At 52.6% G+C, this 130162-nt stretch overlaps 2 protein-coding genes across 2 annotated transcripts; one reads left to right on the forward strand and one right to left on the reverse strand.

Moving 5' to 3' along the window:
• Positions 1–39609: 39609 nt before the first annotated feature.
• Lhfpl7 (LHFPL tetraspan subfamily member 7) lies at positions 39610–42796 on the forward strand. Its single transcript, XM_059249730.1, has 3 exons — positions 39610–39810; positions 40605–40743; positions 42543–42796. Exons 1-3 carry the CDS (start codon positions 39610–39612, stop codon positions 42794–42796), a joined length of 594 nt encoding a protein of 197 aa, XP_059105713.1.
• A 4214-nt stretch (positions 42797–47010) lies between these two features.
• Positions 47011–121461, reverse strand: Sgsm1 (small G protein signaling modulator 1). The gene is made up of 25 exons (XM_059249731.1): positions 121400–121461; positions 121016–121205; positions 101561–101636; positions 96548–96710; positions 94769–94921; positions 93395–93462; positions 93064–93209; positions 92807–92938; positions 90112–90236; positions 87864–87931; positions 86953–87116; positions 86661–86793; positions 83180–83318; positions 81423–81487; positions 80687–80832; positions 75246–75374; positions 70024–70206; positions 69208–69276; positions 67143–67730; positions 63206–63330; positions 61661–61743; positions 58587–58696; positions 56770–56866; positions 54166–54333; positions 47011–48952 (listed from the first exon to the last, which is right to left on the reverse strand). The coding sequence occupies exons 1-25, from the start codon at positions 121459–121461 to the stop codon at positions 48864–48866; spliced, it is 3471 nt and encodes a 1156-aa protein (XP_059105714.1). The 3' UTR covers positions 47011–48863.
• Positions 121462–130162: the final 8701 nt, after the last annotated feature.

The raw sequence follows: 130162 nt of genomic DNA on the forward strand, positions 1-130162 counted from the left end.
CCAGCCCAGGGGCTGTGCAGGGCTGGCGTGAAGGACCTCAGAGCAGGATTCCACCCCTGGGGTCAGCTCAACAATACACAACCCAACTGACTCCAGAGAAGAATGTGGGCGGCGTTCTGTGCTCTCAGCAGGAAGTCGGGGACGCATTTTACAAAGGCAGAGAAAACCGTAATTCGGTAATTCCCTCGCAAGCATGCAGTCTGAAGGCATCGGCTGATATTGGCACAAGAACCGCCCACACACAAGCAAGTCCTAGGCTCAACCAAGTCCTCATCTCAGAGAGCACCAATGGCTCCATTCTCCACTCCCCTTGGAAGGTTTTCAAGTCCCCTGAGGGAGAAGAGGTGGAGAACTGAACACCCAAATCCACAAATGGGCTATCCCTAAATGCAATGTCCTTTCCAGTGACAGCCCTTTACCCTGCACAGTTTCCACATGCCCGAACCCCAGAATGCCTTTACAAAGATTTAATTAGAGCACATCTCCTTCCAGGGAGCCCATGTGACTCCCAGTTCTCCATGTCTCCAATCAAAGCCTGCGTAGGAACAAGGCCCAGGCTGCATCCCTATCATTGCCCATCCCAGTCACAGACTCGTTCCAGGGTCACCGGAAGCCCGATGACCTTTTGCCCAGATGGCCCTGACACCCACCTCTCCATCACTGGCTCTCACTCACCAAATGAGCACAGAGAAATCAGCCCTCACGCTGACCCCTCGCTGCCTGCCCCTCCACGTGCTGCCATGGCTGCAGGCTGTAAAATACTCCGGGGTTTCCACTGTACCTAATTTTATTGCGTTTCCTCTTGAACCAAGAAAAGTTGAGCAGCTTTTGTATTTATAATAAAGTTTTTTTCCAAATGTTTCTTGTAAAATACACTGAACTTTTGAAAACATGAAAAGTTAAAAAGAAAAAAAAGATAATCACTTAAGAGGTAAGTGGGAATGGTCAACGCTCACTCTTTAAGGTGCAAAGGGAAATTACCAAGAGAGTGTAAAGAGGGGAGACATCCGGGCAGACACAGGCTATCAGGTCAGGGGCTGAACTCTCTCCATCAGGAGCTGCATGTGACCCTGTGTTGACTCAAGACCAAGGACAGAGAAGTGTGTGTAGCAGGCTTTCTTGGACTACCAACCAGCTCCCAAATCAAGACATGGAGACTTATTATCAATTATGAATGCTCGGCCTTATCTTATGCTTGTCCCACTAGCTCTTATAACTTAATTTAACCTGTTTTTCTTCCTCTATTACGTTTTGCCTCAGGGTTGGTTGGTTGGTTGGTTTTTCAACCTTTCTTTCATTCTGTATGTCCTACTCTGCATCTGGCTGGCCTGGCCCCAGATGTCTCCCTCTCATTCTCCCTGGTTCTCTCTCTTCCCTAGCCTAGATTCCTCCTCCTACTTATTCTCTCTGCCCGCCAGCCCCGCCTAGTCCTCTCCTGCCTAGCTATTGGCTGTTCAGCTTTTTATTAGACCAATCAGGTGCCTCAGGCCGGCAAAGCAACACATCTTTGCATAGTTAAACAAATGAAGCCTAAACAAATGTAACACACCTTCGCATAGTTAAAGTAAGGCTCTGCAACATAAACAAACGCAACACATCTTTACATAGTAACTAATATTCCACAACCAAGTGGAGGGGAGACCTTCACTTCGTGTGTAAAACAGACAAAATGCAACCAGCGCTGTGGTCCACCAAAACCAAGATGTGACACCTGGACTCACCGCAACCCTCTTGGAATCAAGAGACCACAAAAGCTATCCATGTTACAGATAACAACATGAATCCTTTGACTTTTGTATGGGGAAATGTATCTGTTTAAGCCCTTTGTCAGTTAGGGCTTGTTACACAGGTAAACACCACCAACAGACTCAGGAAGTTTGGCACACATTAGCTAAGCAGACAAAGTCTCTGCCAAGTGAATGTGGACACTGGGGGAGGAGGGGGCGGGGGGCCGTGGCTTGGAGAGCCATTCCGTTCAACAGGAAAGGACTCCATGATTACAGGTGATGGTCTGGGAGCAGACCTGGCAGTGGTACTCAGGAAGTGAACGGGACCTTTGCAGACTATCTGTGAGTGGTGGGATTGGGGTGGGCGGGGGGGGGGGGATTTAACGTGTCAAGAGCTGAAGGAACGGCTCTCTAATGTATCCAACACCGCCTCACCCTCTGCACAGGCCTGGACTAAAAGGAGCAGATAAACCAAATATGTGAGCGGCAAACTGCTAACCCAACGACTCAACTCGGTGCTGAGACCCACCTCCTGCCGCTGTCCATCCTGTGCACATCTGGCCGGTCTCCAGCTGCTGCACAGCACTCACCAGCTAGCCTACAGTAACACAAGTCCCCCTGGCCAGGCATGCCAGCCTGGGACAGGGCAACAATCCAGTCTTGCCCCCAGCACACAACCTAGGGTCTGGGTAGCCAGAGGGTGTGCACCTGCCCTGACTGGCAGAGAGGAAGCCCAAGGAGGAGCCTGAGTTCTGGGGAGGTCTCTGCCCTTGTCAACTTGACACACAGACACACCACTGCTAAGCCACAGCCCTTCCTTTCTTGTTCTTCCCCAAGATCATGCATTAATATCAATTTTAACAGTCCCAGTCTGTAAAAATTCAAACTCTCTAAAATAGCCAGTCTCTTTTAAAATCCAAAGTCTTTGAAAAGTCAACTGTGGGCTTCTGGACCACCCAAAATAAATGAAATACCTTCTCACTTTAAGAGGGAAGAACAGTCACAATCTGAACAAAGCAAAAAACAAACTCCAATTGAGTAAATAACTCAATATCCAATGTCGGTGATTCATTCACAGTCTTCTGGGCTCCTCCCAAGGACTTGGGTCACTTCTCCCGCTCCGTCCTCTGCAGCACACACAGCTTGTCTTCTAGGCTCTGGCTGGCTCCACTCCACAGCTGCTCCTGTCCTTGGTGGTTGTCCTATGGTACTGGCATCTCCAAACGCTGAGGTCTCTGCCACAACTGGGCTGCACTTTCACCAATAGCCTCTCCTGGGCTCTCTTCAGGGACTCCAGCCCCGCCACACAGTGCCAAGCCTCAGCTGCTCTCCACGACCCCTTCATGCCTTCAAAACCAGTAACACCTGGGTGACTCTTACACTACCAAGTTCAGCTGTCAGGATGAGGTGCAAGCTCTGAACAGCTTCTGTGTGCGATCCTTAAGGAAACACTTCCCAGAAGACTTCACCTCAGTGATGCTGGTCTCCTCTTAATCACCGCTGATTCTTTAGCCCCAACTGACCAGATACCACAGATTCTCAATTCAAAATAGCAAAGTCCCTCATAGAGTCTTTAAACTTCCTTCTGAAACTTCACAAGCCAGGTCTCCATCATCTCTGCTCTCAACATCATCTTCCAAGCTCCAATGGAACAGCTCACTGAGCTCTCAACACTCAACGGCTTTTTTCTAGCCCCAAATCCCAAAGTCCTTCCACGATCCTCCCCCAAAACACTGTCAGATGTCTCATAGCGATACTCCACTCCTGGTACCAATTTGTCTTAGTAACAGTTACTACTGCTGTGATGAAACACCATGACCAAAGCAACCTGGGGAGGAAAGGGTTTATTCGGCTTACACTTCCACATCACAGTTCATCACTGAAGAAGTCAGGACAGGAACTCAAGCAGGGCAGGAACCTGGAGGCAGGAGCTGATGCAGAGGCCATGGAGAGGTGCTGCTTACTGGCTTGCTTCCCATGGCTTGCTCAGCCTGCTTTCTTACAGAACCCAGGACCACCAGCCCAGGGATGGCACCACCCACCATGGGCTGGGCCCTCCCACATCAATTACTAATTAAGAAAAGGCCCCACAGGCTTGCCTACAGCGTGATCTTATGGAGGTATTTTCTTAATTGAGGTTCCCTCCTCTCAGATGACTCTAGCCTGTGTCAAGTTGACATAAAACTATCCAGGACATGACTCGAGGGCAAAAGAAAAGTCTGCAGCTGGGGCCCAAGCAAGGCTCCAAGGCCTGAGGGACATCACAGGGACAACATGTGGTTCAGTCTGGCATGAGGCACTGTCCCCTCAGCTCCCAAGCCCATCATCTTCACCAACTGGCTCACAGAGGGGCTGGAATTACCCCATCGACACACCAGCAGGAACTGCCTCATCCACCTCCAAGGGATTCCCTCCCAGGGACTCACTAATCGACAGATAATGAGTCATAATGAGTGTAATGGAGCCCTTTACACTTTAGCTAGAGGGAGCCACAAAGCACCTCAGAGAAAAGTGATAAAATATAATTAAAACTAAGTTTCCAGTTTTTCTGCTGGGGTAGGGTGTGCGGCAGGTGGGGTGGGAGGGGCCTGGTCTCACCTGTACTGTGGACATGTTCCATCTTGAACCTTGTGACTGTGCCACCCAGACATGTGACAATCGATTTTTTTTCTTCTGCACATATATGTTCTGATTAGCATGCTCGCGTGTATGGGTGCACGTGTGCTCATGTGGGGAGGCCTGAGGTTCATATCAAGTGTCTCCTTCAGTCTCTCTCCACTTATATATTAAGGCAGGGCCTCACTGAACCTAGAGCCCACTGATGTGGCTAGCATAGCTAGGCAGCTTGTCCAAGGTCCCTGTCTCCAGTTCCCAAAGTACCAGGATTACAGATGGAGCTGCCATGCCCACCTAGCTCTTCGACAGGTGCCGGGATCCTAACTCAGAGCCTTATACTTGCAGAGCAAGCATTTTATTCAGTGAGCCATCTCCTAGCCCCAAATCAGTTCTTTAAACATTCAGGTACTAGCTGGCCAGTTAATCCCAGCACTAGGGAGGCAGAGGCAGGCGGGTCTCTGAGCCTAAGGTCATAGGCAGACCCTATTTTCACTGGTGGACTATGGGCCAGGAGCAGGGACACAGCTGTGAACAAGCTGGGCAGCATGGGGACCATGGGGAAGGTCCTGATGCTGACCAAGATCAGAAGTGAAGGACAGAGTTGATGCTGTGTGGAGGGCACCGCCATGGTCATCAGCACTGACCACTTAGAGAGGCTAGGGCAAGCAGACCCTTCCACCTCTGCGCGTGTACAGAAGAGCCTAGGGAGGTTCAGAACGTCCCTCTACCCTCACCGAGTCCCAAAGGAAGATGACAGGTGTCCTGGAGTGTATACATCAGGCACTCACAAAATGTATATAAAATGCATCCTCAGATCGCAAACCCAGTACTGGCTCAGAAAGCTGCCGGAAGACCTGCCCCCATCCCAGTGCCCACAGCCCAGGAAAAGCCACACCTGAGCCTCAGTGACACCAGGAGAGGCGAGCCAGCTCACCAGACTCCACCAGGCAGCATCAGCCACCAAGGTAAGTGCCAGCTCCACCCACACTGAGGACACTGAGGACAGTGTCCTCTCGGCTACTGAGCATCAGAACGCGACATCCCCTGGTGTTGGAGCACAATGCAGGGTCACGTCCAAAGGTCCTCCACAATGTCCCCAGCACAGGTAAACTGCAGGGAACCCTAGAGGCAAGCTGCTCCATGGCGCACCCTAGCGGCACTGCACCACCCTGATAAACCAACTCAACCTGGCTGGTGCCCGGTCAGGCCTCTGGGGCAGCCTGACCTATTGACACCCCATGTCCTAGAACCACTGACTCACCAGGAAATGGGTTTAAAATACCGGTCTCCCTAAGGTGTCACAACACAACAGCATGAGGCACCGGCTGCTGAACGGAGCATAACATGCCGACCGGCCAAATGGTGTGGGTCTCACGTGCCCGTACCCTGGCTGCATTTTCACCCGAGTTCACCGACATTTACTGAATCCACCTTTGGTAATGAACCCAAAGGTCAAGGTTCAGGTGGAGCTCAGGAAGTGGGCTGTGGCATAGATAAGTGATGGACTCGGGGCACACCAAGATGAAAGTGTCCTCGTGTGACTGGGAGAGAGAGTAAGGTCCCTGGCAGATAAAAGTGATCCAGGAACGCTCCATGGAGGGGGCGAGGTCACAGCCATGTGGCCGGGGAGGTTGGAGATGGCAGACAAGGGAAGATTATGATGTTTAGAGTTAAGAGGAGGAGGGTCCCAGGAGGAGAAGAGGCTGGGGCTGGTGGGAGGAGGGAGGAGGGAAGTTTGTAGGGGAACATCGGGCAGCTCCCCCAGGCTGAAGTCCCATTTGGGGCTCTATCAGAATGCCTTCCAGAGCAGGAGAGAATGGAGTTACCCACTTGCCAGAAGCAGCCGGTCCAACCTGCCCCAGGTCTGTGGGCTTCTGGGCACGTAGAAGTAGGGGGGTGGGGTTTGGGGGGTTGTACTGGGAGGGCTATGGGTGGCAGCGCACCATGAAGGTCTTTCCCAGCCTCAGTTTCCTCATCTGTCGAATAGCTTATGAGTCACAGATAGGAAGAAGCTTGGCACTGTTTATAGGTGGATCTCCCACCATGTGCCAGGAGCCAGGGACATGGGTGTGAACAAACCTGGCCAGCGTGTGGGCCAGCACAGGAAGGTCGGTAACGATGGACAGAGACAAGAGACCATATCGGCACACAGCAGTGTGTTCCTTCAATCCAAGACCTTGCCCCCCAGTAAAAGCCCAGAGCCCACTGACCACAAACAGCAGCTTCACAAGTGAAGACGCCATCTTGCAGCAGACATGCATCTTCCAAGCAAAATAATCTGGCTCCCCAGGCCGCTGGGCTACTGCAGGGCTCCAGCCCCAGGCCCCACTCCATTCCCCAAGGCAAGGCCCCAAGTTCCCAAAAAGAAGTGCAGCTCCAGGCACCACAGAGGTGGTGGGTGGGTCTGGGTCTGCTGCTGTAGAAGAGAGTCCTTCACACTTAGGCCCCAAAATGCTGATGCAGCCATGCCCAGGAGGGGACAGGAAGGCCAGGGGCTCCCTGTCACTGACTGACACCAGGAAATGGCACCAGCTACGCCCTGCCCCCTCTAAGAGAGCTGCTCAGAGGTGACACCTGGATTCTCAGGGACCAGTTGTGTTGAATAGTTTTATGTCAACTTGACACAAGCTAGAGTCATCGGAGAGAAGGGAACCTCAACCGAGAAAATGACCCCATAAGTTCGAGCTGTAGGCGCGTCTGTAGGGCATTTTCTTGATTAATGATGGATACTTGAGGGTCCAGCCCATTGTGGGTGGAGCCATCCCCTGGGCTGGTGATCCTGGGTTCTATAAGAAATTAGGCTAAGAAGCCATGAGGAGCAAGCCAGTAAGCAGCACCCCTCCATGGCCTCTGCATCAGCTCCTGCCTCCAGGTTCCTGCCCTGACTTCCCTCAGTGATGAACAGTGATGTGGAAGTGTAAGTCAAATAACCTCCTTCCTCGCCAAGTTGCTTTGGTCATGGTGTTTCGTTGCAGCAATAGTGACCCTGATTGAGACACCAGGGACCCTCTGGGGAGGAGGAAGTGAAGTCTAGAGAGATACCTGCCTGAGCCGGGCTCACACTTACAGCAAAACTCCAGAGTCCCCAAGTCTTAACCGCTCAGCAGCGAACCAGCCAGAATGAACTGGGACGGTCCTTCAAAGTCAGAAGCCTGAGAGACGGGCTTCCTGGACAGAGTGTGGCTGTGTGAGAGTGAGCCTCGAGTTCTGGCTCATGACCTCGGCTGTGTAACTGGAGCCTCGGTTTCCCCAGCTGGGCCGGGAGAGCCGACTCAGTGTCTGACGACCCATGTAGCTAAGGAAGTACACTGGGATCCAGCCCACGGCCGGAGGCCAAGGCCAACAGACAGTCCTTCAAGCCCACCCATTCCTGAAGTCAGGCCACCTCGTTCACAACTGGCTTATCGGTGAGAGATGAGGTCAACCACCGGAGGAAGTGGAGGAGGAGGAGGAGGAGGAGGAGAGACATCAGGGCATCGACCTATGGCACATGTGCCAACACGCACCCACAAACACATGCGTGCAACACACAAAGGCAAAGACAGAAACCACAGAGGGAAATCATTGTACAAAGGTCCTGTGGTAGAAAGCCCGTCAGCGGAAGGGACCCTTGCACAGTACTTGGGGGGAGGCGTGGGGGGGCAGAAAGCAAGGGACGGGCACTGGGGCACAAGACTAGAGGAATGTGACTGCCCAGTGACTGAGGAGTAGCTAAACAGGCCTGGGCACCCTGGCTTGGGATGAAGCTCTCCCAACAACGGAAGTTCGCAGAGCAGCGAATGGCCTGACGCAGAGCGGGATGGGCGTCCATCGGCAGAGCTGGACACATCTGGGGATCTGCAAACTTGAAAAGAACAGCCGCAAAAAAAAAAAAAAAAAAAAGTCAGCAAAGTGCCTCACCCCCTTCCCCGGCAGAGCAGCGGCACATTTGTCTGACGGCAGAGGCCTCTGCTTGACTGACGGAGGGGAAGCCTCTGTGGGGTAGTTCTGCCGTTCGCTGGGCCCAGATTCTAGCAAGAACCCTGTTTTTGTTTGTTTAATGCTAGGCAGAGGCAGAGGGTTAGCTTGTTGCCATCTGCCCCGTCCACAAAGCCCCGCCGAGGCTCCCAGAGCCAAGGGTTTTAGGAGGCCAGCCACTTCATCCGACTCTCAAATAAACAAGCGCCCCTTTGGCAGAGGTCCCCCCCCACCCCCCGCGCGCCCTCCCCTCCAGCGCTGGAGCTCAGACAATAGCCGTGTTTTCTGAGAGGCAGTGAAGGGCCAGGGCTCGGCATGGGAACTCACCCAAGTCCAAGCTTCCCCACCCGGGCGGGACCCTCCCTTTCCTACAGCCAGGGGTCAGCCCTGCCTCTCGCTCACGGGCCTGGTGCTTCCCCAAGAGCTCTGACCAGCCCTGAATTCCTGGGGCCCAGAGTCCACAAGGTTCCACATTAAACATCCAAGCTCGGTGGTGAGAACAGCTGCAGAGGAGGGGATGGGGCCACCCGTGAGCCTGAGGGGCGGGTCACTCTGCAAACACAGGACAAAGAAGTGCCTTCTATGTGTACTGATGCCACAGGTGCCGTGGGAGAGGAGCTAACAGGTCCACCGAAGGTGCTAATGGGGGGGGCGCAATGGGGAAGGGTTAGAGGTCAACGGTCGGGGTCCAGGCAGGCACTCTGCACTAGAAGGCCTCCTGGGAAAAGGACACTGGACCCTGGCTCAGAACTCCATGAGAAGGAGGAGGAGCCTGCCAAGGGAGGGGCTTTCCAGACACTGGACTCCGGAAGCAGGGCCCCTGGGAAATAAAAGGTGGGACAAGGTGGATGGGAAGGGCACCCCATCAGTCAGAGTCCATGCAGAAAGAGTGGGGAGACCCCAGCGGGGGCCCCCAAAAGCACCCCCACCCCCAGTCTTCAGCAGGACTGTGGCTCTGCACTGTGCCTCCCCTGTGGGACATAAACAAAGGGCCAGTGCGTCCCCAAGCCTCTCCCTCTAGCCTGTGGATTCCGGAGAGCAAGGCCTTGCAAGACTTCCCCTCCAGGATGGTTCCTGGCTCCCGAAGGCACCTGGCCCTAGGCAGGTTCTCAGATGACAGCTGTGGAGGGCCCTGCTGCCCCAGGACCCTTGGGACTGTGTGTCCCAAGGTCCTCAATGGCCATGCTGGTGGGCGGGTGGATGCTAGGAACACACAGAATAAGGTGGCTCCTAGAGGAGCCACCACTGCCACCCCTCAGGGCAGCCAGAGTCCTTTCCTGAGCGACATCCGCCGAGCAGGCCTCCATCCGAAAGTGCCAGCGAGGCCGTGACATTTGTAGGTGAAGAATTAAAGGCAGGACGTGATTCATCTATCTACACAGGCCTTCCTCAAGGAGGAAGGAAACTGAGATCAGATCGGCAACCAAATTTAACTTTTCTCCACGCATTTCTGTAGCCAGTAACATAGGAGGGCAGGGCATGCGTGCGCAGGGAGCCCCCGCCTCCTGGAAGCCGTGGCTCAGGGTTCAGCTTTCTCCAGAGGGACCGCCAGCTCCCCTCAGCAAGCAGAGAGGAAACCTGAGGGAAAGGGGGAGGGGCACACCTGTGGGACGGGCAGCTGGCACAGGGGCAGTTTGTCCGTCCCAATCCCCATCCCTCTGTCCCTCCTCAATGGACAGAAACAAAGGAGTTAAGAGACTGGACGGTGCAGGAAGCCAGGGCCTCTCACTACCCTGGGAATTTCTGACCCTGCGAACAGGTTTGGGGCAGGAAAAAACAGGCACCGGGGAGAAGGGCCTCGGCTGTTAGGCCCTGGTGTGCAAACGGCGGGGGGCACGTGTACTCTCAGCGTCCGGGAAGCAGTTCCCACGTCCCAGGAAGTCAGATCCTCTGGGCCTGGTCTTTAGTTCTGGGACCAAGACTTCCAGACACTCAAGGGTAGGGGACAAGTGCCTGGGCTCCCTGCTGCTTGGCAAATGCATTCTGAGTCTGGGGTAAACAGCAGCAGCAGCAGCAGCAGCAGCAGCAGCAGCAGCAGCAGCAGCTCCACGCCAGGGAGCAAACCACACTGATGGTGAGAACTGCATCCCTGGCCTCCTCGCAGGAAAGGATGTGTAAACCAGGACTCAGTGTCGGGGCCTTCGCCAGAATCCAGCTGTGTCTGAGGTGACCTGCACCTTCAGGCCTGTGGAACAGGACAGAAGGACTGGCCACAACCGTTAGTTGCCTGCTGTGTGAGCCTGGGAAAACTCTCACACTCCCTGGGCGGCCATCTCTTCCAGGGATAGCAGAAATGCTGGGCCTCCCACCAGGGGGTTGAGAATGAAAACACTGGGACAGGGCCGGGGTGCAGCTCAGGGTAGAGAGCTAGCCTCGTCTGTATGACACCCCGAGTTCCAATCCCAGCCATGAGTAAACGGGGAACAGTGGTTCAGGGCTGCAGTCTCCGCACTCAGGAGATGGGGCAAGAGGATCAGCTGAGGGTCATCCTCAGCTATAAACAAGTTGAAGGCCTAGCCTGGGCTACATGAGGCCCTGTCTCCAAAGTAACAAACACGCAAGTGAAGCGAGTGAGCATGTGTATTGGGGTGAGAGTGAGGGTGTGGGGGGGTCTATGTATGTGGAGGGCAAAGGGCAATCTCCACGTTGTCTGCTGGGTTGGCTCATCAATTTCTCACTTTGATTTTTGAGGCAGGGTCTCTCCTTGGGACCCGGGACTCACCAATTAGGTGAGGCTGGCCAGTCAGCAAGCTCCAGGGATCCACGTTCCACATCCCCATCGCTGGGATTACAAGCGCACACCGCTGTGTCCTGCAGTCGGCTTCTCCTTCTTGACTGGTATGCACTTTCTGAACTGTTCTTAACGAGGTCAGGTGACCACTACCCATGACTGCCGTCCTTACCAGCAAAGAAGCTGTACACACAGCTAGGAACCAAGAAAGCCAGCCAGCATCCCAGCAGCCCTCCGGCAGGGCGCACTTTCTCCTCCAAGTCCTGCCCTCTCCCTCCAGCCCCTAAACAGCAGCTCTGTTGTGAGCTCCCTACAGCAGCCAGCAGAGCTGGCCCACATAGGTGCCCAAGGAGTACTTGATAGACCTCAGAGAGGTCAAGGAGCTCCCACAAGGTCACGCAGCAGGAAGCAGCGGTGAGTAGAATCAGTAATTAGACCGGTGACCCACAGTGAGGACACAGAAGCCTTCTCTGTGATCTCTCTTCCAGCTGTCTGACCTATGTCCCGAGGCTCAGTGCCCAAGCTTGGCAGGGACATGTCCCAGCTCAGGGATCCTACAGATAAAAGCTCCTTCCACCCTTCTAAGGTTCTGCTGCTAGGGCAGGGGATGCCCTGGAGGTGGGTCACCCCAACACCCACAGGACACATGCCAGCCACCAGCATGGCCACTCTGAACCCTCTCCCTGCCGGGACTCCTCTCTCTCACGCCTTCAGAACCCCGGGTCTACGTTGGTGGAAGGCACCCCGCCCCAGCGGGCTGTCAGAACAGAGAGTGCCAGGCCTCCTCAGGCATAAACCTCACAGTGACAGCAGCACCCGGGGACTGGCCGGTGCTGTTTGCTTTCCCGTGTTTGTGTTTTCAAAGTCACCTTCTGCTTGGATGCCACGGCTGGCTGTTTTCACTGCGGGTCATGCGGAACACAAGGACTAGTTCAGATACAACCCGGTGGGGCGACCGAGTCTTGGGTAGATCACAACACAGGAGCCGCAGATGGGACAGAAATCTCAAAGGGTGGGTGCGTGTGGCAGAGCTAGGGGCCGCTGCACGAATCCATCCACTCACTTGCCCCAGCACGGACGGACACCTACTCACGAACCTCCTCGGCTCACTCAGATCTTGGTGCTACAGGAACTTGAGGAATTTCCTTCCTTCACATAGATATTCGGACCCAGGCGCTCATCTCGGCACCTCTGGTGGTTTGTTTTGAGACCAGCAATGCTGCATGCAAATGCTCTGTAGTCCAGGCGGACCTCAAACACGCTGAAGCCTCAGTGCTCCCAATGCTGGGATTATAGGAGTCAGCCACCAAGCCTGGCTTGGAGCCCTTTTATTTGTGCCAAGCTCTCCCCAGGGCGTGCACTGGGGGGTGGGGGTGCGGGGGTGTCCTCTGAGCTGGCAGTGTGAAGGACCACACCCTCAACTCTCAGGAAGCTCTTCCCAAGTGAATGGGGAGAGTCTTCACACTCCCAGAACGCCCCAGAAGAACTGGCATGGGGCTCCTCCCTAATGGGACACAGCCATGGGTGCCCTGGGTCAGTGAGAAGCGGATGGGGCACAGCCATGGGTGCCCCAGGTCAGTGAGAAGCAGATGGGGCACAGCCATGGGTGCCCCGGGTCAGTGAGAAGTGGATGCTGTGGCTTCTCTCCCAACCCTGCACATGCTAGACAAGTGCCCGACCCTGAGCTATGACACCAAGCCCTTTGCCCTTTTCATTTTGGGCCAAAGTCTCACTAAGTTGCCCAGGCTGACCTGGCTTGAGTTGGCTCTGTGGCACAGGCAGCCTAGGACTTGGGATCTTCCTGCCTCAGCCTCCTGAGTAGCTGAGATGATGGGCCTTGAACCAGCACACCCAGCCACTGGGGTACTTTCCTAGATCTTGGAAGATCCTCAAATGGTTCACAGCCCAGAGTGGGGACGACGAAATACTTCCAGAAAACACACCACACTATAAAGAAGCCACAGCCAGCACCTCCCATCAAAGAGATACAGCAGCTGGCAACGTAATTCCAAAACATTCCCTCAAAAATCAGTGCCTGCCACATCCTTACATCTACCTCCTATCAAGGCCCCCCAAATACCGGGGCTGGCAAGGGCAGAAAACATGCATCCCTGTACTATGGGCAGGAAGATAAAACGGCACAGTCATTGGGGAAAGCACTATGGATATTTCCCAGGTTGTTTGTCTGGAAAAAGGGGCCAATGATGCCGTAGCTGGTTAGGTCATGCAGAAGTTCACATTGTTCCCACTACTGACTCAGTAAACAGCAATTTCACAAGCTTCCATCTCAACTGTGGCTGGATCCCCACACTCCAGGAGCCATGAGTGCAGCCAAAGCTGCACACAGTGGCAAATTCATTGCTTCAAAGAAGCTGCAAAGACACCAGGGGGGATCTAGATTCCTACTCTGTTCCCCAGCGTGCTTCTTTCATTCATGAGAAAAAGACATGAACACCCTGCTTGCACACCCCCAAGTCTAACAACTGTTCAGCTCTATGACAAAATAGCTCACTTATGGGCGCCTATTATAGTTTGCAAGATGGAGACTAAGTGACAGGACACAGGGGGTGAGGGGGAGTGTCATGGCAATGTGTGTTAAATGACAGATTTCCAAGTGTGCCAGATAAAATTGAACTAGCTCACTGAACACGTGTGACTGTGTATGCATACTCATGTACTTGGAAGTCAGAGGAGGACATCGGGAACCCTGTTTTCTGCCTAATCCCTCAAGGCAGGGTCTCCTACTGAGCCTGGAGCTAGGCTGGTGGCCTGCGAACTCCACCAATCCTCCTGTCTCCACCCACCCACAGGACTGAGATTACAGGTGTGCATACAGCCGTGCCCAGCTTCTTATGTGGAGATTTGAACTCAGACCTTCACAGTGACATAGCAACTGCTCTTACCCATTGAGCCATCTCCCAGCCCTGAACATCTTTTAAAAATTTTTTGTTTTATTTTTTTGTTTTGTTTTGTTTTGTTTGAGACAGGGTTTCTCTGTGTCGCTTTGGAGCCTGTCCTGGACTAGCTCTGTAGCCCAGGCTGGCCTGGAACTCACAGAGATCTGCCTGCCTCTGCCTCCCGAGTGCTGGGATTAAAGGTGTGCGCCACCACTGGACAGTGAAAATGTTTTCATTTAAATTTTGAAAAATAGATCATGGAGCTGTGGCTGTAATTCAAGGGCACCGTGCTTGCTGAGAATTCTGGAGACTGTGAGTCTGACCCCCAGCACGGCAATATATAACAATTAAATACATATGGAAATGAAATCGGGTGTGTGTGGAACACCATCTGTGATCCCTGCTCATGGGAAGTCGGGTAAGAAGATCAGCAGTTCAAGGCCATCCTCGGTGACGTAGCAAGTTCAAGGCCAGCTCAGTCTATGTGACCCTGCCTCAAAGAACTACAACAAAATGGTGTATCTACCAAAGGAACAGTACTAAAGCATCAAAAAGGCATGAAACACGGAAAAATATCACAAAGTGGATGAACCTTGAAAACATGATACTAAAGGAAGTTCACAAAAGACCACGCAGTATATGACCAGACTTAGAGAACATGTCCAAAACAGACAAGTCCATGCAGACGAAAGTAGACCAGAGGTGGGGAAGTGTGGGGTGGGGGGCGGTGAGAAGCCACTGCTACAGGGGTGGACCTTTATTCTGGGGTGACCAAACTGTCCTAAAGTTGATCCAGATGACAGCCGTGCCTGTCCACGAAGATAACAGGAGCCACTGTCACACAAGACACGAGCTTCAGAAACCACGGTCCAAGATGAACCTGAACCAGTAGGAGAGACAGAGAGGAGTCTGGGAGACACTAAATTCAGGCATTAACTTTGCATGGGTTCACATCTCAGCGCTGGAGCAGGAGGATTTCAAGTTCAAGGCCAGCCTGGTTTACGCTGTGAGACCCTGCCCTGAAAAGAGCTGGAGACGGGACTCGGTTGTGAGAAACTCTGAGTTCAATATCCAGCATGGTAGCTCAGGCCTCTCCTGTTGGCACTTGGGAGTTCAAGGTTATCCTCAGCTACACAACAAGTTCAAGGCCAGCCTGGGCTACATGAACTTAACAGTGAGCTCAGTCCCTTCATCTGAAAAATGGGAACAAGAACAGGTCTCACCTTGGGTGTCCCCGTGGGATCTCAGAGGTGAGAGGCAGTGTTTACTGTTACCTGGGAGATGGTCCTCTATGCTCGAAGGGATTCCCTTCACTGTGGGAACTGACGAAGACCCATCTTAACCGTGAGCAGAGCCAGTCCCTGGGCAGGAATCCCGGGCCGGATACACTGGAGATGGGGAGCTGAGCCCGAGCATTCTATACCCATCTCTCGGGTTTCTGCAGATGCGATGTGCCGGGCTGTCTGAGTTCCTGATGCCTCAGGACTTTGATGGACGACCACCTTTGAACTGCAAGGCAGACTACAGCCTTTCTCCCTCAAGTTGTGTTAATCGGGGTGTTTGATCATCAAAAGCAGGAGAGCGTAAGACAGTGGCTTCGTGCCTGGCGCCTCCACGGAGCCATACCGAGGTTCTGTTGCCTAGCAGGTGCCTGCTTTGCTTCTGGGGTCCCTTATGCTACCACAGGTCACAGGCTGGAGTCTGAACTTCAGATCTCAAGGGCACAGAAATCCTGCTTCCTTGTAGAGAGGCCCCAAACCAGCTTCAAGTCCCTAAAGACCAGCCAGGGCCTTGTTGAGGGCCAGCCGGGCAACAGGCCCCCGAGAGGCAGATGAGGTGCAGGGGCCCGCAGTATGAACCCCAGACCTCACCAGCAAAGGCAGCGGTGACCACTGTGGCTACCAGCGGACATCGTCCATGTGCTGAGCATACCAAGACCCACTGGCAGGGCTGGGGAGACGCTTGCGGAGAAATGTTGCTACACAGCCATGAGGCCGAGTTGGGATCCCAGCACCCACATAAACACCAGCATGGCAGGGTGTGGCTTTTACTCCAGCAGTGCTGGGAGGTCGGACAGCAGGACCCCTGGGGCTCAGAGGCTGGCTGGCCTCCTCAAAAATGGTGAGCTCCAGGTTCAGCGAGAGACCGCAATAGAGGAGGACACGCAATGTCAACCTCTGGCCTCCACATGCTCACTCTCGGGCCAGCACAGTCATGTGCACACATATACACATACCACCCCAACACACACACACACCAAATATATATAAGTAAATGAATGAACTAATAAATAAGGCTAAGCCACCTACAGTCAGAGCAGGCCACTGGTACTGACGATGGTGACCCAGATTTATTGGAGGGAGTCAGTGAGAGGAGCAAACACTGGGCAGGGCTGGCTGAGTCAGCACCAGAGCTGATACAGATGGGCAGGCTGGGGGAGGGGAAGGGAAGGAAGGGGCAGGTCCAACATGCCTGGCAGGGCAGGAATCTACATACTATGTGACCCAACAAGGCTGAGACCCTACCTCGGCCCCATGCCACACAGGGAACTACGGATGGACTGGGCTATGCAATGTCCCCCCATCCAAGGTCACAAAAGAGCAGTATCACTTCCCTGCAGATACCCCGGCCCCCAACTCACCTCTGGGAACCTGGCTCCATCACCCGCCCTGCCCTGTGTCTCCCCACACCTTCTCCTCTCTCTGCCCTTCCACGTCTCCATGGCATGTGCAGCCCTCTTCCCAACAGCCAAGCCGGTCTTCCGGAAGCTACTCTGCAGCCAGGGGAGGAGATAGAGGGTTCATCTTACACCAGCCACCTCCCAACGGGCCAGTGGCTAGGACTTGGATGCTGGCCAGGCCTCAGCAGGGACAGGAAGCATCCCCAGTGATGGAGATCAGGCCGGGCTTATGAAGGAGTCTAGTGTGCCGGCCAGGATGGGATGAAGACACTTGGACCAGTCCCAGTCAACACAGCCCCCACACCGTGAGCTAAAACAGCACCAACGGAGCTGTGCCTGGGAGAGGTGCTGCGGTCTCCACCCTACCCTCACTCCATCTACTAGTTATAGTTTACAGAATTCTAGAAGGAGCTGGTCCGCTCAAAATAAGGGAAAGTATGCAGCCATATAAAATGACAACCTGTAAGGATGGAGGGTGTCGGATGCTGGAGAGATGGCTCAGCGGCTAAGGGCATACACAGACTGCTCTTGCAGAGGGCCCGGGTTTGATTCCTAACACCCGCATGGCAGCTCACAACTTCTATGACTCCAGTTCCAGGGGATCCGACATCATCACAGACATACACGCAAGCAAAGCATCACTGCACATAAAATAAAAATAATAACTCGTTAAAAAAATAAAAGAACAGAGGGCATTAACACACTGGATTCTTGGGACCTTATCTTACAGAAAAGCTGAGGCTCAAAGAGGTGATGTGACTTGTCCAAAGTCACACAGCTAGGAGGTCCAGAGAATGCCCACGTTCTGTGGCACGGACACCTCTCAGTGAATACGCGTGCTATCGTACCGCATCTTTGGAACATGTGGTTACGGGCCTTCGCTCCTTTCTCTCAACCTGTTTCTGGACGCTGCTCGCCCAGGTAACGGACGGCTGCACTTCAGAGCAGAAGAGCCTAGAGAGACCGATCGCGCACACTGGCGCACTGGAAGGCACCCTCGTGGCACCCTCAGATGGAGGGACAGAGGCAGTAAGAAAGCACGGTGGAAAGGCCCTCAGGGGGTCACACAGCCATACAATGAAGGAGCCCCTGTGCACACAGGAGGAGCTTTACCCATCACCACCCAGGGCAACAGAACCACAGCAGGTATCCATTCTCCACAAACCCTAACGTGCACACCCATGACCCCAGGCTGTGTGGCTCCAAATCGGGTGGGGTCATCCCTGGAAGAGCCGCCTCCCAGGGGTGACTCAGGCCTCGGGCTGGGAACTGAACAGCACATTCAGCAAGCCTTGCCGATGCCCGGCTGACCCCCACCAAAGCTGGGGGAAGATGGCTCACACCTGCCGGCTGGGTCAGCCAGCATTCTGGGCATTCCGAAAATTCTTCCGGCTTTTGGCCGCCTCCCTCCCATCCACTCACCCACCCACTTCTGAGTGAACTAAGGGAAGGCAAGACAGATGGGCTGTGGAGGAGAGCGGGGCTCACACGGCACCGGCACTCACTCTGAAGTTTAATCTGAGAATATCCAAGCCGTCTCACCCCTCCAGGAGGGAAGGTGTCGCCTGTCACCTGCACAGTCTAACCGGGGCCTAATGGTCTAAGGAAGCAGTCTGGGCTCCAGGCTCACTGGGAGACAGGACCCAGGCTGGACTCTGGATGCCCCATCACAGCCCTGAGAAGAAGCTCTCTGCCTCCATGTCTCTCTCCTCCGTGGTGGTGGCAGAGGCCTAGCCCGGGGCCTGAGTACACAGCAGGTGCTCAATAATAACAAATATGAAAAGGGCCCACTCTCCCTGGAGAAGGCAGAGCCCTGGGTGGGGACGTGGGACCTCCCTGGAAAGATGAGTTTGGATGCCTACGCACTACGCTGCAGTGAGCAGACATCTCTCCTGTAGCTGAGCCTCGATAAGCTCGTCCAGGAAAAGGTTAACAATGCCAACTGCCTGAGTCACTCTGAGGATGACAAGAAGATGCGGAACACAACACCTCCCAGGCAAGGGACTTGGCACACAGGGCACATCCTGGGCACAGTGTGGCTCCTCCAGGCCCGGCCTTTTAAAGGGCTGGCTTAGATGCTTCCTGGAGGTGTAGCGGGGGAGACTCGCTTGAATCTACTTCTGCTTACACCAGACAGGGGAAGGGCTGGCCAAGGCAAGTGCGGGGAAGCCCGAGCTGGGAACTTTCTAATATACTTTAATCCTCGCCGGCACCAGCCTAGGCCCTCCCAGGTGCCACGCATGGTCCCTGACACACTAACAATCAGCTGTGCCCGGCCTGAAGTGAAAGGAGATGAACCTGGGTGTCGTCCCAAGCCAAAGGTCCCTGGGAGTTCCCTACCCAGTCCCTTTCCAGCCCGCCCAGTGTCCTGAACGGTCTCAGAGGGCAGGGCCTGCCAAGGCCTGGGCTTCATGTCCCAACAAGCCAGGCTGTGTAGTTCACAGGGTGACCCTGGGGTACCCAGCGTCACTGGCCTCTCCTTCTGCTGGGATGTCCTTCACACCCACTCTTCGGACAGACAGATCAGTCCTCAGGAGGGCCTTTAGCCACAGGAGGGACAAAGTAAACAACAAAGTAAACAAACAAAAGCCAACAGACTGGGCAGCGTGAGGCTGTAACCCTGACTTGGGACCTCTAGAAGTATTTCGGCAACAGGAGCCCGTCTCCCGGCCTGCCAGCCCTGGCCGGATGCTCTGGGCAGGGCCTCTGGTGCCCCTGGGAGTCTGGGCACCCTCACCTGTGTAACGAAAGCAACACAGACCCCGTGGGCATCGCATCAGATACCGCACCCGAGACACGGCACAGAGGCGGCAGCAACCCCACGCACAGTGTATCCCAGGCTGGCCTCAAGTTCCTGGACAACCCTTCTGCCTTGGCCTCTTGCGTGCTGGGATTACAGGCGTAGGGCCACCACTCCTCAATCTGTGTTAATTATTAATTATTTTATTGCTGCTGCTGTCCCTGTTTCTGCAGCTCATGCAAACAAGGGAGATTTAAAGTTATAGCTCGATATCAGTTACACACATTAAAGGAATAAACTCCAGGCCGACCTCAGTGCTCACTGCACACACACAAAAAAAAGGCCTTATGTCATTATTACATAAGTCACACAGTCCTACAAGACCATCACGAGGGAAATCTTTGGTATTTGTCTTTAAATTTTTTTTTATTAGATTGATTGATTGATGATTGACGGGGCCATAGCACACAGGTGGGGGTCAGAGGACAACTTGCAGGAGTCAGCTGTCTCCTTCCACCCTGTGGGCTACAGGGACCAAACTCAGGGGGCCTGGCAGCAAGAGCCCTTACCCGCTGAGCCACCTCCAGAGCCTTCACTGCCATTGTGTTTTGTCCTTCAGCCAACGAGCTGGGGCTCAGGGAGGCTGATGTACTTGTCTGAAGTCACACAGCACTGTGCGGAGCCAGGCAGCCAGTTCAGCCCAGCCTGCCTGGCTGCCAGGAGGCAGCAGGGGAGACCAGAGGTGGAGGCAGGAGCTGGAGTCAGGCTGCAAGGACCCACAGAGAGTGAAGCCAGCTGCTGCCTAGGGTCACACAGCGAGCCCATGATAGATGCACCCTCCCAGCTCAGCTAGGACGTTCACCCAGACTCTCAGCACATCCCCCATGACTCACGGCCGATGGGGTCCCCAGAAACCTGCGTGCTCCCTGGATGGGACAACATGGCGACTTCTCATTGCAATTCCCTGACAGATCAGGACTGTTGCCCCAGGAGGCTGATGTCCCTCCTAAGTTGTCCGACATTGGCTACAGAAAAATCTCGCAACCCACAAATAGGCAGCTGGCCAGCTGCAGCAGGGCCAGGAGCCCAGACCACATCTCTCACTTCACTTCTGTCCTCAAGGTGCTGGTGGCTTCCTGAAAGGCAAGCAACCTCTCTGGGCCTCCCCAGACTAAGAGTACCACAGCCAACAATAACCACCCTGCTTGGCCGGCTGTCACAGCCTGTAATTCCAGATACCTGGGGCGGGGTGGGGGCTGGGGGGGTGGGACAGAGACACCAGAATGATGAGTTCAAGGGCAGCCTGGGAGTCATTTAGTGAGACCCTGTCTCAAAATAACTTTTTAAGTAAAAGACTGGAGATGCAGCGTCATGGTGGAGGGTTTGTCTACCATGGACCCTACGGTCCGTCTCCAGCACTGCCAGACAAAAACAAAAACAAAACTACTCCAAGCCAGCGCTCAGGCAAAGTCCTTGAAGGTGCTCTCTGTCAACACAACGATGCTCACAGACCTCCTGAGCCAGGCTCTGCAGTGACTACCGTTCCACAGGTGAAGAAACAGACGTCCAGAGAGGTTCAGTGGCCAGCCCAAAGCCACACAGACATCAAGTGGCAGAGCTGGGATTTGAACCTGGGCAGTCTCTCCAAACCCCTTCCTGTACTCTCATCCTGTGCTAACCCCGAAGACCCTCACGGCCACCTGCTTCCTGCCAAACACACCACAGGTCATTACTGTAACGGACACAGGTCCCCGCGTCCCTCAGCAAACTGAGGCTGAGGGACAGGCAGGCTACTCAAGGATGCGATCCCAACATTTGGGAGGCTGAGGCAAGAGGGTTAGGGGTTCAGGACCAGCCTTGACTACTTAGAGAAACCATCTCAGAGGGTAAATAAACAAACGGGCCATAAATGGGGCCACCAGCTCACAGCAGCATAGCCAGAGCCAGAGAGCCACAGTCCTGCTTTCCAGACAAGGAAACTGAGGCTGTTTCTGGTTTATAATTCCTGTCCCGCCTTCCCCACAGCCCCCGTTCTGAGTCCACTGGTCCCACACAGATCATGGGCTGAATCCTACCCTCTCTGCAGCCCCTCTGCTCCAGGAAGGCCCCCTCCCACCTTAGTTTCTCTAAGTTTCTCTAAGAAGCGTGACTGCAGCGGGCTGCACTGCTGTCTGTCAGCAAAGACCTGCTCAGCCTCCTCGAGGGAGTACAACGGGTCCACTGATTTGGAGGGGGGAGTTCCTGTGACTTGTGGTGACTTATGGAATAAGGACAGAGGTAAGGCCATCTCACCTTCTCCTGAGGTCCTGCACACCTGCAGTCCACCCCCTACACACCTGCAGTCCACCCTCTGCACACTTGCAGTCCACCCCCCTGCACACCTGTCTCCCCCCTGCACACCTGCTGTCTCCCCCCTGCACACTTGCTGTCTCACCCCTGCACACCTGCAGTCCACCCCCTGCACAACTGCAGTCCACCCCCTGCACACCTGTCTCACCCCTGCACACCTGCTGTCCACCCCCTGCACACTTGCTGTCTCACCCCTGCACACCTGCAGTCCACCCCCTGCACACCTGTCTCACCCCTGCACACCTGCAGTCCACCCCTTGCACACCTGCAGTCCACCCCTGCACATCTGCTGTCCATCTCCCCTGCACACCTGCTGTCCTGCCCCCTGCACACCTGCAGTCCACCCCCTGCACACCTGCTGTCTCCCCCCTGCACACCTGCTGTCTCCTCCCTGCACACTTGCTGTCTCACCCCTGCATACCTGCAGTCCACCCCCTGCACACCTGCAGTCCACCCCCTGCACACCTGCAGTCCACCCCTGCACATCTGCAGTCCACCCCTGCACATCTGTTGTCCATCCCTGCACAACTGCAGTCCTGCCCCCTGCACACCTGCTGCCCACCCCTTGTACACCTGCTGCCCATCCCCTGCACACCTGCTGCCCACTCCCTGCACACCTGCTGTCCCTCCCCCTGCACACCTGTAGTCCCATCCCCTGCACACCTGCTATCCCACCCCTGCACACCTGCAGTCCACCCTCCGGAAGAACACACCCCACTGGCTACTGCTGTCAACCAGGGGATCTAGCTGTCTGAAGATAAATCAACCAAGCCACTCACTGACCCGAGTGCAAAACAGGCCTGTGCTTAGAAGTCACTGTGACTTGGAAGATGTTTGTTACGCAGCGTGATCACAGGAAACGTGAACCGATACAGAAGCCACACACTTCCAGAAAGACTAGAGTGTTCACGGGCAGATGTCTTCCAAGATACAGTCTCCGGCAGGCTGGACTCAAACCCACAGGCTATCAAACTCCACACAACCTGCAGAGGCTCTGGGCTCCCTATGGTGGGCTGCAGGCCACAGCCTGGGGCCACCGACCAGGCAAAGCCACCAGCTCCACCTCTGTGACTACAGACCACTCGCTCCCACAGGTGTGTTCAGGGGACCTGGCAGACGGGGCCACAACTCCAAGCTCTCTTTAGCCCATATTTCCTTCCACCTCCTGGGGGCACCAACAGGAGAGGCCGCAGAGTGAACACCAAACATCCAGTAGTAACTCTGCCTCCAACAGCAGGAGCCGGTAACCAACACACTCCCAAGCACATGTTCCCAAATGGGAAATCGCCAGATGTGTTTTTAATTTCTAGGTGAGGTTCTTTTACGTTGTTGCTGTTGTTTTTTTTTATCAGTTTTCCCCCCAGCTATTTACCGAGCACCTTCTCCGTCAATTAGGACCAACACACACCTGCCAGACCCTTCCCAGTCCTCACAGGTAAGTACCATCATTTGCCTCATTTATAAAGGAGGAAATGGGCTCAGAGGGGTTAAGACACCCGACTGCGGTCACACAGCAGAGAGAGCAGCAAAGCCAGGACTTAATCTTACTCCTCTGGATCCAGAGCAGATGTGAAAGCAGGTTTCATGACCAGCAAGGTGTGACAGAGGCCTAGGGGGAATTAGAGTCTGTGTGTACATAAAGCCTTGGGAGGACCACAGGGCTCTCTGAAACGTCCCCCGGGGCATCTGTGGCCGACTCACTTTCACCTGATGCAGGATTTTCACCATGCACGCGGCATCCTAAGTTCGGACGCACGTTCACCACGGTTGACTCGGGTGGAAACAGTCCACGACCACAGTCTGAAAACGTTTCTATTCCCAGTGGAGACACGGCTGTAAACATTTCAAAGGTCGCCTAACTGCGCGATTACCAAGAAGGGCAACGATAACTCAGGCCCCAAAGTCAAGTCCCTGTAACTGCTTCCTGATTTGGGTCATGTGACCTTTCTCCCACACAGCTGACTAGAGGATTCCTGGGGACAGGCAGGCAACCTTCCGAGTTCTCAAGCCCAGGGACTCTCTCCCCCATGAGAGACTCCGCGAAATACTCGTCTCGTGGGAGAAAAATGATCCGTGTGTCCAGGCCTCCACCCCAACAGTGACCCCTTACCCAGGCCCGCAGCCAGGGTGTGGACAGTGGGCAGCCACACCTAGCCACACGGGGACACACGGAATTGGGAGGAGCGTGGCATTAGGCAGCCAGTTCTACGATCAGAACTCAGCCCCTCCACCCCCAGCTGTCTATCAGTCAAAGCGTCCATTTCACGAACTGCTCGTGGGTGGGGGTGGGGGTGGGGGGTCTCCAAAGCCAGCACGGCCTGAGACCAACCGTTATGAAGAACAGACAGAGAACACAAGGACTCAGCCCAGGTCCTGACATACACCGGTACCTCGGCACCTCTGGCTCTTCCTATATTCTCGTCCCTCCCATGCTACCCGGCTGGTCTCTCTCCCACCATCTCCCAAGAGTCCCTCCCCCTTGGCTGACCTCCGGTCCCTCTTGGCAATTTTACCTCACTGTCTCCAAACACCCATCCGAGGGTCTGAGAGAAGTGGCAGGCTCTGAATCCACCCTCCGGCAATCTGAAGTGGGTGGGGGCAGGAGTGTGCACCTCCAGGCAGGGATCTGGCCCCCTCGGTGCCAAGCCTTCCAATGCAGAGCTGGGGTCTAAAGGTCTTTTATTCATTCAACACGCCCTATACTCTGGGCAGGACCAGGACTCAGGCCTCACCCACCCTTGCCTCTGTCCTACCTCCTACACAGCCTTCAAGGCTCGGCCCAAATGTCACCTTTGACCACATCTCACACACACACACACACACACACACACACACACACCCTTGGGCATGCACAGGCACAGGCACATACATACATGAGCCAGGTTCGGCAAGGCACCATCCACCCGGAACATGTCTGATGACAGACCATCATGACAATCCTCCTAGGCTCACACCCTGAGCTCACACAATCAGAACCATCCCAGACACTCCCCACGCCCTGCCTTATCCCCACCCCCGTGAAGGAGCGAAGGGACCATTATATACACGAAGAACCGCGGCCATCTCAAGGCACCACAGGCATGAGATGACCCAGTGGGGAAAGGGACTTGCCACCAAGCCCGAGGAGTTGAGTTCGATTCCTTGGCACCCTTCTCTGCCCCAGACCCTGATCCCCCTCTTGCCCCAGGCCATTGGCCCCCTCCTCCGCCCTCCCCACGCTGTCTTCCCAGACAGACCAAGGATTCACCCCTTCAGGATGTGACTTCGAACCCAGTCCTTGTGACTGGGTGTCTCGAACCATTTGTTCAGTGAATGAACGACAATTAGTTTCAGATGAACGGACGTAGGCAACATCCGGAGCTCATTCTGTGTGTTGGTACAACGTGGTGATGCTAAGAGGGGTCACGTGACCAGGGATGGACCACTGGCCCCTGCACTCCCCAACCCCCAATCCCCCCCCCCACACACACACACCCGCTCAGGTGAGCATAAGTACTAACAGCCACCAGGAGTCCCTGGTGGGGGGAGGGTTGTCTAGCTCAGAGTCTGGGGTGAGGGCTGCACTCCCAACATCACAAATCCACAAAGACGCAGGGCAGGCTGACTGTGGCCAGGGAGTCACCCCTGAGGGGCAGATTCCGAACTGCTCTGGGCCGGTGCACACTCACTCCCTAGGACTCCCATGGACCCCGGTGGCCGCTCACACACACACACACACACACACACACACACACACACACACACACACACACACACCGGGGGAGGGAAGCCGAACGTGCGTGCGTGCGTCCAGGCTCTGCACTTCTCAGGCCTAAGTGCACTCCTGCTAAGTCCTAAAACCTTTAAAGGGATTCCTCCCCGCCCCGGGACCCATCAAAAAGGGGTGTCTGCGGAGCCTCCATTCTTTGAAAGGGACTCCCCGGAACCCACCCAGACAAGGGTGTCTGCAGAGGCCACCCTGGCCACACGCCCGCCCCGCGGGGTAGCTGGGAGAAAGTTGGCCTCCCGCAGCCTCCAGACCTAAGTCCCGGTTACTGATTAACCAGCCCCAGCGCTTCTCTGCGCGCGCGGCCTGGAGCGGCGACTCGCCTCCGTGGAAGAAAAAAGTCCAAGTTACACACATCTTTGTCACCGCGGACCGGGGCAGTGCGCGCGCCAGCCCGGGAGGGCGCGACCCCGGGGACCAGGGCTCAGGCCCAGCGCCAGTCGCCAGGGCCTCCAGGGGCAGCTCTCTGCAACAGGCGCCGCGCGTCCCTCCCTCCGAAAGCAAAAGGCCACGGCTTCCCGGCCCGAGACGAAGGGCAGCAGCCCTGGCCTGCACGGTGCCCCGGTACGGAGCGATTCCGAGCCACGCGCGCGCCGCGGACGCGCGTGGGGGTTGGGGAGAGAGCGGAGCCAGCTCTAAGGCGTCCTCCACCGTCATTCCCCGGCCGCAGATGCAACGGGATCCCCCTCCTCCCAAAAAAAAAAAAAAGTCCGCAGCGGGACTCCGCACGCGGCGCCTCCCCGCTCCCCGGCTTCGCCCTCCGCCAACTTTGCCAACTTTCCACGCGGCCCCGCGGGCAGGAGTGGGCGTCCCCGCCCGCGCGCGCCCCCCCGCGCGTCCCCGCCCGCGCGCGCACCCTGCGCCCGCCCGCGCGCCCTCCGCGCACCTACCGCAGGGTCCCGCCGCGCCGCACCTGCCCGGCCCGCACCTGCCGCGGCGCGCGCAGCCTCGCCACTGGGGGCGGGGCTCGGGCGGGAAGCGCCCCGTCGCCGTGGCAACCGCGCCCGGCGGCGCCTGCGCGGAGCAGCGAGGGGCGGAGCGAGGGCGCCCCTCCCTCCCCCCCGGAGCCGCGAGCCTGTACGAGGCGCGCCCCCTGCTGGATCGACGCGGCATTGCGGCAGGGTTCCCGGTTCCACCCCCCCCACCCCACCCCCCACCCCCCCCACCCCCCCACCACCCCCACCCCCCCACCCCCCCGGGCAACCTACTGGCTGTCCTGGGGTGGGTGGCAGAGCAGGGCCCACCAGAGAGGTCTTGCTAGTGAGGCTTCCTTAGTCGGCTGCCTTGTTCATTTCATTAATCGTATCTACCTGTTTGCTTTTTCCTTTCTCTTAAAAACAAACAAACAAACAGATTTATTATTCATTATGTGTGTACGCTCATGTAAGTGCAGGTGCCGGCAGAGGCCAGAGAGGGCGACAGATTCCCCGGGAACTGGAGTTGCTCATGGAAGGGTGTTGGCAACTGAACTCTAGTTTTCTGCAAGCTAGAGCTCTCTCTTTCTCTGTCTCTGTCTCTGTTTCTCTCTGTCTCTGTCTCCCTCCCTCCCTCTCTTCCTCTCCTTTTTCAGGGTATCCCTATGTTGCTCAGGTCCGAGCTCCTGGGTCCCATCCATTCTCTCTCCTCAGTTCACCTTCCTTCCCCCAAGGAGCAAGGACTCCATCCCCGACCACCACCACCACCCCCACCAGCCAGCCAGCATTGCCTTACTAAGTACCTTTTGTATGCTGGGCTCTGGGGACTCAGCTCTGAGGCAGCTGGCAGGATCCAGGTTCTCATGGGGCTTCATCAGTATTAGGGAGAAACATTGCATGAGAAAATTGAATCTTATTTATGACGTGTGCTCCCAGGGGAAACGGCCCAGCCTGAGTAATGGGATGTAGTTTATGCCTTTATTGTAAGCCAGCCCAACCTCAAGAAAGGAGAAACAGGGACCCAAGCAGCAGTGTGGCTTCAGGAGAGTGGTCTGCCACTCTCCCCTCCTCTTTGCCTCAAATTGTTGATGGGGTGTGTGCGTGCGTGTGCGTGTGTGTGTGTGTGTGTGTGTGTCTGTTGTGTGAATGTGTGTGTGTCTGTTGTGTGAATGTGTGTGTGTGTACAGCTCACCCAATCCTATGAGTTTCACCCTTTTGAAGTAAGGACTGACACCTTCTATGATACTCAGGACCCACCTGAGGCTCCCCAGGGGCCTGTCCATAGCAACAGAGCCCAGCAGTGGTGTGGATCATCTGGATGCCATGGGCACAGTTATCAACTGGACCCATCTCAGTGAGTGTCAAATATGACTGCCACCCCCAGGGGGAGGTCTTTGAGGCAGTTTGAATGGTTGGTTTGCAAGATGAAATTCCACCTAAAAGCAGGCCTTTTATAGAGTTTATATGTTATTATAAAAAAAATGGTTTGTGTGCTGGGTGTGGTGGTGCACACCTTTAATCTCAGCACTCAGGAGGCAGAGGCAGGTGGATCCCTGAGTTCGAGGCTAGCCTAGTCTACATAACAAGTTCCAGGACAGCCAGTACTACACAAAGAAACCCTGTCTTGGAAAACCAAAAAGGATAAATGGATAGGATAAGATAAAAAGGTAGATTATTGAATCTACTTTTATAAAGGTACTACTTGTTTTAAATATTTTACATTAGATTGAATTTTTCTATATTGTATACAAATTTTGTACTGGACTCACCAAAATAGGATAAATAATGAAATTTGTGTTTGAATTTGTCAAATGTTAATGGACTGGACATTGTTAATGTAATTCTTGACTGTGTATATTGTATATACTTATTGGATATAGTTATAAGCTTCTTTTATTATTTTAGACAAAAAGGGGAAATGTGGTGATATTGTGTCCCCCAATATATTGTGTACCCTAATAAACTTATCTGAGGCCAGAGAACAGAACAGCTACTAGATAGACATAGAGGCCAGAAAATGGTGACACACACACCTTTAATCTCAGGAAGTGATGGCAGGAAGCAGAAAGGTATATAAGGCATGAGGACCAGGAACTGAGTTTGTTAAGCTTTTAGGTTTTGAGCAGCAGTTCAGCTGAGATCCATTCGGATGAGGACTCAGAGGCTTCCAGTTTGAGGAAACAGGATCAGCTGAGGAATTGGCAAGGTGAGGTTGGCTGTGGCTGGTTCTGTTTCTCTGATCATTCAGCGTTCACCCCAATATCTGGCTCCCCTGTTTTTTTATTAATAAGACCCTTTAAGATTTATGTTACAGATAAAAAAAATAAAATAAATTTAAAACAGAAGTCTTCTCTCTAGAGATACTTCAGAAAGCTCCTCCGGCGGCCACCTGATTCACAGTGCCTACCTCGGGATGGGTACACTGTGGGAACACAATGAACAGACATGCAGGGCCACAAATGGCCAGTCCGTGCTACTCCACCATGTGCTGTGTCTGTTCCAGAACCTTCGAGAAAGTTCCTGTCTCTCATGTGCAAATCACTAGTGACAAGATACGTGTCGGAGTGCTTCTGAGTAGCCGGACGTTTGTGGTTCTTGGCTCCCGTGCCAAGGGAGTCCTCCCACCTGACGTGGCCAGCCTAGCTCAGAATATAAGCAGGGAAGGGAACCAATGGTGTCTTTTCCGACACCCCCACAGACCCCAAACCCAGACATGTTGCCCCGTGACTACCCCATCCCCACCCTGCAGTCTGTCAGCTCCAGCCAAGCAGAGGGAAGACTGGAAAAAAAAAAAAAAAAACTACAACTCCCAGAGGCACCCGGATGGTCGACGGGGCTACACACATTGTACTACTGTGTCCTGTGGGGTAATGTGGTTCTTCCTGCCCCACGGACTGGGTAGCCCTGGAACCCACAGCTGCCTGGCCTGGAACTTGTGTCAATTCCCCTGCCTCAACCTCCCAAGTGCTAGAATTACAGTCCTGTGTTGTGATGTCCTGTTTCTTCGATGCTGCGGATCAGACCCAGCACTTCTTGCTCACTAGGCAAGCACTCTACCCACGGAGCCACACCCCAGTCCTCCCTAGTTTTTGTTTGTTTGGTTTTGGTTTTTTGACGGTAAGAGCCAATACACTCTTTGAAATGTTTTCTTTTGAAGTCAAACATTTGCCCTACTAAGAGGACCTTGCTCTCAGCTGGTCCATCCTCGGCTTTACAACCATCCCTCCAAACTAATTCACCCAGACAGAAGCCTTCCAGATTATGAGATAGAGAGGGATTCCATACTCAGACATGAAATGTCTGAACCATGTGCCCACCCACTAGAATGCCAACTGCAGCGACATAATGGCCAGTTTCTTCTCTCTCTCATTCCGTGAGGTTGGAGCCCACAGTCTGTCACGGCATCTGAAGCAGAGCTGACCCTCCGCACGGAGCCACCCAGCATTTTCACAGGACACAATCCAGGGCCCAGTCGACAGCCAGACATTAGCTGGCTGTGGCTCGTAGGTGGCCAAGGACGGGGTCCTACTGTGGTTTAAATGTGAAATGTCCCCACCATAGGTTCATATTTTAATACCTGGCTCCCAGCTGGTGACATTGTCTGGGGAGGCTGGGGAACCTTTAGGAGGTAGGGGGGTCACTGCAAGTGGACCCTGGGGTTCTATAGCCTGCCCCTCTTCCTGTTCACTGCCTGCTTCCTGAGTGCAGTGTGACCAGCGGCTTCCCTGGCCACCATGATGGGCTGCGTCCCTCGGGAGCGGTGGAGCCAGAATAAGACTTTTCCCCCTTAAGTCTCTTTCCTCGGGCTGTTTATCACAGTCCCTCCCCCTCGTAACCATCTTTGGACCCGGCCTCCCGTTTCCCTGGTAACACACTGGCGCCTAAGAGAGGGAAGAGTGTCCCAGGTGCCCCTCCTTAAGATTTAATTTCCCTAAGTTCTCTGCTGAGACCCAGGGAAAGCTTCTCACTGATAAGGTGACTCCGTGGATTTCCTTCTTCTTTGTTTAAGTCTATTCTTACAGAGTTTTTGGTCAAAAGAAAAGGGACCTGAATCATACTTCTGGCCTGTGTGGAGACATAATCTGAACTACTCAGGATTCTGAGACAGCAGGGACACGTTGCTCTTTTTCAGCCTGGCCTGGAACTCTCAGAGATCCACCTGCCTCTGTCGGAGTGCTGGGATGAAAGGCGTGCGCTCCACCACCTGGCTACCATTGCAATCTTGACAATTAATCCCACTTGGTCAATCACCTGAATAGGAAAACGCCCACCCCACCTCAGAGCTGGAACCCTAAAACGTGTTTTAAAAAAGATGGAAGGGGTGGGAATGTGGCTTGGTGGGCAGCGTTGCGAGCCCTGGGTTTGATCCTCAGCATAAAACTGGGAGGATGCTTCAGGGCTGTAATCGTAGGACTCTGGATGGAGGCAGTGGGGTCAGAAATTCAAAGTTATCCTCAGCTTCACAGAGAATTCAGAGCGAGCCTGGCCTAGGCGAGACTGTGCTCAAAATAAAACTAAACGAAGCTGCAGAGAACAGCTGCCTTTAATGACAGACACGCTCATATAACCCACCATGCTGAGGCTCACCGACCCTTACCGATGAGCCTGTCCACTGTCTGCCTTCCTACCTGGAAGCCTGTCTCCTCAAGTCGATGCTCCAGGCATCCCCCCTCTCTCTGAAGACCCCCTTCTCCGTACCTACTTTCCTGAGCTCTAACTGACCAACCCCGACTCTCTCCTTCTCCATCCCTCTCCTACAGGCAGCCCACCTGCCCTGTTCTTTTCTCCCAAACTCCTATAAAATTGTCTTCAAGTTTCCTTCTAAGTCCACTTTGGATTGTTTTTAATCTGTGGGACTAAAAACCGACAACGGGGACCCCGAGTTCCCTGGTAAGGATGATACTGCTGAAATTAGCCGTGTACCAGGCTGGGTGATTCTGCCGTGAGTGCCACAACCCTAGAAGAAGTGATGTGTCTTCAGCAGCTGCAGGCAGGCGAGGGAGCTGAAGCACAGAGAAATCAAGTACCTGGCTCAAAGTCACACAGCATCTCAACACAGCAGGAATCCTCAGGAATCAGTCCAGCGCGGAGCCCAAGGCAAACTTGTGGACATGCTCAGGATTTACTGGGGATTTGATGCCAGCCCGACAAGAGAGACGGAAGAGAGACTTGGAGAGACCGAAGGGATGGGAACAAACACAGGAAATGCCGCGCGAGGTTGGCCAAACCTCAGCTAGGAAGCTCCGAGCACTGGAGTCCAGAGAAGCCCCGGGAATCAGCCCCTGGCAGGGAGGTGGGGCGAGGGCGCCCTCTGCTGGCGTCTGCAGCCACTGGCTTCCGGTGGAGCCAGGGAGTGGGAGCTTTGGTACCCAATTCGGGGGTCACAGCCTGGGCCCCAAGCTAGGTCTGGCCACCCATCTTCAGTTAGCCAATTAGAAGAGCCAACTTAATAGAAAGAAAAAAAAAACAAACCAAAACCCCAAACCAAGAGATTTATTCAGTGGCCTCATTAGGAAAAGGAATAAAAAGAGGCGCGACCTACCCTAGTCCATCCCCCTTGCAAAATGATTAACCCAGCTGGGCTTGTTGACTGTTACACCCTTTCATGGAGGCTGCGGGGGTGGGGGGTGGGTCATAGGATCCTCATCTGAGTATCCTGTGGCTCCAACCCTGCCCTAACTGCACATGGATTCTGGGAGGGGCCCAGGTAAGACTAGGGAGACAGGCTCCATCTACACAGCTGCAAGGTTCATCCCTGCTGGGGATGCTGGGGATGCAACCTTTTAGGGGAGCACTCACACCCCGGTAGGTTCTGTAAGAAGATAGTTGAAGCCAGGTGGTGGTGGCGGCGGCGGCGCACGCCTTTAATCCCAGCACTTGGGAGGCAGAGGCAGGCGGATCTCTGTGAGTTCGAGGCCAGCCTGGTCTCCAAAGCAAGTTCTAGGAAAGGTGCAAAGCTACACAGAGAAACCCTGTCTCGAAAAAACAAAAACAAACAAACAAACAAAAAAATAAAACCCAAAAAGAAGATAGGTAATTCCACACCCCTGTAGGTACCTAATCAACTATGTTCTGTAAGGAAGTCCAGTAAACTCGCTGGTTTCCCGGAGTGAACTTTAGTAGAATCAATGGCTCCTTGGTTTGTCATTGGGACCTCAGGAGGAAGGTAGATGCTGTTTATGTCTCCCCCTGGGAAGAAAATTTCCCAGGAATTAACACCATTTTTTGGGGGTGCTGGAGTGCAAATTAACTTTGTTTTTAAGATTTATTTATTTATTATGGATACAGTGTTCTGTCTGCATGTATGCCTGCAGGCCAGAAGAGGACTCCAGATCTCATTACAGATGGTTTGTGAGCCACCATATGGTTGCTGGGAATTGAACTCAGGACCTCTGGAAGAACAGCCCGTGCTCTTAACCTCTGAGCCAACTCTCCAGCCCTGCAAATTAACTTTAAATAATGACTACAGATATGCACATCTAAGCAGTCCCTGTCATGCCCACCCACACTTACCATTGACCCATCCATGTGTGGGCTTCAGTCTCATCCTGTAAGTTGTTAGAACTGCTAGAATCTCTCTATTATTATTTATTATTGTTGTTGTTGTTGCTGCTGTTATTGTTATTATTCATTTGGGTTTTTTTAGAGACAGGGTCACCATCAGGCCATGTCACTGCTGACTGAGCCAGCCAGGTTGGAGTGCCAGGGCATGTACCCAGGATGCCTGCAAGGAGAGGCCAGCAGAGGCTGGGCAGGACTGCTGGGTGCCCCTGGCAGGACAAAGCCCAGTCAGGCCAGTTACAGCTGGTAATAGCAGATCTGGGACCCACAAGTTTCCATGGCCCTCTAGCAAACACTGATTTAAAGAAAGGAAGTGGATGCATGAATGAGGAAATGAGGGATTCACCTCAGTAGCCCCAGATCCCGCCGCAGGAGGATCTTGGTCAAGGCTGCACACTGGATCGCGCTGAGGTCTTCTGTCCTTAATTTGGGGGGAGAAACACCGCTTTTGATGATGTCAACTGGTGTGCACCCCCGCCCCCAGGGCCCGCTATATGAGCTTTTCCTGAGCATGAGTGTGGCACCTTGTGAGAGACTGAGTGATTGAGATTGTTTATTTATCTGGATTGAACTGTGTCCGAAGCTGCACCATAGAATTCTCAGTTGTGTGCGTCTGTCCATTTCTCATTTCTACCTGAGCATCTTGGAGGTGTATTCCATATTTTTTTTTGGGGGGGGGTTGCGTTTTCATCATTTAGAACAAAGAGAAGGAGTAAGCCCCCTTTATTTAACAATTGCTCAGGTAGCCCCTGTCGTGCCTTCTCCTACCCAGGAAAGCCCACCTCCCTCCCCTCATGCTATTTGAGGCTGGAGTTCCACTCTCGGCCGGCCGCCCCTCAGTCGGCACAGAGTGAAAAGTACTGATTTCAGGAACCAGGAAGGAAAACACATGCCTGTGTGTACACACCCTTCTCAGACCAGTTCCTCACGTGACCCTGCTCTGCTTACCAACCTGAATGTGACCCTTAAAAGAAAAGGGACCTTTTAAAAGCTTGCAGATTTGTGTTTAAGGACAGAGCTGGAGCAGGGGAGGTCACGTGGAGAAGGTAACCTTGGAGAGGCCTGACCCAAGGTGTGGGGACCCTGGACAGAAGGGCCATCTGAGGTAAGGAGAGGGGAAGGAGCTGGGCTGACCCCAGGCATCGCTTAGGGCCCCCAGCAGGTTTTCAGGGGGCTGTAAGAGGAGCCCTGATCTAGTACACACTCTTGTGTGCTTGATTCTCTATGGGGTCTGGAGCCTGAATGGGAACACAGCCACAGGTTTAAATCATATTTTCAAAGGAACCCATACCTCCGAACACTAAGACTGATGCAACTGAGAGAGTCCATATCTTGAAGGACCCCGTCCTCGGGTCTCACCTGGCAGCCCTGTGCCCTTCCTCGGTGCCTTGTCCCATGAAGCAGCTCTGCCGTGAATACGGTTCAACTGCCCCAGCCTCCTGTTCAGCCACTGCTTCCTCTGATGCAGCCATTCCCCATCTGAGGCTGGGTTCAGACTCCCCTAATGCCACACAACCATCCCAGGTCCCCACCACCACCACCGCTCCCACCGTTTCCTCTCATACTCCGAGTCCAAGCATCTGCTTTATATTTGGACTTATTTCCTCTCTTCCCCAGTCAGGGGCAGGGTCCATGGGAGAGAGACTGCGGCTAACTTGTTCGATGTTCAGTTCCTAGCACCTAGTATAGACTCTGGGATGTACTAGACACTTAGTAATTAATGGGATGGATGGAAGGATAGCTGCATGCATGAATGGGTGGTTTGCTGCATTGGATAGGTACATGAGTGGATGGATGGATGGATGGATGGATGGATAGTTGGATGGATGGGTGGGTGGATGGATGGATGGATGGATGGGTGGATGGATGGATAGTTGGATGGACGGGTGGGTGGGTGGATGGATGGATGGATGGATGGATGGATGGATGAGTGAATGGATGGATGGATGAATAGTTGGATGGATGGATGGATGAGTGGATGGATGGATGGGTGGATGGATGGATGGGTGGATGGATGGATGGGTGGATGGATAGTTAGATGGATGGATGGATGGATGGATGAATGGATGGATGGATGGATAGTTGGATGGATGGGTGGGTGGATGGATGGATGGATGGATGGATGGATGGATGGATGGATGGGTGGATGGATAGTTGGATGGATGGATGAGTGGATGAGTGGATGGATGGATGGGTGGATAGTTGGATGGATGGATGGATAGATGGATGGATGGATGGATGGATATAGAGGCCATAGTATTATGTCTTAAGGCCCTATCTTGCTTACATGACCCTAAGCTCCTTGAAGAAACAGATTGTTATGTTCCCCACTGTGTTGTATTGAGGTTGGTTGTGGGGCGTGGGGTGGGGTGGGGTGGGGGTGGGGTCACTGTGGGCTCAGGACTTAACAGTTGAAGGACCGGGTTCCAAATGCCTTCAGTCTACAGACAAGGACATCCAAGTCCAGAGAAGAATATGACTTAGCTTCATAAAGGAAGTCCCCGGCTGCCACCTCTGTGCCCCTCTTCTCTCCTGAGACTGTTGGGGACAGGTCTTGTCTCTTGAATCATCTTTGTGACCTGGCTGGATCTGGTGGGACAGTGGCCGATGCCCTAACTGTGGCAAAAATCTGGAGGCCACTGGAATGTCCGCCTCTGATTTTAAATCCTGAGTGTCTCCAAGAACTTCGAGATGAAAGGCAGAAGCCCTGCTCTCTGAGTTTGAGTCTGAGCCTCAACTTTACCATCACCTGTGGGTGGAATAGCATCACTCATGGTTGCTAGTCAGGGATTCCTTCAGCTCTAGGAGCCAGCAGGATGACTCAGCGTGTAAAGGTGCTTACTGGCCAAAGCTGTTAACCTGAGCTTGATCACAGGGACTCACACAGTGTGAGGAGGAAATGATCTCCCTGAAGTTGTTCTCTGACCTCCACGTGCACACTGACACCCACTCTCCATATGCATAATCTTTTTTTTTTTTTAAATGAAATTGAAAAGTCAGGTCTAGACAAAGGAGAAAGCATCCACTCGGTCTCGTTCGGGCTCCCGGTAGGTGGACACCGGTAACTGGAGCCTGGTGGAGTGTGCTTTGGGGTTGCAGAGCCTCACTTAGCTTTCTGGGCACCTGTTCAGTGGCTGTGATTTTCCAAGGTGGCACTGAGGCTTATCGAGTCTTTTCAAGGACCCAGAAACACCAGAGCACCCTGGGACGGTGGAGGACAGGGCTGCAGGGCTCCACTCCCCAGTCTCTCGGCCTGAAATTACACCCCTGAGATCAGCTGACCCATGGGAGGTGTGGGTGAAAGGGGAAAAATAAGTCCTTTGTCACCCAAGGGACGACTCCTCATGTGCTGACTAGCAGCCTCAGAGAGATGCCTAATCCCAGAGCGAAAAGCTCTCACAACCTGACCGTGCCCTTCTGCCCAGGCCGATCTCTCCCCATCCCCACAGAAGTCTCCCCTTCCGCTTACCAAGATTGAGACACACTCCCAAGCCCAGACAGCCAGCTCCTCTGTACTACACACGCTGGGATCTGTGTGCTTCTTAGACACAGGAAGAAACTGTGGCCTGTAGCTGTGGCCATCTTGGCCCAGATCTCAGGCTAGAGGCTAGGATTCCCTGTCACATTTAAGCACTACGGGGCTCTGAGAACCCCCAAGTTCTACAGCTGCATCCCAGGCCATTTGCCGTTGGTGGGGACCCACTTTCTGACTTATGCCTGAGAGAGCTTGAACAGGTTCCACCACCACCACCACCACTGGGGCAAGACTCCTTCCAGCCTGGACCAGAAGACTTCCTTCGTTACTTAGGTAAGGCTCTACTTTATTTACTTTTTAAAATCATTTTTTTAAAGATTTATTTATTTATTATGTATACAGTATTCTGCCTACACACCAGAAGAGGGCACCAGATCTCATTATAGATGGTTGTGAGCCACCATGTGGTTGCTGGGAATTGAACTCAGGACCTCGGGAAGAGCTGCCAGTGCTCTTAACCTCTGAGCCATCTCTCCAACCCCAAGGCTCTACTTTAAGCCCCCTTGCTTTTTTATTGTTGTTGTTGTTTTTAATTTAATTTTACTTTTCTTTAGAAAACATGTCTTGATTGGGAGGTACCCCTAAAAGCTCCCCTGCTGAAAACTTTGAATTCCTGTGTCGATGGTGTCTGGGGGTGAGGCCATGGGGAGGTCAAAATGGGCTAGTGAGGTCAGGAGGGTGGGGCCCCAGGATGGTTAGTTAGTGGCTCTGTAAGAGGAGGAAGAGAGGGGAGCTGCTCAGGCAGTATGCTGTGGGATGTTCTGTATGGCAAATGTGTTGCTGATTGGTCAATAAATAAAACACTGACTGGCCATTGGCTAGGCAGGAAGTATAGGCGGGACAAGGAGGAGAATAAAGCTGGGAAGTGGAAGGCTGAGTCAGAGAGACACTGCCAGCCGCCACGATGACAAACAGCATGTGAAGATGCCGGTAAGCCACGAGCCATGTGGCAAGGTATAGATTTATAGAAATGGATTAATTTAAGCTGTAAGAACAGTTAGCAAGAAGCCTGCCACAGCCATACAGTTTGTAACCAATATAAGTCTCTGTGTTTACTTGGTTGGGTCTGAGTGGCTGTGGGACTGGCAGGTGAGAGAGATTTTTCCTGACTGTGGGCCAGTCAGGAAAACTCTAGCTAAAGCAGTAAGTGCTTGTGTGCAAGCCACCCCTCCAAAAAATAAAAAATAACCATGTAAAATACCCAGGTGTTGCTGAGTGTGGGCACATGCCTTTGATCCCAGGAGAGGCAGAGGCAGCCCCATCACTGAGTTGAGGCCAGCCCCATTTGCATATGGAGTCCAGGACAACCAGACCCTTTCTCAAAAAACAAACAGACAAAAGCCGGGTGTAGTGAGTGCATGCTTGTAATCCCAGCACTAGGGAGAAGTGGGTGGACCCTGGAGTGGGTGGACCCTGGGGCTCGATGGTCAGCCAGCCTAATGAGCAAGCTCCAGGTCCCAGGGAGAGACCCTGCCTCAAAAAATGAAAACAGTGGGGCTGGAGAGATGGCTCAGAGGTTAAGAGCACCGACTGCTCTTCCAGAGGTCCTGAGTTCAATTCCCAGCAACCACATGGTGGCTCACAAACCATCTGTAATGAAATCTGGTGCCCTCTTCTGTATACATAATAAATAAATAAATCTAAAACAAAAACAGTGAATACTCCTGAGGAATCACACCTCTGGCCTCTGTATACATGTGCCTACATGTGCATGCATGCCCACACATACATATATGGGCATGCATGTACACCATAAAACAATGAACAAGAAGGAGGAGGAGGAGGGGAGGGGAACGGGAGGAGAAAGGAGATAGACTGGACATTTTATCAGACTCTAAGTAGATGCCACACAGTACTCTTGGTCTTCCCAACATCATTAATCAAATGATTTTTTTTAAATAAATGATGCAGTCTGCAATATTGTGTTATAACAACAGAAAGTGGACAGAGACAATACCAAAGTCTATCAGGATTCCAGGGATCATGGGTCCACATTCCCAAATGCTCACAGCAATCCTGCAGGAGACTGAACATCTATGTTATTCCCCCCTGGTTCCTAGCATGGAACTAGGCAGGTGTGAGGAGACGGGCTGTTGGTGGCAATAAGAATGAACTCGGGAACAGTGACATCCCACGGGACAGGAGCAGACAGAGTCCACAGACTCCCAAGAATGTCAGCTGCACCAGCTGCCCAAATCCCCACCAGATCCTAGTCTACCCTGAACAATGGACAAGTCCCAGGCCCTCCACGGAGAGGAGTTAGCTGGTGGGTGGGACAGAAACCCAGCCTGGGGGTATGGGGCTTCAGGGATGCCATGCTGCTGGCTGTCCTTTTGGACAAGGAAGACGTGAATTTTCTTGTTGTGGTCAACTACCTGACTAGAGGCAACTTGAAGAACAGGTTTATTCTGGTTCACAGTCTGAGGGTGCAGTGTCCATGGTGGAAGAGGAGGCAGGACGGGCAGGAGGGGCAGGAGGGAGGGGCAGGAGGGACATCTGCAGTAGGAAGCAGACAGCGGAAGGATGCTGCTTAGATCACTTTCTCTTTTTCCTTTCTTTCTTTCTTTCTTTCTTTCTTTCTTTCTTTCTTTCTTTCTCTCTCTCTTTCCTTCCTTCTTCCTTCCTTCCTTCTTCCTCCCTCCCTCCCTCCCTCCCTCCCTCCTTTCTTTCTTTCTTTCTTTCTTTCTTTCTTTCTTTCTTTCTTTCTTTCTTTCTTTCTTTTTTTCTTTCTGTTTTTGAGACAGGGTTTCTCTGTGTAGCCCTGGTTGTCCTTGAACCTCAGAGATCTGCCTGCTTCTGCCCCCCAAGCGCCAGGGTTGAAGGTGTGTGTGCACTTTCTCCTTTTTATTCAGCCTAGGCCCCCAGCTTCACACTACCCACATTCAGGATGGGCCTTCCTAATCTAGATGACCTCTCACGGAGGCTTGCTGGTTGTAGATCTTGTCAAATTGACAGTTGAGATTAACCATCGCAGGAGACAGAAAAAGGCATGAGTGTGTGTGTGTGTGTGTGTGTGTGTGTGTGTGTGTGTGTGTGAGCAAATGAACGGGCACTGGTGTGTCCCCGGGCCGGGTCACCTCATTGTGTCCTCTTCACCTCTCGCCTTGTCTTGACCCCTAGATCAGCCACGTTCCTGATGGAGGTCGGCGTGCGGGCTGCCCTAGGACTCTCTCTCACAGGCATGTCTGGCCTCAGCCTGGTCTCCCCTGCCTGGTTCCAGAGCCCTTCCTTCTCCTATGGTGTCTTTACGTACTGCTCCTGGCCACAGGGTGACCGCTGGAACCAGAGCTGTGTGACCTTTGGGTCCCCGAAGGACATGCCTGGCTTGGCCTGGAAGGTGAGACACAGCTCTCCCAGGGCTGCTGGCTCCCGAGGAGTGGGCTCCGAGCGTCCTTAGCTTACCACCGGCTGTCCCAGTGTAGGAGCCCACAGGCTCTTAAGCCCAGAAACTGCCAGAAACACCCAAAGAACTTTGCATAGGGTTCTGGGCTACACCTCTGAGCTCTGGGCTCTGCAGGCATCGGGTAGGGTGTGACTCTGTCTAGAGGCAGCTCTTAGCCCTCGAGAACCTTTGTGCAAGCCAGGAAAAAAAATCACCTTCTTCCTGCCACCTGCTAGGAAATCGCGGTCTAGGAAATCGCTGTCATCCATAAGCAAATCTGTGGCGGCTCTGCAATATGCAACCTGCACACCCCGATATGACTTCACTCTAAGCACTACGGGGTTTAACAAATGAAAGATGAGGTGTTCAAGTCATTATGGTTACGCAGGTCATGGCGATCAACAGTGGGGAGGGTGATGAACAGGTACTTAATCCAGCACCTAGGAAGAATATTATACAGCCTTCAAAACTGATCACAAAGCTGACATTGCAGATTAGGGCCTCCTCCTGGCGATCCTGGCAAGTGCTTACTAAGGGCAGGATGTAGTGGTTCACTGACCCGGATTCTGCTTCTGTTTATTTGACTAGCTGTGTGTCTTAAGGCAAAGGGTTTACAATCTCTGTTTATTTGTAGGGAAAATGGGGTTATAATAACACATAGCTGTTGGGATCATTTCAGGGACTCACTGGGCAACAGGCAGAGTGATTGCCATGTGCCCCATCCCACCTCCCTCTCCTCTCTCCCGAAGGTCTCGGCTGCAATGCTCCTGGGAGGTTGGGTCCTGCTGGCCGTTAGCGCTCTTCTCCTTCTGGCCTGGGCACTGGCCCCGAGAAGGTTGTATCCCGGGAGGGGCCCTGGTCCAACACCCATGGTGCAGGCAGCAGCAGGTAGACTCCCGCACACAGTGCTGAGATCTTGGAGGCAAACCCCGAGATTGTGAACTACCCCTGTCCTTCAGCCATTCAGGACTTGGGGACAGGAGGACACAGGATGTTGAAGCCACTCACACCTGGCCTTAGCTGACCTAGTCCTGTCTACTCCTATGTTTCTCTTTGGTCCATCCATTCTGTACCTTGTTTACCAGAGCTACCTACCACTGCACGTTTGGACAGGCTGTGCACCGCCCAAGGATGCCCAATCAAGAGCTGAGAAGGTGCTGGGGTCTAGTCCTCGCTTCCCTTCTGCTTCAGTGGAGAGAAGGGTCGCTCTTCTCTAGTTCACTGGGAGCCTCTGGGTGGGGTGGCCTGAGCCCCACGGTGGCTCTCATCTAATTCACCCACTACTCCTCCCACCCAAGCCAGAATAACAAGGCCCCACAGGCTCCAGCTCAGGCTTCCTCTCCTGCACTGGCATACCTGTCCTCCTCCTGCCCTCCTGCCCCACAGACAGGCCCAGCTGAGGGAAACCAGACCCAACCAGCCAACTGGCTTATCCACCTTCCAAGGGCTTCCCATGGCAGGCAGAGGGAAACCCAAGTCTCTCTCTCCTGCCTCAGCCCTCCCCGTCCTGGCCTCACCTTTCCAGCTGCCCACTTCCCTCTGACGCTGTAATCCCACACTCATGCCACAGTTCCCTCCCCTCTGCAGGAATCTGCTTGGACCTTACTTCCGAGCAGGGAGCTGCTTTCTCCTTCTCAGTGGGAGGACCTCTCCCCCCCGCCCCCCCAGCTGTCTGTTCATTTTATTTCTAGCCTTACTGTCCCCACGGGAGTTTCTTTTGCCTATATTTTGTAATGGATTCTTGATCTTTAGAGTCTGTGGGAAGAATACACCTAGATACATAGTATGGAAGCTCCCCAGGAATCTGCAATTTGACACCCCAGGATCTACCCTGATGCACTGGGCGTGGGGGGTGGGGATGGGGGTGGGGGTGACAAACTGAGCAGAAACAAAGTATCACTCTCTGACAGAGCTCTTTCCTGGGGGTCGATTTTCACTTAAATATTCACAAAGCACAACACAGAAACTCTGAAACACAATTTCCTATGGGCATGGTGCTAGTCAGGGAACCTAGGACCTTGGACATGATGTGTGTGTGCCTCAGTCTCTAGAGTGGATGGATGGAGAGATGGGTCGATGGATGGATGAGTGGGTGCATGCACAGAGAGATGGGTAGATGAGTAGGTGAGCAGGAAGGTGGGTAGATGAGTAGATGGGTAGATGGGTGGGTAGGTGGTTGGAAGTATGGATGAATTGATAGTTGGATGGATGGATGAGTGGGTGGATGAATGTGTGGGTGGGTAGATGGATGGGTGGGTGGGTGGATGGATGGGTGGGTAGATGGATGGGTAGATGGATGGGTGGGTGGATGGGTGGGTGGATGGATAGGTGGGTGGATGGATGGATGGGTGGGTAGATGGATGGGTAGATGGATGGGTGGGAGGGCAGATGGATGGGTGGATGGATGGGTGGATGGATGGGTGGATGGATGGGTGGATAGATGAATGGATGGGTGGATGGGTGGATGATGGGTGGATGGGTGGATGAGTGGATGGATGGGTGGGTGGGTGAGTGGGTGGGTAGGTGCATGGAAGGATGGATGAATTGATAGTTGGATGGACTGGTGGATAGATGGATGGATATGTAGTGGTGGTAGGGGGTGGCAGGGTGGTGGGTGAGTCCTGAAATGATAGGTCATCCCCAAAGCCTTTGCCCAAACACTGACTTTCCTTTTCTGCCGCCCCCAGCGGCCTCCACCCTTGTAGGTCTGCTGGTTTTTCCAGCCACTCTGGCTTCCCCATTAGCCAAAGAAGTCTGTGAAGGCTCCTGCACATACTACAGCGGAACATGCCAGCTGAGCTGGGGCTACACCACTGCCATCTTCAACACGGTCCTGACCAGCCTGCTTGTTGTCATCAGATGGCCTCGAATGACCGCAATCCAGAGGACAGCCACCCCCTCCTCTAATGACACTCGGGGAATCACTCTCGTGTCAGAATAAGCAAAAGAGCATCACTCAGGAAAAGCAAAAGACAAACAAGAACAATCTACTCTATAGTCGTATGAAATTGCTCCATACTCAGGTTCAAATCCCACCTCCTCTGCTTCTATGCTGTGTGACCTCAGGCAAATCGCTTTCCCTTTCTGGACTCATTTATTCTTTGGTAAATTGGAGGTTGGCCTAACGCCTACTTAGTGGAGTTGTTATGAAGGACTTTGATTTGCCACATGTAAATGGAGCATGTTGTGCCATGTCTGTCACAGAGAGCTTGGCAAATATGTGCTGTCACCATGTCCCCGGCTCACAGAACTAAGGGGACTAGGGTGAGAATTAAATGTATGGGTGAAAGAGCACAGAGTGACCCTGAAAAGATGGCTGTCTAATCCAAGACGCTGTTTTCTGTTTTGATTTGTTTTGAGGCAAGGTCTCATGATGTAGCCCTGATTGTCCTGGAACTCTCGATGTAGACCAGGCTGGCCTCAAACTCAGAGATCTGTCTACCTCTGCTTTCCAAGTGCTGGGATCAAAGGTGTGCACCACCACACCCATCTAATCTGACACCCTCTTCTGGGCAATTCTTGTTTTCTCTGTTCTTTATAATCCCTCCTCTCCTTCGGAATTTGAGTGTCTTTATTTCCCAGGAGCTGTTTAGTGAATCTGTTGTGTGCAGGATGCTGTCCCCCGCTGGGTGCGGCTCAGAACTCACCCCACCCTCCACATAAGTAGAACACTGATGAGGAAACCCTGCTGTTTCTGGGAGCTCAGAGGCCTCCATCTGTTTCTGATGTCTGCCTGTCTGTCTCTAGACTTTTTTTAAAAAAATGATTTATTTATTTATTATGCATACAGTGTTCTGCCTGCATGTATCCCTGCAGGCCAGAAGAGGGCGCCAGATCTCATTACAGATGGTTGTGAGCCACCATGTGGTTGCTGGGAGTTGAGCTTAGGACCTCTGGAAGAGCAGCCAGTGCTCCTAACCTCTGAGCCATCTCTCCAGCCCTATCTCTAGACTTCTTGTCTGTGATGTTTTATGTTGCTTGTCCAGTTGACAGGACCAGGAATCACCTCAGGAAGCAGCCTCGGGCATGCCAGTGAGAGACTTTCATAATGAGGTTGACTGGGCTGGGAAGATGCACTTGAACGTGCAGCACCATCCTGGGGGCTGGGCTCCCGAACTGCATAAAAGTGAGAAGGTGAATTGAGCACCAGGATTCATCTCCCTCTGCTTCCTGCCTGTGCGTGCAGAGTGACCAGCTGCTTCTTACTCTAGCCGCCATACCTCCCCCGCCATGATGGGCACCGTGGACCAGAATAAACCTGTTGTAGAATATTATTTTAAGGTGTGTTATTTTGTTTATGTTGCATTTGTTTAGCTCCATCAAGCTGTGTTACTGTGCCTGTGTAAAACACCTGATTGGTCTAATAAAGAGCTGAACAGCCAATAGCAATGCAGGAGAAAGGATAGGTGGGGCTGGCAGGCAGAGAGAATACATAGAAGGAGAAATCTGGGAGGAAAAAAAAAGAAGTAGCCAGAGGAAGAGGAGGACATCAGAGGCCAGCCACCCAGCTACACAGCAAGCCACAGAGTAAGAAATAACAAAAGGTATACAGAAATAAAGAAAGGTAAAAGCCCAAAGGCAAAAGCTAGATTGGATTAATTTAAAGTTAAGAAAAGCTGGCAAGAAATAAGCCAAGCTAAGACCAGACATTTATAGTTAAGAATAAACCTCCGTGTGTGTATTTATTTGGGAGCTGGGTGATGGCCCCCCAAAAGAGTAAAACCAGCCAACAACTAAACCCCCTGGGACCACTAATCTGTCATCCACTTGACAGGCTCTAGAACGACCTGGAAGACAGACATCTGGACAGGCCTGTGGGGGACTGCCTTGCCGGCAGGAAATGAGGAGGGACCAGCTGCCCACACTGGTTGGCACCACTCCCTGGGCTGGGATCCTGGAGTGTGTAAAAAGGAGAGAGGGGCCGAGCACCAGCACTCTTTGCTCTCTTTTCTTTACTGGGGATACGGTGTGAGTCTTAGTTTTCAGGTCAGCCGTCCACAAGCCCTGCTGGGATGATCTTTGCAGATGGACACAGCTGGCCTGACGAAGATGGGGGCGGATGGCTTGGAGGGTCGTCCTGTCCCACAGCAGTAGAGCTGGGATCCGAAGTCTCCAGAGGGTAGACGGACAGACGATCCCAGTTTAGTTGACATTGTGAGAAAGTCACCCCTATTTCCATTCCTCCTTTACAGCTTGGAACACGATCCTCACTGGGCTGTGGTGTATCTTCAGTGCTTCTCACATCCTCTCTCTCTCTCTCTCTCTCTCTCTCTCTCTCTCTCTCTCTCTCTCTCTCTCTGTGTGTGTGTGTGTGTGTGTGTGTGTGTGTGTGTGTGTGTGTGTTCTAGTGTGGAGCACAAACGTGTGAGGCCAGAGGTCAGCCTGGAGTGCTGTTCCTTGGGTACCATCCGTCAGGTCCGAAGGAAACTCCAAGTCCCTGAACTCCAAAGTGCAGTCCAAATATCCAGAAATGAGCTCAACCTGGGCTACAGGAGGCTTCCTGGTGGTTAGTTCAAAGCCAGAATTCCTCAGGGACCTGTGAAGCTGGTTCAGCTTTACCAAAATAAGTCATTTCTCTTACCTCTGACAGAAGGACATATGGCTCTCCAGTTAGTGTATTATTAACCGTGGCGCCTATCAGCATAATCAAGGTCTGTGCCAGCCTCCAGGCTCCCTCAGTCCACACTCACAAGCACTTGTTATATATCTCAAAGCTCCAACAACCGTCTCCTGGCCCTTCCCTCCCCTACAACTCACCCTTCTTGTAGCGTAGCTATTCTAACTACCCACTATGTTCCTGCTAATCTCACTGTTATTTTCTCTGTCCTCTATCCCCTGCTATTTCCCCGTCTCTTGCAGACAGCCCCAGCCATGTCCAGTCGGTTGGCTATGTTCAGCCTACTTCTTCCTCTGCTCTGGACCCTTCCTGATGCCTCCAACTGATCTCTCCCTCACATCTAACAATACACCCTTCCCATACCCTGGAGTGGTCGCGTAGTCCGTTTACACACCATCTACCTGTTTTGAGACAGTGAATCTCAATGGCAGGGCTGGTTGGCCAGGGAGCCACTGGATTCCTCCATCTCCCATTTCTCCAGCACTGGCATTCCAGATGTGTAGAGCCACACCTAGCTTTTTTATGTGGGTCCTGGAGACCAAACTCAGGTCCTTCGGTTATTAAGCATTTTGCCCACTAAGCCACCCACACTGGACTCTCTGCCTCAATGTCCTAGTTTGAATCTTAAATGCCGCCAGCTTAGTGTGAGGAGGAGGTGATGGACCCTTAAAGAGAAAGGGGCATGAGGGAGGTGTTTAGATCACTCGGGAGGGGTGTCCTTGAGGGTAACTGCGGGAGCCAGTCCTGTGGCTTTGCTTTACGAAGGAAGGGGCAGAGGGCTCTGAGCTCAAAGTCTCTGCTGAGAGAGAGTATTTCCAATAATCATTCTCACAGTTTTCTGCTGCCTGTGCCAAAAGTTCTGGCTTCCTCTTTGTGGTTTTAAAAGTGAGTTGGTGTAAGGACACTGTGCCTCTGGAGGTGAGCAGGACACTGTGCCTCTGGAGGTGTACAGAATCACGCCTAGGGAGGGGCTTGGACATGAGGGATGACGACGTAGGTTCAGGGTCAGGGAGAAACTCCTTGGTCATCGGACTGGAGAAAAGAGTGTCTGTCAAGGTCAGAAATGGACATCACCCCCTCCCGCTGCCCTGCTTTGGCCATCCCTCCTTCTACTGGGGCCTCCCCTGGGAGAGGAGGGGGAGGGAAGGTGGCTGGTCCCACCATGCTGGCATGAGAAGGTGAGGGCCTCCCAGATGAGATAGTGCCTGCCTATAATCACAGCACTTAGGGGGAATCGGAAGTTCAAACCCAGCCTCAGCCAGCCTCTGCTGGAAAGGAAGGCCAAGGCTAGCCTGGGCTACATGAAACCCTGTCCACCCCCCCCACACACACACACCCTACAAATGCTGGACGTGGTGGCACACACCGTTAATCCCAGCACTTGGGAAGCAAAGGCAAAGGAATCTTTTGTGTTCAAGGTCAGTCTGCTCTAGATAGCAAGTTCTAGGCCAGCTAGGGCTACACAGTGAGACCTTGTCAAAACAAAAACAAAACAAAACAAAAAACCCAAAGAAACAGCAAAATAACTAGACCCACACTTACGTTTTCCACTCGGCTATATTTGCTCTGAATAGAGCCACCTCTTCAGTAAACACTTACGAGACACTTGGGCAACACTAAGAAGAGAACTCCCTGGGCAGGGGGGGACACTCCCCCAAGGCCCAGCTCCAGGACAGGAGAAAACACGACACACAGACATCAGCTGGTAAGTGGAATAAATACGAGGCACTCAGAACCACAAGCACACGCGCTCGGGAGGCACGACGGGGGTCGGAGGGAGGTCTTGTGCTATACTCCACACTGGCCAGTTACAAAAATAAATAAGGGTCAGGGGGTCGGGACCCGGCTGTGCTAAAATACCCCCCTTTGTGCCAGCGGCCCTGTGGCAAAATCAATGTTTATTGGGCGCCCCTTTCTCCTCCCATCGTGGGAAGCTGGGGGTCTGGCTGGGAGGCGACTGCAGTCACCGGGTGGCCTCCCTTCCTGCTGCCCTGGGCACAAGTGGGGCTCTCCATAGAGATCCATTCAGGGCTCTCTCTGTCCACCCTACCCGCTGGGTGGAGGGCAAAGGTTTTGACTCAGGAGGGCTAACGAGAGAGGACATCACAAGCCTGCAGAGTGGGGCTCAAGGCACCCCCTGGAGATGTTTCAAACCACTCATGTCTCCTCTCTATGAATTCCTGCTTGCTATTCCTTGATTGCCCCAGAGGCTGTATGTAGGTTCTGGGGATGAGATTCCATTGTGACTCTTGATTTCTGCTGCACCCCACCCAGACCGCTCTACTGAGGGACAGTGGGCAGGTCCAAAAGCTCATTCGGGGTTGGTGTGCGGATCAGCGGGTCTTGGTATGAAGGTGTAGAGGAACCATTCTCAGACCCACCCCTGGTCCCAGCTCACCATCATAGAACACAGACCAATCCCACCATGGGCCAACCCCTGGCTCATCCCTCCTCTGTCCCGAGAGAACAAAGTGCTTAGAGAAGACTAGTGTACCTGAGCAGGGCTTCCACAAACACACATATCTGCAGACTTCCACAAACACACACATCTGCAGGCTTCTGAGCCCAGGCCCACAGGTGATGGCTGTGAGGTCTCCCTTAGGGGAGGGTAGTAAGGGTTGGGCTCTCAGGAGTTCCTACCTCCCACCTACAAACACTGCTTGGATCCCCAGGGCACTCACAGAATGCCTTCCTAAAAAAGAGTCTCCTGGCAGTGGGCAGAGAAAAGTCAGAAAACACAGAGAGTGAGATCTGACTCCAGCAGGGCTGTAGGAAGCTGTGTGCTTCTGACAGGGCCATGGAACAGACCTCAGCATGAAGAGAACGGACGGGGATAGCTGGTAGCCCCTCCCCCAAGCCAGTGGTTCTCTGGTGGGGCACATCTGCTGTGCAGGGACATTTGGGTCACCTTGAGAGATGGTATGGGTGACATCCGGTGGTTTGAAGTCAGGGATGATGCTCAAAGACATCAGGGACTTCAAATGTGAGTAACGCCTAAGGGAGACCCTGCTCCAAGCCAGCCTGGCAGGAATGTTCTGGAACACCTTCAGAGGCCCTTCCTTGCCAGGTGCAGAGGAAGCCCCAGAGGCCTCCTGTACAGATGAGGAAGGAACAGGGGACAGAAGAGGGACAACAGGCCCAGAGGCCACCTCTACTTACTCACAACCCCAACTCCCAAGAGGGGGAAATCCCAGTCTTGGGCAATCTTTGGTCAGACAGGAAAACGTAAGGCTGAGCTGGGCTCTTCTCTACCCCACCGCCCAGCGGCCAAGGTCAAGAGACTGGCTCTCTGTACAGAAGTCCGCACTGGTCCACAGACGAAGGACCTCGTGCTGGGCTGCAGGGGGGAAAGGGGTGGGCGACAGCAGGGATGCCTGGCTGCTGCGGCCCCTCACTTGTTCTCGATCAGAATCTGCACTTTGTGCACCAGGTCCCGCGCCAGCTGCAGGATCTGCTTCGCATTGTGCCGCTCAGCCATTTCTGCAAGAGAAGACAGCACTCGTGAGCGGCCTTGTGGGTCAGCCCCGGGAGATCCCGCGGCTCCTGGTGTGAACTCTAGGGTGTTCCCACCCCACAGAGTGACTCTGAGAGGAGGCATGCACCTCCAGTCCTTAGCTTCCCCAGCTGTAAAAAATGAGGGTCGCAACAGGAAGCCGCTGCACAACGTTACCATGGAAACGTAAAGAAGCGATGCTGGCTCAGAGTGTGGCTGTGTCTTCCACCCTTCCCCAAAGGCAGAATGTCTGTGAATACTTCACAAAGTCTGTGTCAGGCCAGGCACAGCGGGGCACACCTGTAATCCCAGCACTGGGGCAGCTGAGGCAGGAGGATTGAGAGTTGGAGGCCAGCCTGGGATACAGAGCAAGACTGTGTCTCAAAAAATGAAAGGTAGTATAAAACCTGTGGCGGATTCTTCAAGATGCTGTGGGGATGAAGAAAGCCATGGACAGTGGAGAAGAGAGGGGAAGAAACATCAAGAGCCACACAAAATGCTGAGATTGTCAAAGCTCTGCACACAGCGGGATAATCGGAAGCTTGACTTTATCACGGGGAAACCATTTCAAAAAGAGAAAGCTAGCTAAGACCACAGTTCCTAAAGCACCTGCTGAGGTACTCCTAGGGTTCCTAGTCACCTCGGGGATACTGTGGGCTGTGGAGCATTTGGAGGGGACCTCGGCAACACTCAGCTCCACACACATTGCTGGGATGAAAAAGCAAGGACCATGCGAAAGTCTCAAGGGGGCAGTAAATGAGGGGGTGGTGGTGTGTAACCTCATCATGAGGTGTGCAAAGCCGTGCATGGCCTGACAGGTGTGTATATTCTACAACCAGTGATTTCACGAAGTGAGGGACGAAGGGAAATGGGGTTTCCTTCAGGTGGTGTGTGGCAAATAGTTTCTGAGTGTTGAGCACAGGACAAAGGTGTCACATGGTTTGGACCTCACTCCTTAACACTGGGAACTTTGGCTTGCATGGGGTGCATATTGCAGAAAAGTTACAGGTGCCCCGGACTGAGGAAGTTTGGGAACTTGGGGGTGTTGAGGCAGGAGGATTGGGCTGAGGTGTGGAATGTTTTGGGTTCTCAATCACACTTTCAAACTGAAACAAGCAAGATGTCCAACAAGAAAGGATGCTTAGTAAATTACAGGATAGTTGTGAGGGGTGTATACTGCAGCCCTGAAAAAGAATCATGTGCGGTAATTTTTGAAAAAGTAGATACAACTGGGGTCTGTGATGGTAACAACAGAAAATAAACAGCCATGGGAAAGAACGAATCGGTAAGTGGAGGGTTAGGACAGTCCTACGTGACCCAGGCTGGCCTTGAATCCACTGTGTAGCTGACGAGGACCTTGAACTTCTGATCAGTTGAGGTTCTTTTTTCAAATTTAATTGAGTTTTTTGAGGATTTCATACATGAGTACTATATTTACATAATTTCTACCTCTTGCTCTCCCCCTACAATTCCTCCTATGCCCCCCCAATTCCTTTCAAATTCCTGGCCAAGAATAATTATTATTGTTACATATGTGTGTGCCTACGTGTGTGCGCATATAAGTGCTTCCTGCTGAGTCCATTTATATGCATATGTGTTTAGGGCTGATCATTTGAGACTGGGTAACCTAACAGGGGGATCATCCCTAGGGAAGACGGATTCTCTCCCAGCCACCGTTGATTGCCCGTAGCTCTTCATCTAGAGGTGGCGGCCTTGTGAGTTTTCACCAGTCCTTGCTGGCCTGTCAACAGGTGCTGTCACTCCTCGGGTCTTGTGTAGGTGACCAATCCTTTTAGATTTCAGGGGTGCAGCTCCCCTATCGCATACAGAAGACACAATCTCGCAGCAGACATTCTGGTCCTCAGAAACAGCCTTTCACAGAATCCCAAATGTCTTCATGATAAAAGCCCTAGAGAGAGTAGGACTCAGGGGACACGTCTTTCCATGATAAAGGCTATACAGGAGAGACCCACAGCCAACATCTTCCTAAGTGGAGAAAAACTCAAAGCCACCCCATTGAAATCAGGAAGGAGAGCACTGTCCACTGTTCCCACTCCTTTTCTTCTTCTCCTTCTCCTTCTTTTCTTGATTTTTTGAGACAGGGTTTCTCTGTGTAGCCCTGGCTGTCCTAGAACAAACTCTGTAGATCAGCCTGGCCTCGAACCCACAGAGATCCACCTGCCTCTGCCTCCCAAGTGCTAGGATTAAAGGTGTGTGCCACCTCCAATGCCCAGCTTCCCCATTCTTTTTTGGTATGTGCTTTAAGCACTAGCTGGGGCAAGAGTCCAGAGAAGGAAAGGAGAGTAAATGGACACAAACTAAAGAAGCTAAACTAAGCCGGGTGGCGGTGGCACACACCTTGAATCCCAGCACTCAGGAGGCAGAGGCAGGAGGATCTCTGTAAGTTTGAGGCCAGCCTGGTCAGGACAGCCAGGGCTACACAGAGAAACCCTGTCTCAAAAAACAAACAAACAAAAAAAGAAGTCAAACTATTCCTACATGCAGATGACACGGTACTGTATATAAGAGATGCTAAACATCCTATCACAAAACTTGGAGAGATGATCAACATCTCTCAATTAGATACAATTAGATACCTAATGAGCTCACGGCATCAGTAGCTTTCCTACACAACAACAGCAAATACACTGAAAGAGATCATGGACACACTCCCCCTGACAACAGCCCCCAACAAGGCCACACCTACCCCAAAAAGCCACACCCCCTAATAGTGCCACTCCCTTGGGGGCCATTTTCTTTCAAACCACCACAATGGGGACGGGCCCAGCCCATTGTGGGTGATGCCAGGTCCTGGGTTCTATGAGAAAACAGGCTGAGCAAGCCATGGGGAGCAAGCAAGTAAGCAGCACCCCTCCATGGCCTCTGCATCAGCTCCCGCCTCCAGGTTCCTTCCCTGCTTGAGTTCTTGTCCTGACTTCCTTCAGTGATGGACAGTGATATGGAAGTGTAAGCCAAATAAACCCTTTCCTCCTCAAATTGCTTTGGTCATGGTGTTTCATCACAGCAAAAGAAACTCCAACTAAGACAGACCTCAGTGCGAAGCTTGAAATAGCAAAACTGCTAGAAGCAAACATAGGCAGAAAACAGGTGTAGGAAAGGACTTCCTGAACAGGACTCCATTTGCTTAAGAATTAAGGCCAACGATTGGCAAGTGGGACCTCATGAAACTGAAAAGCTTCTGCACAGCCAAGAAAACACCACTTGAGTGAAGAAGCAGCCTGCAGAGTGGAGGGAGTCTTTGCCACTAATTCATCTGATTAATTAAAAAACGGGGCCAAGACCTGCACAGAGAGTTCTCGAGAGGAGAAATAAAAATGGCTTGCCAGGCAGTAGTGCATGCATTTAATCCCAGCACTCCGGAGGCAGAGCCAGGAGGATCTCTGTGAGTTCGAGGCCAGCCTGGGCTACAGAGTGAGTTCCAGGAAAGGCAACAAAGCTACACAGAGAAACCCTGTCTCGAAAAAAAAAAAACAACAACAACAACAAAAGGCTAAGAAGTATCTAAGACAAACTTCGTCATCCCTAGCAATTAGGAAAATGCAAATCAAAACAACTTAGATTTCATTTTGCCCCAGTCAGAACGGCAAAGATCAATGGAACAGCAGACCACAAATGCTGGAGAGGATGTGGGGGAAGGGGGGCTCATTCACTGTTGGTGGGAATGCAGACTGTCCCAGCCACTCTGGAAACTAGTGTAGAGAATTCTCAAAAACCTGAAAATAAATCTGCTGACTCAGTTATATCACTCCTTGGCATATGACCAAAAGATTGGACATCACGTTCTGCAGACACGTGCTCAGCCATGGTCCTTGCTGTTCTACTCACAATAGCCAGAAAATGGAAACAACAAAAACCTTCTGCGTCTGGTGACAGATAATGAAAATATGATACTTCTGATCTTCTGGCCTTTATTTCCAGGGCCAGGAATTGCAGGTGTGCACTGCCACACCCGGTTTGCTTGGGTGTGGTGGATGCTAGGCTTCTCGCACACTGCGAACAGTCAACTGAGTCACATCCCCAGCCCAGGGACTGCTTTTGTTTGTTTGTTTAACAACTGCACTGAATCTCTTGTGGCTTCCTGGTCGGTTTCTGGTGCTGGTGAAACTCACGAAGTCTGCCAATGTTAATTTCTTAGTTTTGGTGTCGAACATTCCAGAAACATGTAAATCAGCAACAGAAATGAAGGAAACTAAAAAATGACACCACTTGGTTCCATATCTGTAACTTTCCTAGTAAATAAAAAAAAAAGTCCTAAATTTAAAATTTTAGTAGATGACTAAAATCCAAACTTACTCCAAAAGAAAAAGCTGACTTGAAAGAGATCTAGCAATGTTTCTGAGGTGGGTCGCGGGTGGTTTTCTTCTCCTTCTAGAACCTCCTTAGTCTTTAAGTTTTGGGGTGAGATGCCAGGGATGAAGCCCAGAGCCTAGTGTTTGCCCATGCTCTGTGATGGAGCTGCAAATCAGCCCTCATTTTTAGCATTTAATTACCCTTTAAGTGGCAATAACACCAGCAATTGCCTTCCTTATTGGGCCCCTCACGGGGATAAGTACCCGGGAAGGGCTTTTCCATATCTTGTCATTAATTCTCGGGACTTCCCTTGAGGGAAGAGGTGTTTGCAGCATTTTTCCCCTGAAGAACTGAAGCCCAGAATATGACGTCATTTAGACAAGGACACACTTCGTGGCCCTCTGAGACCCAACTCTAAGCACCTATTCCTTGCCACTCCAAGAGCATCCCTTTTCCCGCTTTCCCTACCCATGATCTCCTGTGGGGCAGACCTTGATATTTCATGGATGAAGTAGATATTCAGAGGTAGGGTAGTACCTTGCCACTGGGCACAGCTAACCAGTGGCAGAGCCAGGCGCTGCCCCTGAAACCTCAGCATGGAAAAAAACATCTGGAACATGTTGAGATCCCAGCCAGTCCCTTGATATAGCACTAAGGGGGCACAGAGGACTGGGAAGAGGCTCAGTGGGTAAAGGCACTTGCTGTGCAAGCGGAGAACATAGGTTCAGGTCCCAACACTCAAGTGTTATGTGCATGCCCTGGTGAGCTGTGGAGGCAGCAGGGTGGAGGCAGGGGAATGATTGGGGCCTGTCAAGCTGCTGGCATCTGGAGCCCCGTACCTGGGGAGCCCCACCTCCCAGTCCTGCCCCCCAGTCCCACCCCTTGGTACCGTTGAAGAACTTGATGATGTCTGTGAAGTCCATGTTGTTCTCCAGGATGATGTCTCGGTAGACCTCCACCAGGGCCAGCGCGATGAACAGCACATAGTGGGCAGAGGACACGTGCTTAGCTGCCCAGATAGTCTCCCACACGGAGAAAACGTCATCATAGACCAGCTCTGCAGGACACGACACACATGAGCATAGGATCTGGTCCAGGACATGGTGCAAGGCCAGACCTCCCTGCAAGCGTCCCACTTCCCTAGGTGACAGTCCCAGACCAGCCCTGTGCTCATACCCTGCTGCAGCAGGCAGACCTTAGACTGGGACTCAAGACACCCAGACCCTGCCATCCGACCCTCAAAGCCCGAGTTTCCCCGTTTATGGACTTGGTCTAAGGTGCCTGTGTGAGGAATCTGAGCATGTGTGGGTTTGATTGCCATGGACCTGTCTCTGACCTGCTCACTACTTCTGTCTTTCCTCTCTCTCCAGCAGTGTTCACGGGTGGCTCTCAGTGGCCGAGTACATAGGCAGGCTGGCTGCTACCTCAGCCTAGCAAGGCAATGGAAGAGCCCTGAAGACAGTGGTTCTCCACCTTCCTAATGCTGCAACCCTCTAATACAGTTCTTCATGTTGTGGTGACACCTATCCATTATTTTTGTTGCTACTTCATAACTGTAATTTTGCTACTGTTATAAGTCGTGATGCAAATACCCGATATACAGGATGTATATTGAACATGCAAATTGAACATAATTAAAGCATAGTGATTAATCACAAAACTATGTAATTATATTTTGTGAAATATTTATTTCTAACTACAAATAGATGAAATTTTATCTTGAAGCACGGTGTAGCATGGGTAGCAGTCTTAATGTAACAACAGTAAACCTACATGGCTACATTTTGCAACAGTACGCGCAAAAAATCAATATCAGTGCCAAGATTGAGATTGCTTCTTCAGTTTCTAAAACCATTGGAAATATGCTTTCAGATGTCTTAGGCAACCCCTGTAAAAGGGTCGGTTAACCCCATAGGGGTCACAACCCACATGTCAAGAACCTCTGCCTTAAGAGCAAGACTACCAAGTTCAATAGGCTGGCATTGGGTCCCAACCCTTCACTAACCAGCCAGGGGCTGCGGGCTGGTGCTGTCCCTTTCCAGCCTCTCCACACCTCAACTTTGCATGGGATCTGCTGGTCACAGTAAAGGACCAGAGATGCCGTGGTCAGTGGTACTGTACAGCGTGGGGCAGGTGGTTAACGCCACCACACAGATCAAGTGTTCCCAGTCCCACACCAGGTTTGCATGATGACATGCATTCAGAGGTGACATCCTTTCTATGTCCATCGTGAAATATGCTTGAAGTCCCCTCAACTGAAGAGTTCTTGGTCTCTGCTGAGCAGGAAGGCAGGTGGGAGGGACTCACCTGCAGAGAGGGGCGGAACCAAGCTTGAGCCCTGGCTCCCCTATTCCTAGCTCCATATTTGACTTCTTAAGTTTCCTCATCTATGAGTATGTGTGTGTGTGTTCATGTGCAACTGTATGTATATGCATGTCTGTGGAGGTGAGATGTTGATGTCAATGTCCTCCTCTATTGACCTCCACCTCACGGAGCCCAGAGCACACTGATTTGGCTGGTCTGGCTGGCCTCATGGAGCCCTGAGCTCACCGATTTGGCTGGGCTGGCTGGCCAGCAAGCTCTTGTGGCCAACTTGTATCTGCCTTCCCAGCACTGAAACACAGACATGCCACATGCATGGCTGCATTTGGCTTTCTAAATTTTTTAAATTATTAAGTTAGGGGGACACACAGCACAGCACATGTATCAAGGTCAGAGGACAACTTGCAGGAGTAGGTTTTCTCTTTTAACCAAATAGGTTCCAAGGATCAAACACAGGTCATCCGTCTCAGTGGCAAGTGCCTTTACCGTCCCAACAGCTGGCATGCCTGGCTTTTTATTTGGATGCTGGGATCTGAACTCAGGACCTTATGCTTGTTCAGGTACTTTATTGCCTGAGATATCTCCCAAGCCCCCGAGACAGGGATTTTATGGCTCCTACTGTATAGCCATTTTGTGATAAGGCATGTGCCAAGATGGACTGTGTAAATGTTCTGTGGTGATATATTGTGTACTCCAATATATATAAGACATGAGGAAACAGGAACTCGCTTTCTTGAGGCTGAGGATTTCATAGAGGTAAGTTTTTTTTTTGTTTTTTTTTTTTGGGTTTTTTTTTTTGTTTTTTTTTGGTTTTTCGAGACAGGGTTTCTCTGTGTAGCTTTGCGCCTTTCCTGGGACTCACTTGGTAGCCCAGGCTGGCCTCAAACTCACAGAGCTCCGCCTGGCTCTGCCTCCCAAGTGCTGGGATTAAAGGCGTGCGCCACCACCGCCCGGCTCATAGAGGTAAGTTAATGGTTGGCTCTGTCCTCTGATCCCCAGGTAAACTTTATTGGGGTACACAATATATCACCACAATGTTCTCTCTTCTGCCACCTTTGCCCCGGTGCCTTTCACTCCCGTGTCCTCTTCAGCCTCTACTTCCCCATCATAACCACCCCAGAAATTCTACTGTAAGGACTCCGGGGACAAGCCCACAGGTGACAGTCTGTACCTCGTTTGAAATCCAGCAGGAACCAGCGGTAGCAGAAGTAGAAGTGGGTGTAGTCCCCATTCTGATGCATCAACTCGAAGAGCTCCGAGTCCAGGATCTGATGGAGGGAGAGCAGGCCGTCAGCCCCCTGGGAAAGGGCTGGGCCAGAGGACACAGCAGAGATCCACTGTGCTGCAGACCCACTCTGCACACCAGTCAGCTCTCAGGTCCGGTCAACAAGAGAGCAAAACGGTGCATACAGACTTCTCTCCACAGGGGATTGTCAGCGGCCAGCATGGGGCTGGCTCACGATCTGGGAAAGCCAGGCTCACACACTGACAGGCTAAGATCAAAGTGACAGACAGTAACAAGTGTCGGCAAGGATTCAGAGTAAACAGCACCCTCACGCAGGGCTGCTGGGAACGCAGAATTGTACAGCCACTGCCTCCGCTTCTCCAGCACCAGGTCGACAAAGCACACCACCATGCTTGGCTTTTACAACGTGCTGGGAATCTGAACTCTGGTCCTTTTCCTTGTGCTGAGCCACATCTCTAGCAGTCTCTCTCTCTCTCTCTCTCTCTCTCTCTCTCTCTCTCTCTCTCTCTCTCTCTCTCTCTCTCTCGTGTGTGTGTGTGTGTGTGTGTGTGGGGGGGGGGGGGGGTCAGAGGACAATGTGTCAAACTCTCTCCTTGTACCTTGTGGGCTCAATTGATCAGACTATAGCCCAGCAGTCACTAAGTCATCTTGTTTCTTCAACCTTTTGTATCCAAAATATTTGGTGGCTTTTCTGAATCCCACCAAAGAAGCAGCAAGAGCCACCTTGGGCTTGAGCTCTCCCTACGGCACATAAGAGTACCAGCCTGTGTGGATTCACCTGCAGAGCTTGGCCCGAAGCTGGCCGCTGGGCCTGCCGCTTGTAGATTCTGATTGGCAGCTAGGTCTATGCAAATCAAAACAACTTTGAGATTTCACCTGACCCCAGTCCGAATGGCCAAGATTGACAGAACAACCCACAACCACTGCTGACCGGGGTGGAGAGGGGCACACTCACTGTTGATGGGTTTGAGATGCCAACGGGTGCAGCCACTGTGGGAATCAGTGTGGAGAGAGCTCTCCAACAGCTAAAAACAAATCTAACTGTATGACCCAGCTCTAGCACTCCTTGGCATACTTGTGAAGCACTCAGCATGCTACTCCAGAGTTCGCTGCTCCTCTATTCACAACGGCCAGGAGATAGAAGCAACCTAATGTCCTTCAACGCACAAATGGAGGATGAAAAAGTGCTAATCCGCACAAGGGAATAGGATTCGGCTCTAAAGAAAAAGGGAACCATGAGTTTTGAAGGTTAAGTGGATGGAACTAGAAAAAGATCGTACTGAGTGAGGTAACCCAGACTCAGAAAGACAAACATGGTGTGTTCTCTCTCATCTGACTCTCTGGTCCAAATCTTCAGACGCGAGCCCACGGCTTCAAGTCATTGCAGAACAGGAAAGGTAAAAAGGGAACCACTGTCGGGGTGGGAGTGGGGGTCAGGGAGCGACAGAGAGGGGAACAGAGGGGTACACGTGATCTGAAGGGGGGTGGGGAAGATGGAGGCCTCCAATTCGGGAAGGACGGGGGTGGGAGATAAACACAGAAGGAGGAGGATAAAATCAAAGTAAGGATGTCTGAAGAAGTCATGAGGAATCACACTATTCCCGTGTGATTCTCTACCATAATTCTTTCTTTCACTCTACCCGCTGCACCACACCCTCAGCCTGCACACTGTTCAATCTTAAATTATTCGGCTGCACTCTCTGTCTCCCCTAAAGTCAGAGCAGGAAGCCTCCGGGTCCTACCTGGATCAGGGACCTCATGTTGGCAAAGTGCGTGTCCATGGCACCTCCATGGGGGAAGTTTTGGTTCATCCTCTTCATGAGCTCCGTGAAGCAGCTGAAGGCCAGGGCCTCTGGGGACAGCATAAGACAGAGGGTCAGCCAGGCTATGGCCTCAGGCAGTGGAGACCATGTAGAGCAGAGTCCACGGCCATGTGAGGAGCAGGTGGGCAGGGAGGACGCAGCGGAGGCCACTCCCTCGGGTGCTCAACCGCCCTCAGTGTGTCACAGAGCTCGCCTCAGAGGCGCTGGGAGGCACAGCCTCTATCAGACACAGACATTCCTCTGATAGGTCCCCACTGGTTGTGACACGAAGCCCACACTGTCTTGTTGGTCTCCATAATTCTTTCCTTCAGAAACTACCAATTCATGGAATTCTCAAGTCTGGAAGTCACTGCGCTCAAAAGCAACTGTTTGGGGGCTGAGGAGATGGCTCAGTGGTTAAGGGCACTGACTGATCTCCCAGAGGACCCAGGTTCAATTCTGAGGACCCAGGTTCAATTCCCAGCACCCACATGGTGGCTCACAACTGTCTGTAACTCTAGTTCCAGGGAACCAAACACCCTCATACAGACATCCATGCAGGGAAAACACCAATGCACATACAATAAAAATAAATACTTAAAACAACAATAACAACTATGGACATAGCAAGGGCTTTGGTTGATGCTACATAAAGAAGAACAAACTCTTTTGGCAGATGCTGCTTAGAATATCTATTTACATTTATTAAGAAAGTAGGGGCCAGAGAGATGACTCAGTGGTTAAGAGCACTGGCTGCTCCTCCAGAGGACTCGGGTTTGATTCCCAGCAACCACATGGCAGTTCACAATCATCTGTAACTCCAGTTCCGAGGGCTCAGTCACCCTCTTCTGGCCTCCTCTGTAGGCATGTGGTTGACAGACACATATGCAGGCAAACCACTCATACAGCAAAATAAAAATAAACAGAACCTCAGACACCAAAGGTTCTGAGAAGTCCTGTAGTGTAGAAACTTGAGTCATACTAGGCTGTACTTGAAAAACCTGGTAGTTTTTCTAGTTTCTCTTACTAACTCTGGGGAGAATGGTGTTGTTGGGAAGTTCCTCGAGGGCAGTGGACAATGGGTCCCACTCAGGTTTAAAAAGGGTCAGGATAGATTACAGAAACTGTGAGCAGTAGACGTCTTTATAGTCCTCCAGCCCATCACCCCTGGTGCCAGCACATCGCCTGGTCCACCTGTCAGGATTACGGTCACCCTGACGTGTTGCTGACTACCGTCTCTCACAGTGCCACACCTCCACTGCTCTGACTCCTTTATACCTTCAACACCAGGACCACCTGGGAGACTCTTATGCTTAACAAGTTTGGCTGCCAGCCTTGGCCCCCCCAAGAAGCAGCTTTTGCTTACTGACCACAAGTAAAGGGTCTCCAGGAGATTTCACATCAATGATGCTGGTCTCATGTCTCATTTCTTGGCTTCGACCATCCCAGCAAAGTCACAAGCATTTACCTAAAAGTTTTCTTCTAGGAGTTTTACCACTCTGGTTCTCTCTGGGATCAAGTTCAAGTGTTTCTCGTGTGGGGCTCATGAGGCAGGGGTCTTGCGTCTTTTGCACGTGTGTTTCCTGTCATGGCAGCAGCTGGTACCTTCAAAGGACTGAGCTTGTGGAGTTGAACTGACTCTGAAATCTGCTCAGTCAGCAAGTGTCGACTGCGAACGCTCCTTTCTGGACTCTGGGCTGTAGCCCAGAACCTGTTTGCAGGCCCTGGTGGAGGCACCAAGGCTGTCTGTCTGTCAGTCTGTCTGTCTCTCTGTGTGTGTGTGTGTGTGTGTGTGTGAGACTCGGTTCTCTCCTTTCACCATGTGAGTCCCCAGGGATCAAACTCAGGTCATCAGGCTTGGTGACAATGCCTTTACCCACTGAGCCATCCTGCCACCGCAGCTGGGCATTTTGACAGGGTTTTCCAGAGTCTGTACACGGTACAGAGGACAATGCTCCTCGCCAACACCAAGCCTTCCAGCTGTGATGAGAGATGTCCTCCACCCCTTATGTTTCCTCCCCGCCCCCTTTGACCAACAATGTTTTGTGGTGTTCGATATTATAAGATAATAAGCCGCGCCCTTCAGAGGTATTGAAAACACTTCCTCAGGAGACGTTACACACAGACTCATCTTAACTTCACCTTGGGATTGTCCAGCTTGGCTATGTAGAAACAAGATTCCTGCTTACGTTCTACAGCCCCAACAGACCCATGTGTTCTGTTTTCTTAGTTTTTGGATTTTCATCCTAAATCATCCAGGACCAGGACACATCATAGATAATTTTAATTACTTTCCAGTTCTTCTTCCCTTTTTTTTGTTTTTCCTTTTAAATTTTAAGACAAGGCCTCATGTAGCCCATGCTTGTCCTAAATTCACCTTGGTCAAGGATGAGTTTGAGCTTCTTATCCTCTTGCCTCTACCTCCCGAGTGCTGGGACCACAGGCGTGGCTACCACACCCTGCCCGGCTTTTATGTTCAGGTGCTAGCTTATATTGATGGATGTTTAGACACTGAACTGTCTTTGCGGTTCTGGGATAAACCCTGCTTGGGCATGCTGTATAAATCTTTGTATCTTGTTGAACAGAGTTTGTTTGTTGATTCTTCTTCTTCTTCTTCTTCTTCTTCTTCTTCTTCTTCTTCTTCTTCTTCTTCTTCTTCTTCTCCTCCTCCTCCTCCTCCTCCTCCTCCTCCTCCTCCTCCTCCTCCTCCTCCTCCTCCTTCTTCTTCAAGCTTGTGAAGAGTTACTCTTTGATCTTACACTGTTTGGTAGAGCTCATACCAGGGACCACAGCCATCTGGACCAGGCTTTTCTTTGTGCCTATTCATGGTCAAGCAGTGGCTGACCACAGCTAGCTGGGCCTCAGTGCGGTGCACCGTGGGACACAAGGATATCTCGTGCTACTACTGGGTTTAGGATACGTTCACCAGGCTGTGCACCTGTCCTGACCCAGTCCACGGAGACACAAGGGAGGCTGACCCTTCCTCTCCCATAGGGCAGGAGGGACACACTCACCATCATCCAGAATGACCAGCAGCGGGGCCAGAAGGTCACACATGCCCTGGACATAGCCAATCTCAATGTGCTGCCAGATGTAGCTGCAGGAGAAACAGGGCACAAGGAGGTCACCACAGCCTGCATCCCCACGCAGCCTGCATCCCCACGCAGCCTGCATATCCCCACTCAGCATGCATCCCCACACAGCATGCATCCCCACACAGCCTGCATCCCCACGCAGCCTGCATCCCCACACAGCATGCATCCCCACACAGCCTGCATCCCCACGCAGCCTGCATCCCCACACAGCATGCATATCCCCACTCAGCATGCATCCCCACTCAGCCTGCATCCCCACACAGCCTGCATCCCCACGCAGCCTGCCCCCCTCCCAGCCTGCATCCCCACGCAGCCTGCCCCCCTCCCAGCCTGCCAGCCTGCTTTTCCAAACTCCCTGCTCCTTTCTCCCATCTGGTCCTCCATCCCTCAGCCTGATGCCCACCCTCAGTGTCACCACACATCCTAGGTGCAGCCCACAGGGTAACCCTGCCCACGAGGGCATCGCGGAGCACAGGGCTCTGCAAGTGCCCCGCCACCCCGGGGTGCTGCATGGGTGCATGAAATCAGTATCTTCAATTCCTCCTCCAGCCTCACACATCCCCTTCAAGCGCCTCTTCTCCGGCTACGTGGAGGTATTCACTTTGTACAAATAAGTGACTCATTAAAGTCTCTAGGGATTTGCCCTACTGGTTCTCTCTGGTGCCAGGAATTTGGATCAGTCCCTGTGAATAATAGCTTTGACCAGCTGGGCCTGGACAACCTCCTCAGCCCTGTATGCACCTTGAATCTTTACATCTTAAAATGACCACGTGAAGTGAGTCTCAGGTGAGGGGACCGAGGCACAGAGTGTCAAAGGACATGTCCAAAGTCAGTGCGATAGTTCTGTCACGTTGGGAAGGGAGTCTCAGTAGAGGGTCGTCTACATCACGATGGCCGTGGACCTGTCTAGCGGAGGGCAGGCAACTGTCTTGGTTATACATTAATCAATACAGGAAGACCCAGCCCACTGTGGGTAGCGTCACTCCTCAGGCAGGGGATCCTGGACCGTGTAAGTGTAGAGGGAGCTGGGCACCAAGAAGCATGAGTGCCTCTGTTCCCTCTCTGATCCTGACTTTGGATTTGTCCTACATTATTACTGGTACTATGAATAAAATAAAACTCTAGATCAGTATCAGCCACAGGAGCCAAAGCTTCATCTGGATTTCTACAGCCCCCACTTTCCCCACATCGTCCCATCCTTATCCCCCTCTCTTCTGTCTTCCCATTCCCCCATCCTCCATCATGCCCATCACCCCATCTCTCACACATCTCTTTCATCCTCCCATCCCTCCTCATCCCCTCTCCCCTCATCCCCTCCATCAGCCCTCCTTCCCTTTCCCTATATCCTGCCTCACCTATCTCCCAATCTCATCTCCATTCCTGGGCTGACCTCCCTCCTCCTCTCCCTCCTCCTCTCTCTCTCCCTCCTCCCTATCCCCTCTCCTCCCCTCCCCCCCCAGCCACCTGCACATGATGTTCCTCAGCTTCTCCAGGTTGGTGGCTGTGAAGTACCAGTAACTGCGGTCACACCTCTGCACGTCTTTCTCAATGCGGTGCAGGTTCACCGTGTACAGGTCCAGTAGCTCCGGCTGTGGGCAGGAGGGGGAAGAAGGAGACACTGACCCCAAGCACTGCCCCCAGCCCCACCTCCCACAGCTCACTCCAGAGTTTGATTTCTTTCTTTGTTTTCTGGGAAAGCTATTTTCACTTTGCATGACGAAGAAGTACTCTTGTGAGACCGGGTCTCATGATGTAGCCCAGGCTGGCCTTGAATTCATAATCCCCCTGCCTCAGTGCCTAGAGTGCTGGGATTGCAAGCAGACATATGTGCTCTTGTGAGCACATGCACACTTGCATGCGAGTTCACACACAGCTGCAGCAGAGACAGAATATTAAATATTTTTCATACATTTAAAAGTGACACAAAGCTGTCACCTCGGTGCTCAGAAGGCCGAGGCAGGAGGATGGCTCTAAGTTAGAAGCCGAGTTACAGAGTGAACTCAAGCCCAGCCTGGGCTGCATCATGAGCCTCTGTCTAAGAAATGAAATAAAACAAAAACACAGAGACTAGAGACAGGAACCAGAGTTCTCAGAGTCCAGCGGTGACCTCACAGCACGCTTGGAAAAAAAGTAAGTGACATTAAAAATACATTCAGCTCACATCAGGCACATAGATCAAAATTAGACATTTTTGGTTGCACTGAAGATCAAACCCCAAATCCCGCACACACCAGGCAGGTCATGAGCTCCATTCCCAGCTCCAGCAGGAGACCCAGAGGAAGGCGAGCCGCTAAGACGAAAGTGAGGAGCGTGTGAGGTATCCCTGACAACAATCCAGCCCGAGGTGGAGACCAGAAATGGAGAAACAGCAACCGCAGCGTGAGGAGTAGGTGGAATCTTCCAGAACTGACTGAGGACACAACTTTTATGGACACAAGGCCCAACAAAATAAATAGAGAGAGACTTCCACCAGAAACAGGAGCTCACAGTGACAAAGTGAGACCCTTACACACACAGGCACGTGTGTGCGTCTCTGTGTATCTGTGCGTGTGTCTGTATGTGTTATGTGCCTGTGTGTGTGTCTATATGTGTGTCTTTGTGTGATTGTGCCCGTGTGTGTGTGCTTGTGTCTCTGTGTCTGTGTGTGCCTGTATGTGTGTGCGTGTGTCTGTGTGTGTGTGTGTGTGTGTAGTGTGAGTGTGTACGTGTATGTGTGTGTCTATGTCTGTGTGTGTGTATGAGTGTCACATGTGTGGTATGAGTGTGTTTGTCTGTGTGTGTGTGTGGTATGAGTGTCATATGTGTGGTGACTGTGTTTGTCTGTGTGTTTGTGTGTGGTATGAGTGTGTGTGTCTGTGTGCATGAGGTATGAGTGTGTGTTACTGGGAATCCAACCCAGGGCCTTGTGTGTAGTAGACGAGTGCTCTGCTACTGAGCTACATCCTCCATCCTGGTTTTTACCTGTTTGTTGATTTTGTTACTGTTTGTTCTAAGATGGGGTCTGTGTAGGCCTGGCTGTCCTGGAATCACTCTGTAGACAAGGCTGGTCTTGAACTCACAGATTTACCTGCCTCTGCCTCCCAATGCTGGGATTAAAAGTGTGTGCCACTATGCCTGGTCCATATAGCTTTGATAATGATTGTGACAATGATGGTGGTGATGATGGTGATGATGATGATGTAATGGTGATGATGGTGGTGATGATGATGACAATGTGATGATGATGGTGATGATGGTGGTGGTGATGATGATGGTGGTGGTGATGGTGATGGTGATGATGATGATGATGTGATGATGATGGTGTGATGGTGATGATGATGTCATGATGATGGTGATGAGGATGATGGTTTTGGTGGTGATGATGATGAGTCCTTAGAGTGGAATCTCAGTCCCTTGCCTACAGAATTTACTGGCTGGGCTATGTCCTCGGCCCCTAAAAGAGAATCTTAGAAACTGCTGAAAGAGAGAAAAACCATCTTTAAATGGGTGACTATTAGACAAGCTTCTCGACCTCAAGGATGGACTTGGCAGAAGTGGGGCAGAGTCAAGGGCAGGTACTCCTCACTCGGGACGGGTTTACAGTGGGTAAACTCAACCGAAGTTGAAATACAGTGCATTAAAATACGTGTAGACAGCACCTAACCTATGAGCAACCCAGCTGAGGGCAGAGTGCACCACGGAGTCAGAAGCCCTCCAGGGGAGCTACAGCCACCGCCCCACACTGCAGGCAGAGATCATACTGCATACACTAGCATGTGTACATACATACAGATCTGAATGTCAAGTTTAAAGTCTGCTTCCTACACAATCCATTCGCACCATCGTGAAGTTGAAAACCATGAGTCGAACCATCGTATACCAGGGACTGTATGTGCTGAGCAAACATGGCAGCCTTGTGGCCCTGGACTCAGGAAAGGGATATACGTCAGAATAAGGGAAGGAAAGTCACTCAGGATGAACATGCATGGGGGATCTTCCTAAAAGATTCTTCAGCAGCTAGGGAGATGGCTCTAAAGGGCTTGTCTGGCAAGCGTAAGAACCCAAGTTCAGACCCCCAGCACCCATGAAGAAAGCCAGGCCAGTGCACTCGGGAGGCAGAGGCAGGCAGATCTTTGTGAGTTCGAGGCCAGCCTGGGCTACAGAGTGAGAGCCAGGACAGGCACCAAAACTACACAGAGAAACCTTGTCTCAAAGGAAAAAAAAAAAAAAAAAGCCAGGCCTGGGGGCATACACTTGCTACCTCAGAGTTGAGGAAGAGGAGCCAGGAGGAACCCTGGGGCTTGCTGGCTGGCCAGCCTGGACGAACTGGTGAACTACAGCCCAGGGAGAGACACACTCAACATAAAAGGATGGTTCCTGAGGAACTGCACCCAAGGGTATCCCTGGTGTACACACACACACACACACACACACACACACACACACACACACACACGCCAAGGTCCCCACACTCGATACCAAAAACACAAACAAAGGAGGAACTTTGCAGAACAGGCAAGGTCCCAGCCCTGCAACCTGTGACATCAGATGGGATGAAAAGTAAAACACGTGGAAGTCACCATAGCGTGCACTCCGACAAAACAAGGTTGTAAACGAAGGAAGAAGAAAAGACCCATAGGAGAGAAGGTACCCAAAGGGTCCCACCCATCTCCCAGCTTCCACACCAGAGATGCGTGTCCATCCAGAGAAACAGGTGGGACTCATGGCTCAGTATTCCTTCTCCCCACACTCACTCTGTCCTATGACCTCCCTGCCCTTGCTCACTCTGCCCATTTGATGCTAGGCTCTGCCACACAGCTGGCTTCAGCCAGTGATGCCAGTGAGCCAGACAGAGCAGAGGCTTAAAAATAGACGTCGGCCTGCCGGCTCTCTCTCTGCTTAGCATCTGCCTTGGCCATGAGTGCTAGCCCAGGCTGGCCCAGGTTAGCCTGCCAGAGGATGAAACACAGACCAGCCCCTGACAGCCAACATCCTAACGAGCCACACCCTGCCCAGCTTGGGACAGAGCTTCTCAGCTGACCCACAGACTCGGAGGCCAAGGTAGTAGGGCCCAGCATTGGTTGGGAAGTCGCTGACTTTGGGTAACTGGTTGTTACACAGCATGGATGTGGAAGCTGATGACTGATACATCATGGTGGAAGTGGGTTTGCTTCTGAGCTAAAGTCTGTGAGGGCAGAGGTCGGCCTTGGCCAAGGTCATCTCAGGAGGCTGCAGGGAGCAGCCAGGGAGCTGAGGCTCTGGGAGGGGACTTGTCCCACAGCCAGGAGAAGGGATGGAACCAGACTTCCTGGATCCTAGCTCAGCAGCCCTTCCTGTTTCCACACTGACTCTCTACGACGGGGAGAAGGAAACAAACCCTGGCCAGTCTCACCCTCCTCGGGGAAAGACCCCTGTGACTTACAGAGTAGGTGACACCGCTGGAAGACACGGGTGACGCCTCGTTGTTGGCAGAGGAGGTCACGGCCAGAGAAGCCAGGGCCGGGAAGAGGCTCTCCATCTCAGGCTCCTCAGAGAGGTTGTCCTCGCTGTCAGCCCGGCCGTGCTTGTCCGTCTCGCTGGGCCAGCCCTCCATCACGGCCCCGTCCTTCTCAGGCAGGGCCACGTCCAGGCTGCCAGGGATGGACATGAACTCCTCCATGCTCTCGTTGGCGAGGAGGTCACTCTCGAGACTGTCTTGCACGGCCAGCTCCTCCCGAGGGGCCTCGTCCCGGGACGTGGTGGCTTCGCTGCTCTGTCCGTCTTCCACACTGCTGTCCCCAGGTCGGAAGGCGGCGGGGAGGCTGCGCTGGGCATCCAGAACACTGTCTTCGGTGCTGAGACTGGGCTCCGAGTGCTCCGAGAGGCCGGAGGAGAAGTTGTGGGAAGAAGGGTGTCCAGAGTCTGGGGAGCAAGTGCCATTTGCCGGGTTCCCATTGGGGACTTTGGGTTGTTTCTCCTCCGACCTACCTTCCACCTCCGTCTGTTCCACCTCATCCACAGACTCAAATACCTGAGGAAAGAGACACACAGGTCAGGGTGTGCATGGCAGCACAGTTTACAGCAGCAACTTGATACCCAGCAGCAGGGCATATTTCGGTATGGAGTTTGTATGTAGTGGAATAGCACACAGTCAGGACAAAGGCAGTCTGTTCTTCTTGAGGACAATTCGAGTCCAAGGCTGGCCACAGCTGCCTCTGAGGAGGGCGATGAGGGACATGAAATTTGGGGAGAAAGGGGTTTTTCACCATATAGATTTCTAACACTGAGATTTATTTGTGGTTCTCTGTGTCCTTTAGCTATAGCCCTCAAGGTCATAGTAAAGATCAGGTTCCAAAGCCTCACACTGTTTCTCTGTGTGGCCACCGTCAGCTTCAGTTCACTGGGTCCAGTTCTGCTTTTTTGTGTGCAGTGCTGGGACCTCTCGTAGGCTAGGTACAAACACAGGCACATGTGTGAGCATGCGCGCGCACACACACACACAGAGATTTTTCTACTCAAAAGGTGACATTTTGTGCATGTTTTTATACTTTTCACTTGAAAATAGCTATTTTATTTTTTTTATTTATGTGTCTATGTGTATATGCCCACATGAGTGCAGGTGCCCTTGGAGTCCAGAAGAGGGCGCCAGATATCCTGGGGTTACACCTGGTTGTGAGGCACCTCACATAGGTGCTGGGAACTGAACCTGGGTCCTCTGCAAGAGCAGTTCACACTCTTCACCACTGAGCCATCTCTCCAGCCTGCTTTGTGCTTTTCTTTTTGTTTAACGAGGCTCTAGATAGAGCAACCTTTATGAGTGACACAAAAGCTGTTGAACAATACATCTGCTGGCGTTTTTATGGGATTTTAAGAACTACAAAGTCTTGCTGTACATTAGGTATTTCTGCGTATGTAAAGGCATCCAGAAGGTTCTGGAAGGCCATGCAGGGGAAGGATTTATAGCACTGCTTCAAGGAAGAACAGAGTTGAAGGAGGCGGAAGCAAAGTGCAGGTGTGGGGTGTGATGTTTTACAGGAGAGCAGGCTGGTGTTCAGCCTCTGAATTCACAGAGGCTGGGTCCAAGATTCAACCAATGCTGAGTGAAAACCCCTCCTAAGCCGCTGCACCTGCACAGACTGGGCTCAGGCACTTGTCCGTCCTTCCTTCCTAATGGCACAGCCTGATGGCTATTTCCATGCACTTTGCACTGCTCTTGTGAACGACCTGAAGAATGCAGTGTCATGTGCACGCATTTGTCATTTTACACAACAAACGTGGATCCTGGCACGCTGGTGTCTGCCGAGGCTGCATCCTATCATTGTGGATTTCAAGGAGGCTACGACTGCTTGTGCTACTTAAGACAGTCCACGTCCAAGACTAGCCATAAAAAGCCCACTCCGTCAAAGTGGCCGGAAAATGATGGACATCCAATCCCTTCGACCCCAGGTGGGAGGGTGGGGCTTGTGCGAGGGGGCGGGGCATGAGGGGGCGGGGCCTCTGAAAGTCACCTGGGTGCTGCTGCTGGAGTCGCTCTGCAGTCGGAGGTTCTGGCGGCCTGAGCTGCAGCTCTGGGAGGACTGGGAGGGACAAGAACCAGAGAGACAAAGACGGAAGGTCGCACGGGGTGGGGGTGGGAGGCTGCTGGGTTGGGAGGCAGGAAGCCTGTTTCCATCCTTTCTCCTGGGTGGGACAAGTCCCCTCCCAGAGCCTCAGCTCCCTACCTGTTCCCCGGAGCCTCCTCAGAGGTGACCTCGGCCTCTGGGTCCCACCCTCCAGCCTCCACGCCAGAGCACCCCACCTTTAACGTCTCTGTTGCACTTGAGAGCTCTGGCTAGGATTTACGTCCTTCCAGAGTAGCAGGTGGGATTCGTGGCTCGGTTTTTCGGTAACCTCCCTGCCCCTCCCCTACTCCGATGCTAGGCTCTGTCATGCAGCCCGCTTCAGCCAGTTAGGCTGTTCAGCTAAAGCCTGTGTGAGAGCAGAGGTCGGCCTCAGCTACCAGAACATTCTGAGCATTCTTGAAAGTACTTGCACATAGTAGGTGTTCAGAAAACATTAGTTGAATATATGGAGGGCAGACGCTGCACTGGAATCTTGATATGCACTGTCTTCTTAGGACCGTACCCACACCTCCACCATTCCCACTGTACGTACACAGGAACTGAGCCCCAAGGAAATGTGCTGGCAAGAAACTCTGGGCGGGCTTTGAACCTAGATCTGATTCTGAAGTTCCCCCTATGCCCCCACAAAAAGCTAAGGGCAAGGCTGTCCCAAGGCTCTGCCCCCCCTCCCATCGGCAGTCTCCCAGGCCAGCTGTCCACTACCTCGTTGCTGATGGTAGAGTCCCGGTGCAGCATCCGGTGAAGGTGGCTGTCCAGGCTAGCCCCTGAAGAGCACTTGGCCAGGGCAGCAGCATGGGACTCCCGCTCCCTCTGTCTCACAATAGCCTCGCAGCCCAGCCACTCCGACATGGTTTGTGCGTAGCAGGCGTGGATCTGCTCGTCTACCTGTCAGCACATGCGCAAGGCCACATGAGGGGCTGAGTTCCCTGGGCTCTGACCTGTCTACATTTGCGTGGTCAGCACCCAACAGATATGAGCTAGGTGATGTCTGTGCTGAGGAATATCATAGAGCAGCCTACCTCATCTCCGCTCTCCGTCTCTCCCTTTACTAACGCATCCACTCACACAACCATTCAAATGTTTGCATGCTTTCTCTCTTTCCTCATTTATTAATTACTTAATCCATTTGCTCATTAGTTTCTTTGATAAGTGCCCACAGTGTACCAGGCACCAAGTTAGGCCTATAGATTACAAGATGAGCAAGATTCTGCTGTCCGTCCACCCACCATCCTCTCATCCACAAATTCACCCACCGACCCATGTACCCATCCACCCACCTATCCACGGGTCCATCTCATCCACTCTCTCCCATCCACGGGTCCATCTCATCCACTCTCTCCCATCCATCCACGGGTCCATCTCATCCACTCTCTCCCGTCCATCCACGGGTCCATCTCATCCACTCTCTCCCATCCACGGATCCATCTCATCCACTCTCTCCCACTCATCCACGGGTCCATCTCATCCACTCTCTCCCGTCCATCCATGGGTCCATCTCATCCACTCTCTCCCGTCCATCCACGGATCCATCTCATCCACTCTCTCCCACCCATCTGCGGGTCCATCTCATCCACTCTCTCCCATCCACGGATCCATCTCATCCACTCTCTCCTGTCCATCCACTCATCTATCCATGGGTCCATCTCATCCACTCTCTCCCGTCCATCCACTCATCTATCCATGGATCCATCTCATCCACTCTCTCCCGTCCATCCACCCACCCATCCATGGGTCCATCTCATCCACTCTCTCCCGTCCATCCACCCACCCATCCATGGGTCCATCTCATCCACTCTCTCCCGTCCATCCATGGGTCCATCTCCCACTCTCTCCCGTCCATCCACGGATCCATCTCATCCACTTTCTCCCACCCATCCGTGGGTCCATCTCATCCACTCTCTCCCATCCACGGATCCATCTCATCCACTCTCTCCCGTCCATCCACTCATCTATCCATGGATCCATCTCATCCACTCTCTCCCGTCCATCCACTCATCTATCCACGGATCCATCTCATCCACTCTCTCCCGTCCATCCACCCACCCATCCATGGGTCCATCTCATCCACTCTCTCCCGTCCATCCACAGATCCATCTCATCCACTTTCTCCCACCTATCCACGGGTCCATCTCATCCACTCTCTCCCATCCATGGATCCATCTCATCCACTCTCTCCCGTCCATCCACCCACCCATCCACGGGTCCATCTCATCCACTCTCTCCCGTCCATCCACCCACCCATCCATCCACAGGTCCATCTCATCCACTCTCTCCCGTCCATCCACCCACCCATCCACGGATCCATCTCATCCACTCTCTCCCACCCATCCGCGGGTCCATCTCATCCACTCTCTCCCATCCACGGGTCCATCTCATCCACTCTCTCCCGTCCATCCACCCACCCATCCACGGATCCATCTCATCCACTCTCTCCCACCCATCCGCGGGTCCATCTCATCCACTCTCTCCCATCCACGGATCCATCTCATCCACTCTCTCCCACCCATCCGCGGGTCCATCTCATCCACTGTCTCCCATCCATGGGTCCATCTCATCCACTCTCTCCCGTCCATCCACTCATCTATCCACGGATCCATCTCATCCACTCTCTCCCGTCCATCCACCCATCCATCCATGGGTCCATCTCATCCACTCTCTCCCGTCCATCCACCCACCCATCCACGGGTCTATCTCATCCACTCTCTCCCGTCCATCCATGGGTCCATCTCATCCACTCTCTCCCGTCCATCCACGGATCCATCTCATCCACTTTCTCCCACCCATCCGCGGGTCCATCTCATCCACTCTCTCCCATCCACAGATCCATCTCATCCACTCTCTCCCATCCATCCACTCATCTATCCACGGGTCCATCTCATCCACTCTCTCCCGTCCATCCACCCACCCATCCATGGGTCCATCTCATCCACTCTCTCCCGTCCATCCACTCATCTATCCACGGATCCATCTCATCCACTCTCTCCCGTCCATCCACCCACCCATCCACGGGTCCATCTCATCCTCTCTCTCCCGTCCATCCACCCACCCATCCACGGGTCCATCTCATCCACTCTCTCCTGTCCATCCATGGGTCCATCTCATCCACTCTCTCCTGTCCATCCACGGATCCATCTCATCCACTTTCTCCCACCCATCCGCGGGTCCATCTCATCCACTCTCTCCCATCCACGGATCCATCTCATCCACTCTCTCCCATCCACGGATCCATCTCATCCACTCTCTCCCGTCCATCCACTCATCTATCCACGGGTCCATCTCATCCACTCTCTCCCGTCCATCCACTCATCTATCCACGGATCCATCTCATCCACTCTCTCCCGTCCATCCACCCACCCATCCACGGGTCCATCTCATCCACTCTCTTCTGTCCATCCACCCACCCATCCATCATGGGTCCATCTCATCCACTCTCTCCCGTCCATCCACCCACCCATCCACGGGTCCATCTCATCCACTCTCTCCCATCCATCCACGGGTCCATCTCATCCACTCTCTCCCATCCACGGATCCATCTCATCCACTCTCTCCCATCCACGGATCCATCTCATCCACTCTCTCCCGTCCATCCACTCATCTATCCACGGGTCCATCTCATCCACTCTCTCCCGTCCATCCACTCATCTATCCACGGATCCATCTCATCCACTCTCTCCCGTCCATCCACCCACCCATCCACGGGTCCATCTCATCCACTCTCTTCTGTCCATCCACCCACCCATCCATCATGGGTCCATCTCATCCACTCTCTCCCGTCCATCCACCCACCCATCCACGGGTCCATCTCATCCACTCTCTCCCATCCATCCACGGGTCCATCTCATCCACTCTCTCCCATCCACGGATCCATCTCATCCACTCTCTCCCATCCACGGATCCATCTCATCCACTCTCTCCCGTCCATCCACTCATCTATCCACGGGTCCATCTCATCCACTCTCTCCCGTCCATCCACTCATCTATCCACGGATCCATCTCATCCACTCTCTCCCGTCCATCCACCCACCCATCCATGGGTCCATCTCATCCACTCTCTTCTGTCCATCCACCCACCCATCCATCATGGGTCCATCTCATCCACTCTCTCCCGTCCATCCACCCACCCATCCACGGGTCCATCTCATCCACTCTCTCCCATCCATCCATGGGTCCATCTCATCCACTCTCTCCCGTCCATCCACGGATCCATCTCATCCACTTTCTCCCACCTATCCACCGGTCCATCTCATCCACTCTCTCCCATCCACGGATCCATCTCATCCACTCTCTCCCGTCCATCCACCCACCCATCCACGGGTCCATCTCATCCACTCTCTCCCGTCCATCCACCCACCCATCCATCCACGGGTCCATCTCATCCACTCTCTCCCGTCCATCCACCCACCCATCCACGGATCCATCTCATCCACTCTCTCCCACCCATCCGCGGGTCCATCTCATTCACTCTCTCCCATCCACGGGTCCATCTCATCCACTCTCTCCCGTCCATCCACCCACCCATCCATCCACGGGTCCATCTCATCCACTCTCTCCCGTCCATCCACCCACCCATCCATCAGGTGAGGGGCACTCATAGACAGCTGGTGGCAATATCGGATGGGACAGCCTCTGCTGGCGTTTCTCATTTTCTTCAAGACTGAACATGCTTCCATCACAGCAATTTCACGACCAGGCATTTCCCCAACACACAAAGCCTGCACTGGATGTCAGTTGTAGTTAGTTATTATTAGCCAAAAAAAAATGTAAATAAAGATTCGTGGCATTGCCCAGCTACCAATCAGCCAGTTCAGAGTGAAGCTGTGGTGTACGTACACAGGCAAATTCAGCCACAAAAAGGAAACGAGTAATAATAGAACATGGATCTAGAGATGTGCACTGAATGATAAAGTCAGTTCCTCAAAATTTCCATACTACAGGATTCCATTTATACAACAACCTGGATGAGAGAAAATTCTGGAAATGGAAGACCGGTGAGCAGGAGCCAGGGATTAAGGTAGGATGGAGGTAGGGATGGGTATAGAAGGACAAAGTGAGGATTCTTAGGGCACCAGAAATGTACACGTCTGCACACACGGGGAAATAAGTGCACACATGCGCACGCGTGCACACACACGCACACACACACGCACACATGCACACACACATGCACACGCACACGTGCGCGCACACACACACACACGCACGCACACACGCACACACATGCACGCATACACATGCACACATGCATGCGCACGCACACACACACACACGCACATGCACGCACACACGCACACATGCACAGGCAATTACAGGAGGATGGCGAGGCCTGAGGGAGGTAGGTGCTCTACCAGCATCAGTGTTCTGTGATATCACAGGGCATCATGCTGGGGTCACCAAGGGAGAAACTGAGTCAAGGTCACATAGGTCCCTGCAGTGCTTCCTCCAAATATGTACAGGAGTCTATATGGCCTCAAAACAGGAGGCTCACTTATTTGAAGATTCCCTTGTGTTTCCACCACACAGCTCTTTCCTCAGTGGTCCTGTCTCCTCCCTGTGTCTCTCACCAACACTGCAACAGGCAACCAGGGCTCTGCAGTGCCCAGGTGCAGTGCCCAACTGCACAGTACCCAGGCACAGAGTGCCCAACTCCACAGTACCCAGTTCTACAGCACCCAATTCCACAGTACCCAGCTCCATAGCACCCAACTCCACAGTACCCAGCTCCACAGCACCCAACTCCACAGTACCAGCTCCACAGCACCCAACGCCACAGTACCCAGCTCCACAGCACCCAACGCCACAGTACCCAGCTCCACAGCAATCAACTCCACAGTACCCAGCTCCACAGCAACCAACTCCACAGTACCCAGCCCACAGCACCCAGCTCCACAGCACCCCGATCCTTTCATTGCCCTTGGGAGACTGACCTCCTTCCTCTCCATCTCCGTCATCCCGAACTGGTAGTGACCGAGGAGGAAGGGCCAGACCGCCCTGCGGATCTCGGGCTGGACACCCCCGAAGTAGATGAGCCGCAGCAGCTCCTGCTCTGGGTAAGTCTGTTGGGGAGGGTTAGAGGGCAGAAGATCTGGTCAACGGAGAAGCAAGGGTGGCCCGCGGCCCCGCAGGCTTGTTTCTGGGGTGAGATGCTGGGTGAATGAGCAAAGCCATGTCTTCTGTGTCTGGGACAGCCCGCAAAATGCCTGTGCTAATGACTTAGTCCCTAGCTGGTGGAAGCTGGTGTGGCCTTGAAGAGCTGGAGCCCGGTGTAGGTCTTATGTCATGGAGGAGGAACGGTGACTAGGTCCCACAGTAAGCCTTTCTCTTCTGCTCCTGACATGTGTCCTGTGCTGCCACGTGTCCTGTGCTGACATGTGTCCTGTTCTGACACACTGTCCTGTGCTGACTGGGGCCCACGGCAGCAGGGCCCATCAGACTTAAATCTCCACAACTGTGAGCCGAGATAAACTGCTTTTCTTTATGAGCTGCCCAGTCTGGGAACTTGCTACAGTAACAGAAATGACATGGCACAGGACCGTGTAATTAGCCTTGACTCTCACAGGGGGAGCTAAGCTGGACCACCCAAATTACCCACCCATGGGGGCGTGGGTGTGGGGGAGATGCACATTGCTGTGTGGGGACCCACATGGGGATTTGTCAGGACAGCTGGTATAGGACTGAGGGGAGGGGAGGCCAGAGTGTGAGGTGTAGTGGGAAATAAAGATGTGGCTGTGTCCAGGCTGAGCTTGTTTTTATGGGATGACAGGTGAAGGTATGCACTGGGACCCCAGCACTCAGAGCAGAAGGTCAAGGTCATCTCCAGCTACATAGAGAGTTTAGACCAACCAATATGAGACCTCGTCTAAAATTAATTAAAATAAATAAAGAACCCATAAACCAACAAGAGGAGGAGAAGGGAGGGAGAGAAGGAAGAAAGCGGGCAGGAGGAGGCGGCATGTGCCCAAGGCAGCGCCTAATGAACTAGCATTTCCATTTGATGCTCAAACGCAATCTCATCTTGAGTCAGCTTGAAGAAAATTACTCTAAAGGGAAATAATGCAAAGTGAACATTTCCAGCCACCTCTTCTCACACCAACAGCTTTCTGCACAGGAGGGGCCTGGCTTTGTTACTTCCAAGAAAAATCACCGATGCAAGCTTTGCAGATACAGTGTAACCTTGGGCTGCCCTGGGAACTCTGACCACCCAGGTAGATACTGCCAGAGCGGTTAGAAATCAGAAAATGGGTTGCGGCAAGAATGCAAAGTCTTCATCAGAAATGACTTCCTTTCTTTAAGGTGGGAGTGGGGGGCTCCCAGGAGAGCCATCTGTACCTTGACTTCTTTATTTCCTTTGTTTTTATTTTATGTGCCTGGGTGTTTTGCCTAAATATTAAGTACAGAGTGTGCATGCAGTGCCTGCGGAGGCCAGAAGAGAGCGTGGGATCCCTGGAGCTGGAGTTATAGACAGTTGTGAGCTGTCATGCGGGTGCTGTGAATCGAACCCAGGTCCTCTGGAAGAGCACCTGGTGCTTTCAATAGCTAAGTCAACTCTCCGTCCCTGTGGCTTTTCTTTATAAGAGTTAGAAAACGACTCATCCCCAGGCTTCTCATTTCTTGTTGAGGAAATTGCAGTAGTTGGGACTCCCCAGGAGTTTGTGAGTTCGCTGCTCGCTGGTTGGTAGACACGTTTTCATAGTGATTGCACGTTATCGTCCACGCCTCTGCCTGTGGGGTCCGTGGTGATGTCTCCTCTTTGACTTCGACTGCGGTCATCTAACGTGCCCTCCACACACACACTTGAGGTTCTGATTAGGAAGGCATTTCCCAGCTTCCCTGGTCTTGCCTGGGAGCCAGCTTTATTTCCATTTTTTTTAAATCTCTATGCTTCTCTGTCTGGTCTAATTCTGCCTTGACCACTCTTCACTCTTTCTCCTGTCTTGTGTTTATTCAGGTTCAGTTTGCTGCCCCTCTCCCCTCCCCCTCCCCCCCTCCCCTGGAACCTTAAGATGGAAGGTTAAGTTATTGATTTGACATCTTTCTTCATTTTACTTTATAGGTTTAAAAAAAAAAAAAACCCAGAACCCTGGTCCTATGTATGTAGGTATTTTATGTATACGTGTGAGTACCTGCATGAGTTTATGGGCGTCATAAGCATGCCTGGTGCCCTCAGAGACCAAACGACGACAGTAAGTGGCAGGTCCTCTGGGACTGGAGCCACAGGCCACTGTGTGCTGTCTGCTGTGGGTGCTGGGAACACAGAGCCCTCTCTCCAGCCCCCGGACCTCTGTAATACGATGCTATGCTGCACGTTAACATTTATTGTTTGATCTACGGTCTCGGCTCCTGTCGCCTGCAAACGCCACAGCAGCAGTTATTTGCTACCATAGAAAGAGATGAGATGATAATGAAAACAGGAAATCTGGTTCCTGGGCTCCTGGATCCACTAGACTCCATTTCCCAGTCCCCTTTGCAGTTAGGTATAGTCATGTGACAGTTTCTGGCCAATGGATGTGAAAGGAAGCAATGGAAATATTGGCAGGGCAGGGCAGGGGAGGAAGTCGGTGGGTCCCCACAGGCTTCCCTAGAGACTCTGGATGCCAGAGAATGGCAGGTTCACAAGTCCTTCAGGTGAAGGGAGATGCACACCCACTGACAGGGCTCCCAGGACTGTTCCGTGAGAAATGAGCCCAGTGTTGCCTGGCAACAAGGTCTCCGGGGACTGTTTGTTCCTGGGACTCAGTGTCCCCAGCACAGGAAGGTGGCTAAGCCCTGAGAAAGGGGCCAGACCGTAGGAGGGTTGTTCACCGAAGTCTCTTAGGCTCATCAATTGTTTCACCCAATTTGACCTTAAACGGATGTCTCCCAAATTGGATCACGGAAACACTCCCGGGACTTTGGAGACTTTAGGAACGTAGGCGTGGGCTCCTCTCCAGGAGATGCAGGCTCTGCAGAGCTGAAGCTGGGCCGAGAAGCCAGTCAGTCCCGCAGCTCCCCAGGAACCAGCAGGCCCACGCTGTGGCCGTGGGAGGTTTCGAGAGTACTCTGGCTTATCTATTTCAAGTTTTAATACACAGCAATCAGCTTCTAGGAACCCATTCTCAAAATCAAAATGCCAGCGGTATGGGAGGACATGCATTCGCCAGGGTGCTGCTGTTCCTGTACTACCGGAAATGAGTCTAAAAAGATAGAGAAGGAAGCCAGGCCTGGTGCAGGTCTGCAAACCCAACCCCGACACTATGGAAGCTGAGGTAGGGGAGTTGTGAGTTCAAGGCCAGCCTGCTATCTAGTGAGATTCGTGCCCACCCCCCGCCATCTCAGGCAACAACAAATTAGCAGGAGAGAGAGAGAGAGAGAGAGAGAGAGAGAGAGAGAGAGAGAGAGAGAGAGAGAGAGAGAGAGAATTCCTGTCAGTGGGAATTTAAATCAACTGTGGGCCACTCACAAAAGTGCTGAGTTCTGACTATTTCTTTGAGATCTGAAAGACGGGTCAGGAAATAAAGCTGCTCATTGAAAATGCAAACAGGATGTTAGCACAGTATAAAAGAAATCGACCTAGAGGCTGAGAGATGGCTCAGCCGGTAAAGGCGCTTGGTGCCAAGCCTGGCAGCCTGGTTGCCACACGGCAGGAGGAGAGAACTGACGTCTGCTGCTGTCTTCTGACCCCACGTGAACACTGTAGCATTTGCAGACCCCCAACACACGTAAAAAATAAATGTTTTAAAAATTAAAAATAGATAGATAAGGTAAGTACAAATACTAAGCTATGGCTATCTGAATATTACAATATCATATATAATATATATATTCCTATCACTCTATAGCTATAGATAAGATCAAAGATACAGCGTTACATAAATATATAAGACCTATATAATACACAGTTAGGCATAAATATATCTTTATACATCAGTAGATGTGTAGATTAAAAAATCTTGATGACTTATATGTCTTTGTTTGTTTGTTTGTTTGTTGTTTGTCTGTTTTTGTTTGTTTGAGACAGGGTCTCATTATGTAGCCCTGGCTGTGCCGGAGTTCGCTTTGTAGACCAGGCTGGACTTGAACTCACAGAGATCTGCCTGCTTCTGCCTCTCGAGTGCTGGGATTAAAGGTGTGTGCCACCATGCCTGGCTTTGACTTGTTAAAGTGTTCTGTGGGTCAGATCTGTGTGTACATACAGGTTCTATTTTGGGTAAGAGCTGGGATCTCCGTGTGGTGCTGTGGCTGGTTTTGATGGCCAACTTGACAGAGTCTAGGAGAGAAGCCCTTCGGGGCTCTGGTCACGCCTCTGGGGGATTAGCTCAATCACGTTAATTAGTGTGAGGAGACCTATTTTAGTGGTGGGCAGTGCCATTCCCTAGGCTGGGGATCCTGGATGGTGCAAATGGAGCAGGTGTCTTTAAGTTGCTTGTGCCAGGGTATTTTATGACAGCAACGGGAAGAGAAACCCAGATAGCCTGCTACATATCCACATAGCTGCTACATATCCACATAGCTTTGTAACTGTAGGGACAGAAACAAAGACAAGGGTACAGACAGACAGAGTTGGAGCAGGTGTCCAGGCTGCAGCCTGAGACAAGTGGACGGTGTTGGAGCAGGTGCCTAGGTCACATCCCAAGGCCCACATGTGCCCCAAAGTAGCTATGAATTCAGCCCAATACATAACCTAAACTTACTCAGAACATTATGCTATGTAACTCAGGCAAACCCGGAACTCACAAAGTGTCTTAGGCCGGTCTCAAATTCACAATCCCTCTGCCTCAGTTTTGTAAGTCCTGTGGTGACAGTCATGCACCACCCACCCAGCCCAATGGTTCCTTTCTCTTCCAGGTTGAACAGCCCTTGTCCCTAATGTTTGGGCCCTAAAGGGTTTCACATTTCAGATTCTCCTGGATGTTTGAATATTTGCCATATATATGTACACACCCACCCACCCACCCACACACACACACACACACACACACACACACACATACACATATTTATAGGGATGGTCAGGTTTAAACCCCTATGATTAACATACCCCTATACAAATGACCTGTGGATTGTTTTCACAGTATTTTTAGTGTGTGGCACGTCTGTGACCTGTCATGTGAGGTCAGGTGTGGGATTTTCTGTGTGGTTTCCTGTCAGTACTCAGAGCTTCCATTTCAGAACATTTTGGATTTGTGGTTTGGGATTGGGATGCTGTACCTATGAATGTTTTCTGACCCCCTCACAGTTTCATATGGATGGGGCTCACGTTAGCGGTGGGTCTTGAGACTTGATGGTCCCTGTTCAGAAAGGCATGTTGACCTGGGTCCCTGTGAGTCTGACCTGACAGGATGGCCTCCCTCCACTCTGCCCTCTGGTGTGCAAGCCCTGCCCAGCTCACCGTGCTGTCCCGGATGTACTGCTCCCAGATGCTGGCCGTCAACCCTTGCCCAGCGTCACAGGGCAGGTCTGGAGACACGATCATGTGATTGACCAGGGCTGACAGGTGGGTCCTCACGGTGGACAGGTGTCTACAGTACGCGAGCCCTGGACCAGGAGGGAAGGCAGACATCATCTTCTACCCCACACACTTCACCCAGTCTCTTCTGGGTGCTCCATGGGGCTGTCCTGTTACCCATCCCCATCTTCAGGGGCCCTCAACCCAGAAAATTCTCACTGTGCCTTTTCTCGACAAAAAAAAGCAAGCTGAGGATGCTCTCACTGGGTGTCTTGACTACTAAACCCTGGGGATGTTTTGTCTTTAGTTGGACACCACCCTCTTCTGCTGGAAGCCAAAGCAATGAACAGACGTGCAGTGGGCAGGGAAGGGATAGGAAGGTAGGGAAACCAAGGACTTCTGGTCTCACTCTGGACCTGCCTCGCATTCATATAGAAAGAACAAAGGCCAGATAGGAACAGAATCACTGCTGGATGGAGAAGGGAGGGCCTGGGGGATGCCAAGTGCTCTGCCTGCTTTCCAAGATGGTCCTGTCCCCTCAGGACCATCCTGCCTGCCATGAATACCTGCCAGGGCACCCTCATCCACTCTGCCTTGGGCACCAGGAACATGCCTGGCACATGAGATGCTCAGTAAATGCCTCTTGAAGATCTCAGCCGTGAGAGAGACCTGTACTCACATCCATAGAAGGCTCTGGAGAGGATCTGGTACTTCATGTTATCACAGAGCAGTTTCAGTGGAGCCCTGCAGGAGGGGGAGGGGAAGGAAGAAGGAAGAAGGAGGAGGAGGAGGAGGAGAAGGAGGAGGAGGAGGAGGAGGAGGAGGAGGAGGAGGGAGAGGGGGAGCAGAGGGCCACACACTGCTTAGCACACAGCAGATCAAAGCCGGCTGTCGGGGCGGAGGGAGGCCGCTGTGACTCCCACCCACGTGCCCCTTCTCTGTCACACCCCAGGTTTCCCTAGGGGGAATTGTCCCTCCATTGTGCCTCTGTGGCTTGGATGCAGGTGCATGATCACCCAGTACATGAACCTGGCTGAGAAGTGGTCATGTGACCCAACCTGGGCCAATGAGAATCAGCCCTGGGATTTTTGCTCCATCTACCTCTTTTGCCTGAGGTTCTGAGCTGGAGGGGGTGGGGTGGGGAAAAGGATACACAGCACTAGCTGCTGGAAGCCTTCTTGGCCATCACCAGGGAGGGCCAACCCAAGAACAGGCCACCATAAAGGCACACCCCTTCCATATCTGAAGACCCAGAGAGTCGTCCCCATCCTGAGCATCTGGATGCAGCCAGGCCTGAAGCCGCCGTGCCCCTGAACCTCTCAATCATGCTAGCACATTTTCTTTCTTTTCCTATTTTCTTTTATTGATTTTTTTTTTTTTTGAGACAGGGTCTCATGATCTAACCTAGGCTGGCCTGGGACCCACAATCCTCCTGCCTCAGCCTGCTGGGTGCTGGTATTGCAGGCTTATTCCAACACGCACACTCATTTTTTTTTTCTCTTTCTTGAACCAGTTTGAAGTGATCTGCTGTAAAGCGGCCCATGGATTTGGCCCAGTGGACTGCACAGTAGGCAGAGCTCAGAGCCTCTGCTCCCTGCACAGTGCTCCTGGGGCTGCTTTGAGTGAAGAGAAGAGCAATTCCTAGCATGCCTGGGGAGAAGGGGACCGAGGAGGGCTGTGTGCTCTTACAGAGGACAGAATGGAAGAACCTTTGTGCATCAATCCTGAGGATATCCCAGGGATACCAGACAAACCCAGGAAGCCTGCTGGCAAGGGAGCATGGCTGCAGTCCTGGGTATGCACATGGAGGGATCGGGATGGGAGGTTCGGTCCTGCTCCAGGTGCTGTTCCTCGGGGGGCTTGGCACTCTGCAAGGAGGGGAGCTCCTCATTGATACAGGTATGTAAGTCTAGGCTCTGAGAGCACGCACTGGGCAAAGTATCATTTCTCAATGGTCCCTTCTCAGAGCCCTACCAAGTGGACGCTTCCTGGAGGAGCACACAGAGCACGTGGCGGTGGTTAAATAATATTTCTGGCTCCTAGTACACACTGGGTCTGTATTTCTTGGCCTCCCTGTGAGTGGGGCCACTGAGTTGAAAGCAGGAATATCATGGTCTCTGATACGGTGACTAGTGACACCGGAGTTGACGTTCGTTAGAAAGCGGAGCCATGGCAGACTCATAGCATCCAGGACACTTTGGCATTCACGGTAAGAAGCCGTTAGTGTTTTCAGGACTGTTTGTTACTGCAGCAGAACCTTACCCTGACTGACACATGGAAGGGAATTCCAGGGGCTAAGACCACACGAGGCTATGATTTAAACCTAGCTCTTGGGGATCCACAGGCCATGTTCACACCTCCCAAAACTTAGGACAAGGTCACAGGTCTTTGGCCAGTGCTGCCAGGTCCTCCAGGTGTAGCCCACGCCCCACCTACCTCTCATGGTTGCAGCCATTGGTTGAGCCGCCCTCGGCCGAGCCGCTCTGTGAACAGGAGGAGCAGGAGGACTTCCGAGGACTGGGTTGCCATAGGGATGGAAGGTTGTTCACGGAGACGTCCATCAGTTCCTGGGGCACTGTGGTGGGTAGTGGGTGGGAAAGGGGCCCCAGCAATAACCCTGGTTAAACCAACGTGGATTACAGAAGCCTGACCCCAAAGCAAGCAGCTCCCTCAAAGCTGGCTTAGGGACATGGAGGATCTGAGGGTGACAGTCCCAAATGTGCCCAACCACAATCTGACGGAGTCCCCGAGCCCGCCTGATCCAGTGAAAACCACCACCAAGATTCAGAGGCTCTGGCCGAGGAGTGGGGTGGAGGGTAGCCCAGCCGAAGGGCGAAGAAGAGAGGAAGCAGCGCGGAGCCGGGAAGACTGCAGCAGACAGCCTCACCTCGCCATGCCCTCATTCAGTTCTGCTCACAGGAAGGTGATGTTAGGGAAGGGGAACCTACCGAGCACTTCTGGGGAAGGGCTGGGGGGGGGGGCATGAGCTCCTGTGCCTCTACAGGAGCTTGTGTGGTAAGAAGGGAAGGAACCCATCTCAACACCCAGGCGGAGTCCCCGGGGCCTGAGTGTGTTGGGGGGCATGAATGCTGTTCACACTCCTGAACTAGAAATCACCTTCAACAGGTGACTCAGGTGGGGGGGCTCCCTAGAAAGCCGTATATATGTCCATCTAATGCCCCTGATGTCCTGGAGACAAAGCCCTCAGATGCGCCCAATTTGTGATTTTAGGTTCTCTCCTTCCATGACGTAGATTCCGGGGACTGGACTCAGGCTGTCAGGCGTGGCCACAAGTGCCTTTACTTGCTGGGGCCCCTGTCTTGCTGGCTCAAGGCCTGGCTTTCTTTTGCTGTTCTATAGTCAAGGACATAAAACCATGCCCAGCTCCTGGGCTGTACAGAACGGGGCTGGATTTGGTCCCTGGGCAGGGATTTGTTGATCCCTGTTCTAGGACACGAGACGGGCACTTATCCTGTCACCTGCTATGGCCTCTTAGGACAATTGCTTGCTCTCTCTGTCTCTGTGTCTCTGTCTGTCTCTGTCTTCCTGTCTCTGTCTCTGTCTCTCTGTGTCTCTGTCTTCCTGTCTCTGTCTCTCTCTGTCTCTTTCTGTCTCTCTGTCTCTCTGTCTCTCTCTCTGTCTCTCTCTCTGTCTCTCTCTCTCTGTCTCTCTCTCTGTCTCTCTCTCTGTCTCTCTCTCTCTCTCTCTCTCTCTCTGTCTCTCTCTCTCTGTCTCTTGGTTTTTCAAGACAGGGTTTCTCTATGTAACCCTGGCTGTCCTGGAACTCACTCTGTAGACCAGGCAGGCCTCAGACTCAGAGATCCCTCTGTATCTGCCTCCCATGTGCTGGGATTGAAGGCGTGTGGACCACCACCCAGAGACAATTGCTCTCACCTAGGCTTTTCTCCTGAACCCCGAGAGGGAGAGAGACTAACACTCTTGTCCCCTCTCCTTGTCGTCAGAGCCCAGCGGCTGACTGGGTCATCCTGACCCACGACACAGAGAAGCATGCTGGCATGGGGCTCTTGTACCACCCACAGGGTCTGGCTCCACTCCTCCTCCTCTTACAGACCCACCACTGAGCCGGCCAGAAAGTAGCCCGGCCCTCAGCCTGGCTCAGGGAGGCACAGGGGTGACAATCATACCTCCAGCACTTGTACCATACAGACAGCACCAGTGAGTCACAGAACTTAACGGCTATCTTCTGTGGGGTGGGGACTGAGGGGCACGAGACTGTTCATTCATTTCCTTTGTCCATTTTCCTTGGGAACGAGACTCAAATGATGACATGGCTGAAGTGGTACCCAGCCCCCGGGGGAAGGGGAACCAGACGTTACTGGAGGACTGCTCCTTCACACTCGGTGTGGGGACGGTGAGGTACCCTCTGGTTTGTGCCCAATGGATCCCCCTGGCCACCACCAGAACGGACTGGCCAGCAGCAAGCATCATCCAGGCAGGGCCAACGGACACGGGTCGAGGGCTGCCCAAGAGGTCAAGGGCAGCTTGAGACAGAAAACAAAAAGAATCGGTGAGGAGGGAGGGCTAAGGGGGGTGGGACAGAGACCACCAGAGAGACCAGTTCCCTCAGGGTTCTAACCCACCCCGCTCCACATAGCTCCCACATATATGGTGTTGATTAGAGGAAAAAAGTCTGGGCATTTATAAATTGCCCACTCTGCCAGCTACTAGGTCAGGTTTGCTATTTATCTTTGGTGACCTGTAAAAAGGCAGCTTTCCCTCATTTTGCAGAAATAACAGAGACTCATTAACAGTGGCAATAATAGCAGTAATGGGGAGAGCTAGGGCCTATTTCTCTTTAAGACACGAACTTGCCCTGGCTAGCCTTGAACTCACATTCTTCCTGATTCAACCTCCTGAGTGTTGGATCACAGCGTGCTCCATCACACCTGGCTCAATCCAGGTGCGCGCACACGTGTGTGTGTGTGTGTGTGTGTGTGTGTGTGTGTGTTTGTTCAGGTATACATGTCTATGTGGATGTCTGCATGTTTGTGCACACGCTTGTGGAGGCTAAAGGTCAGACTCAAAATACAATACCATGTATTTTGGCTTTTGAGACAGAGTCACTCATTGTCCTGAACCTGGCAGCTTGGATAAGCTGGATGGCTAGTGAGACCTGGGGGACTGCCTGATTCTGATGCCCCAGCACCGGGGTAACACGTGCCTGCCATTATTCCACACCCAGCTCTGTGTGTGTATGTGTATGTATGTGTGTGTGTGTGTGTGTGTGTATTCGCACACGTGTGCACTGCTGTGTGCATGTTAGCATTGCATGCACAAGTATGCTTGCATGCAGAAGCCAGAGCAAGGTCTGGGGTGTTTTCTTTTGTCCCTGATCACTTTGTTCCCTTGAGGGTCTCTTACAGATCCAAGGCTCGCCATACTGACTGTGCTGATTAGCCAGGGAATGTGTGGGGTTTGCCTATCTCCATCCCCCAGGGCTGGGGTCATGGGCATGTACAGTCAAGCTTGGCTTTTTATTTGAATTCAGATCTTCATGCCTGCATTGACTCCTCATAACTCGAAGTGAGATGCTGACAGGAGGGATCACGCAGTAGCTAGCTCACCCTGTTCTGTGTGTGCTGAAGGCCTGCAGCAGACAGTCCCCTTCACAGATGAGGGAGAGGAATGCCAGGGAGGGGGTGAGAAGAAGTCTGCCCAGGTCGAGCCAGGGTTCCAGAGCCCACACCACTGTCACTGTTAGTGCCACCTCCTGCCCCGGGGCATCTTTACTATCTGAATAAGAGGTGGCTGTTGGTTCTCATTGTGGAGGAGGTGGAAGGCACTGGGACACTTGTGGTTCTGAGTCCCCTTTGCTGGCCACAGACCTATTGTAACTTCTGGAGTAGTTCTTGGGGGGGGGGGGGAGCCGGTGAGTGCAGGGCCCAGGGCTGCTCACCGAATTCAGACTGCATGCCAGGGTAGATGATGCGGAACACGTAATCTGTGGCTTCGTCGTCCTCTTTGTCTGAAGATGTGGACTCTGAGGATCCTTGTGGGCTCCGCTTGCGCAGCTTAGGAAATACCTTCCCCTGCAGGAACATATCCCAGGGCAGACTTCAGAGAGCCATCTGTCCCCAAGCCTGGCAATGCTGAGGGTCTCAGAGGGGAATGCAGGGCCCACCAAGTCACAGTAGGGCCCAGTGATACCCCACAGCTGGCATCACCCCAGCCTCCTCGAGGCCCCTCACCTTTCCTCGCTGTGACCAAAGCGGTGGGTCCAGCTGCCCGTGCGGAAGCAGCCCATTCTCCAGGCAGGAGAGGAATTGTAACAGGTGCCCACCCTTGGGGAAGCGGAAGGGCGGCCTCTGGATCCCGTCCTGGCTCACCAGCACGACAGTCCCACCACTGTCAACTGCCACCACCACGGGACAAGAGAGAATGGCAGGTGTCACTGCAAAGCATGACGCAGTCCCCACTCTGTAAACACATGCCTCCACCCCCAGGACCAGGCAGACCCAGGAGACCCAGGGGAGCCGCTCTGAGGCTCTGGGTGGTAGGTGACTCCTAAGAGCATGTATTAGATGCCTGATGCATACCAACACTGTGTTAAAAGTTGTCTTACTGTAACCCCCAGAACATCCCTGTGAGGCTTAGCTATTATTGTCTATTTTACAAGGGACAAAAACAAAGAAAGGTTTTGTATCATCCCCAAAGTCACACAGCTGGTAAGTGGCAAAGCCTGGATCAGAACCAAGGTCTGCCTTAGTAAAGAGGATTAAACCATTTGAGTTCCATACCTAGATGGGGCACAGCATACCCTGCTTAATCTAAATGCACCCTCCTCTGGCTTCAATGGAATATAGTAGTTACTGATCTTAGGTCTGCACACTACTAATTTTAGATTCACAAAGATATAGGTTTAAGCCCTGTCTCTAGCGCCAACAGTCTGTGTTACTTTGTATCAGGATGCCACCCTGTCCCTAAATGGTTACAGTGATTCAGAGCAACCACACTCACAGGGGTAATGCCATTTGCTTGAGGAGGCACCCGGGAGTGTCTTGTGATGCTAAATGAATGAACGGATGAGGGGATGAGGTGGCGAGTAGGGACGGGGATCCACAACGGACGCCCAGCCGCATGATGTCCCCGTGGTCCCTACCTTGCTGGTGACAGTGCAGGTAAACAATTTCCTCTAAGCGGATGGTCACAGCGTAGTCCCAGTAGACGCTGGAAAGGGGAAGGCGGGGAGACTGCAGGAAGCCAGAAGTCCAGCCCAGGAGCACCTCTGCCTTCTCACTAAGATCCACGTGTCCCCAGCCCAGACCACCCAGCCATCCTCCCCTCCTTTCGGTCTCAGCACCTCAACTTTCCGAAGAATGACACCCCCCTCCCAACCTTCTCCCTATTTACATGGTTATCAGAACCCACCTCTGCCAAGTCTCCACCCCAGGACTCTGGGATGGTCACCTGACCCAGGCCGGCCAATCAGCACTGAGAAGTCACAGTGATTAATGCATGATTGGCACTATTACTCAAGCATGATCAATGTGAGGGGATGGTCACACTTATGCTTAGACAGTCCAGGAAGAGCTCCTTGATGCCCAGGGACACTCAGAACCGTGCAAGGAAGGTCTGTCTGAGCATAGGGTCTATAGACATGACGCAAAGGCCAGAGATAAGATGAATTCCGGCATAGCCTTTCAAGTCCCTGGGTCCAGCCTGAGGACTCCTGCCCCTGGGTTCTCTGGAGCATTGTACCAAATGCTCCAGTTAGCTTGGAGTTGATGTTTTAGTGCCTGGAAGTTAAGCAACTATACTGGCCCAGAACCTTCCCTCTGGGCCACCATGTGACCAGGGGCAGAAGTTAGAACAGCCACTCCCAGCTCTGACCTTACACAGGCCAGTAGTGTGACTTGAGGGTTTATCTGAGCCTCAGTTTCCCCATCTATAAAATGGAAGCTCTAATAAGATCCCCATTGTAGTGTTTCTCTGAGAATCTTCATTTGAAGGACCCAACCCAGAGGCCCTCACACAGTCAGCTCAGAACACAGTGCTTGGGGCATGGTCACTCTGAGTACTGACTTACTTACTTCTGGCTCAGAACCCACCACCGTTCTAAAACCAATTATTTTCCCCATCAGAACACCATGGGAGTGGGCACCTGGGAGAGTGGGCTTTGAGGTAGCCTAGGAATGCAACCACTCAGGAACTCTGTACAGGGGGCAGAGTTCATTGGTACTGCAAGCCACTGCCAGATCCATCACGGTTCTGCCATGCTGCCATGATGCTGGCCAGAACTGGGCACCCGGGAATGGCCCAGACCCATCCCTGGGAAGAAAGAGGCCCCCGACGGCCCCCTCTAGCCCAGGATCCCCAGATGGTCTGGTGGACACGCCTCCCATGTGACCTTTTCCTCTCCTTTATCGCCATGCACAGGTGCCTGAGTCTTTTTGTTCCAACTCCTGCTTCTTCTCTCAGCTCCCCACCCCCACCCCAGGTCCTTCCCCAGAGAAATCTCTTTTTCAGAGATCCTCTCACGGCCCCTGGTCTTGGGAGGACCCAGACTAGCAGAGGTGACAAGCCGGTGGCTGACGCTGCCCGTGGACCGTCTCTCTCCACTCTCTCTGCCTCTCAACTCGAGTCAGGGCAGAGTATCATTACATGCCTTCCTGCCCTGGGCCACCAGTGGGTCAGGGTAGTGGACATCCTTGACGGTGGTCAGCAACCACCGTGCCCTTTCTGTGTATCGGTCCTCCCCGTGTGTGTGTGTGTGTGTGTGTGTGTGCATGCTCTTCAGTACAGATGAGGAGACTGAGGCTGGGGGGTGTGGGGGTGGCTGCTCAAGGTCACCTGGCTTGGGGTGGGGAGGGGTGCAGTGGGCAGTTCCTGATGCAGTCTGATGTGTCCTCACAGCTTGGCTGAGGTGTCATTTGCGGTCTCTATATTTGCTCGCCTTACACTTGGATAGGTGTGGGGAGCACATTTATAAACTGCATCTTTAAAAATCAATCAATCAATCAATCAATCAATTAATGTGGGGGAGTACATGCCATGATGAATGAGTGAAGGTCAGAGGTCACTTCTCTTCTTCCACCAGATGGGTCTCAGGGATAGAACTGAGGTTGTCAGGCTCGGTGGAAGGCGCCTTTGCTGGCTGCCAAGCCATCTCGCTGGCCCTGGAGAGTAGACTTATGGATGTGAGCGGCTGACCATGGCCTACCCCTGAGGCTCTGCCACTATCTCCAAGTGGTCCCAAGGCTGGTGTTCCTTCTGAGGCCTCAGCAGCAGGGAGGCTGGGCTAGGTAACCATGACAACCAGGTAGAATGGCCGGCGGGACCATCCGCCCCTGAGAAGAGGGCATCCTCGTGTCTAGCAGAGTAGGGGGACTCAGTTGAAGTTCTCTTACCTCTTCTCGTAGTCCAGGTCTCCAACAGACCCGTTCATCAGCTGGTTGGGTGTCCACTTCAAAGTCATGACATCAGCTGTCTGGTGCAGAGACAGGTACCCGGGCACAGCCTCCATATCATCCCTCTGCAGAGAGAGGAGAACTCAGGCCTGGCCATGTTGCTGGACTCGAGTGGACAGGGGCCTGAGGCCTGCCTGACTCAGGGACACAGATGCAGAACCAAAGGGCTAGGCTGTTTGCTGCAACCACTTGGAAGAGCCCCTCAGCATCCCTCCCGGTGCCATGTTGAGCAAAGCCACCTGCGGCCTACCGTCCAGGGTGAACTTGGCAGAGTCCAGCTGTGAACACTGCTCACCCCAGCACCAGTACCCCCATCTCTCCCTCTGGAGGCTGTCTCTACCCCAACATTTCTTTGGACCCAGCCTGCCACCCTAACATCACCCCTTTCAAAATGAGGCCTGTATCTAGGCCAATCTTAGTGGGTAAAGAGAGGGCATATGCCCATGCACCCCATCCCATAGATATTACCCAGAAAACCTCTCTCCAAGCACCCCCACTGTGCTTCTGCCCTGCCCAGAATCTGCTATGGGACCTCTCACCCACTTCTCATCATTCTAAGTTAGTGGGTGGGCAAGAAAATGCTCCCATCTCTCCTCTGGGAAGAAGACCCTGCCCACTCCCGAGCTGCAGTCTTATCCATCCCTGAATCGGGGCACGTCTGACCGCCTGCGGCATCTCACAGCTGTGAAGTGGCTATCACTACGCAGTCACACGCAGGCTGTGATCACTGCCAATCATCCCCGCGGTTGAGCCTGGCAGGGCTGTTATTTTGTAGGGAGGACATATGAGTACATTTGAAATGTCTCCCGACAGAGGAACTGGTGATTCAGCTTTGAGTGGCAAAGCTATTGTGATGTGGGTTTAAGAACAGAGTGACAGTCCATTATTCATCTCCCCAGGTCACCCAGTCCCAGATCCCCTTGGAAAGCAGAGATGCCATGCTCCGTGGGCTTTCAGACCCTCATCGGAGATGCAATGGACACTCTGTGCTTACTGGAACCGATGGGTCAGAAGTCACCAACCTTTCTGTGTCAAGGAAGACTGATAGGAAATGCTTTGGATTTTGTGAGCCATGTATGGTTCACTCGTCTCTGCCACCAGAGCCTAGCATGGCTCTGTTTCAATATCTTGATGACTCATATTCTCTCTCTCTCTCTCTCTCTCTCTCTCTCTCTCTCTCTCTCTCTCTCTCTCTGCTGTGGATGGCACCTTGGGCACCCTTAGCCCAGCATCCCAGTCCTTAGCATTCAAAGCTTCTTGTTGGTCATTTGAAAAGTGGCTGCATCTTAAACTCATGACTTCCTAAACCTGAGAAACATGGGCCTTGAACCTGCCATGATACAGACATGACAGAATGACCTGCTCAGGGTCACCCAGTGGTTGAGGCTGCGATCACAGACCTGGGGCCTCTCCCTGCTTTCTTCCAGCTGAGCCCAAACACCACACTGACTGTGACCCAATGACCCTGAGGACAGGACGGCAAAGGACACGGCCCTCAGGGTAGGGGCTGCTGCTCATGCTTCATGCTCTGCCCTTGTGCCCAGGCAGCTGTTGGAGCGCAGAAGGTAACCGACTCATTGTAGCGTGTGGTGTAGCAAATCATAATCCGGCCCCTTGTGTGGGCTTCAGTGTTGCCATCCCTACAGTTAGTGCAGCTGGGGGCACTTCACAGCGAGCACTGGACCACCTTCTCAGTACCACACTGTTTCCTGAGCCACAGCAAGAGTGAACAGCCAGGCAGACGGCCTGGTGGACAGGGATGTGAGGGTAGACTGGAGAAGACGTGGACAACCCGGTGGATGGGGAGAAAGATTAACAAATGGTAGGGGGAGGTGTAGAGAATGGAAGAGCTGACTGGCAGGGCAGCTAGCTAGAGGTATTGCCATTCCCACTTATATATAGATGTATGAATGTGTAGATGTATGTGTATATATATATGTAGATAGATGACTATGGATGGACACACAGGCAGATGGATGTAGGAACCGATATACAGGGGAGAGAATGGTGGAATGATAGTTTACTGGCAGACAAATTGACAAATGGATGAATGAACCAGCGAGAGGCTGAATGATGAATGGACAGATGGGTGGACAAGCAAATATATGTATGCATTATGTAGGTAGGTGGATTTTGGCAAATGAAGAAATAGAGAATTTTGAGTGAGTGGATGGGTAGATGGATGGATGGATGGATGGATGGATGGATGGATGGATAGGTGGGTGGATGGATGGATGGGTGGATGGATGGATGGGTGGATGGATGGGTGGGTGAATGGACGGATGGATGGATGGATGGGTGGGTGGGTGGATGGATGGGTGGATGGATGGATGGATGGATGGATAGGTGGGTGGATGGATGGATGGGTGGGTGAATGGACGGATGGATGAATGAAGATATTGCTGGGTAGATGAAACAACACACAGATGGAGATTGGATGAGTGGATGGTTATATTGGTAGATGAATGGATGTATAGATGGAGTTGTTGGTAAATATATGAATGAACAGATGGGTATGTGGGTAGATAAATTAATAGGTAAATGGATAAGCAACCTGGAGTTAGAGGGACCTCCCCTGCCCCTATAACCTGTAGCCAAACCCTCAGAGCATGAACTAGGCCCACCCCAAACTCACTGGCTGAACCAGAACATTGTTCTTGCCGTAGAGCAGGGTGGCCCTAGAGTTCTGATGCAGGGACTCTACGTAGTCCCGGGCGGAGATGGATGGTCGGTCGTCCATGCTGCCGCTGGAATGCCTCTTCTGGATCTGGTGTCAGGAGAGGAGGGAGAGGCATGAGCCTGTGAGTGACCTTCAGGACTCCCACCTTGTTCCCTGTCCCCAGGCCACATCCAGACCCTGTCCAAGGCCCTCCCACTGCCCACTCATCTCACACAGAGTGCCGGCCGCTTGGTGGGTGAGTCCTGTCTCAGATGTGAGCTGTGGATTCGGTGTCTCTGGACCAGTTCATCGGCCGAGGGGTCGGTCCAGAAGTGGTCAGCAGTCTTCATCTTAGTATACTCCAGGGCACAGGGCCCCACTGCGGAGCACACAGGGCTGGGAACCTGGAGTCCCCAAAAGTGCTCCCACCCAACTGCCTCGGCCCATTCCCTTTCCTCCCAGGCAGTGAGCATGCCCCAGAGTCCAGTACGAAGACACCGGAGCAAGAGACAGACCCCTGAGCTCCAAGAGCAAAGGACCAGATGCAGCAGAGAGCCGACTTACCCAACAGAGAGGCAAGGATGGGGCCATCCACAGGGTCCATCAAGAGAGCTTCCTTCTCATAGTATTTACTAGGGGGAGGGAAGGACATGCGGGTCTGCATGGGGACCAGCAGAGGGCGCACATAGGTGGACTAGGTTCCACACCCCAGGAGCCCAGCTCAGAGCCTCAGCTGCAAAGGGGACAGCAACTGTATCTCATAGGTTGAGCAAAACAATTGAAAGGCATCTGGCCTGGAGCTCATGGGCTCCTGCTCACTACACAGCCCTGAACACTTAAGGAGGACAAAGGAGTCAGGCTCTCAGGTGATGCTGTCCCTTTGTTACCAAGGCAACACAACACAGCCTAGCTGGTGTAGACTCAAAGGCTGTGCTAACAGGCTGTCCTACCCTGATAGTCAAAACAAATGTCAACACCAAGGCCCGAAGCTCTGAAATCTGACCCTGATAAATGTGTGATGTCCTCAATACAGTCTCTGTGCTGAAGGGGATGCACCTCTCTGTGAGAGATAACAGTGGAATGACTTCCACTTCCTTGAAAACTCACCTAACACATAAATATTAATAAGGAGCTGCAAAACTTAGATGGGGCTGGAGGGATGGCTCCACCGTTCAGTACTCTCGGCTCTTGTAGAGGCCCTGGGTTTGATTACCAGCACCCGCATGGTGTAGTTATCTGAGGATGGGTGCTGAGGAAGACGTCTCACACCGTAAAACCTTTCCACCACATTAATCTGAGCCAGGGGAAGAAGTGTCTAGGGTCATGGTGTATTTTTGACATACTGTGCTCCACTAAATTCTTTTCTGCATCTTCTCTGTGAACCACTCCATGCTTCTTAGCCGGAGAGACCATTAAGGCACGGAGAGGTAGAGTGTCTTGCCGTCAGCAACCAAGTGGAGGAAACCACAAAAGGATGGAATCCAAGACCCCTCCATCTTGCCCTAAATGTAAAGCCCCTGTTTACACGTGGCTATTCAACACCTGAATCCTCCCCAGCTTTCAAGCTACGCTACTTCAGGGTCAAGCACCCAGTTAAGCATTTTTTTCTTTTTTGTTTTTTTCTTTTTTCTTTTCTTTTTTTTTTTTTTTTTTTTTTTTTTTTTTTTTTTTTGGTTTTTCGAGACAGGGTTTCTCTGTGTAGCTTTGCGCCTTTCCTGGAACTCACTTGGTATCCAGGCTGGCCTCGAACTCACAGAGATCCGCCTGGCTCTGCCTCCCGAGTGCTGGGATTAAAGGCGTGAGCCACCACCGCCCGGCAAGCGTTTTTTTTTTTTTTTTTTTTTTTTTTCAAACTTCAGAAAAGCCCTGTTTATTCTCGAGGACGCAGTTCCCAGAATGGCCATCAGGTGGCGACAGAGCAAGGCGGGCAGCTCTCACCTGCTGTTCTCCACCAGATAGTGGACTATTTTGTCCAGGACCCTCTCAAACAGGGCGGTGCGGATCCAAAGGTGCTTGATGGCCAGCGGGGACAGGTTGGGCAGCTTCGGCAGCTTCCGCACATTCTCCTGCAGGCCCTGGATCTGGTTTCGCCTTTGAGACCAGCGGGAGGAGAGAACACACTCAGCAGAGAGGGAATCCACAGAACCTGCTCACTCCGGGTACGTGGGGGTGGGTGGGGGCAGATGTGGTGATACATTGTGTACCCTGATGAACTTGCCGAGGATCAGAAGCAGAACAGCCAGCCACTAGTTCTTACCTCTACGAAATCCTCAGCCTATAGAAAGAGTGAGTTCCTGTTTCCTCACACCTTCTGTACCTTTCTCTGCCCTGCCGTATTACTTCCTGGGATTAAAGGTGTGTGTGCTTCCCAAGCAAAGGATCCCAAGTGCTGAGATTAAAGGTGTGTGCCACCAAATGCCTGGTTCTGTCCTCGGATCCTCAGGCAAGTTTATTAGGGTATACAATATATCACCACAGGTAGGGGGTAGGGGTGGGGGTGGGGGTGGGGTGGAGGGTGAGTGTGGGGGTGGGAGTGGGGGTGAGGGTGGGGTGGAGGGTGAGTGTGGGGGTGGGAGTGAGGGTGAGTGTAGAGGGTGGGGGTAAGTGGGGGTGGGGTAGAGGGTAGGGGTTAGGGTAAGGGTGGGAGGGTGAGGGTAGAGATGGAGGGTGGGGGTAGAGGTGATGGTGGGGTGAAGGAAGGTGGAGGTGGTGGGTGAGGGTAGGGGTGAGGAGAGTGAAAACATCAGGCAGAGAGTGGCCAAGGTTGAGCGGAACACTGCCAGCTCTGCCATCAGATGCCAACCTCTCTGTCCTCCCTGCTCTCCTGCGGTCTCCTCCTCTCCTTCCCTCTCTTCCCCCTCCCGCCCCCTCCTAGAAAGGAATGCTGGCCACGGAGGCTTAGATCTACGGTTCCTTCAAAGACACCCTGCTGCCCTTGGGAAGGTAGCTGTGTGCTATGGCCCTGAGGGTCCCATGGCCTCACCCCACCACCATCCCACTGCTCCACGGTCCAGCAGATCTGGCTCTGAGTTCAAGTGTGAGACCTTGCCTCAGTGGACAAGGTGGAGAGTGGTTAGAGAGGACATTTATGTCATCCTCTGGTCTCCACCCATGGACCCACACACATGCCCACATTCATGAGAACATGTCCATGGTCCTACACATCACACACACACACACACACACACACACACACACACACACACACACACACACAAAGAGGGCATGGTTCCCAGTTGGCACTGAATCTCTCAACAGTCATCTTGTGGGATGGGCCAGGAGCTAGACACAGCCTAGGGGCTGGGGATGTAGGTAGATGTGGTGGCCTGTTCTCGTATCCTCAGGTCACTAGACAACAGTGAACAGTGAGTAATTACAGACAGAAAGACAATCGTGAGCGGAATAAACAGGGTGATGGGACAGAGAAGATGAAAGTGGGTGGGGTTTCCAGAGCTGGGGGGAACTGATGACAACAACCGGTCACAGGATCAGCTCAGCTCAGACTAAAGAGGTTGAGCATGTGCCAAGGCCCTGGGGTGGGAAAGACTGGTGGGTCTGAGGATCAGAAAAAAAAAGCAGAGAGAGAGAGAGAGAGAAAGACCCCGAGACCGACATACAGACAGACAGACAGGAGGTGTGGGCTCTCACCAAGCTGAGGGGCAATGTGTACTGCCCTCCAGGGCTGTCCCCGCGGACGCCCCCCCACGCCACACTCACGCGCTCTCGATGAGTTGCTCCAGATCCTGCACCTTGCGGCTCAGCTCCTCGGCTGGAGGGAAGCCTTTGCCCACCTTCATGAAGAGCGCCGCGATCTTGTTGCTCCGCAGGAAGCCGGCAGCCCTCCGCCTCAGCCCGTGCAGCACACAGGCCTCCACTGCAGCTGTAGGGGACACCGTGGTCAGGAGCTCTGTCTTGTCTCTGGTCCACACTCCCCAGCACCATGAGCGACTTAACACCGCAGAGAAAATGCATCCCTGCCCACTTGTCAGGCGCACCGAAGAAGTCAAGAGAGGTTCGTGGTTGACACACGCTTGGGCCAAGGTCGGCCAGCCATCTCTGCTCACATCCTCTGTCAGCCAGCAGCCTGCTGTGTGACTGTGGGGAATGACTTCCTCTCTTTCTGCCTTTGCCTCCCCTTAAAGGGAGGGTGTGAGGGGCAGTGGTCTATCAGGATGCTGCCGGGACGTGTGACACAGTGCACAGGACATTCTTAGAGCCCACACGGAGAGCTCTGTATGAGTCTAGCTGCCATTGCTGCCGAGAAGAGAGGCACCAGTTGTTGGAGCCCACTGAGGTTTCCTAGTGGCTGTACCCAGCAGGGCTGCATAAGAGGATGACTGGACCGTGGGCCTGGGTACCAGGTGTTTGGAAGGGTCTAGACTTGGTCGTATCTAGCAAAAGGGGAGGTCTTTTGCCTCGCCTTTTGGCATTGTTGTATGTTATAAAAAAGGCTTTTGAATAAAGTTCTGGGCTGGTGGGTTTTGACCCAGGCCCCCCCCAAGGCTATCCTGTGTCTCTGTCTTTCCTCTTGTCATCTAGGTATCCTTTTCTAAGTAATATTTCTCACTTCTCCCTACTCAAGAGTACCCTGGGTGTAAAAGCGGGGGCTGGTCCGTCACAATCAATGAACCTCACCTGAGTTAAAGAAACACATCACCGTCATTGACATCATAGTCATCCTCACCATCATCATGTTTATCAGCTGCGGCCATTGTCATTATTGTCGTCATCCTCACCACCATCACCACCATCATCACCATCCTCACCATCATCACCACCATCACCATCCATCACCACCATGACCACCATGACCACCATCACCACCATCATCACCATCATCACCACCATCACCACCATCATCACCATCACCACCACCATCACCACCATCACCATCATCACCATCCTCACCATCATCACCACCATCACCATCACCACCATCCTCCCCATCATCATCATCATCCACCACCATCATCCATCACCATCATCATCACCACCACCATCATCACCATCACCACCATCACCACCATCACCACCACCATCACCACCACCATCACCACCATCACCACCATCATCACCATCATCACCACTACCATCACCACCATCATCACCACCACCATCACCACCATCACCACCATCACCATCATCACCATCATCACCATCACCACCATCAACACCCTCATTCCCACCACTGTCGTCACTGTGACCACATCATAGTTAACTCATACAACTTGTTGAATATCTCTCACGGCCAAGTAGAAAACTGCTTCTACTTTTCAAGTGCAGACACTGGCTGAGAGAGGCAAACCCAATCAAGGACAAAGTACGGGGACAGGATTCGAACCCAAGCCTGAGGTCAAAGTGTGTGCACGTCACTCACGCTTGCACAAAGGCATCTGAAAAGGAGCAGTGCTGGCATTGGCTTCCCGTTTCCGTTTCTCCTGGGCGCTCTGCCTGGCTCTCCTTCAGGACAGGACACCTGGACTGTACTCTGGGCTCTACTGTTAACTTGCTGTGGGAGCTCAGGCCAATGGCTTCCCCGCTCTGGACTTAGGTGAACTCTTCTGGGACATGGCTCTGTGCAGACCATTCCAGTGACCCCTGACCTACTCCTGGCGTTTCTGGGAACCTTCAACCCTCTTTCTATTTCCCACTGGTATGAATTAGATGCACACTCAATGCTCACTGGAAAGTGAGTATACAGTAAGACCGCCCCCTTATTAAGGGCCTGCCGGCTGGTGAACAACTGTTAGGACTGACCTTGCCCTGGACTTGTAACAAAAGCGTGCAGTGAGAACTCTGGTGAGCACACCCTGAACCAGTGAGGCAGCTGGCGCTCGGCAAAGCGTGAGCATACGCAGAGACACCGGGCGCTTGGCTAAGGTGGTGCTTGTTTTCGTCACCGGACTCCTTCATTTCACGTCGCAGGCACTTACTTCATCTGGAAGGAATGCCTGACAGCACACGATCTGCCCATGCAGAGGGGCATTCTGGGCAGGGCTCCCTGGGGCTTCCGTAAAATCTGGCTTTTAGCTGACCCATGTGGTCCTCTCAGATTGGCTGATCAGCTCCCAGGTTTTGCGTGTGCCTGCTCAGATCTTTCTGACAATGGCCCCCGAGAAATAGAGAAGTTAAAAATACTCCTAGAGTCCTTTATACCGTATTTAATGCCTTTCAATTTCTCCCACACCCCCCAAAAACACTTGGGTCTGATAGATAATTCTTCTTATTATTTTGAAGTCAAGGTCTCTCTATGTAGCTATAGCTAGCTGGAAACTCTTTATGTAGACCAGGCTGGTGCTTAATCTCACAGTGATCCGCTGCTTCTGTCCCTGTCTCCTGAGTGCTAGGACTGGGTGCAAGGGACTGGGGATGGAGCCAGGGCCTGCTGCATGCCAGGCAAGTGCCCTACCAGAGGGCTGCAGCTCCAGCCCTTTTCAACTCTGTTTTGAGACAGAGCGGGTGGTTTGAGTAAGAGTGGCCCTTATAGGCTCATGTGTTTGAATATTTGGTCCCCAGTTGGTGGAACAATTTGGGAAGGATTGGGAGGTGTGGCCTTGTGGGAGGAGGTGTGCCATTCCGGGCAAGCTTCGAGGTTTCAAAAGCCCACGACATTCCCTGTCAGCTCTCTCTCTCTACCTAGTGTTTGTGGATCAGACAGATGTGAGCTCTCAGCTGCTGCTCCAGAGCCGTGCCTGCCCGCTGCCATGCTCCCCACCACGACGGTTACGGACTCACCCTCTGAACTGTTAAGTCCCTGATAAGCGATTTCTTCTCTGAGTTGCCTTGGTCACGGTATTTTATCACATCAAAAGAAAAGCAAGACACAGGGTCTAAGTTGCCCAGACTGGCCTTGAACTTTTGGACCCTCTCACCGCTGCCTGGCTGGCCACGTGATTCTTTAACTGCATTTCTCTTCCTCTGCAGCTTAACTGACAGCTGGGTCTCAAGTCTTAACGTGTCATTTTATCCTCAGATAGAAACATCCAGAATAAAAAAAATTAAAAGCTGTCATAAGCATATAAACTACAAAATACTTTTATGTAAATAAAGTTTTCCAATCTACCCATATACAAGTGTGTGCATATGTTTAAATCGACACGCTCTACTTTCCACATGAGGTCCTTGCTAGCCTGACAGTTGATCCAAAACGATGAAGTTTGGGCTCAGCCAGAGACCCTGTCTCAAAAGTCATTGGGTGGAGAGCAGCTAAGGATGACACCCCCGTGTTGATCTCTGGCTCACACACATGAACACATGTGAACATGTGCGTACACCACACACACACTCAAAGGAAGATAAATAAATAGGAGATCTTGCTCAAAGTCACTCTTTGGGTTGATGGTTGTCAACTTGACACAGGCTAGAGTCCTCTTGGAAGAATAAGCTCAATTGAGAAAATGCCTCCATCAGATTGCCCTATAGGGAAATCCATAGAGTATTTTCTTGATTAACTATAGGTGTAGGAGGGCCCAGCCTACTATGAGTTGGTTCTACCTGGGCTGGTGGTCTATAAGAAAACAGGTTGAACAAGCCATAAGGAGCAAGCCAGTAAGCAGCACCCCTCCATGGCCTCTGCACCAGCTCCTGCCTCCAGGTTCCTGTCCTGACTTCCCTCTGTGATGGATTATAACCTAGAAGTGTAAGCTGAAATACACCCTCCCCAAGTTGCTTTGGATCCTGGTGTTTATCACAGCAATATAAAGCAAACCAGGACATGCATTCAACAGGAAGTGGCAGAGGTGGGATGTGAACTCAGGTCTTCTGCCTGCTACAAAGTGGTAAGGTTCTGGATGCCAGCGTGCACCACATGTAGTCAGTCCCACGGGTGGTGTCCCCCCAAGCCATACAGATGGAAGTGGACAGGCTGGCTACTTATCTTTGCTCAGGTATCTTCACAAGGCCACGATCATAGGAGGGAATCCCACTGTGTGCTTCCAGTGAGACATCCCACTTACTAACGTTCCAAGGAGAAAGACAGGAGTTCTTGCTTCCAAACAGCCACCCCACCATGAGCTGGAACCTGGCTCCTCCTGCGTGGGGGATAGCTTACAGAGGGGTCCGAGTCACACTTTAGACCCCGAGCCTTATAGGCTCAGTCTGCTAAAATGTGGGTCTCAAGACACCTCCGTGGCTGCTTACCCCAACACCCGATTATTTATTACAGGGTCTTCTGTAGCCCAGGCTGGCCCAGAACCAATATGTAGCTGAGGATGCCCTTAAACTTCTGATCCTCCTTCGTCTACCACTGGAGTGCTGGGGTGAGAGGTGTGTGCCACTATGCTGGCATTATGTGTTGCTGGGGATGGTACCCAGGGCTTTGTGCATTTGGGCCAAGTACTCTACCAACTGAGCTGCATCCCCAGCCCGCATCACCCCTTTGAAACAGTCCCCATTTGCTCCATCCTTGACCCAGCCACACTGCAGGGCAGAGGCAGAGATGACTGAGGCCATCCCTTGTGCCTCTAAGGGGATGAGTCAGTGCAGAGCAAGCCCCACTGGGCCCCGCCACAGGGACACAGGAGGCGTCCTCTACCCTTTCTCCCACAATTCTGCATTTCCAAATCCACTTCCTCCTGCAGAGTGTCTTTGGGATCCCAAAATAACTTCAGAGTCACAAAGCTCAACATGACGCAGGCAAGAGCTGGCTCACAGGTGAGTCTCCCCCGCCGCCGCCGCAGCCCAGCCAGGAAGCTGCTCCCCACTGCCTCCGCCACGGAGGCCACCACTCACCACAGAAGGAGATGATGTGGCTGCTGTCCTCGTGGACAAACTTTCGGGTAACGGCCTCCTCCATGATCTGCTTCACCTGCAGGACACACGGGGTGGGAGAGACTGATCGGATGGGGTGCTGCACCCCAGGGCCCGTGCTGTACCCCTAGAGTGTCCGCAGGCTGTCTGGGGTGTGTGGGTAGCCCCCCACCCCTTTTCCTTCCACGGCCTCTTGGTCTCAGGCAGATCTGTGACTGACAGCTACACGCTGCTCATTTCACTTCATTGGCAGGGAGGTTTATCACTTCTTCATCACACAGAATGGCCTCCCCTGCCCACAGTTCCCCCAACTGTTCTTGTCCCACCTCCAACATGGATTCTTCAAAGGACTCACCACCGTTCCTGCTCTGATTCCTATAGTGTCATAGCTACATCTCCTCTCCAGAATACAAGTCCCTCTGCCTCGCCCTTTTCCTTACCCACATTGTATATTAGGTGCTCAATAAAGGTCCCTTGGCTGCATGGTGAGTGAGTTCGAAGATAAAGGAATTGGGGGGGGGTGTGGCATGGGGACAGTCAATTATGGGATCCTGGAAACCTGGGTTCAAATCCCTGCACGGGATCCAGCAGATTGTTGAGTGAGCTTTGGGAAATAGAGGCTCCGGAGAGTCTACAGGTCAGGGAGGGAGGGAGCAGATGAAGATGGAATCCCAGTTTGGGTCCCCATCACAGGCTGTGGCCTGTCCTCACTGCACTCGATCCCTGCCATGCACTGTTGAGTGACTCCAGGACACATGCAAGGTCATTTCGGGAATGAACAGCTGGCCTCAGGAACAGTAGTGACCTCTGGGGCTTGAACGCTGCCCTCAGACTTCCCTAGACTTGTACCCCACCTTGAGTGTGAGGTCAAAAGGTGATTCAAAGGCCTATCCTAGAAATCCATCACAGGGCCTCTAATATAATATAATACACACACACACATACACACACACACACACACACACACACACACACACACACACACACACACAAGAGAAGCCAAGTCCTGGACGCCCCCAACCCAGTGAGTCTCCATTCTGTTTTCTTTCCGCTCATCACACACCAGCCTGAGGTGCCCGCAGTCTCTGCAGCCCTGCCTCTTCCTGTAACCTGCTTCCTGGAGCTGCACACAGGACAGAGCATTGCCACACATCCCTAAGTGCTCAGGGACAGCGTGGCAGCCACAGCCCATCCACCGGGGTCAGCGCCGGCCCTGTGAACGATGACCGGCCCTATGACCAGCTCCGGCAGCCGGGCTTCCCCAGGAGCCGTTCTCAGCCTGAACCCCTCGGCAAGGCCCATGGAATCACCCTGCTTCACAGATGTGACATTGCAATTTGAACCCAGGGCCTCCCCACAGGCTAGGCAAGCACTCTCCCACTGAGTATACGCCTCCAGCCAAACCTCTCATGAGCACTGTGGAAGGAAACGGGAAGTCAAAAGCAGAGGGGCAGACAGGGCAGCCCACAAATGTGCAGACGTGAAACAGCCCGTCTGCCAAAGAAGTCCCAGGAGACATTAGAAGACATCTCGAGAAAAATTCGAACAAACGGGATGTGCTGAGGCCCATGAGATGTGAGGCCTACTAGTCATGAGACCTACTAGATGTGAGGCCCACTGGATGTGAGGCCTACTAGACGCGCACGGGAGAATAGCACTGAGGGAAAGTGTAGCGGGAAACCGCGATGTTGGAACTGCATCTTACCTTCACTCCTTAGGAATCAGCAAACAGGAAGAAATAAACCCAAGGCAACAGAGGGAAGGAAATAATAAAGACTGGAGCAGAGATAAAATGAAATATTGGGCCAGCGAGATGGCCGAGTGGGGAAAGGTGCTTGCTGCCAAGCCTGGCCATCTGAGTTCGATCCCAGGGGTCCCACACGGTGGAAGGAGAGGATGGACTTTCACGAGTTGTCCTCTGACCTCTGCGTGCATAAACACGATAAATAATGTAAGAAAAGTAAATGAATAAGATATGAAAGCCGGGGCTGGAGAGATGGCTCAGAGGTTAAGAGCACTGACTGCTCTTCCAAAGGTCCTGAGTTCAATTCCCAGCAACCACATGGTGGCTCACAACCATCTGTAATGAGATCTGGTGCCCTCTTCTGGCCTTCAGTCATATATGCTGTATATGTAATAAATAAATCTTAAAAAAAAAAAAAAAAAAAAAAAAAAAAAAAAAAAGATATGAAAGCCAGCAGAGGGCTGGGTTTGGCGGCTGGGCAGTAGCTTGCTGACCCTGCGTTGAGTGTGGTTCTACCAGGCTGATGTCCTCTGAGTCCTGTCCAGCTGATCTAGCCTGGGACAGCTGAGGGACTCTGCTAACTGGCTGACACTCCCCAGTGTGGGGCTCCAGGCCTCAGCAGTGGCTGCTGTGTCTTGAGCGGGTTCTGCTGCCAATGTCCTCCTGCTTTTCGGAGGCGGCCATCTGCCTCGCTCCCCCACCTCCCCGTCCCCGCCCCCCCCATGCCCAGGGCTGCTCTGATGCAGTAGCTCTGCTGCCTGCCTGTGTGCGGAGACACCAGGCCCCATCTGCTCTGTGTCCCCGAAGGAAGCCATGAGCCTCCTCAGGACGTGTGGCAGGTTCCCAGCTTTCTCTCGGGGCTGGGGTGGAGGAAGGGGGGCAGGCAAAGATCCTGCCTTGGTAAGTTCTGCAGTGGGCGCCCTCAGACCTGCCCCACTCCGTTTTCTAGAATGCTCATCTCCTTCCGCCCCTTCCCCCGATATTTCTCTGGCACTCCAAAACTCTCTTGCTGGGACAGGTCACCTCCCCAGCTGGCTTTGTGCTGGGTTGTGTCCCCTTTCTCCCAGCCTGGTTATTTTAAAACATTGCCCACTACTAACACAGAATATGGTACTTGAAAAGAAAATCTTTACAATTAGGTCATTGAGGTGGCCTCCAATCTAATATGAGCAGCGGCCACATATGAAGAGGGAAATAGGGACAGAGGATGGATGGTTCGGAGAGAAGACAGCATCTAGAAGCCAAGAAGAGAGGCCTGGACTCTGTCCTTCCTTCACAGCCTCCAGAACTTCCAGACAGCACATTTCTGCTTTGTAAGTCAATCTGTCTGTGGCATTTTGTTACCGTAGCTCAAGCAAATGAAAGCACCGCCCTCAGCAGCATCAGGATCCATGTCCTTCTCTGTACCTTTGCCCGAACCAATGAGCCACTCAGCCACTGAGCAGCCTCCTCTTTCCAGGCCCCACTCCTCTCCAGGGTAGCCCAGTGCTGTTGTCTGTGGGGCATAAGATCTGGCACCATTGTCCCACTTGGGCCTTCCCAGCTTCCCCAAGACATCCACAGAGGGACCGCTTCCTGCCATCCACCTCTGCTCACGCCTCTTCCTTGGTGCTGAACTCACATCCATCCAGAACTGCTGAGCTGCACTGCTCAGCATAGCATAGACTAGAGCATCATGGGAAACGACAGGGACCAAAAGACCGCCCTGAAATAACTGCCAGGTGGGAAGAACCTCTCTGCCTCATCAGTCAGATCTGAGTGCAAGGCATGGAGAGATGGAGCTGTGGGGATGGGGCCAGATGGGGCCATCCTGGGGTCTTTGGGGACAAAGATCTGGGCCAGGTAAGAGGCCCTGGGAACCACAGACGCTCAGCTCAACTCTTGGCCCCTCCCTCAGATTCACTTCACATGACGCAGGTTAGAAATGTTCACCAGCCCGGGGCAGTTCTCACCCACGCTCAAACTGCACTGGAATATCAGAAAGGAAGGGGAGACCGTGAGGGATGGGTTTCCACACCCTTTTTCCAGAGGGAAGAGGCGCAGGGGCTCTGAGAGAAGGCAGCGTCCAAGCTCCCCCAGGAAGGAAGGAGCCTTGTCCAAGTCCATCCCTGCACGGTTGCGCCCTTAGCCCTCTCCTGCTCCCCATCCAGGCCATCACGAAGGGCGGTGCTGGTTCCTGGTCCCCGCTGTCACTCACCTTCCTGACACATCGCGGCATCCTACCCTCCAGTCGACAACCTCTTTATTAAACTTGTTTTCCTGAGAGCAGTTTGGGGGAACCATCTGTTTCCTGTCGGCACCCTGACCGGACTGTACACATATGCACCGTCTCAAGTCCAAAGCCATCTGTTGATGGCCACGAAGGGAAACTCAGAGAGCTGAATCCCTTTCTTCAGGTCACACAGCACAGAGCCCGGGGCTGTCGCGTGGGGTGGGGTGAGGGATGGCAGAGGGGACGTAGCAGCAGGGGGTGGACGCAACTGAGAACCTCCCACCTGTGCTGGCCCCCATGCCTAGCTAAATAAATGACTTCACAGAAGTTAATGGCAGGCTCAGCCCGAGGCCAGCAAAGGAAATTAAAAAGGCTGGTGGAGAGCAGCAGGGGGACGTCTCCCTCCCACCAAAGCCTGTGGAGGAGGCACAAGGCTGTGCCTCCTCTAGGGGAGAGGGGCCCTCTGGACAGACCAGGGCCAGAGACGTCTGAGGAGGAGGGTTGGGGGCCAAAGCCTTCTTACCCTGGCAGGGCTCTCAGGAGTGGCTTGGACTGTAAAACCCAAAAATATTTAGGCTCATGAAGCCCAGGATTGTTGGGGGCGGTGGGCCTGGCTGGGGTGACATCCCAATCCTTAGGGGCTGTGGGGTTTTCTAAGCTTTGGTCTAGAGTACACAGGGTGATGGGGATGCCACCCCGGAGCCACACAGACCTTGTGTGAGCTTGCTGGTCCCTCTCAGTCGGGTCCAATCTGCTGTCACCTCAGGGTGGCCTTCTGTGAAGTGGGACTCCTCACTGCTGCCATGGGGACATGGATGAAAGGGCCATCGGGGCACCACAGCACACAGTAGGCACTTATTTTTGAGGAAGAGTCTCATGTAGCCCGGGCTGGCCTCAAACTTTCTAAGATGCTGAGGGTGGTCTTGAACTCCAAATTCCCCTGCTTCCACCTCCCAAATTCTAGGATTATAGGCCTGAATCCCCACTCCTAGTTGTACGTGGTGTTATGGATGGAATCAGGGCCTCCAGCTCACCAACTCTACCAACCGAGCTACATCCCCAGCCACACAGCGAAGCAATTTACGATGATTGGGGTCATGACTCATCACACACACACACACACACACACACACACACACACACACACACACACACCTGAGCATGCTCCAAAGACTGTGTGTGCAAGTACAACCACCCTAGTGAGGTTCAGTTTCCTTTATGGTGGGGAAACTCAGGCATTTTTTTTATTTCTCTCTCTCTCTCTCTCTCTCTCTCTCTCTCTCTCTCTCTCTCTCTATCTATCTATCTATCTATCTATCTATTTATTTATATTTTTTTTGAGACAGGGGTTCTCCGTGTAGCCCTGGCTGTCCTGGAACTCACTCTGTAGACCAGACTGGCCTTGAACTCAGAGATTTGTCCACCATGCCCCACCCTGGCAAATGTATTTTCTCTCATACACTCCAACAATAATTCCTTCTATTACCATTAGTTCTCCGAAAATTGGATTTTTTTTTTAAGATTTATTTATTATGTATACAGCATGTATGACTGCAGGCCAGAAGAGGGCACCAGATCTCATTATGGATGGTTGTGAGCCACCATGTGGTTGCTGGGAATTGAACTCAGGACCTCTGGAAGAGCAGTCAGTGCTCTTAACCTCTCCAGCCCTGTTTTTTTTTTCTTTTCTATTTTAGATAAGTCACCCAAGTCTGAGAAGTCCAACCCAGGGTCCTTGTCTCACAATAAGCCACTGATCACATTTCAGTTTTAAGGAAGAGAGAGGTTTTACTGAGCATGTACTATGGCCTCGCTGCTTGTGGACAACGCCTTCCTCGATGCTCATTCAGGCATCATTGTCTTTACTCTAAATGTGTACAGAAACCTGCTTAGCCCTTTAAGAACCAGTGTGAAGAAAGAAAGAAAGAAAGAAAGAAAGAAAGAAAGAAAGAAAGAAAGAAAGAAGAAAGAAAGAAAGAAAGAAAGGAAGGAAGAGAGAGAAGGAAGGAAGGAAGGAAGGAAGGAAGGAAGGAAGGAAGGAAGGAAGGCAGGCAGGCAAAGGGTCTAATAGCCCGCCCTGAACTAGGCATGGTGACACAGTCCTGAAATTCAGTCACCCAGGAAAAGGGGCAGGAAGATCAGAGACCCTACCTCAAAACGAACCAGCCAGCCAGGATGTAGAGCTGCCCCAGCTGGGTCTCGCTCTCTGGGAAGCAAACACATCTGAAGCCTCAAGCCAGCTAAGATCTGCAAGGGACTGTGAGAAGGACCAGGCTCTCCACAGGGGGCGCTCACGGGCCTTCTGTGAACGGCCAGTGAGTTTCCAGTCAGGGCTGCCCAGGGACACAGCTGGTCCTGGGGCAGTGACAGCCCTGCCCCTCCACGTAGGCCTCCACACCTGCCTCCATTCAGACACCAGCCCTGCCCTTCCTCCCTCCCTCCCTCCTTCCACCTGTAAATATTTAAACAGCACAGGAGAACAGATCTCCAGAGAGAGTCAGGGCGGGCTGGGAAGCCAGGCAGGTCTCCCAAGCTGGAGGGGTGTTCTCGGGCCTACTGTTGCCCTGACTAATGCCCACGACATGTCCACGCCCTCCCACAGTCCACCCGGAGCTCTGCCAGGTTCCAAATTGACTACCACGTTGCTGTCTCCTGCCCGGTGTCCCGGGTTATGTTGAAGCCTTTGACCTGGAGGGACCCGTTAACCCGGTTCCCAGAGCTAGGCTAAGAATTCCAGAATCTGCAGGAAGAATGCCTCCCCCAGGACCCTGCACGGAGCTGCACCAATCAACAGAGGCCTTTTAGGGTCAGGGATAGAGCAGGAAGGAGCCCTTGGGAGCCACTAGGCCCAGGTCAAACCCTGTCATTCATAGGGTGACCCCACCCAGCCTGGGTTTCCCATGGTGAAGGTGGAAGCACCAGAGAGCTCTGCCCTGATCCCCTCATTCAGGGCTCCACTCACATGGCTCCTTGCAAGGATCCTCCAACCCCCTTGCTAAAACCTAGCCCATAATGTTGTCTCCTCCCTCCCAGAATGCTCTGTCCTTGGTATACCCCACCGTGCTCTGACTCACACACTCTGAGTGTGTTGGATGACTGTTGGTGACCTTGAGCCCATGGGCACACAGCCGGTGCTCATACATGACGGTGACCACTCTGAGGCTGTTACCACCACTAATGCCAGTCGCTACTGCTTTGGTAGCTCTGTTCCCAGAACTGTCCCCAGCTCCTGTCCTTCCTGATGGGCTTTGTACGTCAAAGGCCAAGGTCAGCAAAGGTTTTTCCATAGGGAAAAAAAAAGACTTTCTGGGTATTGGGACAATGGCCCCATCCATCCAGATATCAGATGCAGGGGCATCACGTTATGTGAAAGCACGTCTCAGATATTGTACGAAGTATTGCATGGCTCTCTTTTGTCTGCTTCTCTGAAGTTCAGGTTCGACTGGGCATTCTGAATATTTTATTTTGTTGTTGTTGTTTTGTTTTTCGAGACAAGGTTTCTCTGTGTAGTTTTGGTGCCTGTCCTGGAGCTCGATCTGTAGACCAGGCTGGCCTCGAACTCACAGAGATCCGCCTGGCTCTGCCTCCCAAGTGCTAGAATTAAAGGTGTGCGCCGCCGCCACCACCACCACCCAGCGTGCATTCTGATTTTTTTTATTTGATAAACCTGGGAGACTAGTTGCAGGCCAAAGTCTAGGTCACGTGGTCACTTTTAATTTGGTGTTTACAAACCTTTAAAAGTATTAAAACAAACGTCTTGCCTTGAGGGTGGACACCACATGCTGGACTTGGCCCGTGGGAACCCCGCCCTTCCCCCTGCTCCCGGTTGGAGGCACCCAGCACACAGGCTTGAGTAGAAGTCCCCACAGCTACCACTCCTCTGAGATCTGCAAACTCCACTGGGCCCCGTGAAGTCCCCTCCAGCTCCTGTTGGCACCTGCTTGGGGCCGCAAAAGCCTAGGGTGGGTAAGTAATGGAGCCCGTGGGTGTCACCGTTCTTCCCGTGTTCCCAGTGAGCCTGAGCCTGCGGAGATCAGGACTTGAATCAAGGCTAGGGAGGGTGAGGCCGTCTCAGGTGGGGACCCCAGCTGCAGGGCAGCCAGGCAGCTGCTCACTTGACCTCCTGCAACTGAACATCTGGATCAGGGTCATGGGCAATTCCTGGCTCCCTAGCCTTGACTCAGTTTCTACAGGCTGCTTCTCCCAGCCCTCCTGGTACGTACTGGCTCCCTGGGAGAACCGTGCTGGCAGAGGAACAGGCACCTTCATTTGCCAATTAACCAGGCTGAAGAAGGCCGCGCTCAGAGGCTGTGCCCTGCAGGATGCCAACGACGACGACATTCTGGAACAGGTGCACACACCGGGGAGGCAAAGAGATGGCAGGTTGCCAGGGCTAAAGGAGAGGGGGACTGGGGACTCAAAGGGTGTGCAGGGCAGTGATGGAATTTTGTTGCACACACTTGTCCAAGTGGCAGAAGGTCCTGTGCCAACAAGAGGACCCTCAGTGTGAGCCACAGGCCTCCAAGGAGACCATGACAGGTCTTTGAGGATTCCTTAGTGTGGGTGTGCAGCACCCTGCCCTGGAGAAGCATGATTGTGGGGTGGGTCTGCACATGGTGGGATGAGGGTATTTGGGGGATGGGACTCCAGGTCAGACCTGTCACCCTCTCCTCCAGTCTTTCCTGTCCCTCCTCATGCACAGGTAAGGGAAGCCAGGCTGGGGAGTATGGAGGGATGCCAGCTAGAGAGCAGTGGACTCCAGAGGCTGCGGAGTGTTGGGCAATCCTTCCCCTGCCCACTCCCAACCCACCCGCTCTAAATAGGTGTTGGGACTGCAGGATGGAGGTCTGTGGCTCAGTTTCCTGAGCCACAGTTAATGGTTTACCCGCTCGATATAAATAGGCACTGGGCACGGTTCCCTGACTGCGGACTCGAGGACTGGCCAATTCCCCCCACAACCTCGGAGAAAGGTGTTCTAGGCAGGGGATGAGGTTTCTACCAAGCAGCCCCCATTACCTCCTGTACCAGTGCCCTAGGTCCCCTGGAACCCACCCTTCCCACGGGACGAGGATGTTGGGAGGAGCAGCCCCAGCCTCCTCCATGCCCAGAGAAATGAGCCACGCTCGCTCCCTTGCTCGTGCCTCACATCCCGCCCACACCGCGAGAGCGGCCTGCCTTCCCCTAGGTGTGCTACCCACCACATATGGCCGAGGTCCCTGGCAACACCCCATCTCCAGATGCACAGCCTTGGAGATGAGCAAGACATACAGATTCCAAACAAGGCTCCCTCTCCCAAAGAAAGCCTAAACTTGGGTGTGAAAAAAAAATACAAGTTTCGGGGGGCGGGGTGGGGGGGGAAAGGTTGCTTAAAACACTCAGATAAAGCAGAAACCGACTTTACCCTCCCTGACCCTAAAAGGAAAAGCGGTTGGAATGTTGTTTTTAAGGGAGGGGCTTTAGATCCCAATGTCACCTGCTGGGGGACCTTGGCCAAGTCACTTCACTTAAGGTGCCTCCATCCAAACCTCTTCAAAACGGGATAATGCACAGGCCGGCCCCTCAGATGGCGGAGATATATTCACACGTGTGAATATATGCCGAGCACTTGGTGTGATAACTAGAATGTGATAGAAGTTTCTAGAAACGCTCTGTATGCCCGTGGTCCCGTAAGGTCGCACTAGCTCTATGGATCTGTTCATCATTTGCAAAGGAGCTAGGAAGAATTGTGTCTTATTTCCGTGTGTGTGTGTGTGTGTGTGTGATGTTTGCACAAGCTCATTTGTGTGCGTGTGTGTCTGTGCACCACTGTGCACGTGTTGGGGTCAGAGGACAACCTCAGTTGTCAGCTCTCACCTTTCACTGGGACAATCCCCTGGCTGTTTTTCCTGTTTCTTGGGCAGGTCAGCTGTGCTGCAAGTTTGAAGATCTGCCTGTCTCCACCTCCCACCTCCTGCAGGTGCGCTGGGATTACAGCCCCTGAGGCATTCACACGGGTTCTGGGAATTCACACTCAGGCCAGCAGTGAGCCCTCTCTTCAGTCCAGGAGCTGTATTTTAAACTTAACAATGGACCAGGACGTGGGGATCTGCAACAGGCCGCAAGACCGTATTATAGAGATTCAGCTGTACATTAAAGCTATACCTAGAAAAGTCAAGGAATGTTTCTAGAGGAAGCCATTTATCAAGGACTATTTGGTGTTGTTCAGTTTTTAACATATATCAGCTGCCTTCTGCTATGAAATTCTTGTGTGCCCATATACTGCTAGGCCATATGGCAAACAGTTACGCTTCTCAGACCTGCTGCTGATCCACTAGGCAACTAACACCCCTGCAGAGCCTAGGAGACAGGCAGGCTGTAGATGCATAGCCTTGTTTCTTGTGCAGATGAAGCTCAGACCATCTCCTTCCTTCAGGCCTAGTACAATGCAAAGCTATTGACTCAGGACAATAGGGCTTTTTGCAGAACCAGGTGTAGTAAAGACTAGAGTGGAACTCCTGATCCAGGCAGAGCTGCGTGGCCGTGGCCGTGGCCGGGGAGAAGAGAAGGAGCAGAGTTTCTCAGAGCCAGGGGTAAGGAGCAAGGAAGGAAAGATGGAGGATGAAGGAACAGAGGATGAAGATGAGGACGAAAGCACAGGAGCTTAGTTAGGACTATGGCAGGCAGGCCCAGTAGGTACAGAGAAGAGCTATATGTGAGGATGGAGCTGAAGTTGTATAGATAGAATTTTGTCTTAGAGAAATAAAGTAATGGAGGAAAGAGCATGGTGTACATAGATTCTTTTCCCTCAGATAACAGCCCACACACACACACACACACCGAGCTGGATGAAGTGTCTTCCCCAGGACCTTGGGAGGGATTTTCTCAGGGCAGGCCCTTGGGAAAATTCCATTAGGGATCCCGGGCCTAACTGTGCACTGTCTAGGCAGGGCCTGGAGCACTGGGAGGAATTGGTACTATTAGGGTGTTCATGTGTGTTGTGCCGTCTGGCTGGGGTGTGTGATGGGGTTTGCATCTTCTGAAGGCGGAGCAGAGACCTTTCCCTCCCATCACCGTGCTCACCCAAAGGAAGTGGACGTCAGTCGGCCTCACGAGAGCTGGGCTGCCCTGACCTCCAGAGTCCTGCTGTCCGGATGAAGCAGGCGTAGGCAGGATGTTCCTCTACCCAGGGACCAAGCTCCCTTCTGGCTGTGGGCAGCTGTGGTTCCAGCCCTGTGTCTGGCTCCCCGCCTACCATTTCCTACCCACGCTCCTCTGCTCTGCCCCTGCAGGCTTGACCAATCACAGCAACCTTCCCCACTGTGGAGGGCCCAAAAGCATCATGGGACCCAGGCTGGACCAGAATCAAAGAAAGGCAAGGAAGTTCCCTTTCCCGCTGTGATGTCAATGTTGTGGGCAGACAGGGCCCCTGGGGATGCCTCCTGGAAGAACCAACAAACACCTCAACAGCAACACACAGAGATGGAAGCACAAGATTCGGATGACAGTTCTGGAAACCCCGGATACAGCTGTACCTGAACCGGCTCACCCCAAACTTCCCAAACACTTGAATCAAGACATCTGCTTTTAGCCCCTTTGCTTTGTAGACTTGGTTTTCTAGCTAGTTTTATGGGGGTTTACTGAAGCTGAAATGGACGGAAGACGGACCTTGCTCCACTGTGCTTTGGTTGTGTGACCTTGTCTGTGTTTATTAACCTCTCTGGGCTTCAGTTGTCTTGTCCGTGAGGGGGAGCAGCTGCCTAGTCCACAGGACGACAGCTTTGTGATTAAAGAAGGAAAACACTTAGTAAAATTCTAGCAGTTTCCATTTGCTGAGCATGGATCCTAATTAATCATAAATTACTCAACAGTGATAATCAGAAGGGAATACGTTCTATGCATGAGTATCACTGGGTCTCTAAATTACCACGGCTCCAAGGATCTGGTTTTTATTTTGTTTTATTATTTTTTCAGACAAGTCATGTAGCCCAGGCTGGCCTCAAATTCACTAGGCAGCTGCAGATGACCTTGAACTCCTGATCCTCCTGCCTCTACCTCCCCAATGCTGGAATCACCAGCATCCATGCCTGGGTCCCATCTGTTTTATTTTTGTTGTGTTTTGTTTTTGAGACAGGGTCTCTCTGCATAGCTCTGGCTGCCATGGAACTCACTATGTAGACCAGGCTGGCCTTGAACTCACAGAAATCTGCCTGCTTCTGCCTCTGAGTATGCTGGGATTAAAGTTGTGTGCCACAACACCCAGCCCCATCTGGTGTTTTTACTGTGGTCTTTCTCTGGCCCTTTTATAAATGCCCACAGTCTGTCCCTGAGAAGGAGGAACCAGATTTATTCTCTGAGCTTCTCAACTATTGAAAAAGAGAGAGATACTACTGTCAGCATTCAGAACTCTCAGGGCCCTATGGCCCAGGAACACATAATAGCGACAGGGTGACGCCCAGGGAGCTTGGCTTCCTCAGGCTGAACACCGTCTCCTGTGGGCTGATAGAAAAACAGAGTGGAGGGGAGACCCCCATGATGTCCAACCCAGGCCAGGGACACAGCCAGCCAAAGACTCAGCTATTCCAACTCAACTCCTAAGAGAGGGCAGCGGGCTTTGGGACAGCAGAGACGGCAATGTCACTATGTGGAAACAAGGCTGTCAGGGTAATCTGTCATTGGAGGGGGTCACACACTACCCGAGGGCAGAGCACACTTCGTAAGGACTCGTGAATTGTCAGTTTCAGCTTCAGAAAAAGGGGTTTGAAGCCAGGCCCCAGGCTGCAGCATGGACATTTCTATGACTGAAGAAGAGGAGTGTCTTGCCATCCCTGTGTCATTTCATCAACCTCAGGGGACCTGGGGGATGGCCTCAGCTGAGCCCCGCCTGAGCGGCTTGTTCCCGCGACGTCTAATCTGCAGCTCGTATTACATCTTAAACACAGACTTGGCAAATTCAGAGAAGCATAAACAAGGACGAGTGGGCTTTCTGAGTGGGGTGCCAGCCAAATGGATGCTCTGAGGTCTCCGGCTGGCCAACCTCACTCGCCTGGAAAGCTGGAAGAGGTGATGGGAATGGACCAGCCAGCTCTTCACGGAACGCCAGCTACAGAGGCAGGACAAGGACTTGGGCTTCCTCACACCTCCGCAGGAAGACACAGGGTCCCGATGACATTGTTGACCCCAAACTACAACTGTACCTGAACCTGATCACCTCAAACTTCCCAAATCCTTGAACCAGGAAATTCATTTTTAGCCTCCCCCAACTCCCCCTTTTTCCGGGTTCTGTAGCCAGCAAGTGCTGCTGGCACTGGTGACGAAATGTCCCTGTCCTATCTGCTAGTCTGTGTCAAAACACTCTTGGCAGCTCCTGGAGCCCTTCCTGAGTGGCTGCAGGGGGAGCCCTGGGGGGACAGCCCAGGAGGTGCCAAAGCCGTCCCTCCTGCCACCTCCCTGAAGGGAGCACAGGTGCCAGAGGCTGACGCAGGTGCCCAATGCTATTCACAGCTCCCAGAAGCCACTTCGTCAGAACTTTGAAAGCCCATCAAGACATGGCAGGTGGGCCGATAAGACGGTATTGTCCAAGAGGAGTTTTGCCCTCTGAAGCCCAAAGAGGGCATACACACTCACGTGCATGCACACACACATGCACACACATTCATGTGCATGCTCTCTCTCTCTCTCTCTCTCTCTCTCTCTCTCTCTCTCTCTCTCTCTCTCACATATACACACACACACACACACACACACACACACACACACACACACACGCACATGCATGCACGCACAATGGCAAACAGTTTTGGAGCCTCTACTTCATGTAGCAGGAGCATGCAGATGAGTGACTGCGGCTTCTCACTCATGAACCATAGCTCACAAAGAACAAGCCAGAAAGCTGGACACAGAGACGCACGCCTTTAATCCCAGCACTCGGGAGGCAGAGGCAGGTGGAGCTCTGTGAGTTTGAGGCCAGCCTGGTCTTCAGACCAAGATCCAGAATTGCCAGGGCTACACAGTGAGACCCTGTTGAAAGAAAGAAAAGCCAGAGGCTCCTCTTACCTATGGCGTCCTTGCTGCCTCCCCCACAAGGGTCTCCTGCAATACCTTCATGTTCCTGACTCAAAACTCTACCACGGCTTTCATGTAAGTCAGGTTAAATATCAAGTCCCACTTGTCCACAGGTGTGGCAAGCCCCAGAGTCTGTCTGGACCTTGTTCCCACTCTCGTTCACTGCTTCAGCTCCATTGACCCCTTCACTATCCTTTGCTTCCAGCTCAAGGACTCTGAGCATGCTGGTTGCTTGACCTGTAGCCATCAATGCCCCTCCCTCCCTTCCTCATTCCTCCTTCCCCCCTCCCTTCTTTCCCCTCTCCACCCAAAGATCATCCCATCACAGAGGCCATCCTTGACCACTCTGGCCAGTCCCTCCTTCCATCTCTCCCCTGCCTTACAGCACTTGGCACTACCCATTGTGTGTGTGTGTGTGTGTGTGTGTGTGTGTGTGTGTGTGTGTGTGTGTGTGTGTTCAGGTTCACATGCACATGGAGAGGCCAGAAGTGGAGGTCTGGAGTCCTCCTCAGTCTTTTTCTATCCTTCTCTGAAACAGGATCTTTCACGGGACCTGGAGCTCACCGATTGGCTAGAGCGTCTGGCCAGTGAGCTCTGGGGACAGTGCTGGGGTTACACCTTTGTTCTGCTGTGCCCAGCAAATCTGACATGGGTGCTGAGGATTCAAACCCAGGCCCCCAGGCTTGCACAGCAGGCAGTTTACCACGGAGCCGTCTCCCCAGCCCCGCCATCCATGTTCTCATCTGATCACACAGTGATGGCGTGCAGTGGCTCCGGTTTTTTCCCTCATTTCCCAAGCTGCACCTTCTTGAACAAGGTTATGGTCCAGGGATTCTCAATAAACGTTTGTGGATTGTGAAAGGAAACGTGGAAGAGGGAAAGGAGATGATGTCGTCCTTTCTAGGAGCCGGGAGGCGTCCATCTTGATCGTTATTAGATGCGACTTTCTCGGGGCCAGCCCTCCCCTGCTCTTACATTCTCGGCAGCTCCCGGTTACCTGCCTGGTAGCCGGCACACTGGCAACCCCAGCCCAGCACAAGTCGAGACAAATGCACTTTTCCCCATCATCTCCTTCCTTCATACACATCTACCCCTGAGCCGTGCTTCCAGAGACTGAAGATCATAGCTATAACCACTGCCATCTGTTCTAAGCAGGAGTCTTCCGGTGGTAATGGTGGTAGTGTTGGGTGGTGGTGGAGGGATCGGGGTGGAAGATGGTGATGACGGTGGTAGTGTGGGAGTGACCGTGAGAGGTGATAGAAGTGGTGGTTAAGTGGGGTGTGGGTGGTGATGATGGCGGCCACGGTAAGGGCTTGGTGGAGATGATGGCGGTCACGGTAAGGGCTTGGTGGAGAGGACAGTGACAGAGACGATGACAGTGGGGGTGGAGATGGTAGAGGGTTGTGGTGATGCGGGTAATGATAGTGATGGGGTGGTGTAGATGGTGGCAGTGAGGATGGAGGCATGGGTGGTGGTATTTATTGGTGGTGATATGGTGATGGGGTGATGGTGATGATGGTGGGGATGGGTGGTGGAGATGATCACAGTGATTGATGATGGTAGGTGGATGGAGATGGTGCTGCTGCTGCTGCTGACGGTGGTGGGGTGGTGTAGATGATGGTGTAGATGATGGTGGGGGTGGTGGAGTGATGGAGATGATCATGGTGATGTTGGGGGTGGAGGTGATGGTGGTGGTGGTGGGTTAGTGTAGATGGTGGGGGTGGAGTGATGGAGATGATCATAGTGATGATGATGACGATGATGCAGGGGGCGGGGATGATGATGCTGGCACTCGGGGTGTCTCGTGTACCGCAGGATGTTAAGCATCCCCCATGGCCTCTTCCTGCAGATGCCGGGAGCTCCCACAGCTGTTACAACCAAAACATTTCCAGACACTGCCGGATGTCCCCTGGGGCAGAGCGGCACACTGACACTAAAACATATTAACTCCTGGTTTTGGTTCAAGGATTGTACGGTGACCTTCAAGGCTTGCACGGTGACCCACGCGCTATCTGGCAACTGTTTTGAGGTGGCCAAGCTGTCCTCGGTCCTTCATCAGAACTGCCAGGTTAGAATGAAACCCAAGCGTCTCCATGGCAACGTCACTCTGGTCCCTCATCTTCCTTTAGCACGTCCCCCTTTTCTTTCATCCCATCGTCCACTTCAGAGCTGGGGGTGGGGTGTGCTCCCCTAGACACAGCTCAGCAGCTGTGAGGATGGCTCGACAGGACAGCCCCCCACACCCCACCACAGCTAGCTGCAGCTTCCCCCGAAGGACCCATGTCTTTCCAGGGGTCTCATCTGCCGCCCACAAGCCCCTGCTTTCTCCTCTCCAATTAAGAGGCCTCCTGGCAGCAGCCAGAGGCAGGAAAAACAAGGCAGTTAGTCACTTAGCTTCCGTTATCAACCTGGATCACATGACTGGCTCTTTTAATGGCTGTTGTCATGGCAATGGGAAGCCAGTCCCTGCTTGCTCTGGGAACCAAAACAAAATTAAGGGGTGGCAGCAGGGAGGGGAAGGCAAGCCGGGAAGGAGTCAGCTCAGAGCTGGTGGGCCTTCACTGGAGAAAACAGCATCCCTTTGACATTGACTCAGCCCCGGAGGAGAGCAGATGAACATGGTGGATGCTTACACATAGTTTATTCTGCCCACTGGGCCATTTTCATCCCTATTACGACAAAATGGTCACCTAGACACTGGCAAAGATAAAAACAGATGCTTCTGGGAGACCGTGTGATTGACAAGCCATCGCAGTACCATATCCTGCAAGCTGGCAGATGTTTTTGTTCGATGCCAGGGCCTGTGTTATGGTCTTACTATGCCAAGACCTCACGCGCCTCACTGCTGGGTCTGCCAGGGTCTGTCTCCTCCAGAAGAATGTCTCCCCAGGAGGCCAGAGGACCTTTGTCCTGGTCACTGCAGTGCCTATAGCCCCTCTGTAGTGAATGAACCCAGGACTGGACTCCAGCTCTGGTTGAACTCAGGGCTCCTTCCTGACCCACGTGATGGGTGTTGAGTCCTGACAGCTCCCAAGGCTGGCTCTGGACAGAACTCCCAGCCACACAGGCTCTGTGGGTGGCTGGAAGGTGGCACAACTCGGGCAGTCTAGTACAGCTGCTTGGCTGTCTAGGAAAGTCCTCTGTCACCTCTTCCAGGGGGAAGAGGGAGGCTGTGGCACATAGGGGTGTGGCTCATCTGAACCCAGGAGAGTAGGGGCAGAGAAGACTTGATGATCAGATTCTTAGGCAAATTTCTCCCTATCCCTCTAGAGCTGGGAGCTGGGCAAAGGAAGCTGTGGACAGAGGGGTACACTTAGGGGGCTAAGTGGAGAGCCCGAAGGTTGCAGCCTTCTTCCTGTTCTCCTGCACTGGGTCTACATCCTTCAAACACGGCCTCCTGCTTCCAGCCATGCTATACCCAGCAGAGTAATGGGAATCATGTCACCCATGTAAAGAGCTTGGATGACCGGGGTGGGAGGGGGGAGATTAACCTAATTCTGGCCCTTCTTGACTGGGTGCTGAAGAAGCCACTTCCCTACTGTGAGCTCCAGTTCTGCAGTTGCCACTTTCACAGGGTTGCTCTGTCTGCAGGGCACGGCATGTAAAAGCCCCCGACGGAAGCTCAGATCCGCCGAGTGACCGTCCTCCATAAGTGAGACTTAGAAACTGAGCCGTTTACGACTGTGAATCCTGTTCAATAATATGCTGCATCCGGCAATGGACTGTCCTTCAGGGCAAAAAAGGCCCACTCCACTCAGGCTCAAGTCAAGAAGGTGACTCACTCCAAACCCAGGGGTCCCCAGGATCGAGGAAATCAAGCAGACTTGTGGTCAAGGACAGGGGGCAACATCCCCAGAGACTTTCTAGGAGCATGCGCTGAACTGATGAGGACAGACCTGGGACGTGGGGCGCCCGCGTGTTCTTCTGCAGAGGGGGAAATGGAATCCTAGTGAGGGAAGGGGTGAGTTATGAATGACTCTGAGGGAGCTGGTGGCACAGCTGGACTAGGGTGTCTCCTAATTTCTCCAGAGGCCTCGCTCACCCTCTCTTCTACAGTGGCATCCTCTTTGGTCAACCGTTTGGCTAACAAAGAGGGTCACGCCAGGCTGTAACAGCCAAGGAGCATGCTTTCTATCAGGTCTGAGTTAAAATGAGCTACAGTCTTCCCACATTTAACCTAAGGGCTCTAAGACCTTTCCTCTGAAGGGCAGGAGTGTGAGTTTGTGGGGTTGGGGTCTGGATAGTATGCGCCTCACATCTTCAAACAGGTCTTTACAAAGACTGAGCTAAAAACTTCTGGGTCTTTCTGAGGGACCTCCCCCACCATCTATCTAACACATCACCTCATCTGATAATTCTAGAATCTGCAACCAGCCCTGGAGCTGGTTCTTTAAAAAAAAAAAAAGGAATATGCTACACACAGAGACACACCCACGATCCCCAAGAGGAAGGAGGCTCCAGCAACAGGTCCCAGCCTCCAGCTGCCCAGGTGGCTGCCACCAGGAAGGGAGGGACTCCTGGGTGGCACCCCTAACATACACACACACACACACACACACACACACACACACACACACACACACCCATGCTCAGGAAGCAAGGGACAGACTCCAGCCTGGCTCTTAGATTCTCAGCCAAGCAAGGTCTTGGGAGAAGAACCCCAAGATGAAGATGAGGCTGTGTGTGTGGGGGGGGGAGGGTGGGCCAAAGGATAGGGCGGAGACAAAATGGGGAGGGCGACATCACACCACACGCACACACATTCAATCTTACCCACTCACACAAACACAGTATAAAGACCCTCCTTGGTCTCTCCAGGTAAATGCACATGTGTTTCCCATACACAGATGCACAGCCACGTCGTGTCCCGGGCCACACTCATCTACACCTACAGGCCCGTAGACATCTAAAATGCCACCTCAGCCTTCCAAACCTCTCCCTACTCCCAGGGCCCTGGGAGGTCACGCCTGGGCTCCCAGCTCCCCTAGGAGGCAGACAGTCACCCCTGTCTGATCCTGTGTATGCATGGTAGGCATTCAAGTGGAGGGCACCTGCCCTGGGACCCCCACAGGTTCTCCAGACAGAGGCCCTGGTACCTAGAGGTGGGCTCCAAGGACCGAGCATCCCGAGTGAGGTAGAGCGACAGCTTCATGGTCCAAAATTGAACCTCTCCCCTGCCCCAAACCTGGGAAGAATCCGCATCGCTAACGAGGAGCCCCACATCACCTACCCCACCCCAGGAGTGAGAACCACGCACCTGCTCCTCCACAAGGGAAGGTCCCACCTAGACTCCTTCCGTTCCCCACACCTGGAGAGCCTCACACCTTGAAACACCCCAGCCCTCCAGGGCCCCCACCCCCCTTCCCCTGACCAGCCCTGCACAGCTACCGCCAGCCGGGTGCCCGCGATGGCCCTGTCACCCTGGGGTGGCTGCCCTTACCTCCTTCTTCACGGTGCGCAGCAACCTCTGGCGGGTCTCGGCCTCTGCGGGACAAGCAGGGAAGCGCGGTGAGCGGCGCCGAGGCCATGGGGCCTGGCCGCCCTCCCGCCGCCCGCCCGTGCTTACCCGCAGGGACAGAAGCCATGGCTCGTGCTGGTCGGTGGCCGGTGCGTCCCGGCTCCGCGCCCTGCTGCAACCGCGAGGGGCGGGGCCGGCGGGAGATGAATGACAGCCCAGGACGTGGACGTCAGAACCCTCCCACCCGTCCGCCCCGCCCACGCGAGAGCTCAGCGCCGCCTCCTGGACAAACTACAGCAGATAGCTTCTTTGCAGGTCTCCTCCAGGACAGCATCCTCACCCCTGTCTCCTCCAGGGCATCCGCACCATCCCCCAGCCTCCTCCAGGACACACACCATCCTCACAGGCCTCCTCCGGGGCATCGGCATCATCCCGTGCCAAGCTGCCAAGGGTAACCTAAGATGTGGCGCCGTGGTCCACACCCTGTGTCTCCATCCATGCATATTTAAAATGGGGCAAAGCCAGACGTGGGGGCATGCACCTATCATCTCGTCAATGGGGAGACTGAGGCAGGGGGCTCAGCCTGGGATACATGGTCCTGCCTCCATGATAATTCATCCTGTATAAAGTGGGTATACGCTCTAGAGTGATCTGATAATCAAGCAAGATATTTGATATGTAATTTTCAACACAGACCGGAGAAAAAAGTGTGGCGGCCATAAAGGGTAGCTACTGCTGCGGCTTCATAGGCTCCTTCACCCCCTTCTTTTTTTAGACTCTGCTGAGATACACTGGCTCTCCACTGGATGAGGCAGGCCTCTTGAGTGGTCAGCCTCTTGAGTGGCCCCCTCCCCTATACCGGGAACTAGGGTTCAGTCCTTTAGATTTCCACTCCTGCACAAAGCTCCTGTCAGCCAGGATCTCTAGCTCTGGGTAGGACAAAGGTTTGTTCCACACCAGACCTTCACCAGCTACCTCCTAAATCCCCGACGGCGGCCTCCAGAATGCTAATCAGGTCCACAAATATTCACCGAGCGCCTACAACGTGCCAGGTCACACGGTTGGGGAGTTTGAAGCAAAGGAGACGGACACATTGCTGTGGCACTCAGACAGTAGACAGTCAAAGATCTGAGTGAGCGACAGTGAGCCGGAAGGTTCTGGAGAGGAGTGGAGTAGACACAGGAGAGGTGCCAGTGAGGGGGGCTGCCACATGAAACAGGGAAGCTGTGCTTTCTCACTGAGCAAAGAGGAAAAGGAGGAGGCTGGGGAGGCTGGGGGAAGAAGAGCCCTTGAGGTGAAGGAACGGCAAGATTACAGGCCCTGAAGTTGGGGTGTGCCTGCCCGGATGACAGCCCGGAAGGAGGTCAGTGGCACGAGGTGGCAAAGCAAGATGGACCGTGGTACAAATGGGCCAAGACCCTGTAGGCTCTTGGAGGCCATATACTGAATCGGCAATGTCTCCACCCCCAGCCCTTCATCCAGAAGAACCAGGGGAAAGCCCAGGGCCTGTAGCAATGGCCCCAAGAGCTCCTTTTACGTGTGGTGGTAAGGTTTCAGTTACAAGGCTCCCCTCACCCTCTCCAGTGAGGTGTGCTTGGTGCCTCCAGGATGCCAGAGAATAGGAAATAAGACCCTGACCAAAAAATAAGTTTAACTGAGGACTTACTATATGCCGAGCTCTGATTGCATAAGCTCACTGATTCCCTGCCCCCACTCTCCAAGATCCTTACACCCAGAAAGTCAAGCCCAAACCTTGGGAGAGCTTTCTTCAGGTCCATACGGCAAGCAAGCAACAGCAGAGAGTCATGGACCAGGTGGGTCTCCTCACTAGGGCATGCTAAGTAGACCAGTGAGTGAGAAGTGGGTGCTTAACTCTCAATCTAAAAACATCAAATCAGATGTTTCTCTTTTCTGCGCCAAGCCCTGCAAAGCTTCTTGGGCTGACCCTTGAGGACGTAGAATTTTCCTCTAGTATAAACGGTTATCTAGCTCCATAGCATAGGCACGGAGGAGAGTGAGCATGGCCTTGGGTCTGAATCTGGAGACTTACATCCTGTCCTACTTAGGGTTACTATCACTGTGATGAAACACCATGACCAAAAGCAAATTGGGGAGGAAAGGGTTTATTTGGCTTACACTTCCACATCACTGTTCAATCACTGAAAGAAGTCAGGGCAGGAACCTGGAGGCAGGAGCTGATGCAGAGGCCATGGAGGGGTGCTGCTTACTGGCTTGCTCCTCATGGCTTGCTCAGCCTGGTTTCTGATAGAACCCAGGACCACCAGCCCAGGGGTGGCCTCACCTATAGTGGGCTGGACCCTCCCCCATCAATCACTAATTAAGAAAATGCCCTACAGGCTGTGTGCAGCTCCATCTTACGGAGACATTTTCTCAATTGAGTCTCCCCCATCTCTGGTGTTTATACCTTGTGTCAAACTGACATAAAATTAGCCAGCACAACTGACCCCTTGTCAACGTGACACACAAACACATCACTGTGAGGCCACAACCTTTCCTTTCTTGTTCATCCCCAAGAGCGCACATTAACATGAACATCACATTGTTAAATATTCCAAGTCTCCCAAGTCCCACGGTCTTTACAAATGCAAGCATTTAAAATTCAGTCTATTTAAGAACCCGCAGCCTCTTTTAGAACCTAAAATCTCTTTTAAAATTCAGGCTTTCAACTGTAGGCTCCTATAAAATCAAAAATAAAGTTTCTCACTTCAAGAGGGAAGAGCCAGGGCACAGTCACAACCGGAACAAAGCAGAACCAAACTCCAACTGTGCCAATAATTCACTGCCTAGTGTCTGGGATTCACTCACCATCTTCTGGGCTCCTCCAAAGGGCCTGGGTCACTTCTCCGGCTCCGCCCTCCGCAGCACACACAGCTTGTCTTCTAGGCTCCGGCTGGCTCCCCTCCACAGCTGCTGTTCTTGGTGGTCCTCCCATGGTACTGGCATCTCCAAAATGCTGGGGGTCTCTGCTGTAACTGGGCTGCACTTTCACCAATAGCCTCTCCTGGGCTCTCTTCAGGGACTCCAGCTTGGACACACACAGTGCCAAGCCTCAGCTGCTCTCCATGATCCCTCCAGGCCTTCAAAACCAGTAACACCTGGGTGACTTTTACACTACCAAGTTCCGCTGACAATATGAGGTGCAACCTTGGTTGCCTCTGAACACAGCTTCTGTGTGCTGACCCTGAGGAAACCCTCCCTAGAAAAGACTTCATCTCGGTGATGCTGGTCTCAATCACAGCTGATTCTTCAGCCCCTCTGACCAGAACCACAGGATCTTAATTCAAAATAACAGCTGGCCTTGACAGAGTCTTTGCTTCCCTCTGAAACATCACAAGCCAGGCCTGCATCATCTGCACTGCTCTCACCATTCTTATCTTCCGAGCTCCTCAGAACAGCTCACTGAGTTCTCAACAATCAATGGCTTTTATAGCCCAATGTTCCAAAGTCCTTCCACAATCCTCCCCAAACATGGTCAAGTCTGTCACAGTAATACCCACTATGCTGGTACTAACTGTTTTAGTTTCTGCTGCGATAAACACCATGACCAACACAATCTGGGGAGGAAAGGGCTTATTCGGCTTACACTTCCATATTGCTGTTCATCATGGAAATAAGTCAGGACAGGAACTCAAGCAGGGCAGGAACCTGGAGTCAGGAGCTGATGCAGAGGCCATGGAGGGGTGCTGCTTACTGTCTTGTTCCCTATGGCTTGCTCAGCCTGCTTTCTTACCAACAGCCCAGGGATGGCACCACCCACCATGGGCTGGGCACTCCCCCATTGACCAATTAAGAAAATGCCCTATGGCGTGATCTTATGGAGGCGTTTTCTCAAGGCGTTTTTCTTAATTAAGGCTCCCTCCTCTCTGATGACTGTGGCTTGCGTCGTTGACATAACAGTACCCAGCTCACACCTTCCCTGAAGCTGGAGATCCTTTAGGAAGCCTAGAGACTTCTCCCAGGCTCCCACGGAGCAGTTGGCGTCACGAGTCCATGTCTGCAGCGCCCTCTAGAGAGGAACATGGGCATTGCGTTCTGCACTAACGAGAGGCGCTTCAACCCAACAGGAAGGAGCTCCTTGCTGTCTCGGTCCCGTCGCAGAGAGCTTGTGCTCACAATTCACAACAGCTGCGACTTGCTGATGAGACCAACGCCGTGCCGCGAATGCCTCGCACGTTGTCTCATACAAGCTGCCAATCAACTCCACGCGGGGTCCTCCAGAGAAAGCCTGTAAGACACATGGCAGAGAGCACGGGAGGCCGACTGCAGGGTGAGGCAGGAGTTCTCGGTGCCGAGGAACCCCAGTTAGCTTGCCTCGCTGCAGGGGTGGGTACTCTAAGGTGCACCCAGACAGGAGCAGGTCGGGCATTCCTCGGAGCCTGCTGCGTAAGATGGATGGATACTAGACTCCACAGGGCAGGGCAGCTGACCGCCTTCCATCGTGTGGGCGAGCCTTGTGCAAGCAGCTGGAGACCTGGAGGGGAGAACATGGCAGAGGAAGGGGGCTGCCTCTCTGCGATGACGCGGGCAAGGACAATTGAATTTTTTTTTTTTTTTTTTTTTTTTGGCATTGGATTAGAATTTTGGGCCTTCATCGATGCCAGCTTGACAAACACGGAGTGGAGCTGAGCCACCACCAGCCTTCCCGGAACTCCAGGTCGCTAGGCACAGAGCTTGGACACCTCAGCTTCCACTGGTGTGTGAGCTGATGTTTACCAGTCTCTCTTCATGTCCATGTATGTGAGGTCTGCCTCTGCCTCTGCAGGTCGCCCCACCTGTGAATTTAACCAACTATGGATAGGAAAGAATTGACCACGGCCGCTTCTGTGCTGAACACGCACGAGCTGTTTTCTCATTAGTATTTCTTACCCGGTACTGTCCAGCGTCTATCACATGCCATTTACACTGCTTTAAGTGTTCTAGATCATATAGAGACGACAAGAGAGTGTGTGCACAGAACCTACACAGGTATGATGCCAGCCATACAAGGGACAGGAGCGCCGAGGATTTGGTATTTGTAAACACACCTGGAACCCATTCGCTATGGATCCGGAAGGACGGCTGTCTATCTGTACGAGTATATATTACATGTATACATTGCACATACATACATGGAGCTGTGTGCACCTCATCTATTCTGTTTCTCTAGAGAAGACAGATTAATACAGTTGTCACTCAATATTAATTCCCTTCTCTCTCATTCTAAAAAAAAAAAAAAAGCCATTTGTCCTGGTGTTGTCCTCTGTCTTGGACACCTGCTTCAGAGGTACCACTTCCCACCCCAGGCAGGTCCTGATCGGCCTAAGTCAATCACCACCACGTCCTGTTTCCTCTGTTAGTAATTAGTCTATTCATTAATTTACCTATCTATTCATTGTTTGTGTTTTCATGTGTATGACTGCCTGAAGAAGCCAGAGATTGATATTAGATGTTCTCAACATATATATATATATATATATATATATATATATATATATATATATATATATATATATATATAAAATCTTATTTCCCTTATTTTTTTAATTAAAAAGATATATTTAGTTTTAGTTTATGTATATGGGCCTCTATGTGTGTCCATATGAAGTGACCCTGGAGGCCAGGGGAGGGTGTCAGGTCCCCAGGAGCTGGAGTGACAGCCGTGAGCTGCCATGTGGGTGCTCGGAATTAAACCCCGGTCCGATGGAAAAGCAGCCAGTGCTCTTAACCATTGAGCCATCTCTCCAGGTCCCTTCCCTCATTTTTGAGGCAGGGTCTCTCACTGACTGGCCAGCAAGCCCCAGGGATCCTCCTGTCTCCTCCTGGCCAGCACCCAGATCAAAGGCCCCCAGGGCCTCACCTGACTTTTAGGTGGGTGCTGAGGGCCTTATCTTGATCAGCAGCCATCTGCCCAGCCCCCATTGATTGGTTTAAACAAGAGCATGTGACACAGTTCTGTCCAATGAGATTCAGGGGGAGTCCTCCTGCCCCCCTCCTCCCTTTGTGTGCCTTCTGGGGGTGCCTCCTTGTTCTTGCAGAGAGGCCTGCAGATCACATATCCCTGCTTCAGGGTGCTGGTCCCTTCTGTCCACTGGTTCTCTGGCAGTCAGAGGGCACATCTGGCCCCATGTTCCAGGAATATCAGAGATGCTGCAGCATCCACCTCTGGATTTGCTGATGTTTTAGAAAACACACCACCTTCTGGTGAAGTCATAGAGTCAGGGCTTTCTCTTACTAGCAGTTGAAATAATCCCACCGATACAAACGAGCCATGGGAGACCCCCTCTGTTTTCACAAAAACAGTTGACTTGTGTTGTTTGTATTTTGGCTCTTTTGGGGGCCCACCACCCAGCTCCCAAATACATCACACATGGAGAGACTTATTGCTTATAAACACCCGGCCTTATCTTGACTTGTTTCTAGCCAGCTTTCCTTAACTTTAAATTAGCCTGTCTAACTTTTGCCTCTGGGCTTTTCCCATTCTCTTACTTCTGTAAATCTTACTTTTTCTCTCTGGCTGGCTGTGTAGCTGGGTGGCTGGGCCCTGGGTCTTCCTCCTCCTCCTCTGGCTGCTGCTTTTTCCTTGATCTCTTCTCCTTCCAGATTTCTCCCTCTATATATTCTCTCTGCCTGCCAGCCCTGCCTATCCTTTCTCCTGCCTTGCTATTGGCCATTCAGATCTTTAGTAGACCATCAGGTGTTTTAGACAGGCACAGTAACACAGCTTCACAGAGTTAAACAAATGCAACATAAACAAGAGCAACACACTTTAAAATAATATTCCCCAACAGACTTGCTTTGCTCTGCTAAAGCTCAACCTCTAGGTCGACAAATGCTGATCACTGTAGAGCATGTAAGCTCATTCTTGCAAAAGGATGCTGTGCTGTGTGTACTATTTCCTGGATGCTTACTTATTTGCCATGTTCTAGAATGAAATACTTAACCTGTTTTGCATCCTGAACAAATTTAGAATGGTTACAGAACTTACTAGTGTGTATCAATTCCACAAAGTTCCCATGGCAGACTGGAAAAGTCGGTCCCAAGTTCAGACTGCAGGAGGCGCTGCTAAGCAGATGATGTCACGTTGGTTCACCTGGCACAGCTCTCCGGTGCAGACCAGGGTCTGTGTCTAGCTGCACTCTGGCTAGCTGTTCACCGGGATTCCACTTCTCTACATCTTTGCCCAAACTTACTGTGAGTGTGCATCTGTGTGCATATATGGTGTATGCATGGGATGCACACCCAACTGGACAGGCAGAGGCCAAAGAAGGACATTGGGTCTCCTGCTCCTGCGCTCTTTGTCTTGTTCCTTAAAACAGAAAATGGAGCTAGGCTGACAGGTAGCAAGCCCTCTTGAAGATCCTACTGTCTCCACCCTCCATGGTGCTGGACACGCAAGTGTGGGGCCGTGTCCTGGGGATTTGAACTCGCGTCCCTACGGCTGTGCAGCAAGTGCTCCTAGCCACTGAGCCAAGCTCAGCAGCCCCCAAGCTTGTTTTTATTTTTCAGTCATCCCAGTGGGAATGAAACAGAAAGGCACAGCTTCCGGTTTTCGTTTCCCGGTGACTCAGGAGACTGAACGCTGCTTCAGATACTGTCTGTCTGTTCCTGTGTAGCTTCTATCCATGCTGTTGGCCATTTCTTCTTTTCCTTTTTTAAAAAAGATTTATTTATCTAGTATGGATGTATACAGTGTTCTGTCTGCATGTCTGCCTGCAGGCCAGAAGAGGGCGCCAGATCTCATTACAGATGGTTGTGAGCCACCATGTGGTTGCTGGGAATTGAACTCAGTTCCTCTGAAAGAGCAGCCAGTGCTCCTAACCACTGAGCCATCTCTCCCACCCCCTGCTTTTGGCCATTTCTTAAAATTGGATTGTTGGTCTTTTTCTTCAGTTGTATGAACTCTTTATGTGTACTGGACACCGCTGTTACCATACATAGGGCGCTCTGGGCTATCCTCCCCTCCGTGGATTATTTTCTTTATTTTACACCAGCCTGTTAAAATGCACATATCTTAAGGTTTTGGGAAGTCTGATTTACTCATTTTTTTTTCTCTCTCGCTCTTCACTTTTACTGACAGCTAAGAAAACCATCTCCAAACCATGGCTACTATTTGGTCCTCCATTTTCTTGCTCGGGTTTTATAGTTTTCACATTTATCCAATCAGTTTTGAGCTAATTTTACATCTGGGGCGACATGAGGAGTCTGGGTGCATTTCCTCGTTGATGCTCGGTGGTTGAGTCACTGTGTGTGGAGCCCATTGGCTCCCGCTGAGCATCTTGGCCCCGTCTCTCCACTCGCAGGGCCCAGATGGTTTGTTTCTGGATTCTCAGGTCAGTGTCACCGCTCATGGGACCGTCTTTATGCCGGGGCAGCACTGTTTGGGTTGTTTTCATTCTTTTTAGTGTGAGTGTGCGTGCGTGTGTGTGTGTGTGTGTGTGTGTGTGTGTGTGTGTGTGTGTACATGTCACAGAAGGCACGTGGAGGTCTGGGGACAGCTTCAGATGTCAATCTCGGCCTTCCGTCCTGTCGGACAAGGCCTCTCTTGTTCGCTGCCTGTGCTCCAGCCTAACTGACCCATCTCGGGCCTCTGTCTTCTAGGTGTGCCGGGATCGATGTACACTCACTCCCGTGTCAGGCTTTGCACGCAGTCACTTTAGCCCCCCAGTCATCTCCCCAGGCCTCAACTTTACTTGGAAACTGTGAAACTGTGATACCCAGTCTTTGTCTTCTTTTTCAAGATTGTTTTGTCTTGTGGAGATTCCTTAGTGTCCCCTATGAACTTTAGGCTCCATTTCTCCATTTCTGCAAAAATGAGAGGGGTCACCATGGTGACCCACAGGGAGGAGACCAATGCGGGTGTCACCCACCCTTTATCACATGACCTTCCTGTCCTGCCCTTCTTCACTCAGGAGTGAGGAACCTGGCTCCACCCACCCACCATGTGTTCACCTTCAATTGTGGCTGACCCTGAGGCCCTGAACCCAGGGGGGCTGGAGGGAAAGGAGGGGCTCCTCCTCGTTAGATGGGGAGCTGGGTCGACAGGTTCCACCCCCACTGATCCTTGCTGCTGGGACAGCTAGCATGGGCCAGCCTCGCGCCTGCCTCCCAGCCCTTAGACATTCTCTTCCA

The sequence above is a fragment of the Peromyscus eremicus genome, chromosome 23 (genome assembly GCF_949786415.1).
Source record: "Peromyscus eremicus chromosome 23, PerEre_H2_v1, whole genome shotgun sequence".
Lineage (NCBI taxonomy): Eukaryota > Metazoa > Chordata > Mammalia > Rodentia > Cricetidae > Peromyscus > Peromyscus eremicus.

Excerpts from the sequence above, each read along its gene's own strand:
- Lhfpl7 (XM_059249730.1), top strand. The coding sequence starts at position 39,610 with ATGGAGGTCGGCGTGCGGGCTGCCCTAGGACTCTCTCTCACAGGCATG. Across the intron at positions 39,811-40,604 it reads TGCCTGGCTTGGCCTGGAAG|GTCTCGGCTGCAATGCTCCT; the intron begins GTGAGACACAGC and ends TCTCTCCCGAAG. Across the intron at positions 40,744-42,542 it reads CATGGTGCAGGCAGCAGCAG|CGGCCTCCACCCTTGTAGGT; the intron begins GTAGACTCCCGC and ends TGCCGCCCCCAG.
- Sgsm1 (XM_059249731.1), bottom strand. The coding sequence starts at position 121,461 with ATGCCGATGCCCCGGAGGAGGCCTGTGAGGATGGTGTGTGTCCTGGAG. Across the intron at positions 83,319-86,660 it reads TGGCATGCAGTCTGAATTCG|TGCCCCAGGAACTGATGGAC; the intron begins GTGAGCAGCCCT and ends TACCCACCACAG. Across the intron at positions 63,331-67,142 it reads CCAGCGGTGTCACCTACTCT|CCGGAGCTACTGGACCTGTA; the intron begins GTAAGTCACAGG and ends TCCTGCCCACAG.